The 144,179-nt window shown below is 43.7% G+C and overlaps 1 protein-coding gene and 1 long non-coding RNA gene across 2 annotated transcripts; one reads left to right on the top strand and one right to left on the bottom strand.

Annotated features, from left to right (window-relative positions):
- The first annotated feature begins 31,529 nt into the window (after positions 1-31,529).
- On the top strand, positions 31,530-81,981 carry LOC306709974. Its single transcript, XR_013767493.1, has 4 exons — positions 31,530-32,119; positions 66,604-66,665; positions 79,092-79,156; positions 81,143-81,981. It is a non-coding gene; the product is annotated as an uncharacterized lncRNA (long non-coding RNA).
- A 40,820-nt stretch (positions 81,982-122,801) lies between these two features.
- On the bottom strand, positions 122,802-126,772 carry sox9a (SRY-box transcription factor 9a). Its single transcript, XM_079176839.1, has 3 exons — positions 126,041-126,772; positions 125,377-125,624; positions 122,802-125,061 (listed from the first exon to the last, which is right to left on the bottom strand). The coding sequence occupies exons 1-3, from the start codon at positions 126,466-126,468 to the stop codon at positions 124,286-124,288; spliced, it is 1,452 nt and encodes a 483-aa protein (XP_079032965.1). The 5' UTR covers positions 126,469-126,772; the 3' UTR covers positions 122,802-124,285.
- Positions 126,773-144,179: the final 17,407 nt, after the last annotated feature.

The following is a 144,179-nucleotide window of genomic DNA, read 5'->3' as shown; positions in this document are numbered from 1 at the left end:
CAGGGGATCTCGGTCTGAACAGTTTCTCATTGCAACCAAGAGGAGATTTCAGGTTGAATGATTTAGACAACTTTTCCACATTTGTTCCGAAGTCACATTCTGTCCAGCCAAATATGGTGAGAAACATACAGAGCAATTTGGTGGTTTGTTGGCATGCAAGTCTGAAGCAGAAAGTCACAGATGGCTGTGAAGCCAACATTGGCGGGTTTTTGTTGCGATATTTTATTTGATACGAGTCAATGTATTTGCTAAATGACAACAAATGACAGTAATAGTGACATCAACCTGAATGTTTTACAGTAGCATGAATGGCAAATGTGACAACAACTGCGAAATGGTAAAGCAAGAAGTGCATTTTTGCTGAAAGATTACAGCAGGGGGCGCTATAGTCAATACAGGATGTACACCGTATTGAGATCAACTTTAGCAATGCACAAAAATAATTCTGCCCACTTATGTTTGTTCATTCAGATGTGATTTAGGATCCTTCCTGCCAGCAGAGCCTCCTATAGCAGACATAAGCAGCGGTGCTTCTCATAAACCGTTTCTGCGTCTTCTTTTAGGAAAGCCGAGGCTGTGTTGTGATGAGGCAAGGCAAGTTCATTTGTAGAGCACATTTCAACAACAAGGTACTTCAAAGTGCTTCACATAAAACCATTAAAAGCATCAAAACAGGCAAAATGAAAATGAGGAAAGGTCTGAAAGCAGTAATTGCTCGTGAATGAAGCAGGAACGCTGGCAGGGGGCTTCAGAGTGCACACGGCCAGGAGGGCTATTTATCAGAGTACAATGGCACAGTGACTCTGATGACACACAAGTGAAGAGATCATCAGAGCACCATCCAAAAAAGAGATGGCAGAGGCGAAGATGAGGACACCTGATATGATTCACTGCAGACAAAGTCATGGACGATAGGGCTATTAGATATTTTCCCCCCTCGCCAATCCGGCATCTGAAATGTTTGATGGCAGACATTATAACCCTGCACAGTGACAACAACTACTGGTGATGTACGGCTTGGATTACTCTCTGCACTTCACAACCAATAATAGTTGTTTATTCTGAATTTATTCCAGGGTAAAGACGGAGGGGAATTCTTCAGATGTAAGAGCAGAGCTCCAATCGGTCCTTTTGAAAAAGTATTTCCTCTGCTGTGTGGTGATGCCACCTGCTGGTCAAACCGTGGTTCTACACCATTTTCTGATCAGAATATGAAACCCCATGGCGCACGTGTCTCTTATCAACAAGGCTCCTACAGCTCACGCACAGCTTGGTTGCTTAGCCCCAGAGAGCCACAGTGTGTTTGCTCAAGATGGGATGTCTCTGACGCACTGGACAAAGCGTTCCATTGTTGGAGTGACTTACAGCACTTTCCCTTCTGTGGCTGCCTCTGTGGACTCATGATAAAGACACAATAATCTGCAGAAAACATGCCCTGTAGAATGTGACTCAGTCATGTATCTCTGCCTTTGGTGTTTGGATTATTGTATTTACAATACTAGAATTCACTGGCACACCAGCTGGATTTCTTTGACCACATCAACAGGTGCTGTATTGGCCTCTAAACTGTACACCTGTCTTTGACTTAAACTCCTAATGAATCCCCCGCCCTGTGTAGTTCACCAGCGCCCGTGTCCGTTCTTGGCTATCCCGTGTTTTTAAGAAGGAAAACCAAACCTAGGGGGAACAAAGAGCCCACTGTGTCTGCCGGAGATATTCGTCACCTGTGGTAACACTATGATGTAGTGGAGCTGGGATTACACGGGTTTAAGAATGTGAAGGGTGACAGTTTGGACAAGATGGCTATTGTTGAGGGTAACACCTGAACTGGTAGCAGACGGGGGAAACTGATCAGAGGGAGATTGGAAACGGCTCATCTCCGGCCAAGTTACTATTCTGGCAAAAAGGCTATTCACATGGGATCTAACCCTGCAGAAGACAAATGTCCAGAGCTGATAATAACCAATTACATCAAGTCATAGTCCGATTTAGGCACATTGAGCCCAAAAAATCCACTAAACTCAATTGTGCTTTTTTCTTTATGTATTTGCTGTATTTCAATAATACTGTTTGTTGTCTTTATGGTCTAAATGAAGACAGGAATACACTTCTTATGTTTGTCACTAAGTCTGGTCAATAACAACATCATCCTTGTTTAAGCCTTCCTCACAATACTATCTGAACATTTTCTTCTTATTTTCCTGCTATTTTAATGCAATCTGTCTGAGTTTGAGTCTCTGCCTGAGGCACATGTATGAAGACTCAAAGACTACTGCTTTCAGATGTATTGTGGCAATGAAACAGACTGCCAGAACAACTGCAGAGCTTCAACAAGTTCAGATCTGAGAGCTTCTTTGAACAGGGCACTGTCGCTGCAGAGTCACATTTTTCAAATAAGAAACTCTTTAAAACGTCTCAGAGCCCCGAGGCTTTTAACAGCTGTTCACCTAGAATCAGCTGTAACAGATCAGGTAGGAACTTTATGAAGAGTGAATGGCATTACTTTATTTCCAGTCCAGATGGGACGCATTAGGGAGTAGGGCTGGTCAAGTTTACCCGACTGATTTAGCCTCCCCATAGCAGGTCTGTGCATTAGGTGGCCAGCTGCTTAGAGTTTCAAATATTTCTTTTTTTAAAAACAGGTCAAAACATGGAATAACATTTGGAGGGATTTGAATTTTTTTTTTACACATATGTAAGGTGCATGTCACGCAGGGCGGTGAGGGGATGTGAATGGAGCAATTGAGAGGCACGAGACCCCGCGGAATGCACCGGAAACCACTGTCCAGATGTGGAGTGGTAAGACAGGGTGGGGGATATGGGATAGTGCTGTGGGGTGGGTGTAGTAGTGGTAGGGGTGGGGGACTTTAGTGTGCAATGTAGAAATTCGATGTATAAAGGGCTGGTCCCACATTTCTGTCCATCCACATTGAAAGGGACCGGCTTCTCTTTTTAAAATGAACCTGGGAGAAAAGTGTTTCACATCGCATACAGTACGATCAGAGACGTTCTGAAGAGAGAAGGCCTCTGACGGAACTATGTCGTGTCTCCACCTTGCATCCTAAAGGTATTGTCGGCTTTCCACATAGAAAAAGCTGAACGTTTATTTCCATCGAACAGTGCGCGTTCCTTTGTGTTTGTGTGCAGGGGTGTATTGGCATTTCGGTGTGTATCCGTATTTTCTATAACAAGTGGTTGCTTGTGTCTGGCTCCGCAGCGTATTGTAGTTATTAAAATCAGTAAGAAAGGAGTCTTTGTCACGGCCATCATCTAAACCCAGTCACACGGGCCATCTTGTGCCAGAGAGCCCAACTCATTTTTACCACTGCATTCCTGGGCTGTTTGGTAAGCCCATAGGGGTCCTTCTTTCCTCCTGCCTCCTTCCACCTCCTCTCGTCTGGATTCCTCATTCCATCTTCATTTGGGTCCTAGTGGGAACATTAATCTCCCCCCCACACACACACACACACACACCTACACTTTTAAACAGATGCGGGTACTTGTTTAAATGCTGTGTTGTATTTGCTATATTCATCATAAAGTCTACCTTTATGATGCCTGTAAGTTAGTTTTTTTTGACACCGTCATGGAGGTTTTAATCAGAGTAAATGTTTTAGCCTTGAGGTCAAAGTTAAAGAGGGTTTTTGTACTGGACTACATTATATTGAGAGGATTCTAGCATGTAAGGGGAGCACAGAACATTTGAACAACTCTCAATATAATGTATTCCAGTCCACAGTATCTTGTTTGACCTCAATTGTAATACCTAAATTAAAATGTAAAAGAAAATATGTAAAAAAAAGATGATGTCATCGCATGGCTGTTGGATTTCTCAGGTGTACCCACTGAAAGTACATCAATTAGTTAAGCTGCCAACACATTAATCCAAATAATATTGATAACATAATATTTCAACCAATGTACCTGAAATGATCAAAACATGATTTGTAAAGAGTAAGCCGAAGTCACATGTTAGAATTGCATTGTCTCATATTTTCATTCCAAACTGGAGGTTGTGTAATATGTGGGTCATAGGCTCAATCAACACAGTGTTACCTCATTCAATGATACGATAGTGACTCAACAGGCATTTATTAGAATCACATTTATTGAGATTATGACTTGAGGTGACAATATGAAAAGAAACAAGAAAACGATTGACAGAACAACTGGGTCATAATCGCTCATAACCCATGATTGTGATGAGAGGGTTCCAGATTAGAGATTAGTTTGAATCCTTGTGAAACAATAGATAATAACAAAAAAAACGGAAAAAGCCCCCTCGGCCCCCTCGGCCCATTTGCTCGCACTTCTGAGATGGTCCCTGGTTTCAGCTTGTCAGTTCCTGTTCACTCTCAAGTGCCATGTGGAAGTACGTTAACACCTGCTGAACATCAGTCAAGCTTTATCTTGCACTGCACTGATTACTGCAAAAATGTGGATATTTCTTCCTTTACGAAAATGAGGGTCAGCTAGAGTTTCACACCATGAAAGACTGAAGTATGAGCACACACACACACACACACACACACACACACACACACACACACACACACGCACACGCACACGCACACACTGTCTCTATAGGCAGCTACTTTCCTGAGCAGTCTTGATTACCTCACTGAGGTCTGGGCTCTGGTCAGTGGCTTTTGGAAACAGGATGTGACAAGAGAGCTTCATTTCATGTTCTGCAGGCAGATTGTCTTTTCTTCCTTTGTCTTCGAAGTCATCTCCCTTTTGTTTCATTAGATTAGAAGAGATACTATACATTAAGTGACACATTCAATATCAATAGGACCACTTAGGTTGGCAGAAGTTGTGTTGCAAAGTGTGCCTACAGGGAGCAGTTAAACTGATGGCTGTTGCGGTGATCAGTCGCTCTTTTCTCATCCGCATTAATCACTGGACTTTTACTGTCCCTGTAAATGTCTCGCGCGTTGCTCCCCACATCGTTTCAGTGGCTCACAAACAAACAATCCATTCATTGGATAGCCAGACTTCCCAAGAAACTCAATCGTATGTTTATACATTCTTTCAGTGAAAGAGCCTATTTGCGGTTGAGCTATTCTAGTTTCCCATGTTCCACTCTCTCCTGTTGTCTCTTTTATTAAACATTTTCCAGACTTTCTTCCTCCTTCCTCCTTTCGTTCTTTTCCTTAACTTGTGTTTGCTTTGTTTGTTTTCTTTCGACAACACCTTCTTTTTCAGTGATATTCAATAGTATGGCTAGAGAACATTATGTTAAATGAAAAACTTTAAATGTGTCTTGGACTGGAATGTATGCAGCCTATGTAACACAATTTATGTTCGGATGAATTCCCCTGAAGTTTATTGGTGGAGTGAAATGAGGGCACTGACTCCTCACGGCCCCAAGGTGATGGAGGCCCCCTGAATTATCTTCAATATACTTAAATGACATACTTTAAATTAGATAAATAAAAGATGGAGGTAAAAAAGTAAAACAAATCTCCAACAATTGCACAAAAGCAGGAATATAACTGATCTAATATGGTTACACTATTGCATGCACTGCTTGAGTACTGCTTGAATAATTTGGTCATTGTAGGTATGAAATGACACAAGGACAGATTTCTAGCCCTTTGAGGCAAATTTGGGATATTTGGTAATACAAATAAAGTAAAATTGAATTGAATCAAATATAATTGTATTTGTTACATCTACCAAAACATGTTAAGTAGTCAAACCTGACAACACCTGAATCAGCTCAAACATTAAATATGTATGCGTCGACATTAAAGAACTATGAAATAAGCAATACTATTTGTAACACTACTCTACTTTTATTTAAGTGCACAGTTGAATACCTTTACTTGAATAATGATCTGAACAAATCTTCCACCCCTGTCTATCTGTCTACAGTCTAAGTATGAGTCAGCCAGCAGGCTGAGTCATAGTACTTGTTTGAGTATTATTCACACACATCCTGCAGTATTTTCTTACTTTGACCTTTCATCTTACCTGATATTCAGTTCTGTACCTCATTGTTCAGTGTGTGGTGTAAGTCACGTGGGCAGTATCAGTATATCGGTAATGACATTTTTGACATTATGTAGGTGAGCATGATTACGTTTGAATTTTATTATTTGAATTGAATGCACGACTTTGTGCGAGGCATTCTGCATTTTTGAATTGAGAATCACTTCAGTGCATTTCTCAAAGGGTGATCGTCTTCAGGACATTTCGGCCTCTGAGATCAGTGCTCTGGACTGGCAATGCCATGCTGCTCACAAGCAAGATGAGACGTTTTTGGAAGAGTTACGTGGTTATTTATCCCCCGTAGAATATAGTGGTCGTAATGGTTTTTAAAAAATGAACCATTTGAGTTTACCGTCCATATCTGTCTGATAGTCTTAATTAGTTTTGTCTCCTTTACAGCCGGGCCTAATCAGTGAGTTTAACTTAATCCATGGGGTTTAACTCCCGCCCCAGCATGCCAAAGTTTTAGTCAGGCCTGGGCATATATGGAAGGCAGCCTCGTGACTTCCTGACTCTCCCCTGTGTTTGCCTCTGTATGATCTATTTTGCCACGCTGCCCTTCCCTATTACACCATGTCAGCCATGCCCAAAGGTCATATCCCACATGGGTCATTAAGGCTAAACAAAAAGATGTTATGTGACATGTCTTAAGAGACGGAAAACAGAGCATGGGCAGAATGGCTAATGTTTCCATAGAGGACCATGAACTATGGCTATGACAGAGCAGCCCCGCCTGTTATTGTTCTCTGTGTAACAGGCTTTTGCTTCTCTACGTCATATATGATAATAATATTGTTTTGGAACATAACGAATATGTTTGACCTGAACTATGGCCTCCTTTAGTTGGTTCCCTTTTCTCCGTTTACAGCTTTTCTTAACATGAGCAGTAACGGTGGGTTGGACTGTAGGTCAGAAGGGGGTCAAACTCTGATACTGGCTTTTGATTAAGAACTCAGTATAGTGATTATGGGTGAAAGGTATTGATATAAAAACAACCATATTAATGAATATAGACTATAATAAGCTGCAAAAGAGAATTAAGAGTAACAATATCACCCTTTTTAACATTCAATATATTTACACACATTACTTTGCATGATCTCTTGTCTTTCAAAGTGTGTTACAAGACTTTTTTTTCTCATAGGTGTAATATTTTTAGAGTCAAATCTGTGTTCTTTAAAGGAGTTCCAATGATATGACAGGTCTGGCTCTTTTAGCTGAGAGAGAAGAGAAGTTCCTTCCTTCCTTTCCCTTCCAGCTGACCAAGCTTGTGAACAGAGACCACAGTGAAAACCTTTCCTCCCTGGATACCCTGAGTATATTACTTCCTTAATTCCTCTGTGGAAACATCTCGACAAACCTGGCTGCAAAACTGCCAAGGCACATTCTGTACTGCAACAAGTCATGCGTTGTGCCCCGTTTGACTTCGGAGCCGTGGAAACACAGAGTGGCTCAGTTCCCTCGACTCTGCAGGTGCTGGTAGCAGATTTCATAAACACCTGCTGGCAGTTCAGCGTGTGGAACTCTGAATCCTGGCTGATCAACACTGCGATTGTCTGGGTTACAGTTAAGAGAGAGACAGCCACGGCTGTCATCTGTGAGTCACTTGAGTCGCCACAAGCTAAAGACATTGATATTGTATTTGAGAGAAAATTTCGCATGACCGGTGCAATTTTTCACAACATATTTGACATTTCCACTGGCTGTATTAGTCAAGTGGTGCTTGGGAGTATCTCAGGGTGCTCACTTTATCTCGAAGACTGAAGCCACAGCTCTGGCCTTAACTCCGGCCACACTCTTCCCTCAGCCAACAGCCCTAACCTCAGCATCAACCCTGCAGCAGTTTAGAGAGCAGGAGGACTGGGCGAGCTGACCCAAACTTCCCAGGATGAGAAAACTTTAAATCTAAATGTTATTCTTCTGGGTCCTCAAAGGATACATTGTGTGGGGATCCAGAAGGACATACCAGGCTGTGAAAGAGGCTCTTTCTTGTTTTCTGCCCGTTGGCCCCCTCCCAGTCTCTCCGGGGCGGCCTGTCTCTCTCTGACAACAGCTGCTTGCTGCCTGTGGAGGCCGGGGGTGAGCGGCGTAGCTCCAGACATCTGTAGGCCCTGAGCCTGGGCCGCCTAGCTCTCTTTCTTTTTCGCACACACACACACACACACACATGCATTGGAGCCCACAGTCTGCCCAGCACAAAGGACTACATTCATCCCCCTCATACAGTCTCTACTGGTGAAGAGGTCGTCTGAAGCTCCCAAGCTCTCACTCCTTTCTGCCTTCTCTCTTTCCTTCTCCATCTCCTCTCATTCTCTCAGATATTCCCTCCCTTCTCAAACTCCGGCCGTCTCCGTCTCTCTCTTTTGGTTGGAGCGAATGTTCTTCCATTCAGGTCCATGAGACTCACGTAATTATTAAACATGATGAGCCGCGGTTAACCAGAATGACAACGAGGGCCACATGTCTCAATTACGGAAGACATATTGTCCATTTTGGGAAGCGCGGTGACGACTCTTTGGCTTTCGGTGATGTCAAAATGTGGGTGTCTTTAAAAAAAAAAAAAAAAGATGTGGGAAAGTGTATGTGTTTGTGTGTCCCTCTGTGTGCGTTGTACCTCCTAACCCTGAAAACAGGCATTCCAGTGCAGAGGACTTGCCGACTAAGTTCACAAAGGGATACTGAGAGAGGCCAGAGCGAACAGAGATCCTTTGTACAGAATGAATGTGGCCATGAGAAGTTTGGGAACGGCATGGTTTGAGAAACATCACAAAGTTGCTTATAAAAAGCCCCATTGGTAGGTTGACCATCTACTTTGAAAATAGGAGCTTGACGTTGGCCATGTGTTCGTCACCTTGCCTTTGACAGACCGAGTCAGTCGGTCAAAGCACAGCTTCATAGTGTGCGAGACCTCAACCGAATAACGCACTTTGAAAGATGAATGAACCTTTCAGTCGGCTTTGCGCTCACTTTTCTCGTCCAAAGTATCTGTGTGTGTGTGTGCGACAGATGCACTGTCCTTCAGCTGCAGTGTCCATCTTCAAATGCGTCTCCAATCATCTGGCCTACTGAAGTGCCCTCGAGCAACACCGTTTATTTCAACCAGCTCATTGCACACTGTTGTGTAGCTGATTGACTCTTAGCTTGAACACTGGAGCTCCAAACGGGTGGCTTGCAATGTGCACTTTTGTAAATGCATCCCACTGGACCTATTATTTCTTCGAACACATTTCTTGGACCTATTTTATTACACCTCTTTTGTTGGATCCTTTTCCATCAGCATTGGACCTGCTGGAATATAAACCCCCTGTGTTTTGAGTTTGTGCACGCTGTTACAACTTTGTTTGTTTCATGTAATTGTGGTGTACACGCCTCGTCAATATATGCCCTATAGGGCATATATTGATATATATATACTGCATATATATACTGCATTGGCTTTAATAAAAGCTTTTTAATGTAAGGCTATCTCTTGTTTGAGTCGTTTCTATGCTCGCAATTTTCAGGGGTTTTATTTTGAAATGTAACATTTTAAATCATTAGCTTCTAGCAGTGTCATACTGTAAATATACATTTTACGGTAATGAGCTGTTCATGGACATTGCAGTAGGAACACTAAAATAACAGTATAATGCATTTTCTATACAGCACTGTACTGTCATACTTTTTACAGTATGAAACTGTTGTTGCAAATTACAGTAGGTATGCTGTAGAATTACAGTTAGAAGCTGGAGCCTGTAGCTGCCAGCTCTTTACTGTAATTTAACGGGGAAATTTGTTACAGTGTAGATTTCATTCTATTTCCTTATGTGCTCAGTTTCTTTTTTCATTGCTGATAACAACAAGACATAAGGTGTTGCACTATTATACAGTCAACCATGCAGCTAATTCATAGTGCTGCGTCTACTCTTAAACTATCTCTATTCTTGTCCCATGATAAATGTTCATTCCCAGTCTGATGGGTGGCACATGGCTGTATCTCTTCTACTGTCTACTGCAGCTCAACTGTACACCAGAGTACAGCACATGCTGTACACTTACCGTCCCTTACTTCTTATTCAGACTCACTCACCAATTCACAATTCACACATAAATAAATACCTTTACATCTCTTAAAAGTTGCAATTTTGACTGTTTTCATTGTGAAAAGAAATAATAAAGACAAGCAGAAATAACTTCTGCCTGGATTTGTGAATAATTAGCTGACAGTGGTCCTAACATGTGATACAGACCAGATTGCATGTTTTACATCAGCGTGTTCTGATCTTGACATAAACCATGTTTTTAACCCCAGTCATGTTCCATAGCTCAGCAGTAAAACCCATCTAAGCTCTGCACACACTGTCAGTCACACACACACACACACACACACACACACACACACACACACACACACACACACGCAGTCACTCACACATGCAGGCAGTCACTCACACACACTCGCAGTCAGCGCAGAGCGCAACTTGTCTGCTCATCTGCTTCTGATTAGTGACAACATGAGCAATGCCAAATGGGAGATATGGATCTCATTCCACTGCAGACAAAGCCTCATTCATTGGCAGAAAGCTCAGATGTGGGAAGACGATTCCTGTGACTTGGACCTGAGCCGGTCAGCTCCTTCTGGGTCTCATGTTGTCCTGTGAACAAGGCGGGGGGGGGGGGGGTTTATACCACATGTGTTTTGATGGATAGAGGGATGTTGGATGGGACAGTGGGAAGGTGCACATTTACACAGTATACGGTATTCCTGTCTGAAGAGTGTAGACGGTGGGTTGTTTCCATAAGATATATGAAGCCAAAATTCATCTGACTTTTGATGGGAGAGAATATCAAATGTATACCATTTAAGCAATTTCACTTAAGAAAGAAACACATTTTCCAGGTGGGAGAAGAGAAAATAGATCCTCCAGAATGAACAATGTATGTTACAGAGAGCAATTAGTTGCCTCCATTATCTGCCCTTGTACTTACAATGAATCTTTTCTATTAACATGTCAAACAGATGTGTGCGTGTGTGTGTGTGTGTGTGTTTTGGATCACTTGCATGCCAGTAACCTTTTTATTCGTCTTTTTGTTTGTCAATGTTATGTTTGGCCAGCCTGTGGGGAAGCCTTAAGCCAGAAGTGAGTGGCTTGTGCACGTATACCTGACAGCTGTAAAGGTGATGGCACACCTTGAGAGGACGGGCAACCTTTTGGCGGCAGTTTACCAACTAGCCCTCTTAACTGCTCTGTGTGACTCACCGTTGAGGAAGAAAGGTGCCAACGCGTGGGTGAACTTTTACCTTTCAGCTCCAGCAACTATGACTAATATTGCAAACAATTGAAACACTGCCCTTCAACTACACACGTAGATATACAAACGTACAGTTTTTGCAAACATGCAAACCAACACGTCCCAGTATAGTTAAAGCCAATTAAGGTCATATTCGGCAGTTTAAACAATGTTTATCACCTCATCAGAACTATGGCTGTAAAACTCTTTACTGCAGTGGCCTGTGCTTTATAGTGTCCTGTTTAACTATTGATTCAGTTGCTAAATATTACATATGTTTTTTCTGATAAACCTGACAGTATTTTTTTAAAACATTTCCTTTTTATTCCACATATTTGTTCTCATATGATGATATTGAATGTTTGCTGAGACTGGCAGTACATTCATCAGTCTCAGAGGGTATTGACCTATCGTTCAACTATGTGCTGGCAAGATACGTCATGGATAATAATGTGTGTGATTATTCTGTCTTTGTTCTTCACAGGTGTGCAGTGTAATCACTCTTACACAATCTGATCTCAATGCTTACATTGCGTCTGGACTCTGTCTCTGCATCTTTTTCCCTCTTGTCTCTCTTCTTTTCTCCTTTTCTCCCCCCTTGCTCTGAACCGGAGAGCGATCCACTCTCCAAAACGTTTGAGGCTCAAACTCATCATAAAGTCATTTCCCCCATCATAATAAGTGCACATTTTTGAGGGGATAAAAGGTCATTGGCAGATTTATTTCAGACCCGGGAGGCAGCTTGGGTGATTTTGGATCGTGCTGCAAACTTCAACCACATCACACACATGCCCAGAAACTCCCTCATGAGACTCGAGTGTGTGGGTTTTTGTGCGTGTGTCTGTTTAAGACATGGTTATGTGTTTTTACTGTCTTGACAGGTCCTGATCAACAAAACCAACAAAGGCGGTCACAAGCGGCTGTTTTTGTAAAAGGAAGGGTTTGCATACAATACCATGTTGTACAGTATGTCACGTCATCCTAAAGTGTTAATCTTATTATTGTAATGTTGACATTATTTTTGTTTAAAGTTGGGTGAAATGACTATATACCCCACAAGTCAACATAAGTTTGTCAGCAGTTTTTCTGCAGCATTTATACTCCAGAATTTAAGTATTCAAGGTGTTATTATTGTCGTTATACAATACAGGATTGCACAATGAAATGTAGTATAGCCCCCTCAATGCTTAACACACAGAAAATGTATAAACGGATAAAGAAAATATTTAAAATAAATCAGAATAAAGTAATTTAGATTAGATTAGATCATGTTACATAATATAATAACTGTAATAATATAGTAATAACTTCAATATAATTGTATCAAGACATCTATATTTTTAATATATTTTTTTGTATAATTTAGCAGGACTTCTTTATATTTATACTTTGCATCAATGATGTCATAGTATATTACAAAGCTACAAAGTCTATGCCGTGGTTGGTTCTTATTGCAAGTAGGTTAAAGTCAGTGTAAGACTGAAAATCATAGCATAGAGCTTGAGTCCTAAAACCTGGAAATAAGTTAGCATTTTGCACCCATGGTTCCCTTGTGTCGAAGTCGATGGTTTTTTTTAATGGGTTTTTGGTTAGATGCCTGAAATAAGTCTGTGGTCAACACAAGCTTAAGCGATGTTAACGTTTTGTTCTACGATACAAAATACGCCAGTAGATACCCCTCTCTTGAATTTTTAAGCTTTTACATATCTTAAAAAAGGCAGTTGCTTACAAGTGGCTAAATGAAACTACAAAATGTTATCACGCCGCCTAGTTCGCCTTCACAGCCTCGTTCTGTATTCTCTTTTTAATTCTGCTGATTGCATTCAGAACATGTTAGTATCTTTTTTTTTTTTTTTTTTTTTGGAATAATCCAAAATCCAATGGAGCAATCCCATTGACTTTTTGTTGAGGGAACCAGCGCAATGCTAACATCCAGTGTTGGCCTACAGAAATACGTCATCCCTGCAGCCCTCTATACAGTTTACTACTATACACTTAACAGGTGTCAACAGGATGCCCCTTTAATAGAGATACCTGTAGTTTGTGTGTGTGTGTGTGTGTGTGTGTGTGTGTGTGTGTGTGTGTGTGTTTGTTTTAATATATATTTGTGCATGTGGACTTTTCCTTCCTCCCTTGCTTAAATGGCCATCAATGGCATCCATCTGAGTCTGAGTAGGAACTTAGCGATGTAACGAGTCAACTCGACAAGATCCGAATACGGCACCACCAGGTTTTCTGTAATCTGCGAAAACAAGCAAATGTTTTGGGCTTTTCTCTCCTGGGCGCTCCCCTCCCTCTGCACAGCATGGAGCAGGGTTCATTTGAAAGGCGCTGTTTGTTAAGGCTTTAGCGGTTAGTAAGTGCTTCCTTTGTTTGGTGGGAGCGTGGAGACAGGGGGTTAATATCTCCCAGGGAGTGCATACAAAGAGGGCCTTCAGCTCCCCTGGCCGGAGAGGGGTGGCGAGATGAATGAGGCCGGGCCGTGGGGCAAAGGTGCCAGGGAGGGCACGGGAGGGTGGGGAAGTGCAGGGGGCAGGAGGCAGGGGCAAGTCCAGGAGGACATGGGGTATTGGAGCAGGGAAGGGGGTCGACAAGGCTGCAGGGGGCATAGGGCTGAGCACTTACATTTTGGGTAATGGCCGCAGAAGCGACTTGAAGGCTAGAGGTTGCAGTCAGTGTAAATGTTAAAAAGGTTAAAACAACCACTCCAAATTTAAGTGGAAAGCATACATAAGTATAATAATTCAGGAATTGGGTGATTACGCCTTTTTGACATTCCTCCTATCTGTTTCCAGTGCAGGATAGTTAGATACCCAGAGGTGGGGGTTTGGGGATGTTAAGTGATTGGAATAGCTCCCTCTGGACCCAGCCACGTTTCTAACAAGCAGTCCAGTTCAGTTTAGTAGAACCCAATAGAACTATTTTTAATTTTTTTATTTCCAGTAACAAAAGTTGTGGATGGTACCAATAGAACAACTCCATTCTTGTTACCACTACCGTTGAGGTTCCAAGCAAGCTGAGCCCAAACTAGAGACTGCAGACCACTGATTCATCTGTTTTTTTTAAAGCCAAGCGAGGGAAATCTTTTATTATCTCGACCCAGATATAAAAAGATGCTTTTGTTTAATGGCGAATAACGCAAAATGGCTGCCACGCCACGGCTACGCCATTCCATCAAACGTAAAGCTTTTAGCAATTTTTAATTGCAAAGGTCTTTAGATTGTACTGACCAAATTTGAAGTGGATCTGACAAAGTCCCTAGGAGGAGTTCGTTAAAATATAGCTACTAGAAATCAAGGGAAAATTAACACAAAAATAAAAATGGCCGACTTCCTGTTAATTTTAGCGCAAGGTCCCAGACACTTTTTATGATACATGTTCCTACTAAATGTCATACATGTAGGTCAAACGTAGCGCTGGGGCTGCATTGTTGAATATTTGTAGGGGCGCTATCAAGGCAATTTGAAGCGGTCAAGCCAAATATTTATTTCCTTTACCTATGACACCTGTGCAAAGTTCCAAGCCTTGTTTAGCATCCTCAGCCACAGAAAAATAAGCTTCCTTTTTCATGGTGAATGACGCGTTGCCATGGCGATTATAGGTTAAATGTTTTTTAAGTAATCAGTATTGAAAAACAAAGCCACGCCCTATGAGGTTCATTGGTCCATATGTTCTAAACGAAATGAGATATCAAAAAGCTTTTGATAAAATGTTATGATATAGATCCAATACTGATCCACAGCAAATGTAGTAGCAATCAGACCCAGCGTGTAGAAGGAAGTTGACAAAAACGTGTTTTTCACAAAATTCAAAATGGGGGACAATTTTGGAAGGCGGAGCTTACGGGTCCAGAAGGCTTTTTTGTAGACCTCATTCTGTTGAATGTGTGTGTGTAAAATGTCAAGTTAATGAGGCATATGGAATGAGGGGGCTAAATTCTAGGGGGCGCTAGCAAGCAATTTTCTCATATTCGAGCATGGGACCCATAAAATACCAAAATGTTCACCAGTCCTTATAGGCATGCCACATTTGGTGAGTTTTCGGATATGAAAAAGCCCCCAAAAAGGCGATTCATTGGAGAGAAAAAGAATAATAATTCCTACAGTTTCAATAGGGTCCTCATGGCCCGACATTGGGATATGGGAGATAGGTTTCCTTTTTTAAATTGGCATTTGGCTGAAATAATCTTTTCCTGGTATTGATGGAGGATCAATAACACAAGTCTTATTATTTCCCTGGGTGCTTTATTCTTTTCTGTTGTGTGTCCAACATTACAGATAATGAACACAACTCAATTAATAGTGCATGTTACAGATAATGTTTTCCAGAAGTATTTCTCATTTTCTTTTTAATAAAAGATGTGTGTTCATTGTTTTTGGTTAGTTGTAGTCCCCTGCTAGCAGTATCTTAATGGTGCGTATCTTATGTTAGATTGAAATAATGCCTGCACTGAATTATTGAGGACTGCTTGGGAGGGTTTTGTTGATGTCTCAATCTCATCTTCTCTGTCACAAACTCATTGAGAAGAGGGAGCGTGAGGGAGAGAGATCTGTCTCATTGAGCCCAACTCTTCCCACGGAACTCCAACTGAATTCCCGCTGCGTCTCGGGCCAAACCAATGGTCCCTTTGTGCCCGTCGATCACAGTTCTTCTCTGCCCTAGACACTGCCCTCTCTGTGCACTGCAACCCAGGACCACCTATCGTCTCTCTTCCTTGCTATGGAACTCTGGGGACTGCATCGCCCCCATGACCACTCCAGTCTAAAATATCAACAGGGTTCGCTGCCCGCCTCTACAGTATGGCTAATCTCATAGGAAGACTTGGGGATGTAGTGGTGTACAGTCACTGTAAGAGCCACTTGTGCTGGTGCCGTGTGAAGTCATACCAGTCTCCAAAACTAATTTGCATGACATGACTAAATGACATGATCTGTTGTCACAATGTTGTCATGAGGGCCTTCACAAAACCAGTGTTGCCCCCTGTAAGGGACATCCCCTGCTGGACTCACTTTAGATTGCCCACTGGGCAAATAGACGAGGCGAAGATGTCTTCAGCATCTGACCGCACAACATCCTGCATCACCTTGACTGTCCATGAACTCTTGGGTGATATCCAAAGCTATGGTAACTGGCATCCCTACATGTTCTTTTGTTGGTCACATATTCTTGAACTATGCCGCTAAACTAAAAGTGAGGCATAACTAAAAGCCCCAGTACAGATTCCCCTCTAGAAATTCCTTTAGCCAGTAATTGTTTCAATATTCTGTTGCCCTTTTAGTTGCTTACCATGAATCTACTTTTATTGAAGTCCATTTACCCTAAAACATAAATTAAAAGCCAAGGCCCATTTAGACAGCAAGTCCTTTTGATTCGCTTTTGTGGCTTCATATTCTTTTATTTTTAAATGTATGGTGCCATTAGATTGCTGTTGGACCACTCCGTTAATACAAACTGAGCCTCCCTTTGTGTGCAGCAAGCTTGAGAGCAAACCGTTATTTGAACGCAGTGAAAATGTTGTTTTTGAAAGTCATACAAGTATGGACTAAAGCAGAGTATTTTGTTGAAAACATGTTGTAAATTACAGAAATAATTATATCTAGCTTTTCTTCTGATACATTTCGTCCTACATTTTGACTGAGCACCGCGACGCCTGCTGTGTGAGAGATTAAGAGCGAGAAGGTGAACTATTGCATGCAATGTTTCTGTAAGTTATCAATAATAATATTTCGAATGTCAGCGGATAAGCTGCGACGCTTCAAACTAGTCTTTACAGCCCTAATGGTAAACAAGAGTGACCAAAAGAAAGAAGTGGTGACTCCCTTCTTTTGAAGTGGTCATAAAGTCTGAATATGTGTCCATTCTTCGTGAATTTATATTCCTTTAGTCAACAACGGTCCATCAATCAAATCAGAAAAATGAATCCAATTTGTGAATGTTGTCATGTGAAGTCCATCGCTAACAATGTTTGTCAAACGAAGATCACACATGCCCCCCAAAGATACGCCAGTTGAGTTCAGTGATGAAAGGTCTGGGCTATTAATTGCAGTTTTACGGTATACTCTAATGCCTAAACATCACCTTCCCTCCGTTCCTGTTGCCTTTTCTATCTTTTCTTGTTACCACAGAATTTTCTTTCTCCTTTTTTTTCTGGGTCTCCACAGAAGAATTTTCCCCTGAATGATCTCATCAGATCCAAACAGTTTAAATATGCTGTTCAACGCTGATTCAAAGCAGTTCTGTAAAAGAATAATATTTATTCTCTTTAATCCCCCTCTCCACCTCACACACATTCCCCCGCCTACATAATTGCAGGAGCGTGCCAACAATAGCACCCCTCCCTTCTTTCCTCTCTCCCTGCTGCCACTTTGCTTGCTCTCTCCCGAGTCATGTCGGCAGAATCCATGTCGGGGGGGGGGGCAGGTGGGGGCAGGTGTTTGGGTCAAGTGCCATGGAAAGCTTATTGGAAGAATGTAGGATTTGGCTCAAAAAGCAAGGAAAGACAGTTTTAAGTTCTAATATAGTAGTAAAAAACATATTTATAGACCAATGCACTGTCATCTTCTGAAGACAACCAATAGTTATGTATATATATCCAAGCACTGATAACAATGTATCACAGCTGCGCTGAGTATGTATTAGTGTGCCAGATACAACAGTGCTGAAAGGCACCATTGGGTTTCACTGTTTTGGTTAGCTAAATTAATTTCCTCCAGGTGCACCAACGGAAATACGAGAGGGATTCAGTGAGTGATGTACCAAAGATGTATTTCTCCCTCAGTTTTGTTAACCTGCACTCCTAATGTTGTGATGGCAGTAATGGATTACGTTCTCTCCGCAGAGTGAATATTGGACTTACATTCATAGGTGACCAAAAGCACAACCAAACAAGTCAATGCTACGCTTCCATGAGGAGTGAGCTACAGAAGTGGCTGCTCTCACTTCTTTATAAAACTCCTGTTTTTTTTTTTCATTTTCAAACTTTAGCCCCAAATGACGCGGCCTTAAATGACCCTTTAGGCAGTTTTACAAACTTTGCCCAGCTTCCTCTTGGTATTAAAGTTAGAATAAAAAGACCTGTCATGATTACATATTTAAGTAAGCCAGCAATGATTTCTGGTCTGAGATGTAAATTCAGTCTCAAAGTCGACCACATTAGATCTGCCGCCACCTCATTGTCAGTTGACTACTTCCTTGCATTGCCCTAAACGTTGGCAGTGGAGGTAAATTGTGTTCTGCAGAATCGTCCAACATGACCGGTACTCCCATAAAGTGTTGCTCTTAGTTTGATATTTCAGCAAACCTTCTTGAGGGGAAGTAGATGTTTTCCATTTATTCTTGTGGTCAAAAATACCTGGCACCGTGAAATGGAGCATTTTACCATGCATTATGATGGAGGAATCCATTATGTCTCCAGAATGAAGTAAACAGCTTGGAAAAGCACACACACACACACACACACACACACACACACACACACACACACACACACACACACACACACACACACACACACACACACACACACACACATGCTCTCGTCCTTTCCTTCAATTTGAGGAATCTTTGCTCCCATCAGGCAAACTTTCCTCGGGATCATTTTTCATCTGCGATACAAAGACTGAAGTTTGTTAGGAACTCCAAAAGGAGTGAAGTCATCAGCTGTGTGGTCAGGGAATGAAAGAGGAGATGGGGAGAGTGAGTTCACCATGGCCTAGGTCTGCCCTGAAGCCCAGGACTTTGGTTTGGGGTTTGGGCAGGGAGACGGGGAGAGAGGTCAGCGCCTGTGGCATCGCACTCTCTTCCACTCTTGGCATCATTCATCGTACACTACAGTATTTGCCAGGTTACTTACGTTCAGGAACAACTCTTGCTCAAGCTTTTCTTTGTTCTCTTTGCTTTATCTCTCAATCCCCATTTTTTTCCCAGCTGAAGAAACATTGCTCCACAAGATAAAACACGTGCAACGACCTCCGTTGCGGCACAAATGATCGAGGCTAAAACAAAGTTTGACAGGGCAAGAAATTGCTGTAGGTCTGCATCACACTTGGTGAGGGAAAACAATGTGCTCGATGAGGATTCACAGCAGTGTCTGCTCAGGTGTCATTACAAGACGGGGGGAGACAGGGGGTCGGTGTAATGTCTAGACCATAACTAAACAAAACCTGTGTAATTAGCCAGCTCTCACCCATCCCAGGATTTGGCAAAGGTGTTGAGCAGAGAACGATCACAGGTGGAGGAGAAGGGTGAGGTTTTGTGAGTCAAGTGGCTGTCAGAGCTGTCATGTGGACATTAGCCGGATTAGTGTGATGAAATTCAAGGAATAATGCATCCATTTATTGTATTCATTATGTTTTTATTATAAATGTTTACCACAATTGACCTCTTTTTCGACACTCACAGAGTCACACAGCTTTTACTCGTACCTGCTCCTGTCACTCCCACTTCAGAACAACAGTTCCTCACCTTTTTGTTTTCTCCCCTCTCTCCATCTTTCCCTCTCGCCCCTCTATTCCTCTCTTTTTCTCTCTGCTGCTGTAAAGCCTTTCCGTGACTAGCTGTCATTAATCTTCCCTCTCTAGGGGCAGGATCTTGACTGCGTGCCAGCAAGCGCTCATACAAAGCCAAGACAGCCATCCAAAAAAACAGAGCCGCTTTTCTTGTTTCCAGAGCACCACGTAACTCGCACTCACACTGCTGCAGCCCTCAGGGCAAAGCTGCTCCACACAACAATGGAATGACTCTGGATGCAGCTTCACACCTAGGCTGATATTCACACGTTTAGATCCACGTAGGCGTGCAGGTTGGCACTTATGAAATCAGTTTTTTTTTCTCTCCTTCTCACTCTGACTCTGTCTTCCCTCTTAAAAAACACTCACACATGCTGCGTTAAGTCAAGGGGATTTTGGTGCTTTCGTTTATTTTTCCAAATCCTCTAAAACGAATGTTCTGTCACCGATACAATCATCAGTGTCTTATTTATTTTCTCTCATCAGTACCTGCAGCAGCTTCCGGGGTGGGGGGGGGGTTATCAAACCATAGAAATCTATAATATTACCGTTTTACGAGAAGAAACTAAAAGCAAAACGTACATGGAATCCTTTCTCAGGACACAAAGTTCTAGATAATAGACCAAGTCTTTGTTTTTCAGCTCACATAAAAGGCTGACTCTTTGAACCAGAGAAACTGTGGGTCACCTGACTGTCTCGCTGTCCCGGCAATCAGCTCTGACTGGTGTTCACTAGGTGAACCAGTCCTCCGCGTCATCCTCAGTGTGTTGGCAGCAGACTCTGGACTTTGTGTCCAAGGCAGAAATCACACATCATAGTGCTGGGGGAGAAGAATGGGCAGTCATTTCCACAGTTAACCCCTAATAAAAACGCAGATCCTTTCGCCGTCATAAAGAGCTTCTGTGAGGTTAACAGTCTATTGTTGGTGCTATAAATGTCAGTCAAAGAGAAAGAGAGCAAGAGCAAATTCAGCTGCAACACCTTTTGTGTGTGCTCATGAGTATGCTGCCTTTTAAGAGTGTTTGTGTGTGTGGTGGTGGTGGTATGGGTGGGAGAAGTCACTATTTCTTATGAATGGGCTGGATCTTTCTTTGCTGTCTTATCACAAACTTTTTTACTAAACCTGAATGGGCCACTAGCAGCGGCTGTATTGCAAAATCTCCTTTTAACAACAAGTGCCCCATTCAGCCCCCATCAACCACACCAACACACACACACACACACACACACACACACACACACACACACACACACACACACACACACACACACACACACACACACACACACACACACACACACACACACACACACACACACACACACACGCGCACGCACGCTTTAGAACACATCACCCAACCTCTACAAACCACCACATACTACTTAACTTACCCACATCCCTTTGCCCTCAGATCCTTTATAGCTCCTTCGCTTCCATCTAGCCGGACCACCATGCATTCCCTCAAGAGTTCCCCACCTATTCAGTGATCCCACCACGGGAACTATGCACCGTTTACACCTCTGACTAAATAAACAAAGGGATTATAATGTTGATATAGTTCTGAAAAAACGTTCCACTCTGTATGGGTTTGCTTTTGCTCCAACCCCCATTGTCTTGCGATACGGGTGCACAGTGATGTGCTGTGGGTGTGTGATATAAAAGTTGTAGTGAAGTCGCTGTCACTTGCGTTAGCTGTTCATTTATCTCAAAATATCGAGATCAAATACTTGCTGTAAGAGCAACACTTTTTGGCACTGCTGTGGGTTTGGGAAAGTGTGCAACTTTCCATAGCTTTCAGTCATCTGAGAGACTTGACTTGATCGGTTTAGAGCTGTGTGTGTGTAAATGTGTGTCTTAAGAGCCAGGCATGTCACTGACTGTTTTATTGTTTTTACAATCCATTATCAATAGCATCACTTGTTTCCTTCAGCTTGATCTTTAAAAAATGTGTCTGCTTTTTGAATATGCTCAAAGCTTGTGGTCTTACGAATAACTCTGCAGCACAAAACCAACATGTTAAAAGTGGCCATTTCCTGATTTGAAAGAACTTTCACTGTGCCAGTTGAGGAACTGAAATCTCATATCGTGTAGAAGTAGTGGTGACATAAATGTTAGACACCCAGGGGCAGGATGGATTTACATGCACTTGTGGCTTCAAACGAGATTGTAATGATCTTTTCCTCATGTGTGCATTCATGTGCATACACTAAGTGTGTATCACAGTAATTGCTCTGACTTCTTAGATACAAAGATGAGATAAGCCCTGTGTAATTACTACTCTTTATAGCAAAGCACTCGCTGATAATACCCCCAGAAACGTTACAGAGACGCGTCTTGTCTTTCCGCGCTTCATGTCCTCAGCATTTAAAGCACCAGTCAAGTCAGTCGTATTTCATTGTGCTTGTCTGGCGGGGAGAACACATTAACCTGCCTCGGCTGTCACGCTAACTCCCAGTTGAGTGAGTCAGCGTAAGCGAGAGGAGTTGGACCCCAGCATACCATTCTTGCACATCAAAGAGAGGCTAAAAGTGACTCCATACGCTGAGCCTCCGTGGCGTAGTGTTCACATATTCAACACTGTTCCCCGACCAGTTCTTTTGAGCTGCTCCCTGCTGCAAACAACATGTTGTGAAGTGTGACCTCACTCTGTTGCCACCAGGTACCTGAAAGGGAAATAATGACAATCTAAGAGTTATTTCTAATCAGTCTGAATTTGCCAGTCAGGTCATCTCTTTATTGTTCCTTTTGACACGCAGCGCAGTAATAGCTGGCGTCAGCGTTCTGATGCGTGCAACAAGTGACGAATGACGGTGAGGTATATGTTGCATGCAGACAAACTAATTACCAACACTCTTGGTTTGGTGGGTGGGTGGAACAGCTTTTTAATTTCTGATACTTGTAAATCAGCTCAGATGTGACGCTAAACAACGGCTTCTGTGGCTGAACTCTGTGTCTTAGTGACATTTTTATTCCTGTTGACGATCATTAAACACTTAATGAAATGTCACTGAGTTTTCTTTATTTATTTTTCGGCTCAGCTTTGAGAGCTACTGGAAAAAAAAGACATATTAAATGAGCCATACATGTGGTTTATTGTCATCACTAATATTGAATACCCTTCTCAAGAAGAACATTCTTTTTTTGTTTGTTCAAATGAAGTAAATCAATACCACACTGATCTACAAATCACTCACAGGCAGCAGTCTTGACTTCTCCAAAGAGCTGCATGGCACGTGTGCGCGTCACGATATTTCCTCCGAATAGACAGAATTATCAAACATCAAAACGACAGCTACATTTTGTACTCTTTTTGTTGCTGATGAGCCTCTTGTATTCATTTCAAAGCTGCTTTGTCAGTGCTGTTCTTTTCTGTGTTCGAGCGTGCCAGGAAGCCACCATTATATACCAGCTCACCCCTGTCATTAGCTGGCGGGGGCGTGAGGTAAATTGTTTACAAACAGATACCTGGCATTTCCAGAGAGAAAGTGACACACGCTATCGACTATAACACGCCCCAAACATGTCTGTCTCTGCCTGCGTGACTGGATGACATTATATGATATAGCAATTATACCTTACAGTTAAAGTGTCAAAACAAAGCTATTGCGTCAGGGTATTGGAGCAAACCTGTAAATTCTGTCTTTATAAAAAAACAAAAACTGTTACCAATATGGTAAAAATGTGACACATAACATACGTAATAGTTGTAATAATTTGCATGGCATTATGTTGCATTATGTCAGCCTACCAACTGCCAAAAGGCATCATATGCATTACTGTGTTTTATGGATACATGCTGAATTGTTTAACCACTTAATACGGGTAAGGTAAAGGAACAATGGTTCCTTTTAGCAACTATGTGAAAAACAATTGACAGAGACAACGCATTTCATCATTTATTTTGCCGCGTTGTTGCTTTGTCTCTAAGCACACCTTGCCTTGCTTTTGGGACAATACAGCTCTTTCACAGCTCTGACCCAACTGTCACACCTTGTATCCAGGACGTCCGTTGGCTTCAAATGGACAAAGGCAATTGTTCCCAATGAGAGCAGAGAGCGACGGAGATTAACTGGGCACGAAAAAAATAGACACAGACAGGACACCGCAAGATTGAGTTGAAAGCTTAGGATGAATTGAAATAGAGAAAAAGAACATTTGGGAGATTATAAGAACTCGGTGCTATTGAGAGCTTCTCTTGTCTTCATTTGGATCGGAGTGTTTGCGCCTGTATTCGAGGAGTCCAGTGGCAAACAGTGGACTCTGTAAGAAGTATCCCTTTATACTCCCACACCAATTGCTTCATACTCCCAATCAAACAGCCCCTTTGTCTCAGCGTTTCGTCCGCGCACAGGCAAACCGTGCACTGCAATGACGAGACGCAGACAGATTATCTTGTTTGAATGGCTTTTCCAGAGCAGCGGAAGGCCAGCACAACAATAGGTAACTTGTTGTAGGCACAACAAATCTAATATTCATTTAACATAGCCTTACCCATGGGGGCGGCCCATACTTGTACAGTAACTGTTTGTATTTGCATAATACGCTCCACCTCAGCAGGGCTGCTAATTGGGCTGGTTGCAGGGAGCCAAAAGCCCCTGATGAAAGAGAGCAGCGGCCACAATTATCAGAGGAGACACAACAATGTAGGGATTGAAATAATTTCTTTTATGCCTGCATGAGACTCTCTTCTCCTCTCTGACGGTCTTTTTCACATTAAGAGAACGGGAAAGACTCAACTGAACTCCAAGCTTAGAAATTAACGTCCTTTAAATCTTTGCTTATATTTGACTGAATCTTAATGCATTATATACAGGAACAATGCAACTTGTTTGGTAACCATGCAATCTTAATTTGTCTGAAATCCCCACGCACTAACTTAACCCTCGTGTCTGGGTTTGTCAATAGGCAGCACGTGAGTATTTGTGCAGACATGCATCCATGTGTGGGTGTGTGTGTGTGTTTGATATTGCTAACAAGCTAAAAGAGATCCTTCTCTGCCCATACACTCAGTAGAGGCTGATTGAAGTCATATGTTCTGCTGGTAACATTGGCAGAGAGGTTTGTGTTTTTCTCTGCTTGGACATGATGATCGCCTATGATGTGTCAGAACCAGTCAGACCTTCCCTCCTCCTTAGTGCCAGAGTGCAGCTTGAGGGATGTGCGTGACTGAGATTGGCATTGGTAACAGAGCTGGCGTTCACAGACCATATTTGGGCTTGTTTTACTACCTTCCCTCAGTGTTCAACATCTGTTAGATCCCAATCATTCACACGCACCAATAAATACTTTGGATATTATTCACACATATTGTCTTTGTGAAAGAGGTTCCATGTTGCAACAACACATGCAAACGCAAGATTAGAAGTGACTGAAAGGTGCTCTTGTTCTTGACATGAAACCATAAAAAAGCTGAGTGAATGCCACTTATCCTCTTGGCCATAAATAAGGATTCATATTAAGATGGTGTATTTTTGTAGCATATCTTGCAAAAAGTTGTAATTGTACCATACATTTACATTATGATCAAATATTTTGTTAAGGTTTCTTGGAGCTGATGAGGTTTCAAGAACAAAAATGAACTACAACGCTAAAGTGATTTGGGCGTTTGTGACAGATGTTGGAAACATATTGACTCTATAATATTCAATGAAGGCTCCATTCTCACTGTGAGGTAGATGAAGCGTGGGCCAAATGGAAAAAAGACGTTGCATGTTTTACTTGCATGTATGTATACTTTAAAGTATTTTTGCCTATTGTATTTCTGATTTGTCAGTCGTTTCAGCTCCTCGGGGCTCTGATGCTGACCGAACAGTTCTGTTAACTTTATTTAATTAAATAAAACACACGTATATCGTGACACAATGAAGGCATTTATTGATTATTTCCTGCTCTTGCAGGACAAAGTACATTACACATGTCCCCAACTAAATGAGTAAAAAGCAAAGAGCAGAGGATGTTAGTAGAGCCTGATAGTGGAGAAGTGTTTCCAAAAAAATTCACTCAGTCACTTAGCAACAGAGAAAGAAACTGCATAACCTCTAAAGGAAACAGGTGCTGAGTCAGTGAGGAGAGGAATGTCAGAAGAATGGGGAGGGAAGGATAGCGTGTCTGTGTGTGCATATGCACGAGAGAGAGGTGTGTGTGTGTGTGTGTGTGTGTGTGTGTGTGAGAGTGTGTGTGAGAGTGTGAGTAACGCCGAGTGGAAGCCAGGGAGCCGAGGAGAGAACAAGGGGAGGAGACTCTCTGGGGATTGCGTGCGGACATCAAATGTTTACCTGTAACAAAAAGAAAGGGGAAGGTGTAGAAGGGAAAAAAAGGAGAGGAAAAAAAAGCCGTGGTTTACAGGGGTGGGCGGGGACCCAAAGCCTAAAGCATGAGCTTCGCACGCAACTTAACAATACTACCTTTATGAAGACTGTATTGCGTTAGTCAGTGAGCACACACACACACACACACACACACACACACACTTATTCACGTATGATACCGCTGGTCTTAAACACACACACACACGCAGACACGCACGGATTGAAGGCACCTACACTGCAGCTACCCATGTGAAACCCTGTAAAAGAGGTGTAGAAAGCTTTCGTGACTTCCAGATAATGGGATCAAAGAGGCACGGACTCCTTTTGTGGCTACACATTATACACCAAATGGGACCAAATGGCCGACCCCATCTGTAGAACAGCTGGTGTTTGTTTGACCGAAAAGGGTACTTGCGTCTATTCAAGCTCAACCCCCGAACCCAAACTTCTGAAAGCAGATGTTCAGCATTCCCTCTCATCAGCGACCCTCTCTGCGGTCGCCCTGTTCATTTTTTGTCATAATTGGCCAACAAATCAAGACAAAATGAGTGGCAGCCTTTGTTGTGGAAACCACAGAGAGCCCCAGTGATTTACAGACGGGCGGCCTCTCTCTTGCGTTCTCTCGGGCTCTCTGTCTGACTGTCTGTCTCCCGCTGTCTCTACATCTACAGTATCTTGGCTCTCCATCTCAAGGCTGCTTTATCTTCCCCGAAAACAAAAAGCCTGGAAAAAGCTGGGCTGGTGTAAGACTGATAATACATTAGTTGACAATAGTCACAACATGGGATTGTATTGAAAGCTCTCTAGACCTTTACAGTAACACCTCTTGGTTATCTCTGTGTATATGTGTATACAGTAGCTGTGGTAATATTATTCATTATTATAAACATTTAAAATCCAGACCAGACTTCCATAGAAAGATATTCCGCTTTTTGGCATTTGTTTTAACAGCCATTTAACGAGGAAATATCAAGTCGCATTTAACCAAATAATGATGTGCCTGCTAAATGTTTTCAAGACAATTACGGCATATAACCAAACACAACCTTTGACCGTTTGCCAGTACTTTGTCTCTTCTCTTTGATTGGACGAAAGAATCTGTCAGTCACAGCTCTGAGTGGCAGCTTGCGTGTAAAAGGCAGAGTTTTTGGGATTCAGCCTAGGGCGTCTGCGGTCAGCACAATATGTGTACTATAAATAATTTGACTCTGTATGTCTTGTGATTGTGTGAGCAGGGAGAGAGAGAGCGAGAGAGAGAGAGAGAGCTATACACACACACACACACACACTGGGCTCAGGGCTTCCTCTCCTGTGAGCGTCTGCAGTCAGAGCGCAGGTACAATAGGGAGCATTGTTCGGCTGGCAGGCCCCTGCGTGCCGGCTCCCCCTCCGTACCTGAGCACAGAGACAGGTGTATTTCTCCTAGTCACGCATAGCCCTGCCACACTCCCAGCTGCCTACACACAGCCTGCCACTGAGATAACGCACACACACACCTAGAAGAAAACCTACCTGCTGACTACAGACACTCATTTTATTCCTCACTATTTGAACTCTTAACATTCAACCTTTTCCTCTTCAAACTTTAACCTTAAAAACAACTTCATCACGGTCCCTTTGGGGAGTTATAAATCCCAGATTAATGTCCCTCAAACACATATCGCTTAACAAAAAAATGTGAAATTCAAGCTGTACACTCACTACAAGGTATTTCCTGCAGAAAGTTAAGGTGTATTCTGTTGTCAATTCGACTTTTACATTTGATGTTTACAATGTGTGCTCTTTGACACAGGAGCCCAATAAACCGAGGCTGCTGCAGGTTAAAAAAATTCCCATGGTCACACTATAGTCAGGCTCCAGGAAGAGTGTGTTTGTCCAAAGAAAGTCCCTCTATGCCCAGCAAGAGTGTGTATTAGGAAGGAAGGAGGAATGAGTCATGTACATGTCAGTGGCACTGCACAGCCGGTCCAGGCCAAAAGTTCATTTAATTTCTGCTTAAGTGGGAAAACATGTTTAAAATAAACATTGGAACCCCTGTTACAGTTTGACATCTTAATGCAAGGCGAGAGGGGGAAGACCTGAAGGGAGCAGGGGATAAAGGTATGATGAGCGCTCAGAATACAGGAAGTGATTTTACCAAAATCTTAACATTACAGTCCGATAATGATGGGGGGGGGTCTCTTTTATTAAAGAGCCTCCCTTCCACAGATCTGACTCCCTGAGGTGCTGGAAGTAATCCAACCCTATCAGACTCATAGCACAAGAGGGTTATCTCTTTATCCTGGGTGATTCTATAGAAAAGAGGTACACGGTGCATTATGTCTTAGAGCAGGCACAAGCTTTTCACACGAGTAATCATCACCCAAGTCACACTGAAACCTTGCCGTGACCTCTGTTGAGCTTCACTTTGCTCGTTCCCACGGAGAGCCCAAGAACCTGACGGAAGTCGGAAAATTGGCCTTACATGGAGTTACGTGAGCTGCCAACATGGAATCCAACCTCAGGTTTCCTGGCTGATATTTACTGAATTTATTCCCAGGCGGATGTAAAAATAATAACACCCATGAAAAAGTGGGCGAGTGTGGGGGGGGGGGGGGGGGGGGGGGGGAGAAAGTAAGGGAAACCAAGTGTGTCAGGCTAGTGAGCCTGCGGTGGGGGCCACGCCAGTGACAGGGCATGCTGTTATTGGGAAATACTTGTCATTTTTCATCTTGGGTTCTATGACGTCGACCCCCCCCCCCCCCCCCCCCCCCCCCCCCCCCCCCCCCCCCCCCCCACCTAATAACGTAGCTCACATCATTCTACAAGATAGGCTGAGTTACAGTAAATAGCAACGGCGTGGCCGGCATTAGTAGCCTCCTCCAGTCTTTCGGTCTCATAGGCTCTTGCTCTCTATCCTGTCGCTGGAGCTTGGGCACTCATGAGCCACATAAGGAAACATTTGTTCCCAGTCTGGTTGAATAGAGCCTTGTGTTGGAGGTAGTCAAAGAGATACAAGGGGATAGGACATCCAAACAGTCCAACACAAGAGCTCTGCTCTGAAGCCCCTCTCTGTCTGAGCCGGGCCAGTAATGAATGTCCTCTAGTCTTAATCACTCTCAGAGCACACACTGGAGATATGACTGACTCCATTGTCCTCCTCTCTATGTTTTGTATGTCGAAAGCAGAAGGCGTAGAGGTCATTGCTACCAGTAAATATTAGGTTTGTTTCACCACCGCCCGGTGATCACTGTGCCGCTTGTACGGGCTCTTCGGACGCAGTAGATTTCCATATCTGCATTTTTATTTCATTTTTTATCCGGCTGCAACACATATGTTCCAGTTGTGCATCATGCTAATGTGCACTATGAGCTCTACTATTTATTTGTGCTGCGTGGGAATGTCTGAATCTTCTCTTCGCTCAGTCAGCCTTGTTCCTCCTGGATTGTCTGATGCATTCCTCCTTTTCCTCCCATCTGTGCGAGCAGCGTTCAAAATGGTTTTGTGCTCTCTGGATATGATTATCCCTGTCACACCAATCTGGAAGACGTTTGTGTGCACATTAGCACATACCTACGACACACACGCTGGCGTGAGTAGGGATACGGAGGAGGAGGAGGATGCACAAAGTCGGAACATGCAAACACACGCATGCATTATGCAGCAAAACACACACATTCAGAAATAATGCAGTTTCATCGCATTTGGCTCTGTTGCAAGGTGGAGTGATTGCTGAGCATGAAAGCAGGAGGAACCGCCGGCTCTGTTGTTAGCGTTCACCACATTGTTTTGGAAAAGGGATCATTATCTCTTAATTACCGCCACAAGATAATTGCCACTGATACTTTAATTCAGCCTTGATTAATGAGCATTAATCAAGGGGGCACAATTTATTTTGTGCAAGAAGTGAGGTTAACACAGTGAACCAGATACAAATGTGTAACCTTCCTTTTCTTTCCTTTTTCTTAAAAGGAAAAAAAATAAAACCTTCACACAGCAGCGGTGGCTTCGGAATGCGAGACAGGAATGCTGTTGAGTTACTATAAAGGGGGTTTGATCACTGCTAACAATGTCTTTGTGTTTTCATTCCCAGCTCTAGTCACGCAATGCTGTGTGCGCAAACCTCCAGCAACTTTTCAACCCCGGCACACAAGAAAGCCATCAAGTACCTGCAATTGACAGAATCGCGTGCAATTCAGGTACTCCAGGATTGCACTGGAGCACGGCCAAATCGGGGGTAAAGCAAAAGGTGGAGTGGAGCTTCACCTGCTTAAAGTGTAATACACACTGTCTTGCGATTGGAGATCGGTAACGGTGATGTAGTGGAGGGTAAAGCCAGTTTAAATGTATTGATTTATTCATGCATGTGAATTATAGGAGGTTAACAATAATCATATTAAGGGGAACAATTGGTTCGTGAAAATATGCTACATTTCTTGATCACTTAAGTCAAAGTTTACCTTCTTATTCAACATATATCAGATCTTGTTTTTGATCACTTTCAGCCACACTGTATCGAAGTGTCATAACATAGTCATAAGCAGTACTGTATGTTCACAATGGTTTTATTATAGTGGGCTTTATAATGACATACAATCAAATTATCTCTTGACAGTCTGACACACGACGAACACATAAGCAAATGTCACATTACGTTTTTTGCTCCGATGCACATTCAACGAGTACAGCTCTAATTCAGCTTGAGTTTCATTCAACCATCTTACGCTAAGTTCAGTTCAGTTCTAATTTTAGCCTTTGGGGCTATACTCCATTCCCAGGAATCCAGTCCTCGTTTTGAGGTTTAAGAGAAGCTATGATCCCAGAAATACAAGCAAGCCTGGAGGTGGTTAGAACATGAAAGTGAGGTAAGAAAGACAAGAGATTCATTCATGGGAGGGTGATTCAAGGTACCGACATCCCTGTATCTCTGCACAGCGACAGAAGATCATTATTACTCACTCGCACTGCTCACACGCAAACCTGAGATCAAACTGACAGATGAGTGACTGTAACAAGAATATAACAGCCTATATTCATGACATAATAACTTACCTCTCTGTTAATAATACTAATAACTATTATAATATAATCATGTTTTAAATATGATCAACATATCATCAAAACTCAGATGATAATGCCCGTAACAGGGTTAATTAACAAGGTTTATTTAATGTAATTAAACATTTTCCAGTTATGTAAACAACAAATAATTATGCAGTATTTTCAATAATGCTTTACTGGCACTATATGTTATGCGATAATCTCATTCCATATTCTGTTCACTGTTTTCAAATTATTATTTTCTTTAAAGGTTTTATTATTCTGGTAACATACTCCTGTTCGCAAATATTTGGCAGCAACAACGATAAACTCCACATACCATCATGCCTTGCGCGCTTACGTTGGCTGAGTGCAGCATGTGCTGCGCTGCTGTGCTCCAACTATGGCTCAGTGCGGCTCAGGCTCTTCACGGGAGCGCAGCGTATCAGCTCCACGGGCGCTCGTGAGAGCTCCAAGCAGAGACCAGCATTGCGCTGGACCACAAGGAGGAACCGGCTACTTTCACTGCCTATCGGAAATAATCACACTGATCGATCTGCTTGATTTTTAAACAAAGCAACCATCAGAGGATTCTATGGAAGCATGAAAGGGATTAAATGCTACCGTTACAGCGTTGACACACGTGGAGGAGTTATTAGTATTTATTAACATTAGTACAACTTTGTGATGGATTCAACGCTCCAGCTGTGCATCGTCCTGCGGGATATGAGGATATACTGTCTCTTACACGGGATGAATGGTGTCCGTTGCTCCTGCTGTCCAAGTCTTTCTGCAGGACGAGCAGTTTGTCGGACAGGCGAGTCTCTTGGGATACTTAACGCGTGCGGCCAGTGTCACAGATGGTCAACACCATGATATGCTTTTGGAAATCGATATTTGTTGCGCTGGATTTTTTTTTTTTTGGCACAAGGAATATCCTGGAATATAATTTGAAAGTGCTCAGCCTGATGTCCAACGGTTTGGATAATGACAGAACGCATACCCTCATCCAGCAGGTATGTGAGAATTACCTACAACTTTGACCTTTTTTTTTTTTTTTTTTCATCAGTGAGATGTCATGGTATGACTGAATGCCTGTCAGAACCTAATGTTGACATTTCATTTGTTGAGTTGTAAAAAAAAAAACGTGCACCACAGTCAGTGGTTGTTCCAAAGGGTTCCCAAATAGGATTAACTCAGCTGTTATTTCACAAATGATACAAAAAACCTTCCCAAGGCTGTTTGGACCAAAGGTTCAGTCTTTATCTCCCCACAAGACCCATTCAGCCCACATCTTCGCTACCCGATTACCCCAAACATTCAAACTCCTCTCAAATGGGATACCTTAGGACATCTCTTATCAAGTTAGGGTCTACTCTGTGTGTGTGGAAGGGAAGGGGGGGGGGGGCAGCATGTTTGGCATTCAAGCCTTATCAAACCCCTGATCTGCTCCACATATGCAGGTTCACCTGTGAGAGCACTGCTCCGTTATTCTCTAGGGTTCATTGCGCTCGCATCTCTCACCCTCAAAACTGACTCCCACTGATGTAATCGTGTGTCAGACGCATGACTTGAATCTCCTCATTTTCAAACTGACCCCTTTTTTTTTAATATAACCCATCCTTACCCGGACGTCTGCCGTACACCTGCAGGTGCCAGGTGTCCGCAGACCATTCGCAGGGCCACAATTTGTCATACGCTGTGAAAAGACCAGGTGCAGTAAAGTAAATGAGCGGTGTGGATACAGTAACCGTAGAAAGCGGCGTCTAGTCCACCCACACCTCTCTCCCCACAGTGACTCCATTCAGGTGGGAGTAAATCTGTCTCCAGAAACCTTCGCCCACAGGGGACGCCTGCCATGTGAAGCAGCTGTCAGTGGCGCAAGCTGCTGCTACCTGACACATGGCTTGTATCAGAGATCAACGCTTTGCTGTGGTTAAAACACACACACACACACACACACACACACACACACATATTTGGATGGCGGGTAGGTGCTTCATTTGAGTGGAAACCTGCAGGTGCACATGATCTCACTCAATGGTAAACCACACATGGTGAGATTCATATGAGAGAGGTGTTTGTGCCCGCTCTGCGCGTTGGCATTTCCATCTTTAATGAGCGTGTGGTGACATAATGGCGTTGCATTCATAGCAGGTGAGGTTATCTGATGAAGCTTCCAGCTCCCTCTTCCTCCCTCCCTCACCCCTTCAGCTCTCACTCCCCAATACCGTCCCACTTCCTTAGCGATGAAGAATTCCATCTATTGTTGGGGCAGGGCACAGAGAGCCCCACTATATGTCTGTATACAGCGCAGAGCACAGGCCGAGCCCCCCCCCCCCCTCCCCTCCAACTCAGCAACCCCACACACCCCCACACCCCCTCCATTAAAAATCTTCTCCAAACAAGACCCCCTTTCTCCGCTGAAGAGGGACCCTCTGTCTAATGCCAAGTGACTCTCATGGCCAGCATTGACGGTGGGACACTTGCTTCACAAAAGGAGCTGAAGTGTCAAATAAACTCGGTCAGAGCCCCCGACACACAAGAATTCCTTTATCTGGCACCCTGGGAGGCAGACAAAGACAGACTTTGTGTCAGTGAGCAGGCCTTGACTAAACACTGGGGCTGTTTTTTTTCTTCTACTCCTCTTCTCACAACTTCTGCCTCTTCTTCCTCCTCCTCCTTTTCTCGTTTGAACGGCGGAGCGGGAGCATGTCTGTTGACGTGACCCCGCTCGCCCAGTATCTGTCCTGCACACCGCCAACATCACCCCATGTGCTGCGTTAAGCGCCACACAAACACAGACGCACCCATGCACGCCCACTCTCAGACACCCCGCTTCTCCCACTCCCGACTCTTAGACATCAAAGCAGCCAGGGTATTTCGGTAAATGTCCTTTTTTTTTTTCTTTCTCTCTTTTGGATACTTTTGTTTATGTCTTGGTCCATGGCGGAGAATGGCAAAGCAGGAATTTGCTTTCTCACAGGGCTGAGTGTGCTGGCTGAGCCGTCATATGATATGCTTGTGGTGAACCGCAGTAGAGAGCCATATACACACCAGGGTCAGAGTCACTTCACAACCCTGTATTTACTCCACTCAACATTTCCAAGGAACTTTCTCATCACTTGCAATTCTTTTGAGTTCAGATTCAGCTGTATTGTCTTCTGTTTTATACTTCAGTTGACACATAATGAGCTCCTCGCGCCTGCAGTTCTTCTCAAGCTGTTAGAGGATTAACACAAGTTTACATTACCTTTTTTAAAAATGTTACCTTGACAAATCCGGTAACGCACACGCGCTCTTTCCACACCGGTGGTGCAATGCAGTAATTCCAGTAAAGCTCTATATTCTGCTCCTTGAAGTTATAACCTAGTCTGTTTTGGAAGTGCTGGAAAATGACCTCATGCAGCGTTGAGACAACGTTGAAGCTGAGTTGTGGCCCGGAGCTAAATGCTGGCTGGCCGGCCGCAGTGATAGACATGTGCATCAGGCCCCAGGTATGCTAATACGGGCCTGCCAAGGAGCGATAGTCCCCAGCACGGTGGTTAAGGTAAACAGATCGAGTTGCTGTGGTCGAGCGCGTTAATGGTGTGTTTATGAGCTTAAGTTGAGTGGTGATTTATCATGTCTAAACTCAAGGCTCACCTCTGGTCCTTGGCCTTGATCAAGCTCAGTATCTGGTGTGTGTGTGTGTGTGTGTGTGTGTGTGTGTGACATTGCGCGCAGGTGACAACGCTGACTGAGCGGCATGACCTCCTGTGAACCGTGTCCTGCTATCGTGGGCTGCTTAAGGGAAATGGAAAGCAATAGAAACTTTTTATTACACATTAATTACACCCTGTTTTTTTAGCCAATGTGCCCTTAGCCTTACCTCATCAGGTCTGCGGGGCACACGGCTCGACTCGCAGGAAAATAGCCTTCAATCATTAGTGTCAGATCACCTTTTAATGAGCTCCATGAGAAATATCAGGCTGTAAGAAAAAGCTGTTGTGTATCCTTTCATATAGAGCACCATTTACACTCAGCGTGTGTGTGTGTGTGTGTATGTTTAGAAATGGGCTCTAAAGTTTGTCTGAACAGGAGAACTGTCATTTATTAGTAGTGCAGGAACAATGGGGAGCTTGTCTCCAGGGTGGTGGGGGCCAGAGGGGGGGCCAGTGGGGGCCGGTGGAGCCAGGGGAGGGTGGCCTGAGATTGGGCAGCAGCCTCTGACCAAGAACAAGCCTCTGTCTGATGGAGAGAACTGCTGACCCTTCCTGAGTAAAATGGCACCTTTGTTTCGAGGTGTATGTGTTTGTGCCTATGTGTGTGTGTGTGTGTGTGTGAGAGGGAGAAGGAGAGAGGTTTTGAAAAGCCGGGAGCAACTGTGTAAAGTGTTTTTTTCCCTCCATTTGTGATTTTCTGTGATAGATTCTCAAGGAACACGTGTAAGGGAGGGGGGGGGGGGGGGGGGCAAATGAACTAGTTATCTGGCACATAACTACATCATCACAAGACATTTTGTGAGCGGCCATCACCCGAGAACTTGCTCAGAATTTGATGTGTTGATGCAGTCAGTGCTTTGGGATGATGCACTTTAAGACCTTGTGCTTTCAAAATGCCAAACGGAGGTGTCCAATTCTCATGGAACGAGTGCCTTCAAGTAACGCAAAACGGGGCAGCGTAACAGCCATGCTGCCTAAAGCCTCCAGACCTCTGTGATGCTACAACACCAGACCACCCCTTCAAATTAATTAGCTATTTTGTGTTTTCCCCTGGCCTGCTGCCACAGTCTGTGTGCTGCTTTCCTCCTACTGTCTTCTCACTTTAATGATGCTCGCGGGGGAGATATGCTGTGTTTAAACAGGGGGGGGGGGGTAAAGAAATAGAAGGGAGGAGGTTTAAATGCTGGTGGGTAATGGGAGCAGATTGCTGATTTCCTACAGGGAAACCACAACTTAGTGTGTGTATGTGAGTGTGTAAAGGCGGGTGTTTATCCTGCTTTGGGAGTTATCAGGAAGTGGGAGGCTGAGAGAGACAGACAGCTTGTGCTTAAGTGAGAGTGTGGCAGGGTGCTTTGGAGGAAGTGGTGAACATGAGTGGGGATTCTTCACAATGACGCCTCTGGGTCTGGCACTTAAAGTTGTGTCGACTTTGATAAACCTCCCTCTGCACCTGGTGCTCAGACCTTTTTTTTTAACGTTTAACTCCCTGCCGCGTGGCCCGCCGTTCCCCCGCCGGGTGATAACATCTGACGCACTTCCCCCTGACCGCCGCTTAAATCCCGTCACCCCTTCTGTCCCTGACCTCCCGCGTAGCCACGCTGCAGCGAATACAGAAGAAGGAGAGCATTGGAGAGATGGAGAGCGCAGAAAGGTGAAGGGAAGATGGGTGGAGGACAGGCTCTTTTTTTTTTTTTTCACCGACACGCCCCCTCGACACACACACTGAGCAAACAGCGAAGACACGCAGCGCAGCAACAGGGGGCGTCTCTGTCGGCCCCCGACGCAGACAGACAGCACTCCATTCAGACTTCGCTCAGCCACAGGAAGGCCACCCGCCTCACTACAAGGACACTTTGAATCTGGAGGAGAGTGGTGAATAAGAGATGCTGAAACCCTGCAAGTTGCACTGGAATAAGGTTTGCAGTGTAGAAGTGTAGCACAGGTTATTTGCACAGTGGCAACTCTAATTTTACTCAGTTGCATGTCTTTTCCTATGAAGCCCCCAGGTGTGTTGTTGTGGATCTTCAGGTGTCTTCTTGACCTGCCCTGGTGCGAAAAAATAAATGAAAAATAAATGTAAATGATCTTGATCTTGCGTTGCTTAAAATACCAAACATTTCTTCTCTTCTTTTCTCTCAAACTGACCTCACTTGTTCTTTTCGTGCTCTCCTTTTGGAGGGAAAATTCCTTTCTTTGTGTTCCCCTCTCACAAATTTCACATTCCACCGAACCTGTGACCATTATGCGTCCTTTACTTTGCTGGGTGTGGGTCGCCCACAGCAACACCACCGCGTTTCAACGAGTCACACCTACACAAGTTAGCCATCCTCATTCAGGAGTTGGGTCCCTTTTTTCCTTTTTTTCATTCGATCCACTCTTTCACTCTTCCCTTTTCTTTCGTTCTCGGTGGGAAGGATAAAGGAGACATTTTCAGTGTGAAGAGGAGCGTGAAATTTCCTCTGTGACCTCCCCGGGACACAGCAGACCACCAGGCTCCTCAGACGACTGTGTGTGTGTGTGTGTGTGTGTGTGTTAAATCCTGCACTTGTGTGGAAGATCCGTGTAAAGCTTCCTGAGAGATTTTAATTTGTGTCTGGTTTTTATTCGCTTTTGTTTAAGGGAGATTGAATGAGGTGCTTCCCACATAAAAAGTGTAATTATGTCAGATTAAGTGTGCACAGAATTGATCGTGTCGGATAAAAGCAGTGGGGCCCGAGGACTCTTGAGGTCTGAGGCTCTCCCAGTAGGCCTGTGAGTGAGGCGGTCGAGCTCCCACAGTGATCCCTGAGCTTCTGACAGACACGCTGTGGAAGTGGCTGTCAGTGTCCCCTTGACCAGAGGAACAGATACAGCATGCAGAGCCAAAGTGCTGTAACGACAGCTAAAACGACTGGAGGTTGTCCAGACGTCAGGCTGTCATCACAAGGCGTCAGTCAGTCGACAGGCTGTGGAAAAGAGACAGACGTTCCCGCTCTTTAATGGGCTGAGGATGACAATGTCGGGACGAGCTGATGGGCTGCATTAAATGGTTTTATGACAACGAATTGACACGGATTCGTGTTTTCTCTCTGTAGAATGTGTCATTGAGAACGCTGGCTATGTTGTAGTGCAGTCCCTGGTTTGTTTTTAAGTTGCCTTTGAGGTATTTGTTAGACTCTGCTGCGCCCTTGTGGACGTTGTAGGCAGTAACAGGTACTAGTTTACTGGGCTGCAGTTTCTCTCTTGGCCACTAAAGATCTGTGGTGCCAATGGAAAAACCTTAGGAGAGAAAGGATTCTAGGGAAGCTCTTTGTGTTTACAAAAATAGCAGTGAAACTGTTGATAATCATCGTTTTATTCAAATTTCATTATGCATAGTCGTATAGAAAAAAAGTGATGTATTTATACTAAGCAAAAGCTTTGCCTAAATTACTCAGAATATAATCAAAATTCCTATTTTGTACTAAATGTACACACTGCTGTCCCAGTGATATTGATATAGAGTGAGCAATGACGATCAGTTTCAATTAAAAATGGAAGTCTAATCATTGGTTATTTGAAATGTGCAGATTTAATCACTCGCAGACCTCGTTCATATTTCAATGTGTCGATTGCATTTGAAAATATTAGAAAAGATGTATTTAGCCATCGCTGCCATCTCTATACAACCTTCTCTAACACTATTGTTAACACAAACCGTAAGATTAAGCAGAATACTGCTGTACAGTCTGTCTACAACGTGTACAACTCATCACACCATGAGGGATCTCTTGATACAGTGTATACTTCTGAGGTCACTTGATAGTAACTTGTGTATCAGATGTGTTTTCACATTTCATGAATCCAAACTCATAAACCTGATAACTCCACATTTCAGTCAAAAACAAAAACAATTGATACATTTAAGTCTTTTCAATGTATTTTGACTTTTTGCAAAGTAATAACTGTAATAGTTATATTTTGGGTAGGTTTGTGTGTTCCATTGTAAGCTGGGTTAGTTTATTAAATACCTGGCGTTTGTTTTCATGTTCATGTGGATGGATGGATGTTTTTATGTTAATATATTAACATTGTGATATATTTTCCACACACATGCCTTGAAGCAACAGAGGCATGTCCTGATCATCAATAACCACTAGAGGTCAGTGTTTGATGCTTGTTTGGAGACATACAGGAAGGACTCCACTGCTTGCTTACTTACTGTAACATACAGTATAATACAATATAGGGGTCTGATTATCAAATATGCTATTGTCAATTATGGCATGTGTCCTCAGTTGTTTTTTCCAGTTAGAGGTCTGTATTGTGTGGAACATATCACCAGGTCACCAGGTCAAAACATGTTCATGGTTTTACACGCCTGCTGGTTTTTCTGCTCTTAGCTTGACTGCAAAAAACGACAAAGCTTCATTCTTTTCTTGGTGTGAACTATAATTATAATAATAATAATAATAATAATAATAATAATAATAATAATAATAATAATATAATAATATAATAATAGTAATAACTTTATTCATACAGCACTTTTCTTAACAAGGTTACAAAGTAACCAAAGAAGCTTTTCAAAAATAACAGTAGTGAAAAACAAAAACAATAAAATAAAAATACGAACACAAAAAAACAACAACACAGCGGTAATAAAAATAAAGCTGAGAAAAATATATATAAAATGGCCAGAGAGAGAGATAATCAAACCCAGCAACATATTACATACAAACGCTTTCTGAAACATTTTTTTTTTAAAGAAAGGATTAAAGATATGCTAATGATGCAGCCTGTCTGATCTCAGGCAGTGTTCCACAGTCTGGGTCCTCTGACAACAAAGTACAAACAGCCTCCACCAACCTAAGGATTGCCCAGGCACATAAGGGGTCAATTGTGTAATTTGGAGCTCTTAAAATGATCAGTAAACATGTAAAATCAATATTAGCAATGTTGTGCATAACAGGCAGCTAGTTTAAGTTGGCGAGCACAGAAGTCATGTGTTCATATTTCTTGGGGTCTGTTACATTTGGTTTGGCTGCGTTCTGCACCAGTTGGAGCGGGTGAAGGGAGCTCTGGCTGCTACCAACATAAGGTGCATTGCAGTAGGACATATAGCTGTGTGTCATGCGCATAACAATGGTTCTGAATGATGTGGCTGAGAGGAAGCATGTATATAGAAAACAACAGACCCTGGAGGAACCACACGATTTAAAATGAGCGACAGAGGAAGGGGCATTTTCTCTAATAGCAGAGAAAGTTCTATTGGAAGAGTTAAGAACGTAACATGTTCCCTTTGGACCAACGCAGGTTTCCAGACGGTGCAGGAGGACAGAGTGATCGATTGTGTTGAAAGCACCGAGACTGAGCAGTTGTCGCAAAGAGGCCTTCACAAGGGCTGTCTTTGTGCTACGAGAGCTCTAGAACCTGAAAGGATTATAGATATATCTTGTTATTCATAAATTAGAATAATTGGGTTGAAATGACTTTCTCCAGCACCTCCGATACAAGTCATAATTAGGAAATCGGTCTGCGATAACAGAGGGATAGAGGATCCAGGTTAGTTTGTTGAGCAGTTGATTAAGTGCATGCTTGAAACCATTCATGGAATACCTGTTTTTTAAAAACCTACTTGTGATCCTCTCTACAACACAGCTGGAGGATTTCATGGTGGAAACTAATTTACAGAGTGTTGAGACGTTAACGGTTTGAAGCTGGGTGAGCTCGCACTCTGAGAACGCTACTGCAGTTGACCACACCGGCCACAAGGTGTCGCTCTTGCATAAAGCTGTGAATGAGTCGACAACGTCCTCTACGGTGCAGTGAGCAGTTCTCTGCTTTTGTTTCCTCAGATATCCACGGAGATGGTGTTTAAAAATGATTTGATAAAGCACATGTCCATGTCTTTAACTCGTTACTGTTTTAAAATTTGTATTTGACATTAAAGTAAAGTTAGGAACCCTCCGCAACATCTGCAAGTCTCTCCAGTGGACTAAAAGTTAAGTCTCAAGTTGTATCACTAGATGGCAATGTGGTCACATGGAAACATGGCTCCCCCTCCGAAAAGTAAAAGCTACTTTGCATGTCGGGGTAACCCTGTGATCTATGGAGTAATGGATGTAGATTGGCATTATTATCTTCTTATTGCTCCTCATTCTAGCTCATCTCCCTTTGAAGATCAAAGTGGCCGTGAGCCTCTGTGCGTACCGACGCTGATAAACTCGGTGTGAACTTCAATAAAGCCAACTGTTCACTCTGTACATCTGTCGCTCCTGACCCCTTCTTCTGGCCTTACAAGTTGAATTGCTGTCGAACCAGCAAGTCAACTGTCGAGGAGCGCTCCTCCATGTTGATTGCTCAAAGTAAGACATTTCAGAATAATTCCAGCAAAGTTGGGGCGATATGATTTTAAAACGCACAAAAGGTGGACAACCAGTCCGGCCGTTTTTGAATCATGATACAGAAACTTGTCAAGTCATTCAGCTCGTTGTTGGCTTCGATCCACTGTGTTTTTACAGAACACAGAAGGACTGAAGGAACGATACAGGTGACATGCTTAAGGAACAGGTGGGGCAGCTTATGATTGGGTCACATTAATAGCACGAGGATAATGCCACTTACGGTTCAGTTCCCACGGGTGTCCTTTCCTGTATGTGTGTCCTAATGTTTCAGGTACATGTCGGGCACATTATGTACACGTAGTTCATCATTTGTGCTCTTTTATGTTCCGTGCATGGGGTTGAACTAGCAAGAGTTCTCTATGTAGCTCAAATCCTTGTAACCATTGTGGAAATATGATCGTTTCACTTCATCTGCTCCTGATTCGTCTCTTTTAAATGAATCTCCTTTTGAATTCTAAATATCTTTTGAGACCTTTTGAGAGCTCTGTTGCTCGCTCCGGAAGGCCTGGTTTTTGGGTTTCCTGTCAGCGTGTGCACTTGCACTACATTGTTGAACGTTGACCAACTTGCTTTCAGCAAATCCGATTTTTAAGAGTATGTAGTTATTCAGGTTCCTGTCAGTTGGACATCATGGGAAACGGCGTCATGGGAAGAAGCAATTGTATGTGAGATGTTCATCTGTGTGTTGTGCAACTGTGTGCAAATGCAACCTGTTTGATATAAATAGTTTGACCTCACCACACGGTCATGCATGCACACACTATTTCACGTGTGTGCACATGTACAATAAGGCAGCCCGTGATATAGGTCCAGTGCATTGGTGTATCAGTTCAGTGTCTGTGTACTTTACACACTCATAGCCACACCTCTTGCACAGCTAATCAGATTTCTCCTTTTGGGTTTGTCACTAAGGGGACTTTAGCCACCTTGAAGAGTTGCGCTGCCAAGTTGTGCACACACACACACACACACACACACACACACACAGAAAGGCACACACAGTCTTTTGCATAACCTTTGTAATATTTCATACACCCCGTGCAGTTCCTCCGGATCCCTCTTATCTACCTTCCCTTCTTACCAAAATCAAATTCCAAACTGTGAGCTTATCAACTCTTGGCCACTATTTGCCTCTGCTCCTGTTCTTTTATTTATTTCTATTTATTCTCAGTGAAAGTGCAAACTTGCCTTTGTGGAGAGCTTGTTGACATTACCACCTGCGTCAAATCTCATTCGTTTTCAGTGTAACCCCCTTCCACAACAGGAGTCAATGGTTGCAACGCTGCTTCCTGCTGCTTATCTTCCCAAGCTCTCCAGAATTACTCATCTCTTCGTAATAATCGATTTATCTAAATCTGTCAACAGCTTTTGATAACCGCAAGCCGATGCTAACAACCTGACCAGACGTGTCCAAGGCGGGCAGGCAGGTACTGTAGGGGAGCTCACTTGACTTCGGGAAAGATTTTCCATGTTTTTCCCCAAGCTGCTGTTTATCGCAGACAATATGTCGAGGCATGGTCGAGCGGGAAAAAACGTGAGCAAGACAAGGTGGAGCTTGGTAGAGATACAGAGGAGGAAGTCTGAGTGTTTTATCAGTCAAGTCGATTACTCCGGTAAACCTCTGTCTACTGTTCCAAGTTAATCATCCACTCTGGACTCTGGGCTTTCTGTACTTTTCAGGCGAGCAAGGCTTTTGGAAAACCATTGGTTCATTAGCTGCTTTTGTTAACATTTCAACGAATTCCACGGCATACGTATGCTGGCTGTTGCGTTAACCACATTGTTTTTGCCGCAGTGCAATAAAGCATGACACGGTGAGCCTTTCTCTAGAGCTATTTTCGTATGGTTCTTTGTCTTTGCTCCCTGTGGTTGAAATTAATGGGGTGCTGTTAGTGGCAGCAGCTCCCTCACAGGCCCTCGTAACGTATACGTAGCACCCCCCCCACACCTCTCCACTCCAACACGGTTTCACACCCTTTCCACTGGGTAACCTCCACTGTAACGCGGGGCCTCCGCGGGTAACATTGGCAATACCTCACTTGGAAACCGGGGGGAAATCCCAGCGCAATGAAAATGAATAAACTACGTCTTCCCCTAATGCTGCTAACTGGGGCTGCGGCTCACGATCAGCACGTGCGTTGCAGAAAGGTAGTCTGGAGCTCGACTTGTAGCGTAGCTGGAGTAGACGCATGTGCATGCGCACACAAACACCAACTTCTAAACACGAGGATGACATTAGCGGCGGCGCGCGGCTGTTGTAAGCTTGGGTTTCAGCGCGGTGTAAAGAGGGGAGGTTTGTGTGAGGTGGGTACGTATGTTTGTGTGTGTTCCTTCATTCGTTTACAAAGCCTGCACTCCTCCACTGTAAACTTTGCCAGCCTAGCCTCTTCCAGACATCTGTCTCTTCCTCATACACACACACACACACACACACACACACACACACACACACACACATACACACACATGCCGACGCTACCTTCTCAATTAATCCCCAAGTCCGTACAAGCTGCAACTTGAAATCCAAACCCATGCGTCCCAAAATGCTGCGCATATTAAAAATGGGTAATCCATTAATTGTGCGTTTATGTACACTGTGTGGCCCGTAAAGGCAGGGAGGTATGTTTAAGTAGCTGGTTTACTGTTACTCAGAGGTTTGACGGGAGAGCCTTGGTCGCCTTGAGGACAAGGTCAAAGGTCGCTCAGGTGAGGCTGGACTTTTCCATCCCTTCAAGAAAGCGCGGCCTCCGTGCATCAGAGCGACTGGCCCGTGCTCTGGTGGGCCGAGTCCAGTCAGAACCGGGGGGAGAAGAGGTGGAGAGCAGATTGTGAAAAAGTTTTTGGAAAATGTGAGCGAAGTGGTCGGAGGACCTGGTGGTTACTGATGGCAGGTTTCCCTCTCGCCAGCTGCCAGCTTATCGACTTTAACGACGTGAGCGAGCGATGGCCGGTCCCTGTGCCCCCCTGGGCCTCTTGTGTCCTCCATGCCCGCCAAGCCAGCAAGAAGGGCAGCAGCACACCAATAAAGCCCCACATGGTACTGATTGAGAGGTATTAAAGTTCCCTTTTCCTTCGCTCGAGTTCACCCATTCGCTGAATCACGAAGATCAAGGAAAATTGGAACAGCCCGGCACGTTTGATAATCTTAATGCCTCAAATGTCTTGCTCTCTCAAATTGCCTCGGTGTAGATTTCTTTTAATCATCTAATGGACAGGTTTGCTAAAAATAATATAAACACCATCCTCCTACTAAACTGCTTTTTCCGATCACCAATTTTCTTTTTTTTTCAACAATTTTCTCCTTGTTTTCTTGTGAAACCTTTTGCTGCGTGGCCCCCGCAGGGCCAAATGATTTGCCAGTGCCCTTCCTACTGTAATTGTCATCCCGCCCTCGCCTCGCGTCTCCTCCCCAGCTCCGCTCTTCGACTGAGCTGTTGTGGAAGGAGCTCCGGGGTGCAGCATTCATTTAAAGAGTCAGATATAAACAGGCATTAAAAGGCAGCGTGGTCTTAATTAGCTGAAGCTGCTCATATGTTTGGTGTGATTGTGTAATGTTTATACTTCACTATGTGTGTGTGTGTGTGTGTGTGTGTGTGTGTGTGTGTGTGTGTGTGTGTGTGCGTAAAAGACTGTGTGCATGCTGTGTCAGGCCACCGTGCTAATCACCTAGCCTGCGTTTTAGTGCTGTATGCGATGTCGTGGCGATGCTGAAGTTAGACAGACCCTGCCACGGTGACGTTGATGACCGATGACCGTTAATGTCACAGAGTTTTTTTTTTGTGCAACATTGCGCTTACCTCAACCTCACACAAACATGTTAGAAGTGAGTAATAAGTGACGCAGATTTGCGTTTCGTCACAAGCAAACGTCTTGCAGATTTGCAGAGGCTCCCGTGAGGGATGGTTCAATGTGACTTTGTTTTCATATTAGATGGTTGTTTTGTGAAAGGCAACAGAAAACACATGAGCTTGCAGAGCTTATGAGGCAATGTAGCCTAGTTTCATCTGCAAACGTGCGTGCGTGCCGGGGCCAATGGTGTTCCACGTTGAGGCTTCCTCATCCTGACCACATGTGTCTCAGGTTTATGTCCGGGATCCAACAGTGATTATGAAAATGAAATAACTGTCTAGTTCCGTAGTTCAGTTGAACTACCTGCCCCTGTGCCGTACAGTGAAGCAATGACATTTGGCACAGTCATAATGGAGCTACAAGAGCCATAAAAACACCTTACGATGTCTGGGTTTCTGTAGCCAGGCTATTAAGCTGTAAAGCCCGATTGTAAAAAATCTAGATTGAACCGATATAGTTGAGGAGAGTGCAGCGGAGATGAAAAGGGCCTCGCTCAGCCGTACTTTCATAAACCTACAGTGGGCTTGGTTTTTACCGGTAAGCACACGGGAAAATTCTTTGAATTCCCCGGCCTCACACCCTCGCTCTACTTTTGCCGCCCTGCAGCCAATACCTCAGGCTACATGGACTTGTTTGTGGCGCGTTTGACGTCAATTAGTTCCTCAAATGAGCGAGTTGTTGCCTCCCCCCCTGCAGTTTAAAAATATATTTGACTTTGTGGTTTGTACATTGGACTGAATCTGTGGATAAGAAAGAGCATGTGGGCATAAGGGCATTTAACCTGTTTCTCACACACACACACACACACACACACACTCATTTTCAGCTACTGCTGTGTTGGTGGGCCAGATCACACAACTGTCTGACCACACTGGAAGCCGTCCACATGTGTAAGTTTGGACGCCTCCTGCCCTTTTCCTTTGTCCCTCGCCTCCTCTATCTATAATTGTGTCCCAGACCCAGACATGTCCATAAATAAACGGGGTCTCCTTCTCCTCAACCAGACCCAAGCCATGTTTATGTTCAGGCCTGTGTTGGGGGGGGGGGGGGGGGGGGCCATCTGGACCACTGGGCCGGCCTCATCGCCTCTCTCCGGGCTCAGGTGGAGTCAAGATGTGCCACCAAACACCAGCATCTGCTTAATGGACTAACATAGGCTTAAAACATAACCATTGGGTCACTGGAGATACGTTTCTTTTCTGTAAAAGTGTTATTGAAGATCAAACAATCCTTGGCTCCCCCATTTTTTTTCGTTTTTAACACTTTGCAGTCTTAGCATAGCACAGACTGTCCAGAAGAAAACAAAAAAAGGTACAGATCCAAGTAGCTTTAGCCTCATAGTTATTTATTCTGTAGTTTTGTTAATGCTCTATTATTACAGACATATTTTCATTACTCCAGAATACAAACTGTACCTTTTGGTCAGGGCGGTATAATCTTCCAGTTCCTGCTTTTACTCTTACGCAATCTGTAAAGAAAGGGAGAGAAAATGTGTCATGACAGACAGTGGGGTAGATTTTTGGTTTATTTACATTAGCTGGATGTGGTCTCCTGGTCTTCATTTCATTTGGTCCAGGAGCCAGGCTATTTAAACTAATGAACACTTATTACCCCGAGTTGGATCCTGAGCTCCTTGCTAAACATCCCTTCTGTAGCTGTTTGTTTTACTTCTACCTGATTATTCAAACAGAGCAGTAAAACATGTGGCTGAGCCGTTGCCTCTGGTCTTTACAGGTTGTCTCATAAACAGTCTGATCTATGATACGTGATTGGACATGAGAGGCACATTTTTTTTTTATATTCGCAAACACGGGAGGTCTTTGCTTTTCTTCGCTAATCATCTTGGACTGAATCCAGTATTTTATTGAATGTGCAATCTGATGTCCTATATGTGTCAAATCACCAGGACACTGTGTCGGTTTTACAACACAAAAACGATCGTAGTGTTGAACACGTTGCCGTTTTTTTTACGAAACCCAAACGTCTGCATGCATTTTCGCGTCCCTCGTCTTGTCTCCCTTGTTCTCGGTATGCTTGAATCAAGACATCTGCTTTGCAAATGTGAGAGCCCATGGAGACTATGAAACACAGATTTATGCATTGTGATGTTTCTCACTGCTGACAAATAAAACGGCATGGGTTTTTTTTTTTTTCTTTTTCTGAGAATTTCATCACAGATGCAAAACAAAACAAAATGAAATGTGCTACATTTACTCTGTCCAAGAGTCAAATGCTTCTAGTTTTAAAAAATGTAGTATCACCAATCCAGTTTCAACCCGTCACCTCTGTATCATGGTTTGATGGCTTTATAATTGTTTGCTGATCGCCAGGTGTCAGATTAAAGATTATTGCAACAACTGACAGGTGTACTAGCTGCTTTAAGTGTGTGTGTGTGTGTGTGTGTGTGTGTGTGTGTGTGTGTGTGTGTGTGTGTGTGTGTGTGTGTGTGTGTGTGTGTGTGTGTGTGTGTGTGTGTGTGTGTGTGTGTGTGTGTGTGTGTGTGTGTGTGTGCATATGCCCACGTGTGTTTCTGTGTACATGGCAGATCATCAGAGGCATTAGTGACTGTTGGTGAGTGTGTTTTTTTCTCCCCTCGCTGAGACGTTTCTGCAGCATAAATCAGCCCCAACAGCTCAGGTGTAGTTGAATAAAGGAAAGAGCCCTCTCTTCTGACTCCTCTCCCGACGCATTGGTCAAAAGCACGGTCAAGTGAAACAGCGTGTCAAGTTCCCCCCCCCCGTGTCTGTACCAATCCGTCAAAAAGAGATGGAGCTCGACTTTCATCCTCTCGCACTGCTTCACCCACACCAAAAAACCCCTCCCACTACCCCGCAGCCCCTGTCATCCCCATGCTGGAATTTCCCCGGAGTCAGACTTGGCCACTTATACTTGTTTAATGAAATCTTGCTGGAAGGCATGCCACTTAATGGCACCTTTTGTTTGTCAAATACAAGATAAAAGTGCACCTTTTTTTTTTTTGAGAGAGAGAGAGAAAAGGAGAAGAGAACGAGAGAACAGGGGGAAGAGAGAGTGAGCTTAGACAGAACGGAGTGATAAGCCTGAAAACGACAGACTGAAAGATAAAAAAAAAAAACCCAAAAAAACTTTCCTGTCTGCTTTTCCGCCGGTGACCTTACCGCTTCACCCCTGAGGAGGAAGCATATCAGCCCTTTTCGCTGAAACCCTATATGGTGAAATGAGGCCAGAGCAGTGGTTCTTGCGCTCTTGTATTGCGTTTCACTTAACATGCTATCATTGTAAAAATCTGTAATTAGATATAGAACACAAGGCACCACACCTATAAATCTAGCACGATTATAAAGGCCTGTGTTGGCCTGATACTCGGACTCCACCTACGTCAGTGGCACAGCTGGCAGTCCGTGACTCCGTGTGTGTGTGTGTGTGTGTGTACTCACAGGTTTTAGACTATATCGGTCCCCGTTGCACTTAGTCATTCTCCAGCTTTGCTCTAAAAAGAGTTTGGAGCTCTCGCAACAGCATGGAACCTTCTTTTACAACCCGACTTTCCTTGTTTATTAAAATCATAGAACATGCTGGCAACTCGGCAGACAATGGAAAGAACTTTGCGGCGTGACGCGGATATTTAGGACACGAGTGGGCCCTGGGCAGCTGTGTAAAGTAACATAAAGAAACATAGAGCAGGAGGAGAGATATGGGCCAAACACTGAGAGAAAATCGAAGGCATGACTTTTGGAAAGAGCTCCAGGTCCTCAGAGTGTCTTAACTGTAGCTCCTGTTGGAGGAAATACTGAACCCTCACTGCAGGGGCCTTCCTCTGTTCTCTCCTGGAGAGAGGGTGCCTCCGAAGTGCCTGATAGCACACGTTTTTCTTGGATGCCTCACAAAGTCTTTGCTCCGTCCCCCCCCACGCATCTGAAGATGTATTTTTATCACAGAACAGAAGACGGGGGTAATCCTTTGGTGTCCTGCCACCCTCCCCCTCCAACTGACCGTTTACTTCCTCTTTTTGTTTTGCTTTCTCTCTTTCTTTACCCCCTCTTATCTGCTAATCCCCGCCTATATAGAACGGTCAATTAAGAAGCTTAGTTGATCGAAAACGAGACCATTTTGGTTGCATTGAATGTGTGAAAATGCAGTGAAAAGGGGGGTTGAGACTGGCCCTCCAACCAAAGAAAAGAGGGAAATGGAGCCTTTTGGTGGGATTCATTCATTTAAAGGAGAGTCCGTGTCGCCTCGGAGAGGTTAGACACTGAGTGTTGAAAAGCGACACACAAATTTGAGTCGAGGAATCTCACATCCTCGGCTGGGTTTGTTACACAAGTGATTTAGATCAGGGATTTCAGATGTCACAATCAGACTATTTTGTTGCTGTAGCATTTGGCGACTTTGGCATTTCTGACATTTGTCTTGGATGCCGAAAAAAATGGCACAGCAGCATCGTGCACACCTAACGAACAAACACACACACACACACACACACACACACACAGTTTTTGATCTGCTTACTAAGATTAGACGCAAATGACCCGGCTTATGACGCAGCAAAAATGTGTGATTAAGATGGTTTTAAAGCTTTTAGCCATCTACTTTTGTCCCATTAAAAAAAAAGCACAAGACTAGTTTAACTTGAAGCTCTTTGTTCAGCAGTATTACTTCAAGTTAAAGGAACAAATATACCTGTACACATGTCCTATTATAAAAGGTGTTTGGCTCTCACGTCAAGAAATCAACGAGCAACAAACGTGGATCTCTTTACATCACGTCGTTTATTGCATCTTTAATGCATTTCTGTGACCCGTAAAGCCATTTCAAAGCCAGAGTCGGTAGTTGTGTGTGTATTATCCAACATTAAGTGATATATGAACTCGCAATGATTTCGGAGTTGAATGAGTGGCAGACCCTTTTTCTGCTGTGGAGCTTTTGATATACAGCTGCGGGTGAAAGAAATGCTTTCTGTGTACAAAACATTAACGAGATGTGCTTTGGAACAGGCTCTGTGCTGTTGCTGCTGGGGAGGAGAGAAGAGGTGAGGTAGAAGGGGGGGGGGGGTAATTGCCACATTAGGGTAAGGAATTCAAAATAAATTTAATCTCCCAATCCCTTTCACCCCCCAAGAGGCTTACAGTGAGCATGCTCCGTCTTGTTACGAGACACAAGGAGAGTACAGAGAGAGAGTGAAATGGAGACGGGCAGAAAGAGGGCGAGGTGCTGATCGAGGTAACCGACTGGCTCCTAACCAGGGTAGACTTGTGTGGGAAAGGTTCACACAGAAGGAGCGACGTTGTATGCAAAAGCTGTGCAGCCGTCTTTATGTCGGCTGTGCCCTGTTTTGTGTGTTTTTGTACGTGCGAAGTAGTGCTGATGACCTTTGCTGCCAAAGCCACATTTTTGCATTTAAGACTTCTTTTGCTGGCACCTTTCCCCACAGTGGCTCATTCTGTAGCTGAATAGTGTCATCAAGACCAACCACACCATACCAGCTAATTGCACTGACTGGCACGTCTTTCAGAAATAGGAAGGAGATGTGTGGACATCCTTAAAATCAGCTGATAATGTGTTTGGTTGGATTATAAACTTGAGGATGATTAAAAAGCAGACATTAAACTTGCCGAAGGCCTTCTTAAGCACAAATTCTCCCTTGTGAGATCTTCCGGTCCCATTTTTCCACCAACTTGGCGACTCGCTGAATAAGCATTCGCTGTCTTGGAAGTCACTCCTTCCTGTTCTTCACCTTCAGGTGAGTGGATCGCCCCGAAGCCGTGGTGGTGGCGGGGCTGTGTCAGCTCGTGAGGTGCAGAAGCAGGGTTAAAGGATTCCTACAGTATGTCATCGTGTGGTTTGGGCCCTCACCAGAACATATGGTGTGGTGTATTTTTGTAATGTAATCATTCCTCCTCTTGCAACAACACCCGTTAAAACTTTCTGCACGCTGGGGCAAGAATTCAGTCAAGGGCCCTGCTGACCCAGACACAGCAGAGCATAAACAATGGAGCGTAGGGCCTTGGAAAACACACAACGGCACACATGGACACACAACAGTACACACTCTGCCCCGCACGACTATTGTTGTTTCCCCAAATCTGCTTCTCTTCCTACGGAAATGTCCAGAGTAGCCCCGGTGTTGTCGCTCCATCGATCTGTTTTATAGCCATTAGTTCAAACGTGGATCATTGGCGCATACATGTGGGCCCTTTTTTGTGAGTGGTTTTATTGGAGCGTGGCATGTTTACCCGACCAAATGTAACCTGAGGTATTCTGAGTTGAGTCATCTTCCGCTTGTCAAGGAGGGACGGAGAGGTCAGCTGGAGTTCTCTTCCTGCAGGAGCAGTTAAGTGACACTGATTTGGCTTTTAGGTTGTAAAGGTAATCAAGACGGTTGCAACAGCCTATAATTATGGCCTCTCCCCATGCGTCACCCGTGTATACCGCCTCTTCTATTATCAGCTGTAAATATCTATCTGTTTGTTGCTGAAAACCAGTTTGGTGCCTTACTTATGGTACTCAAGCTATTGTTTGTTTCTAGTGTTGTTGCTGACAAAGTAGTACTTCTTCCCAAACTGTCCATTTAACTTGGACGGATTCAGTAATCAACCTCTATGTTTAAAAATATGGTTACCGCAGAGAGAAATGTCACCTAGCCTGCCGTGGAGGCGCACGAGGATTGACAACCTAATTGAATGGGATTGTCTTTGTCCCCCCCACCAGCTCGTTAGGGGAACACCAGCCTGGGTTTCAGGGTGCTGACAGGCTGATTCGATGTGATGGGGTGCCCTGTGGATGAACATGCCATCCCCTCGGCTGCCCGGGTGAACACTGTGCTCTGTGTCGATGCGGACAACGGGCACACCGGATCACGTTTCCAGCAGAAGCAGGAAGTGAGAATTGGAGGGTTCCTCTTACCAGGCCCCTTCTTTCCTCCCGGTCCTACACGGATCCAAACTCAAACCATGTGTGTTCCCACCCTGTGGACCTCTGCATACAGCCGGCCTGGCTGACTGGTCGGCAAGTGCTGTGGTCTTCTTTGCAACATGTGATCTCAGGAAACACACAGTCCCTCCCTCTTGCCATTGTTATTTGAATCCCCCCTCTGTGTAACTTCATTGGGGTCTCTTGGGGAAAGTGGTAAGCGATTCCTCTCTGTGTCCGGTCTCCAAAGACACACCCCTCCCTCCCGCTTGGAGCTTTCATTGCAGGTTAGGCACACGATGGATGTGATTGGGGAAGTACAGTAGTCTGTCCCCAGAGCCAAAGGTCATTTCCTGATACTCAAGCTGCCACAGGTTAACTAGGAGCAGATTAAGAAAAATAGCTTAAACTCACAATGACAATGGAGGAATTAAGCCACTGATAGTTGCGCAGTTACATGAACTGATCAGTGTTTGTGACTAGTTCTAAGACGATGGGAAACATCATTACGATTTTTTAAAAATAATTATTGTTTTTTACTTTATGAGAGGCTTTTTTAATGCTTCTAGATTTCTCTTTCGTGTTAAAAATAAGGGCCTTTAGCCCTTGCCTTCCCTTTAAAACACATCACTCCTCGCTCTTAATACGCACATAATGTGACACTTACTCATGTGATTGACAATTGTAAAGAAAACAATTTCAAAAACTTAGCATCAGTACTTTGTTTAAACACAAACATATTGTATATTTGTCCCTTTGTGACTATTTGTGCTCCCTCTGAGAGTTCCAGTATGTGCACAGTGTCGTCAAAGTTATTGTAGTCATTGCTGGCATGTCGTGGCATGGGAATACCCCTTAAGATGAGGTATTTATGTTGATGGAAAGCAACAGTGTATGAGGCTGATTAGGTGAAATACACGTCTCTGCTCTCAATCCTTCCACCTCAAAACGGCTGTTTACAGAAAACACCGGCTGATTAGGGGATAATCTGTCAAAAGTATATGTGCCACTTCTTTATTTCTCTCAGTCTTTCTCTCTCTCTTCTTGGTTCCTACTTTTTCCACAGCTCAAGTAACTGCAGCATGGGAGAGAGAGCGTACATGCATTGTACAAAAGGTTAAAAGAAAATGCTGCTGCGTTGGCAATTCCCGCATCTGCTGTCAAGTTGTTTTGAGGGACTGTTCAGGCCCGGCTCCTGCCTCGTTCCTCTCCGCTGTCTCATATAAAAGTCACCCCCAGCCCACCTCCCGCCCGCCAGCCATTCTTTTCTAATGAGACACGTTGTATGGACACCTGTGGGCTGCCATTTCCACTGGGGGAGTGGGGTTGAGGGATGGGTGGGGGTGGGGGGGGGGGGGGGGGGGGGGGGGGTGTGTCAGCATTGCCAGCTTTTAATCAAGACGCGTTGACTAATCGCCCAAGGATTAGCCTCTTAGACAAGGCCTCTTTCATTCTGACACTCCGTATACTGCGAGGACTCTGCATGGAGATGGAGAGGGCGGTGGGGGGGGGGGGATTTTTAGGGGGCCGGGGGGGTAAGTACAGATGGCATACTGTACCTGGATGTGCTTTGTTTGATCATGCCTGGGCCCTCTGCATGTACACCCACACACACACACATCCTAAGGCTGGATCTTTCCCCGAGCTCTCTCACAGGAGACAGCTCTGCATATTTCTCACAGCAATCACCGCACTTGCCAACCAGGAAGACTCCTGTTTTTGTTGCCCTCCCTCAGTTTCTTCCTGGGATCACAATTCTCCAATATTTCTCCCAATTTATGACCATTTTTACTTCCCCACGACTCTTAAAGTTATACTGTTTCCACCTGGATAAACAATAGAGCTACACCCGCTCGCCCCTCGTCCTCCTCAGCGAGTTAGAGATAGAGAGTACTAAGGGGGAACACATTTCTGACATTTTGGAAAGAAGAATTCTGGTTACTTAAGGACAGTTTTAAAGGAAAGGGGCGTGCCTTTAGTCAAATCTGCTGCGTCAGTGTTAATATTTGTATTCTCTTTAAGTCACCATGATACAGGAAACAAAGTCTCCGATACTCACATTTTTCAGGGTGAAGACCCCAGACCCCCTCCAATGTGGTTCTGAAATCATCCCCATTTTATAATGTCTCAAGGTTGGCAAGTATGGAAATCCTTGCGCCTCTAAGAACAAATTGGTGAAGGAGTACGTATACACAATACTTCGTCCTGTACATTCCAGTGACAGAAACAAAGTGAAATACAGACGTGCTTAACACAAAACCATTGTACCATCTCACCGTATGCCTCTGAAACACTCTCTCTCACCATACTGAATTCAGATGACATGTTTTTTGGGAACCTTGCCCTTTCTTCAGCCCGCTTACAAACAAACGCACACATGCACGCACTCGTGCGCAGACGCACTCTGAGTGAGATTGAGTTTAGCGTGCCGTGAATGGTTTGTGTATGTGTATGTGTGTTTGGGAGTGGGCTGTGGACCTGTATATTGTTGTATGTAAATGAAGCGGGGAGAGAACCATCGGCGCTCTCTGGCGTATCTCGAACCTGATGTTCCCCAGACCCCTCTGCTGTATATTCTTGGGTTGGATGAGGTCATTCGACACGAGCACATAGTCAACTCACGCACACACACACACACACACACACACACACACAATTGTAGGCACAGAAATAAGGCAGACAAAAAGAGGTAAGCCTCATATTGCACATCTTTTAACAGCCAGTGTGAATGCACGTTGCAATGTACCGACGGGAACCTGACTTGTTTTAAAAGAGTACTACACCGATTTAGCATTGCAGTCCTACACCATAGCATTAGACTAACAATGGACAAATAAAAAAGAATCAATGCTGATGCAGCAGAACCAGAAATAGTGTTATATTCCACACTATTATATTTTAAAACCCAGGGCCTACATCACCCATAATACAACTGAACTACTGAAAAAACTATCCTTTCAGAGAGAATGAGATCATACCCATGTTCCATTAGGAAAGCAGAATTACATTTCCAGTGAAGAGGGTGTCAGTTCTCTTTTCTTTCTTCACTTCTCTACATGCTCTGCAAACCTTACTGTATATCTTATATACACATGCCATTACACAGCATGCTGCACTTGCTAAATTTGCAGAAACATCGTTAATGTTCATGGTCCTTGAAAGAAAATGTTCTGATATTCTAGATACTCTGCATTTAGTTTTTGGAAATGTAAGCCTGCAGCATGTGACATGCTGTTTTTCAGGATTCTCCATTTGCAGAGTTTGCCTCTGAAGCCTGTGGGTTTCAGGTTCCACACACCTATCGGAGTAACCTGCTACACACTAAGCCCTCTCTGAATAGAACAGGGTGCAGAGCAAGCACAGGCCCGAGCCAACCTTGTAACATGACAAAGGAGGGCAAACACCACCGTGATTCTTGTCTTTTTCAAAGGTGTCTTGTTAGGGTTGCACGTTCCAGTGGCACTCCATTGTTCTTTCAATTGACTCTGACTCAAGTGTGTTTGTACTGAGCTGCCCTGAACTGGCAGCCTGGGATCATCCAAAGTTTGATTTGTTACGGTGACAGCTTTTATAAAGGTCACGCATGTGTGGCAGGCGGGCCGGGCTCAGGTGTGCAACTTCAGCCGCATGTTTGCTCAGTGGTCTTATGTGTTCTTTCAACCGTGTACACTCTGAAGTCGGTTGCCGTGGCTCAAGCAAACACAGATGAAGAAACAGGCAAGGTGGGGAGGACATTGCTGTTAAATATCGGGTTTGTAGAATCATAATCTGCTCAGCCGAAACCGGATTAGAGAGTTTCCTTTTTCTTCGGTTGAGTTGCACCGTTCAACTTCTCAGAATCCATTTCTCCGTACTGCTCTCGAACCCATACTGTGGCCTGTTGTTTGTCTAGTCACAGGAGCGGCCTGGATGCAGCGGCCAACCTGGCTCTGCAGTTTGTGTGCTGTTTCACTCAGCTGGTGTGGAAAATGATAACAGAGGAAATAAATTAAATGGCACTAAAGCATTTGTGGTCTGGGAGATAGAAAAGTGAGACATACTTTACAGCGAATGGGCGGGGCAAGGTAGAAGCTGAGGCTGCAGGATGTGTGTGTGTGTGTGTCTGTGTGTTAAAAGGCTGTGTTTACGAAGCACAGGGCTGGGAACTAAGTGTTTGGCCCTCCAGGTGTGTGTGCCGGTGGTTGTCGGGGCTTGTGAGGCCCGCTGCGGAGGTGGCTACATGACAGCGGTAATGATAGGTTGTGGCGGGTGAAGACATGAGTGTGTGTGTGTGTGTGTGTGTGTGTGTGTGCATGTGTTGCTGCAGGCGAGTGTTAGCTTGGCTCCTGATGACATACACAAGCCCGCGCACACAGTCAACAATGTACCTTATATCAGACTTCACATCCCACGCAACGTGAGCAATTAGACGCATGACATCAGGGCGAGTGAGCACTTGCCAAGAGAGGAGGGCCAAGTTCTACAAGTCTGGGGTCAGATGAGCCTCAACCAACCAGCTCCGCCTAAAATGCAGGCTGTTAAGTCGGGTGATAGAGGGGTCAAGTTCAGGTTGAGCTGTAATCTAGCAGAGCGGGTCAAGTGCTTCTGCCTGTCTGATTGTCTTTCACCTGTTGACTTAACAAGACGATCTGTGTTTTTAGCTCTTCGGGGGGGGGGGGGGGGGGCATTTGCGCCAAGTGTAGATGATTCAATCAGTCTCTGGAACATTTGTACAGATGAGATGCGGATCACATTTCTGTTTAATATCCCAAGGTGTTTTGTGATATATTTCAGATCAGATTTTGTTGACTTCATTTCCGCAGTGCTAAAACTGCTAAAACGATTTTCTGTAGAAGCAGCAAATGCTCTCAGACAACGAAAGGCGCACACGAGCTCAGCTCTGCAGATGTTTGGATTAGTTTCTCATTTTATGACAAGCGCGCATACCTGGAGCTCGTTAAACGGGGCTCTTCGACACACTACCCTCTCCTGTCATTTACAGTAATGTGCAAAGAAGATGATAGTGTTGCACGACAAAGATGCTCATTGTTGAGGCTTGCAGCGAGACCTTGCATCTCGGGGAAATGGAACTTGCTGCGGCTAGCCGCCCCACACAATAACGCTCTCAGGAAGGACCTCTTCAGTGCCGGGGCGTTCCACGATGGTCTCACCACTCTGGCCGCATCCGTTTGCCTGGTTCTGTGCTTCTCTGTGCTGTCATACCGCAACATTTGAAAACACACATACACACACACACACACACACACACACAGAGGAGGAGAGACAACAGGGAAGCTATTGTCTTGTCTTACATATGATGGACTCCGAACTACTCACGTCTGCGTGTCTGATCTTAAAGTATGAGCTGTGGTTTAGTGTAAGACAGTTGCTGCTGCTGCTTTATGTCAAGATGACTCTTTAACATGCCGGCTAGCATTCAACCAACCCAAAAGTAAGATGCATAAGAGTCCTGACACAGGAGACAAATGACTTTTAGAAAGTCCCCGGTCGTTCTGAACAAGGCAACTTGCCGCATACCATTCTCACGAGCAAAGTAATAAAAATGTACTCCATGGCAGATGAACAGCAGGTAACCGCTTCTTCTGTTTGGTAGCTTTTGTCCACAAAGATCAGACGCTATTGTGAGGGGCGTCTGTATAAATCCTTGTGAGATTATTTTTCTATTGCATTTTATGTTCTGAATTGATCTCTAATGGAGCGGAGTTCAAAGAAGTGAAGAGGATATTTCCTGCTGTCTCAGGACTTAGTGCTGGTTCAAAGCCTTCCAACTGTTGACAGCAGCTGGTCTTCTCAGGAGCTCTGACTTTGTCCGACTGTATTAAAAAAAGCTACTACTCGGCTTTAGTCAATCCCCAATAGGACAACACTATACCCCCCCCCCCCCCCCCCCCCCCCCCCCCCCACACACACACACACACACTGTAGTAGAACGTTTTATGATTTAGACAGTATTAGGCTGTCTGGAGAGGTTTCAAAGCTTCCCTCTTCCATCTCTGAATCTTGTTGTTTCTCTTCAGTTCATTTCTTTTCCAGTCCCAGAGACGGCATGTGCCCAGAGGCAGTGTCAGTGCTTATATTTGTGATTTTTCTTGGCAGAGGAACAATGGTTTAGTTTAGGCAGTGCATTCCTGATTATTGACACACTTTGGAATGGAGAAGGATTAGTGAGCGCCTTGGCTTTCTGATTCTTCTGCGTTGGCTCGTGAGCAACACCTGGGTGTATCCAGGACAACGGGCGTCACAACGGACAGTGATTTCTCCACCAACCGGTTCGACAGAGAGTCTGTGGCGATGCTTGTGCAAGGAGGGTCACTTAATAAGGGAGGACAAGTGGGAAATGTTTGCTTGACACAAAGTGCCCAGCTACCATCATAATTTAGTTTTTCCGACCAATAAAAATCATAAAATGTGTTCATGCACAAGTTTCTATCCTGAATGTTGAGTAGAAAAAAGCTTTATAGGGTGGAGATGGTGGTTTATGGGGTTACTGCAAGAAGAGCTGGTTGCATTCTGACAGCCCTGATTACCTTTGTCCGGCGAGCCCACATGTGGTCTGTGGGGAGATGGCCTGATAGCTGAGACTGAGGCAGCATTGTTAGCCGACAAGCAGTTGGCTGAGGGTCTCCTAATGACCTGCTCCTCAATCTTATCAGCAGGAGCCCACAGGAGCCATATCAAGCATCCTGGTAAAGACTTCCACTGACATCATGGCCTCTTGGTTCTACACCAGTTATAGTTTCACCTAGTTTCACATGAAAGCATCAACAATACCAGAAAAGTGCACTTTGTAGCAACCGAGCCTGAGTAGAGTGTGTTGCACTCAAGCTCTGTCCAGAGACCGGTTTATAATCCGACAGACTCTTCACTTCACTTTTGCCCAGCAGCTGGGAAGAAAGACATGGGAACTTCTTGGGTATATTGAGGAGTATTTTTGCAGTTTTTATTTATGGGCAAACTGTAACCTACACTGCACATTTGTTTTAGACAACTTCACTGCTAAACTTTCCCTCTGCTCCGACCGCCAACAGCTGTCTGCCAGTCTCTCTCTCTCTCTCTCTCTCTCTCTCTCTCTCTCTCTCTCTCTCTCTCTCGCTCAACCACACACGCGATCATGTGCATCATGGTTGATGGAAAAATAGATCAGGAATACAACTGGACCGATGTTTGCAACTCACCAAGGCGCGCAAATCTGGACTGGAAGAATTCCTAATCCCTGGCGGAAACAAGATGCCAAGCTGAAGCAATTGTTGATCACTTGCAGCCCCATACTGTCCAGTTAAGAGGAGTGAGGAGTCAGCGAATAATGATATAAAACAGTCTGTAAAATGTGTTTTTCAAAACGAATGACGGCAACCACGAGAGGTCCTTGAGCATACAGTCATGAATCAACCACAAAAACTATAAGAAACCATATTAGACTATAGAAGTGAATGTAGATATCGTGGCGTCACCCACTGGTTTGTGGACTGCTGTTCTGAAGCCTCGAGTTCAGCGATCTAGCCGCCGCCTTCTTGGATTATGGCCGTCGCCATCTTGACTTTTTGCAGCCGGAGAATGGAGGTGACCATAATTGGACTGCGGAGGAGTGACGTAGAGACACCGTATACGGCTCTGGTAGCGGCAGCGACCTGTCAATCACAGTAAGCCCGCCCTAAAGCATGCTCCGCTTTTTGGTCTATTTGACTCTAAATGGGACCATAATTTACTAAATGGACATCATGCTGTATTGAAGAAGACTTGAAAATAGCGATTGAGAGACCATAAACTCATGTTTACAGTGTTTACTGTAGTAAATCATGTGAGAAGTAGAGTCATTTTCTCATAGACTTCTATACAATCAAACTTCGTTTTGCAACCGGGGGAGTCGCCCACTGCTGGTCAGTAGAGAGATGCAAGTTTAACAACACTTCCGCAATGGCGTCACTCGGCAGAACTGGAGGTTGCCACCTGATTGAAACCCAGGATGACAGATTCATTTTGTTGAAGAAGTGTTGGATGTCATGAGTAATATTCGAATTAGAATAACAGAGGCTCATCTCTTTGTTAGAATTATGGACACAGGTGTCAATGTTTTTTATGACATGACGAATTGTGTTTTTTATTTTTTATTTTAAAGAACATGCATATCGTGTGTATGTTCTGTCCTGGTATTTCTTTCCAGAAATATTTTGGCAACGCTCTACGATGAGTTTGATTGACTACTGCAATCTGTCGAGTGTGGTTGCTTTCCTTTCCGGGAAGATTACAATATCATCATGTAATTCTCATAAACCTAGATTTTGAGAAGTAGTTAATTGTGTTTTGGATTTTATTATCTTTTACATATACAGTATTTGGGAAACATAATGCTGTTGAGGAGCAGTTGCTGTGGTATCAAGTTCAACATAAGTTAGTTCCTTGAACTTCCATGAAACTTTATCTCAAACTGTGTTACTAACGAACACTGATAAGTGAGGTATTCAGTGCAATCAGAGGTGATATTGCTTTGCAGGCCAGACAGCTGGCAAACTGAGTTTCTCCAACCAACTCACCGTCAGCTCACCTGATGTGTATAAATACCCGTTTCTAATGATGTTTAAACAAATAAAACCTTAAAAGAATTATTCTGACAGTATGCGTGATTGGCTGCTGAAAATAGCGCATAATTTGTTTAAAAAAAAAAACACCAACATGAAATGTTCTTTCTGATAGCTGAGATGTCAAGGAGGAAATGAGGGCTGAGCAGAGTGGAACCGGACCTAGCCTGTTCAGGAGCCCTCTCACTCACAACAAGTGGTTTTGTTTGGCACTGTCCCTTTTGTTGACACTGCGAGGTTCTCATGCCTATTAGGTTGCTGTCGGCGAGCGGGCACCGTGATGACATGCCCTGCACAAAGCCATTGGCTGTGGTGTCATTGTCACACTATCACCTGCTTGCTTCACCCGCTCGTAAGCGCCGTCTTTTCCCCATTATCGTGTAACTGCATCAATAGATGACATGTCGGTACTGTTTAGTCATTGTCTCACTGTGACATCACTACCTGACAAAATGTCTTGCCAAGTTTCATGTGAAAAAGTACATTTTGTTCACACATTCTTCGGTGTGTTAGCCTCGTAATGCTGAAGAGGAAGTCCTATATATTTATTTGTTTTCTGACGGCTCATCCCTGTGTGAGCACTTGGGCGCTGGCCCCTTTTTTGGAAACAAAATTCCCCCTGACAATAATGAAGAGTGTTCCAGGCTTTAACCGTGATCTTATGGTGTGAGGCAGCGTGGGAACTTTGGTGAACTTCCTGACCCCACGCACTACCGCAGCACATTGACCCTCATCACGTGACAAAGGAATGTTCCGCATCTTTTGTTTTAACATCCACGGCACTCATGGAGTTGAGAGCATTTTTGCATACTATAGAATGATTACTAGCTTGGCATTTTGCCTCCCCATTCTCCTCCCAGTGTTATTCCCAAACAGGATTTGCAGGCAGCTCTCTCCTGCACCTTTTAAATCACTTCAAGCGCTACTGAAGCCTTTTGCACCCAAAGCGGGCACCAATCTAATGGCATCATTTGGGCCAGCACACATCGAGAGAATCAACCCCTTTTTTTTTTTTTTCTGTGCTTAAGGTTTTGTGAACAGCGGAAAACAAAAGACCGGTCCAATGAAGCGCATCTTTGCTTGCGGGCTGAATAGAGGGGCCCCTTTCATGGCTGTTTATGAGCACCCCTCTTCAAAAACACACATACAAATCACATCCAGTTCTCCCCAATGGCTCCTCTGATACGAGGATGATGGCAAGGAGGGGAGGGGGGGGGGGGGTTGAATCTTGTGGTGCCTCTCTCCCCTTTCATATGTTCGAATTGATGGATTTCCACCCAGTGTCACCCCAGTTTTACTATCGGATCCATCAGTTTGTTTTCATGGGCTGAATCACATGTTGCATGAGGGGAAGTTGGGCACCGCTGCTGAAAACATCATTAAAATGTTTCATATAACAGATACTGGACAGAAGGCAGCCGGTATTAAACTGTCTCTTGCCTTTGGTGTTTCAAAATGTAAGACGCAATTTACGGGGAAACTCGTAAATTGCGTCCCACTCTCTTGTGGTAATCGTGATGGTGTGCAGAAAAATCAAGTATTTTCATGATTAAGTAATTGACTGCTTTTAAAAAATTTCTGCTTCTCTTTATCTTGCATTTCAGTAAATTAAATAGTGTTTGTGGTTTTGGACTGTTGGTCGGACATAACTAGATTTTAAACAGTCTTTTGGCTGACATTTTCACAGTTTTCTCATGTGTTACGGACCAAACAATTAATCAGTTAATCTATAAAAATACATTTAAAAAGTAGATTAAACAAGAATAAAAAAAATCACTAATTACTGCCCTAATCTGTTGATTATTTGTTTCCTATTTAGTGTAGAAAACATTTCAATTTCCCCAAGCTCAGGGTGACACCATCTGACTAACAATCTAAAGTTATTCATTTTACAACGATATCAAACAGAGCACCATATTTTAGAACCTGTAATAAATGAATAGTGTGTGCTAGATGTTGTTTGATTTAATATTGAATTCTTATTTTAGTGTTGATAATTGCAAGCAGCTCTAGCTTGGTTCACCAAATTGTGATTAAGTCCAACTGTAATTCTGAGGTTTAATACAATTTTAAAAGGATCATAATGCCACAGCTACTCTCAAAATGAACTTCATCAATTTCTCCCTGAATTCTGTCCAACAATTTTCAAGAAAATGTAATATATAAAGTACAATGTAAATATTGACTATCATTATTTACCATTAGGGTTCTTAGTGATTAATGGATGCTTAAAAACTACATATTATCTCTGTGTTTGTTTGCACATGTTCATACTCAGAGGTGGGAGGGAAAGAGAATATATGCTCATGCAAACTTGTGCATGTGTGCCTCTTTCCTTGGGTCAGATATGAAGACCAGAGCGCTGACAACTTTTGAACAAATTGCCCCCATGAAGTAGATCTTCTTGTAACGACCTTTTCCGCTCTCTGTCATATCTTGTTCAACAGGTAGGGTTTGATGGACGGGAGGAATGCAGGCTGGGGGATTTGTTTTGTATTGGCAGTCCATTCTTTGGGTGTTCTTAAGCAAACAGAGCGGCGCTATGTCCTGTTTTTACGGGTTTCACACGTCACTGTTCAAACTCTCTAACAGGCTGGTCCCCAAGAGTACATGGAAGAGAGCAAACAGTGCTCTAATACTTCACCACTATGACCTTCTGCTAACTTGATACACACACAAACACACACACACACACACACACACACACACACTGTCTCCCAATGCAGTCAGACCGTGCTTGTGAAATGCTCGTTTTCATCTCAGGTTTTGGTGGTTTGTTAGTTGTACAACTGAACGAGATAAAGCAACAAAGACCAGCATCATGTTGACGAAGACCAAATCCGTGCTTTAGCCTCGGAGGGTTGATGATGCACAAGTGTGGATCCGTCTTTTGAAACCGAGAGAGTTTAGCTCAATTTTGGCCTCAGTTCACAACTTTAACACCTTTTTTTCTATTTTTTAATTGTATTTAATGAAGGACTTTCCACTGTCTACATTTCAGGAAACGTTTTAAAAACATGGGTCTCATTATTACGGGTGGTGGGTGCTATATGTCATGTTTGAGTAGCATACGAGTGTTCCGTCCTAATTGAGTGCTACTTTAATGCGTTTGGGTCAAATGCACGGAAAATAAAGGGGTGGGGATTCTGTGGGAAAGTTTGAAAGCTCATAAAATGATGGATTTGCAAGTGCTCCCTAAATTCCAACAAAATGTATCGAAACAGTACAATGTCTATTTTTTTTATTAACGGCATGGAAAAATATAGAGGAAGCGTGTAGTGCTCCCTGGTCGGTGCACACAACTGCGTCTCGGGCTGATTTAGTTTATGTAAGCATGTGTGAAGTAGTTAGGTGCGTATGTGTCTGGACTTGTGTGTCACTGCAGTGTGCCTTTATAGTACTGCCAAGCTCCCTGCCATGTTGTCCTTTTATACAAACAGAAAGGAACCAAACAAAACCCACTGCTTCTATAGATCCCCCTGCGATCCTCTCTTTACTGTTCTTTTTCTTTCCGCTTGTTTTAAATCTGTCTCCGATATACGAGGCATTCCTTTGTGGTTGTGTAACATGATTTGAGGCGAACGGAGAGAGAGAGAGAGAGAGAGAGAGAGAGAGAAAGGGCGAATGAGGCAGAGAGAGAAAGAGAGGGAGAGGTTTGTCTTGCTGGGTTTCATGTCCTACTGTGCGCTCATATTTCTCAGCCCGCTTCACAGTTGTGGGTAGCCGGCTTATCGTTGGCCTCCTCGGCTCTTTCCGCCATGCGTGGCCCATGTTAATCTCTCTTGTGTACAGTAAACCGCCCCTAATAACCCTGCACACGATTAAAGCAAACATCTTAATAACGGCCTGCCTCATTATCAACTCACACCGGGGAAAATGAGTGGTTCGACCTCACCTCTGTAATCCTTCATTTGTGGCTCAGAAATAGGACAACCTGCTTATAAATAACCGTAAATCCCGCAAGCTTCTCGGATTTTCTCTTTTTAACAATCAACAGGGTTTTTTTTCTGTTGGCATTTTTACACGAAGTAATTGTTATTAACGAGTCTTGCCATATGATTTTCTGCTGTTTATGAAAAGACAGGCCGCAACGATAAGAGCGAGGTGCAGGATTGAATGTAGGGTGTTGCTCTAGAGGGAGCTGTTCACTGATGGAACTGTACAGTCTCTCCCTTCATCCCCGCTGCTCTCGCTGAATCATATTCTTTTCATTCACTAGAAAACACTTAAAAACATCCTACTTTTGTGCTGCTCTTTACATGATTGCTACTACAGTAGCACATGTTTTTTTTTCAAAATGGATCAGATCAGATTCAACTCTCGAGGGAAAGTAAGTGAGACAAATAATATGAAATATAATCAATAAAACTGTTTCTCGAAGGAAAGTCTTGCGGAGTGTGTGGTATTGTGCTGCAAGGCTTCTTTGACATGACATTAGGCCATTGTAATCCTTCTGTGTGTGTGTGTGTGTGTGTGTGTCCTCCTCACCTGTGGCTCCCACTCCACACGGACACACAAACGCCCGCAGATGTTTACACAAGTCTCACACAGCCAACAAGGGCCAATGATGAGCTGTCAGTCAGACCTCCACCGGCAGAGCGGAGATGGGGAAGAATGTGTCCGTGGTGATGGCTACACCTGTGCTGTCTGTGGTTTCCTGCGGCGCTATTGCAGGGTGTAATCCCTAACATCGCCTATGTTTATGCTTGTGTTTTAGTTACAGGCCTGATACTCGCATGCTTTGGAGCTTAGATGGGACTTCTGCTTCACTTACTCCTCAGCCTGGCCCAGGGGCATCCTCCCCAGCCTGCCACACACAGGCTCATCGGCATGTATGAGTACAGTTAAAAAAATTCTCATACATCCTTTATTCCCTTCATGTGCATACAGTCAAGTGTGCACTCATAGAAAGTTACTTTAGTTCTCAATTTCTGCAAATCGAACAAGAGGCTGTTGTGTTAAAAGTTGTTATGTAAAAGGTGATTCATGCCCAAACTCTGTTCTAAATTTAGAATGTGCAAAACCACATTATTCTGTTGATCTGGACTTGGATTGCCAAAGTCAGATCATTTACGGGGAACATTAAATTGCGGTTGTTTCCTCGTGTACTCAGAGTATTTGAGGAGGTCTTTTTTTTGTTGTTTTATATGGTTTGCATTTCGTCATGAGTGACGCCGGCTGCACCACTGAGGTCATAAACGGGGAGGAGGCAACTGAACTCACTTTTTATTTTAGTAAATATGCTAAATTTAGAGGCTCAGCCGCGGCCAAAAGTTCGTCCCAAACTCCCTGAATGACACACCTTTCGAGAAGTGACTCTCAACATCTGCTATTTTTATCACGGCCTTCCTTTTTTTCCTCCTGTTTTTGTTCCTTTCTCTCCTCTCTTTTTTTTCTTCTTCTTACAGACACTATAAATGATGCAGTCCTGCTTTTCCTTTTATAAGATTTTATCGGGTGGATTATTATAGAGAGGACACTAATTCCCACTAAAGGAATGACATGCTTCAGGAGTGTTTATGTACTCTGACGTGAGTAGCAGTGGAGAACCAGTAACGGGTCCTCTCTGCTAACACACCCTCCTCACACCGCTGCCCAGTGAATGGTCTGTTGTGACGCTGGCATTTCAACCCTTCAAAGTGAGATGGCCAATTGGATATTGAGATTTGGTTCTTGCCACTTTCGGGAGCAAACCAAGCCGTGACGGTGCATGAAGTGACAGCTTATGCTGACTGAGAGAAAGACCGTACACTACATAAAGTCTAGTCTATTATAAGAACAGTATTCAAGCTGTCTGGTTCTTCTTCCCTATGATGTGACATTGATTAGATCCGCCCGTCGCCCGTCTGCTATTTCTGCCCCTGACCCATTATTGTTAAGCGCCGCTCTGCACCACTGTAAAGTGGTCAGTGTTTTGGAACCTGGTCCTGTGGGTTGAGACTCTTGAACAATTTTCCATTTGTACCTCATATTACATGCTCTAACACTGTTTTACCTAAATGAACCCAGCTGAACAAATGGAGTAAAGAGTTGAGCAGATATAGCAATGGAATACTATATGCTGTAGTTTTATGAAGTGACGTTTGTCCTCTTTTGATTTTTTTTTTTCTTCTCACAGTGAAGGAATCCACATTCTTGGAATGAGATGTCAACCTTTAATTGCTTCCCAGGGAATTTCTGGTGAGTAGCCTATATGTTTCTAAAGACTGCAAATAGTCTCGGCAGAAGTTTACAGGAGAGAACTGAAACACCACAAGCACACTGTCCGTCGGCTCAACCATGTGTCCCGGCTTAGCTGCCATAAGGTTATGTTGTATTCTTATTGTTTTTGTCCAGTGGCGTTTTACCTTACAGCTCTTACAGCTCACCAAAGCGCGTTGAATGTTTTTTGAACGGACGTATGCCAGAGACTTTTAGTGTTTCTATTGTGTTGATAACGGAACTATTGGCACAACTGGGAGACAAATATCAATTATTTAGCTTAACACAAGGAATATAGATGTAATTTACCGGGTGATATTTGTTGTGATGTCCCAAAGATATGGGTTTTTTGACTCAACCCATTTAATTACACAGCTTTTTAAAGGCACAGCCATACTGTGTTGTGACTGTGCTGTATTCTGCTGTTCTCAATGCACTTGGCCCCTCTCCCACATCCCATCAGCCCCCCCCTTCCTCCCCACTGGTGCCCCCCTATCCCTTACTCCCTCGTTCAGCTGGTCCACCCTCCACCAACCAGTGTGTGCCTGTCAGCATGTCACCCCAGGGTGATGCCCCTCTCTCAGCCCCTTGGGGCCCTTTTGACTCCGTGTTTGCCCAATCATTTGGGAGCCGGATACGGGGATGAATTGTTAACTACAGCAGGGTCAGCCTGTGCCCCACAACCCCCGGCCTTCTCTGCCCCCCCCCCGACCTGCTGTTGACTCATTTCCATGGCAATGGGGCAGGAATTTGTGTCCGCTGCCAACCAGCTCCCCGCCACCACCGCCCCCCTCTTCTCTTCATCCTCGTCGCCTCTGAGCGTCCAATCAAAAGGCAGCTGAAAGGAAGTCACATGGTCAGGAAGTGTAGCGGGCGCATCCCACTGAGCGAAGCTCTGCTGTCACTGGAGCTTTGCTCTGCTCTGCTGGGAAAGAAGGCCTCAGGGGGAAATGTGTGTGACTTGTTTAGTAGAAAAGTTAGTACAGCCATTGATGGTTTCCCAACACACGATCAGAAATGGACACACTGCGCTGTATAGAGGCTTCGTACAGACATGTGGTTTATAATGGGCTGCTTAGTATAAAAATATATTTTGTCTAAGCCATTAAAATTCTCCCCCTGCAGCCAATACCTCAGTTTCTGTTTAGTTTTGCAGTGAAATGATTAAGAGGAACCCTAAACTGAGCAGGCCTATCATATACATTATAGATGTGTACCAGTCTATTTCCAGACTTCACATAGCTCGGTACCGAAGTACAAAGAGTCACATATCTCCTGCATTTCTCATCGCTATGATTTCGGTACAAAAAAACATGCTCTCTTAGATGAAATATGGTCCTTTCTCGATACTAACGCAGTTTTGAGCCGTTTAATCCCCATCATTGTCTCAACATATCGAAGCGCAAGTGTGCACATACGTGTGTGTGTATTTGTGTGTGTTTTTTGGTGTTTGCCCTCACACATATTATTAGCTTAGGGCAGGTGAGTGTTTGCCTACCCGTCTCCCTTTATGAAGTGAGTGTTTGCCCAAGGAATGCACCACGTCCGATTTGTCATTGACTCTTATTGTTCAGCTCATCCAACTGGTGCCTTGAGGTTGAGCTGTGCTGCGCCCCGGCAAGTGAGAAATATGTGCTTTTCTTTCTTTCTTTTTTTTTCTCTCCTGTCTTTCTCTGTGTATTTGCACGTGTCCCTGGATTAAAGTTTGACTTGGTGGAAAAGTATTAAGGATGGTAAATGCATTCGGAATGAAAGTGAGACGTGTCCAGACCTTTTTATCGAGCAAAAGTGGAAAGTTAATTGATCATCATCATCATCATCATCAAGTTGAATGTCACCAACTTCAGATAACTTTACAAATGTTTTGATGAAAGCCAGGGTTTGAGCCTGGCCCCCCCTGCTCTCCATCTGTAGCTACATGCAACGTTCTTGTTTTAGACCTGGGTCAGTTGAGATAGAAAATTACACAAGTCGTCACTCTTCAATTATGCATTTGTGAGAAAGTGAGAAAAAAAGAGAAAAGGGTATGACGTGATTGAGAGGAATTACTTCTAACCAGGCACATCCTGTAGATACGTACATATGAACCCTGATGAGCAAATTTGGCTCCCTCGCTTTGTGGTAATGAGGAAGCCTCAGCAAACTAATCCCTCCCACTGCACTTGAGCGGTTAACAGAGTCATTACAAATGGCATGTGCAGCTTTTCAGGCTCGTTTATTTCCTTGTTTATAGGGTTTTAATCTTCAACATCTTATACAGCAACGCATTTTGTTTGCGTTCAAGTCACTATTTGTTGAAGTGTGTGGATGTCTGCGGGCATCTGTGTAAAAATGTCCATGTTGGTGCTCGTGTGAATACATTTAGTATATCTGAATGTGTGTGTGCCTGTGTCTGTTTGTGCGGCTGTCGTCCTCTGCCACCATCTGGGTGGTCCTCACGGCTGGTTTGATGGTAATCCCCCTGTCCCATAAATCAGTGTCCGGGCTCGGGCCGGGAGCTGATGCTGTGTGACCACTGGAGCGAGGGGCTCGAGGCACTAAGCCGAGACCCCAGCCGCTGCCCTGGCCCGGCCTGGCCACACGTCAGCTCTCCACACCACCTTTAGAATAACTCGTCGTGCATGGCTGACTTCGGGAAACTGCCTCAGCTCTAAGTCCATACCAGCCACCAACAATATAAGCCATAGTAGAAATGGAGGGCACACTCACAAACTGTAGCACCAGAAGATAAAGTTTCATGACTTATAACCGGAACGGTTTGTGACTCCAGAGCCTTTCCCTCAATATCCAGGTTTTTTAAAACTTAGTCATTATGGATCATTTTCTTTTTGCAACTTTCAAATATTATTTCATGTATTTACTAAAATACGATTTTGTTTGTTGTGACCGGTGGCTTCTGATAGCCTCCCAGAGAGCTGCTCTCGGTTCAAATGTTTCCGGCTGAAAGTGCTAAGATTAAAGCCATATCTTAGTCTTTGTAGGGCCTATACCTCTCTCTGAGAATGAGGAGGGGAGGATGAAGGCCTATTGGAGCCGTCTAGCTTGCATACAGCTCTCCGCTGAGCTTTTATCTAGGGAGATTGGTTGCAGCTCGGTCCAGACCCGGCTCCCGGGGAGTGCACAGTCCTGAGACCTGTGGCATTAATAAAGATAATGCTGTTTGGAATAATAACAGTCAATTCCGCCAAATAGAGGAGAGAGACAACAGAGTGTAGCGGAATACAAAAGAAGCCAAGATGAAAGGCTCAAACGTAGGCCTGTGCACCTCTCTGGCTCTCTTGTGGGAACTGATGGAACCGTTATCAGCATGCTCGCACACAAACAGCACTGAGAGGGACCCTATGCCGATTTTGACCCTCGAGTGCCATGACGCAGAAATGCAATTTGTTCTTTTGTCTGCCAAGATCACAGAGGGAGAGCAGTGACTTGTCTTTCTTTTTATTCGTACTTATTTTTTTTCCTCTTGCGCCCCCCCCTCCTTTTCATTCTCTCTGTTCCCCATTGCCTTGAGTGAGTGCAATTTAGTTTGATGAGCAGGTGGTCTTTTTTGAATCTCACAGTGCTTTTGGCTCCCACCTCTGGCGTGTGGGGCTTTCAGTTGGAGTCAGTCATGTAGGCCAGGATTAGAGGGGTGGAGGGAGAAGGAGGAGGAAGTCCAGTAAGAGTCTTCTTGGTATTGGCGACCTGAGTGCCCTGCAGTCAGAACCATGCGGAGTGCAGATTGAAAGAGTTATTTTGTTGCTAAAGCCCTCAGCCGCACCCCAGATGGCTTTTGTGTAGGCCGGGGACATGTTTGGGGACAGGTTTAACGCAACAGAGTCCTTAAGGCTTGGTGAGTCTCGGGGCTCAGCAGGTAAAGCGCTGTGGGCCAGACAGACGGAGAAAACAAAACGTTGCGGTCTGGGCACTTTTCCACCTTGAATCTGAACAGTGGAGCAGAACAAAATAGGTGGATTAGAGCAAAGGGAAGACATAGCTCTCAGCACACACACACACACACACACACATATACAGAGTGAGATTAAGGCCTCCGAACATTCACCCAAGTTGAGATTTATTGGAGCATCTCATCTGATGTCACATAAGACAAAAGAGCTGGTAGAACAGATGGAGGGAAACATGCTGTGTCTGCATTTCCAGTGGAAGCCCTTTTTACCTCTTGCGCACTTTTTCCTAGTCGCAGAAAACTGCACTGACCAAGTTACAAACTGCTTTCCCTGCTTTACCTTTGATCTCAGTTTCATCACACTCTGCTAAGTTACTACTTAAAGGAATTTATGGCCCATTACTTTATCCGTCCAACAGTCCTCCGCAATAATCTCCATGGTGACACCTAGACAAGTAATCAATATTTTTGTCAATGATGCTAAACAGGTGTGCTGCTCAGCTTTCTTTCTTGTGTTGAGTTGTGTCATAAAATCACTTCTTCCCTCGAGCTTGAGGACTTTCCAGACACTCAAATATTAAATGTCACGGAGTGATACAAAAAAGTATGGTCTGCTAAGGCCAAACTATTAATCTAGGGCTACCAATTTGATTGTTTTAATTGTTTTTACGATTAATTGTTCAGTCTGTAAGATGTAAGGGGAAAAGGTGAACATTTTCTTTACAATTTGTTATAGTTCCGACATCAACTTTTTTGTTTGATCGAGGTTCCTGAACCCAAAGATGTTTAATTCAAAATGACATGAAAACAGAAAGAAGCAGCATATGATCATATCTAAGTAGAAGTTTTACGTTAGAAGTAGTTGGCTGTGTCAGTCACTGAAAATTTGTTATAGCAAAATCTGATGGTCGCCCCACAGAATACTGCTAACAAGAAGACAATGTCACAGTGAATAATGTAGTGGTAACAAAATAGCCCTTTTGGTCTGAATATTAAGCTGAGGACTCAGGTCTGAGATGTAAATCAAAGTGGGAGGGGTGATTGGTTGGTCATTATGGGTTTGTCAAGGAGTTTACACAAGTGGCCGCTACTACTCGCACTGATAAACGGCAGGGATTGGATCCAGATCCTGCTGGGTTCGAGCTCGAGCCCCGGGGCTTGCAACCACACAATGCTAGTCATTTGTTTATTATTGGTGATATTTGCCTGCTCCTAATCCCTGGCTGGATTAGACTTGATGTGGTCCTCGTCCCACCTTTTTCCACCGTTGCAGTCCCAGACATTTACATAAGGAGTTGTGTGTGTTTTGTTAATGTGTACATGGGCAATATGCACACAAACACACACACAGACGTGCATGCAATATCGTGCTTCGAGTACATCGACGCATGAATGTGTGTTTAAGTGTGTGTGTGCCATTTCACATGTGTCGCTGAAGGATGTTTGTAATTAAGGGAGTTTGACAGATATCCCCTCTAACTCCATCCCATGTAACGCTGTGATCACTGTCAACTGGAAAACTCTGTTCCTGTGGCAGATATCTTCTCCCATGCCAGAGCATCTTGTGACTTCAGAAAGTGTATTTAGATTTTTTTGTAAAGGACAATAAAGAGCCCTATAGGTATCAAAGACGCTGAATGTCAGCTTGGCGTCATTGGATTTCGGAAATGACTGATTTCATGAAGTGGTCATGAGTGCTTACGCGTCTGTCCCGTGTGTTGTGAAACTGTTGGCCCAGAGTCACCTGGATCAGAAAGGGAACAGGGTTTAGTGAGCAGACCTAACTTGTTTAGTGTGACCTTTTAAAGAGCTGATCCCTAACACTACATAAATCTGTTTCCAGTTTCAAAAACGCGCTCACGCACATGCCGTACTTTTTCACCCACTATGTTTTTGCGGATGACAAAACTTAATGTGGGCCCTGCACAAAATCCCTGTTCCCCAATTCCTCCCACAAACATACACAGAAGAAGATCCACCAACGCAGCACTGACAGACATTTTTATGATATAGACATGTAATTATCTTTTGTTTATGTGTGTGGGTGTTGAGGCCAGGAGGTTAAGGATGACACTTCATAACTCTCTGGAATACTTGACTTAAACTGGTCTGGGTGAGAATTGCATCTCCCTGGATGGAGCACAGTGTACTAGACATGATTTAAGGCAAAGTAGACCCAAGTTTCAAGTCATTTAGGACACATCCAGTCGCAAGTCTCCATACGCAAATTGCAAGTCAAAAATGGAGAAAGCGAGGAGTAACCTCTGGCAACTAAAAATAGGATTTAGTACCAACAATATTCAATATGCCTTTGATGCCCCTGGCGACGGCCGTGGTTGGAGGCATTATGTTTTCGTGTTGATTATAAATTGGTGGTAAAAGGTCACTGTGACTTCACAAAACACATGTTTGACCATAACTCAACCCATATGTTAATCATGACAATTTTACACAAAAGGATACAATGAAGTGATGACATTTTGGACAGACGTGGATTTAAAGATAATGTTCTATGCTATTCTATTCCAAGATGCAGCATTTTCATTTCCAATCCATGGTGTTAGTTTACATAGCTAACAAGGCATTTTCATGCAAGGCCTTCAAAACTTGAGACTTAATACTTGGCTTTCAAGTCTCAAGGCAAGTCTTTAGGCAGTCCGGTTTTTGGAGCAGCCGAGTCCAAGTCAAGTTTGAACTTTTAAGACTTGGGTCCAAATTTTGAATTGAATCAAGCTCAGTAAACCCTCAAAGAGTGTCCGACCCTCGCTCTACAACCTTTGTTACCCTGCTCAGAAAGCGTTTTTTCCTCGCTGCACATGGAAGCTGTCCAGCTGAAACGGTCACAACTGAGCTTCATGGGGTGCTGGTTAATTGGCAGTTTTTGGTAAGTGCAGTTATGCTCCACTATGCATATCTTCCTCAATGTCCCTTGCACCATTTGCCTTTTTAAAGTGTCCTTTAATTGGCTGCACAGTCACAGTCTCCTGCATTAACTGTCCCCTGTGGCACCTGAATGTGGCCTATTTGACCCTGAGGCCCCGGGGTGAAAACCCCATATTTTGCAGCCAAAACCAATGAGCATTAAGACGATTTTTTACTGCTTTAGTTTTCAGTCTAAATGTCATTCTTCTCTAGCTCTGTTTCTGTCTTTAATAAGGGGTTTGAAGGTGATCTCTTTGTCATAGGGAGAGAATCGGGCCTCTGAAAAGCAAAATCCGCTCGGTTTCAACACCTCCTCATAATCCTTACCTTGCCTGTGTTTGTGTGAGTGTCTGCCAGCCTCAGTCAGGCGGTTCTGTCAACATGGTAACATGTCTGCCCCCTCAGCCCCAAAGAAAGGCCTCATATTTGGGCTCTAGAGGACCCCGACTAGTCCATCTGATAGATCTGGCCACTGCTTCTCCCTACACACCAGCCACTTCCAACTGGGCTACATCAGCAGTACTGAAAGACCTGAGAGTACTGTGATCCCACCATGGGGTGTATGGCTGTGGCTCCGGCTGCACTACACTTTAATCCCCTTCCCTTTTAACCACAATGGGAAACATGTGCTTACTCTGTGTAGGGTACAGGCCCACCATGGGAGAGGCTGTTTACTTTCACTCCAAAACTAACATTTCACAGCTCCTGTGACCACTTCTGGTTACGACCTCTGCTAGGTTAAAAAGATATAGAGGATGATAGAGGATCATTTCGTGACATTTTTGTTTGTTTCATCACCACTGTTGCTCCTGAATTGAAGTGTCTCCTCACTTCTCACCTTGTAAAATTTGACACACAAATTCCACAGCTGTTCACCAAGGGAGGTGGGTTGTGCTGTCAAATTTGTCTTATTAAAGAGCTGCGTGATGTTACTTTATTATCCTCTTAAATTTCCATTCCCCAAGTGAGTGTTGGGTCAGTGTGCAACACTGATGATTGCAACTCTGACTCTTGGTGAGAGAATTAAGCAAAACTGGAAACGGTGCTTGTCAAAACTATACCCTAAACCAACATAATCCACCGTGTAGGATTTTTCCAGATGTGGGAAGTGCATATCATCGCTTTACTTGTTCCACACCCAGAGAAGTCTAAGGTCGTGGTCCCTGTTCCTAAAGTTCTGTTTCAAATGGTTGGACAGTAGTTTCTGTGCATGCGGGGCGCTACAACAGAGAACTATGTTGTAAAGGAGCAACTAGCAGACATATGCCAAGCCAGAGGACAGGAAATGCACTCCAGATGAAGATACTACAGCATGGTTTATTTTACCGGTGTGTGTGTGTGTGTGTGTGTGTTGTCAGGAATGTGTGCTGCAGGACTAACCATATGTCTCTCGAGTTGCATCACAGCATTTCCATATATACGGTTGCTTACTCTGCCAGTAGTTTTTAATTTCTTTTAAATTTTCATCAATGAATTGACCGCTTGTTCAGCTCATATAAATGTCAAAAATAATGGGCAAATAATCAACTTTAACAGAGCCCACATTTTGTCTGACTAACGGTTTACAAGACAATCAATTTACAATTATTTATGCTTCAAGTCACTCTGCAAGTTATGTTTCTGCACTGAAATTAATAGAAAACTAATGGCCAACTGGATTGTTCCAAATCTAAAAGCTTTGCCAGACATTTTTAAATAGAAACATATTTGTATTTTTTGGCCAAAACATGTTAAATCACCAGTACAGTAACTGATTGTACACAGTTACTGTAGAGGGGACCCTACTACTTACATTGAATCCAACTCCTGGCTGGTGGCACTGCGTGACTGAATCACATCCTGACCTCCACAGGTGATCTGAGGGATGAGTGAGCTCTTCCTGGGGTAACAGTAGCCCCAGCCAGCTCCCCCCTGCTGCCCTGCCCCAATCTGCCCTTTCCTGTCGTCTTATCTGAGCATTCAGTGCAATCTAACCCAGGGAGCGGTCCCTCTGCTCTTCCACTCGCCTCGCTGCCGGTCTCCATCGCTAAACTTCTCCGATGTCACTGTGAAGATAGAATCAACCCGCTTGAGTTGGGCTGACTGACAGAGTCCTGACACCCCATTGTAGGCATGACTCTCTCAACTTCCTGCCACCCACAGCTTCCCCACCCTCTGACCTCCGTGGTACCAAGGGCAAAAGAAGAACAGACAATGAGCTACACGGCTGATCCGTTTAGGATGATTGTGGTGAACACGGAGACGGCCGTGATTTATTTTCCAGACTCGATAGTAAAATAATTCAAGCTTCCTTAAAAGGTTACGAAGACAAATAAGATTTGGTTGTTTGTTGGGCCAGAGGGACATGCTGATGTAGTTGAAGGGCTTTCTGATTAGCAGAGTGGAGACTTAATGTAGATCCTGTAGGGACAGAGACTTGTACTTCCTCCAACTGTCTGGGTTTAATTAAGCCGACCGGTCCAACAGCAGCCAACCAGCCAAGCGGCTTCTTTTACATTGTGTTGCAAATCGGATCAGTGAAGCTAAAATGTGAAGAGACGTAGAAAAGTAGAAGCAGACAGTATGGAAATCTTTGCATGCTCAATATGTTTATCGCTCTTGCTGTGCTTATTCAACAATTTACGTACTTATTTATCTGCCAGCTCAATGGAATAATTACAATAAATACAATAAATCCTGACCTACTGAAGAGGACCTGAATCATTTGCGAATCATCTATCATTTGCATTCCTGCCAAACACACTTAAAACATGTTTCCACATGTGCTCATTCCACAGCAGAGCTGCCAGACAGCAGTCGAGCGCTGCTGAAAGGAGGCTTATCACAGCGCTCTATGATTTTCCTTGACAAAGAAATTGTTTTGTTCTTCAAGGGAATCTGTGGCCTGAGCTACACTCATTTCAGAATATAGTTCATATCTGCTGTATATTTACAGTATCCTATACGTTTGTGCACACTTTGAGCCTGGCCCTGGCTGATACTTGCAGTCCGCGAACATTCACAAAGACGAGAGAATCTGATTAAGCTGTGTGTGTGTGTGTATGTGTGTGTGTGTGTTGCATGGACCTGAGCCCCAAGCTTTAAATGTGTGTGTGGACTTGCACAGCTTGGAGATGTAATCTGATTTGCAGAAATAAACGGGTCGTTTCACATGACCGGTTTAAAGGACCACTGGCGCAAGGTTGTGCCATGTCCCTAACTTGTGTGTGCATGCATGTATACTTGCATGTTTGCGAGTATACACCAACAAATATTGACTTGCTTTCACAAAGTGCACTGCAGAAATATGAGCGTTTGTTAGTGCAGCCTCCTAAACAGTAGAAACAGAAAGGTGTTGAACGTTGCTCTGCGGTTGAACAAACCACAGTGCTGCATTTATTCCGTTCTAAATTAGCTTTATTTGGGAAAATGATTCATGAACGTAAGGCCACTGCTTATTAACAGTCGATTACACATCTGGAAAAAGTACAGCGCCGCTTCAGACTCTGATGCAGGTTTTGTTTGTAACTTTCTGTATACACATCCATTATAATCAGAGCTTTATTTTGAACTAATGGACCATCAGAAATTATATCAAATAATTGAAATCATCCTATAGCCTCAGCCCTCTTTAGTGGACTGCTGGGATCAAATCCCCTGAAAGCTTTGCCTCTGAATCCTCAGTTTTTTTCACATTGTTTGTTGATGTTTTGTTGGGTGGAGGGGGGGGGATGGGGGGGATTCTCTGCTGGACGTGGTCCATCATGTGATTTTCATTGGAGAGAGGCCGGAGGAGACGACCACAGTAAAAGCAAGTGAGCGTGTGTTTGTGTGTCATCTGGCCTCGTTAATAGAGTCAGGTTGTTTTCCATCTGGGGGTCATCAGTCGTGGTCATTATATAGGCTACACAAGTGGAAGCGAAGGGGGCCCGAGGTGGTGACGTTTGCAGCCATGTGTGTGCTTGGCGGTGTGTCCGTGTACATGCACCGAACATGTGAGTTGTGTGTCTGATCTCCCCGGTGTTCATGCCCCGTCTCTCCTGAGAGGTTCAAGTGTGTGAGCTTGGTGTTTGGTTGTGTGTGTGTTTTTTTTTTTTTCCTCCCGTCTGTGGAGAGCTCATAAGCAGGACGATGCAGCGGGGCAGGAAGCTCTGATCCCATCAGGCGTGTCAGCAGGGGCAGTTTTTCATAAGGTGGTAATCTCACCACACAAAGGGGTGTCCAATATGAGAGAGAGCCCCATACCCCTGAGCTAATCAAGACCCGACCAACCCTTCCCCTGGCCCGCCAAACCCTCTAAACATTACCTCATCTGGAGGCTTAGCCTAGCCACATGCTGCGCAGGCCTGCTGGTCTACATGATAACTCACTTAGCTCGGTGCGATAGCTAGAAAAAATGGAAATATAAGAAGGGATAGAAAAGAAATGGGACCAGCACAGCACACCTATGGTGCCAGGGAAAGGTATTTTAAAAAGGGAGAGGAAAGAAAGAATCATTTTACTCTGTCCTCCAGAAACTTTGGGAAGCAAATTCGCCGGTATTCAGTTTTTCTCCCCGCCGTCCTGTTATTGCTGTTTTCCCCCTCAACTCTTGGAGCCTTCAACCTGAAAGGAGGTTCTGAAGTTCAGGCTTTGTGTCACTTGTAAACAGTGCATTTGTTGCCAAGGTAACAGGTCTGGGACAGTGAAACTCAGAAGTAAGAGGGCACCTTTGTCCGTGAATGGATGAACAGGGACCGGAGTTGTAGTCGGTCCAGAGAGCGCGGCTTCAGTCTTTAAACATGTGTGTATGAAGAAACCTGTGATCAAGAGAAGTTTCCTGATCCAATATCTACCTGAACCTTGTTAACCTTATAAAATAAAACCAGCACAAGTCATTTAAAAGTGTACGATGGAAAAGCAACTTTGACTGCCTCGCTTCTGCCAGCTTCTGTAGAGCTCTACTGAAACCTATTTCACCCAAATCTGTTTTATGTATATTTTTGTCACTACTCCAGGTTTCACTTCTTTTTTTAATTTTTTTTATGAACTGTAAAGTTCTCTAGAAGGTCTTGAGTCATGTGGTCATTATAAAACCAGGTTTGTTTGACCAAGACCCTAAAAAAGAATGCGATAAGAAGGTAGTCAGGGCAGTTGGGTGATAAGTCTGAGGAACACGCTCAGCTCTTTTCCTAGATTTTGATGGTTGTGCGACTAACGTGTTCAGGTCAGACTGTGTGTCTATATGCCAACAGCTGGTCCTCGAGACCAGTGGTCCCCAGCCTCTTGACTTGTGTCCCATTAAACTAAAGCGCTGTGTATATGTGGCCCATCATCACTGCATACACATGCATTTTCTTCCCATTGTTGTTCATTATCTCATGATTCCTCAAATTTATTTTTTGGACGTAAAAGTTGGAAAACAACTGCACTGTAACCTCGTCATACCTGTGAAAACAGAGGAAGGAACTGATTGCGCTCTCATTGTACTGTAGAAAAATAAATATTTGTCGGAGTATTGATGCAAGTTTGGGCAGAGCAATTCCATCTGGTTCCTCTGTTTTTTGTCAAACGTGTGTTTACTCTTGAATGAGCTCCTCTCTGAATCATTTTATTTCCCCATCTTTAATCTGTTTCAGATGACCTCAGGTGAGCACAGAGAAGAGGCTGAGTAATGGAAACATGATCTCAAGAGATTCAACAGGTAAGGATGACTGTTTTTTTTTTTGTTTGATCTTCATTCAAGTGGAATATGTGATCACACACACACACACTATAACAACCAGAGTATGGTACATCCACTGATCAAACCAAGATAGCAGTAGTTCAAATATATGTGAGACATGATCAGTGTGGTGGCACTGGCTTTACGCCCATGTTCTTGCTTTTTTGATTGTGTAACTCAAGTCATGACAGCACGGTAAAGAATGCAGTGGCACAGAGATATCACTTCAAACACGGCGTCTCTCAGGAGCCTCAGATCCTTTCAGTGGACATGAATGAAGATATGCTTTGATGGCCCACCACTGAGTCGGTGCCCTTCAAAGAGACTTGTTGATGGGCTTGCGCGGGGCAGCCAGCAGGCTGAATGCGTGGTACTGTATACGTGTGCCTCTCAGGGTAGCCGTGGGTGTTCTCGATGGAGGTCAAATTTGCTTGACCCCAACATGAGTAGTCTTTTTCTATAGGTTTTAGGCTTGCATTATCGGTTTTTTTTCCCCCCTCCAGGTTGGGTAAATGAAGGGGAACTGTGTGTGTGTGTGTGTGTGTGTGAATGGCAGGGTGCCAGCAGACAGGTACAGTAGATGTGCCGATGAGAGAGGGCGATAGGGGCCAGGCCTCAGTCGCAGGCCCCAGGCACAGACCGGTGTACACGGGCAGGCTGAGACTCAAAGGCAGGTTGGGACCCGGTTCTGTGTGCTGATGCTGCTCTACTGGCTCTGCTCCAAGGTGAGGCACAGGAGAGCAACGTGGGAAGAGAAAGGGAAAAAAATAGAATATAGGGCAAAGGGAGCGATAGAGAAAATCAGGTGAAGGGATGATTGTTGAGTGGTGGAGCTGAAAAAGCACACAATCAAAGCTGAGGGTGTATAATGACAGAGAGTATGAACAAAAAGCAATAGAGCGGTTGTGGCTTAGGTTGGGCGAAGCAAGCTAGAGAGAGAGAGAGAGATGATGCGTGAGGCCCAGAGAGAAGTGAAGGAGGAGGGAGATGAAGAAAGAGCTACGCGAGTGAGGCCACATCCTGTGCGCCGGCGGAACGTGACTCCTCGCAGGTAAACCAGCTCGGAGGTGCAGACAGGCAGAAAGAAGAGGAGAAACACTGATGGATGTCTACTTATCGTCTGACACGATAAGTAGACAAAGCGGGACAGGCCGGTCCCGCCACTTTGGCTGAGTGGATGGTGTGTGTGCGCGGGGGCAGATGATGTAATGTCATTTTGTGGGTGGTTGTATGCACAAGCACGGGTGAAGCGGGCTACAGGGTTGTCAAGAGGCCACCTACCTGCATTACCTCACCTCTGGCTGTTCTGACGTTGTTGTGAAAAAAAGCAGATGTTTCACACTTGATCAACAGCGCTCTCATTAGACAGCAACATATTCCTCCCACTTGTTTTCCAGAGAATTATCTCATCTTGTTCCTCAGATGTTCTCACACATGTATTCTAGATAAAAGTGCCATTTTATTTCTTTCTTTCTTTCAAATCAGTACTTTCTTTGGGCCTGAAGCAATATTTTGACATCTTAATTCTGGCATTCGAGCTCCGACTTGAGAACGCTCGGTGATTTGTATCTTCTCGGCTGGAAGCAAAACACTTTTGCCACCACTCATAATGTGATCATTTCAGCCGTGGATGTGCGCTCTTCATCTGCGTCTTCTGTATGCCAGTTTGAATCCTCAAGCCCTTTTTTTTTTTTGTGTGGAAAGTTTGAGAAAGCAGCCAGACCTGCTGAAGGCATCAGCGGAGAAGAACTTTGTGTTGATGAACTCTGTGTGTTTTATGAATCTCTGGTTGTTTGAAGTAACTTCACTGAACAGTTACTTTTAACATTTAAAAAAGGAATGTTGCCAGAAAAGATCAAAACCTCAAATTTTCTTAAGTATGGGCGTGAGAAACGTGTGTCAATGTGAAAGCCTCAACTGTTTTTTGGCCTCATTCAATCATTAGTTTCTGTATTTTGTTTCTAGGATCATACTAAATCCTGGTTTGGACTGTGGACCAGCATCCCCTGCAGCAGATGTTTGCTCCTGGCATGGCTGCGAACAGCGTGAGCTCCATCACTGACAATCCGGCTCTCAGGATCCAGCGCCAGCAGCTTGGACTTGGAGAAGCTGTGACATAAACTCAGCAGGACAGTGGAGTGCATTTTGCTGCTCAGATATTGTGGAACAGATCAGTCAACCCTGTCTGGAGAGGCGCTCGATAGGAAAGTCAACTCATTGAATGTACGATTACCGGGGTTACCACAATGGATCTACACATTGTTTGACTTTTTCTAAATTGAACCTGGATTAATATTTCCCTGTATATACATCTGCTTTTGATATTCAGTGTTTATTCACGCTCTTGCTCCTTCGCTGCAGTTGTGACATATACTGTGTTATTCTGGATACAGTATCAACAGATGCTGGAACAGTAAATGGAAAATAATCAGACGTTATTTTCACTTTTAAGGTCTATTATTTTTACAGACTGAAGGCAGTACTTACACCAATGCAGTCACGTACAAAGTGTATCTTGTGAGGAGCACAATAAATGTTTCCTAGCGTGTAAAATGAATGAATACACATAATAAGATCGAGATTTCTCGGAAGGATTACTCAGTCAATGGACATTCGACATCTTCCAATTCACAAAGAAGCCATTGTAATCGAGGAATGCAAGTATTGACACCACATCTCATTAGCAGCCTTGTTGTTTTTTATTAATAATCTTATCAAGCTGTTTGTTTTGATGATGATTTATAGCTCCATAGTCATTTTTTGTTGTGTCTGTGAAACCCTGTAACAGAAATAAAAACAGAAGGTGTATCCAAGCTGCTGTCAGTTTGTTTGGTCATCGCAGCTGCAGATCTACGAGATTAATAGCCGAAAGATTCTTTCACGGTGTTCGTTATGTGTGTGTATTATTATTATTTTTATTATCATTATTATTATCGCGCTGGATTCATTACCAGTTGGGCCAGTGTTTGCCAATCTGCTACTAGGAGCTGTATCAGGGGTTGTACCACTCTTTCCTCTCCTGCTCAGGCAATGAGAAGCAGAGTGAAAGTGAAGTATGAAGTGAAAATGGAATAATGTGACATTTAAAGGTTTTACTTCACTAATGCCAGTGTGAATAATAGATACGTTTAGAAGTGGTAATGACAATTTTCTGAGTAAAAAAGATAATTTTCTTTTATCGCAAGAGATGACATCATGGAAAATGGTGTTTGCTGCTGAGTTTAGTTTACTGTAAACCTTGTATGTATGATGTTGACAGAGAAGTGCTTAATGTCACAGTCCAGCTCGGCACGAGTGAAACTGCAGGGAGTTTTCACTGTTTTGTGGATGAAAATCCCCGCAGCTCCCCGTCTTCTGCAGAAAGACATTCCAGCGCATACTACAAATGCATTTATTGTTTTCACTTATTTTAAGGGAGTTCAACAATTCAGCAGTGACTTCCCATTCAACTGTCTTTCACTGTCAATTTCAGCTTGTGATTCAATAAGGTTTGGCTCGGAAGGGGGCGGGGGGGGGCTGTGGGGAATGGGACGTGGGTGCGGGAGCAGGAACGCAGCAATGCAGAGTTGCTAAAGGGGGGGTAATTATTCCTCAAGGGGTTGCTTATTGTCTGCGATAAAACAAAGCACACCGGGTTAGACTCCATTGCAGTTTGCTCAGGCTTTCATTCTGGCGCTTGACAATGTTCTGACAAGTTGTTCAAAGCGTCATCGGGATCATATTAAGAATCAAATTTGTGGGGGACGAGGTCATCTCCGTCTGTAAAAGAAATGGGGTGTGAAGGCCCTGGCGCTGATGTTTTGGAAGTTGAGCTTCATGACATCTTTATGGCCCTGCTTATGGTCAACAACATTAGCATGTCCACAATGGACTTCCCTACTTGCCTGCCTCCCCCTCTTTTATTTTTCTCCCCCGCTTTTTCTCACACACATACGCAGCTCAGGGGGAAAAATGACCTCTCTGCAGCTCTCAATTCACTGCACTTCTATAGCCCTGAATGGACCAGCTCAACAAAAGGTGACATAATTTTCTCAGGGCTTGATTGGCCCCCTCCATGCCACAGGATGACATCATGCCCCCCCCCCCCCCCAATAGATCACAACCAGCACCCGCACACAACCAACCCTCCCCTCCATGTTCTTGGATGCTGGGTTCCCAAGACAACAGAGGCTTTGGGGCAGGACTTGGCAGTATATTGCGGCTTGGCTGTCCATAATGAGCTCAGGCGGTGTTGCTCTTGTGTTTGTGGTAAACAGCCTTGGGAAATGATAGGAGACGGGAAGAAGGGGAGGGATGAGGAACACTGTCTTGGATATAATGGTGGCCTCTTCATTCCACCTCTCCTCTATAGGGAGCGTTGCTGTAACGCAAAAAAGAAATGTATTCCAGCAAGAAGTGTCAAGCCACAAACCTTTAATGTCAAGCACGAGCTTTGTGTCAGCCGCCGAGCTCTCACTTGAAGCTGCGCCAAGTTTTGGTGCAAGTTTCATTGTGTCTCACTTTCTCTCTCATGAGGTTCAAGGAGGGAGTGTGCGCGTTTGTGGGATGGAAGAGGTGGGCATTTGGAGAGGGATGTGGGCTCATGCACAGCACACAAGTCACGATTAATTTTCTTTAATTAATGAAGACAGAGGATTCACGCCTGCTCAGTCTTCCCTAACTTGAGGTTTATTTTCTTCCTTCATCTATTTTTAGTGTATATGTATCTCTACTCTGATTTTTTTATTTCAACTTTCAAAGTTTGAAAATTTGAAAGATTTGTTTTCGCAGATAAAGATCTTTTTTTCCTTTTTCTATGTACGCACAATTTAAAAAAGGACGGTAATTGGGTAGTTCCTCCATTCATTGTTCTACGACGTCAACTAACAAATCCTGGGTTCGCCCACAGTATCCGAGCTGCTATTGGCTGCCTCAGCCCGGTACAACCTGTGACCCTGACTAATAAATGCCACTTTTCATGCTGGTGTGCATCCAGTACTGTCACACAAATAGAAATGGCCGTTTCCCCCTTGGAAATGTCGTTAATGAGGATAATTTGAAGTCAGGTTGACATGCAGCCCGGTGCCAAACCTTGTTGGTTCCAAACACTCCTGCAGCATAGTCTCCTTTAAGCACACTCCAAACCATTTCCTCAAATTGGAGCTGCATCCGAAGAAAGAGTGACACAATTACTACTTGGTCTTGGAAAATGTCCACATTTCATGTTGAATGTTACATATTGCATTAAAGAGTCACTCATGACGCATGGCAGTGCTGGTACATACTGGTTTTAATGGAAAAAATAAGATCATTTTCTATTTTTTGCTCTTCCCGTATGGCTTTCTGTCTTTATCTTTGCCCATCATGCCAAGTCTCTTACCCACTTTAAAGTGCACCGCTTTACAGTTTTCATGCTTTCCCTTTCTTGCCGTTCCTTGTGGTGGGATGTGATTAACTGTGGTGTGCCGGGTTGGCCCCTCCTTGGACTTTGTTGGAAGAAAGCATAACTTTAGTGGGTTTCCGAGCTTGGATGAGCGCTGACTGGGTATCGGTTACCTCTGGCATGCTGAGGGTGCGTGGGCTCCCAGTGACTATGACGTAGATCCACTCTGCTCTGCTTGCACAGGAGAGATGGTGGGAATCCACTACTTTCCCTTTTCTCTGGATTTTCCACAATTGTTCTTTATAGAGGTAACCTATTTTCCAACAGGTTTTCACTTTTTAATGTGTCATTTGATTTACCTTGAGTTTGACCAATACGTCAACAGCGAAATGATAGTGACATTAAGGTGGTGTACTTCCCCAAAATAATAAAACACGCAGCAGCGTTTCTGGTTTATTCATGGGGACTGCCTTGATTGGCAAGGTGACATAGATGAGGCAGTTGCATGGGAAACCATCCCTCAGTCTGGGCAAGCACCCTCTCTCACCCTCTCCATCCCGCGCCTCTCTCCCTCTCTCTTAATCCCCATTGAGAAGGGGAAGGGGAGACTCGGGAAGCAGGAGAGGATGAAGAGGAGGAGGGGAGCAACGGAACAGGCCAAAGGCTCCGCTGACATCCATGGGAATCTGCAGATCCATTCACTCGTAATTATTAGCATCAATGCAAAGAGGCAGTGGCAAGGCGAGGGGCGGGGGCAAGGGGGTGTGGGAGAGTTTTGGGGGTGGGGTTGTGCGGGATACAGGGGGGGGGGTCAGTCCAAGATGGAAATCAATCACCAGAGGAGCCAAGAGGTTGTAATGAGAGCGAGGCAGAGAGAGGTGGTGAGGTGGAGAGCGATGCAGGGTTACTTTCAATTATGGAAATGATGATGTGAGCAGCATTTGTCAGTGCTGCATTTCCGTTTCCTTCGAGTCTGGTCTCTAGAGAAGTGATCACAAGAAAGGAAATATTTATAGACAGAGGAACTATACAATACATCATCAAATGTGAAGCCAGTCATGACCATTTTTACTCTGATTAAGTCGTTTTTTTTCCCCATTTGGGTTTCATGTTTTCGGTCACACGTTACTGACTGAGTGCGTTTTAATGAATTACAGTTAGTGCTGATAAGTCCTCATACTTTGGGATTTCATTTAGAACATTATTGTTGAATTGTTTGCCTACTACAACACATTCGTCATGCAAGTATATAATAATTTTTCATGCAGATGTGTGAGACAGTAAAATAATTCATGTGCATGTGTGCTTCCTGTCTATCTGCGTAAAACTAAGCGGCATGGGAGACATTCTCAAGTACAGGATGCCAGCCCTCTCTCCCCTCTACCTCATACATCACTCTGACAGGCCATTTCACTCCTGTATTCAGAATTCCAGCTGAGAGACCACCTCAAACACTTTGGGTTGTCCCTGCTTGGTGAGAACGTCACTCCCAGCCCACTGAACACCACGTTTGAACTTTTGCCGACTGGCCACTGAGCCGGGTCTGTCCGACAGGGGAAATTATGAAAAATGATTTATTATTTTCCCCCTTTTTTTCACTTGAAAATCTGAAAAACTTCCAGTGGAGGGTGATTCAGCACAGCAGTTTTAGTAGCCTGACCTTTAACTGATTGGCAAAGAGGAAGGTTCAGATTTAAATGGAAGACGCAAACATTTTTAGAGCATTTTCGGTCTTGCTCATTTCTTCTCTTTGTGAAAGACAGGTCATGTCAAAGGTCAGGTCAGCACTTGTCTTCCTCTTTAGACGGTCTGGTTGTACTCTGGAGTTTACCTTTGGAAACAGTCAGATAGAGATGTCTCATTATGCCTCTGGTGAATTTAGACAGAGGGTGTCAACCTGTCAGCTGCAGGAATAAATGATGTCTTCATGTGAAGCTGTCAGAAAGAAATGTTACAATCAGTTGGCCACATTATTTGTGCTGCTGCCTCCAGTACCAATGTACCTCATCGCTAGGAAGTTTTTATAATGATATTTTAAGCAGTACTTCTGAACTGAAGATGGTGAAATGATGATTTTCCAATAAGTCCTAATATTATTTGCCTTTTGTGTGAGAGTTGTGATTTCACCGTATATCAGGATTTTTTTTGTCCATACCGATCTGGCAGTGCTCTCTGCCTCCCACACTGCAGGAATCCTCTGGTCAGAGAAAGCAGTGACCCCTTGACCCACAATCTCAAAGTTCCTTTTTGCATGCAGCACTTGAATTTCGTTTCTCAATGTGTAGAGCTGGCAGAGGGGTGAGGAACAACCAGAACTCACACGGCCATCTATCACAATGCTAGCACACACAAAGATGGTGGTGTGTCAATCATGCAGTATTGTGCATATTGTGTGCAATGTGGATATTTCTTCCATTTCTCCCTGAACAAAGTCTGAACAGAGTACGTAAAACACGATATTGCATGCGCACACACACACACACACACACACACACACACACACACACACACACACACACACACACACACACACACACACACACACACACACACACACACACAGACATGTATCTCACATAGCCAGTCCCAGTTCCAGATAAGACCTGTCATTCCTGGGTCTGAGATGGTCGATAGCCATCAGCTCTCAGGGAAGTCAGGCCCTGTTTACACAGCCAGTGAGGCCCTCAGCACCAACACACAGTTCTGATTCAGTTGCTTCACCCCCTTCGCACATGTACATACACCAGGAAAACTGTCGGACACCCGTATTTGCACACAGTCAAGGACATAACAAAGATACGGACAAAATCGACACCATCCAAGCCTTTCCCTCCTTCTGTCGGGAACCATGGCACACTTTCAATCCACCAGTGTTCAATATGCTGAAAAGGGAATAAGTAAGAGGCCAAATTCAATATTCTAACTGCCATACAAACTGCTGCTATGACTCTAGATTTTAATGAATTTATATTTAGGCGGCTAATGGCTGACAATGATACCAATGAGGGTAAAGGTCAAACCCAGCATGCATCCTGTAGGCAGAAATCGGACCGATCCACGACAGAATCAGGGCTCGCTTTCATCTTGAAACAGAGGATGATCAAAATACTGCAGACTCAGGGTTTTTATTCACTTGTGTTTGTATTTCAAAGGCGGATTTGTCTTCCTGTCCATCCTGCTTGAAATGTAGCCCAGAAAGTTGCCGTTGTGTGATCTTATCAGCGAGTCCCAGGATGGTCTTGTCCTCGCCAGAAATTCAAAACACTTCATCGAAAATGGGCTCAACACCTTTCATAATTCTTTAGAGTACACTCATGTTTAATCAATTTCGAATGCATTGATTTGAGTAACACGTCACTTAATTATCACGTCATTGTTATGTTGTAATTGACGCATTCTGAGATCCTCAAACAGTTTACATAAATTCAAACATCAGTTTAAATTAAGGTTTTTAACGTTAGACTTCTTCGTTTAATATATAAGGTGCCATAACAACACAGCAATGAACAGTGATATCTCATTTTAGCTGGTTAAAAGCTTCGAAAAATTGTTAAGGATTAAGTTCAGGGAGTTCATCATACTGGCATAATGTAAATGAACACGATAAGCAGCACAGTTTACGTCTCAGATGTCTATCTTTTTTATCGTCAAAGGTGCTCGGTGAAGTTTTCAGGTAAACAACGTTTTTGTTTACATTCAGTGTTACTCATCGGAGCACATTCCAGCAGGTCGCTATGAATGCAGTTCCTTCCTTTTTCTTTTTGTAAGGCCATTTTTTTATTTACATCCATGGTCACTTGATAGCTGTCTTTTCCTTCCCTCCCTTTGTTGGCACATTGCTGCGTTTCTTGGTGCATTCTCTCCACCTGTAGCTCAGTGTGTTACGACAGTGTGAAGGCATTGGCAACCCCCCCCCCCCCCCCCCCCCCCCCTCCCCACTTACATTTGTGCATACATGTGCGCCGCTGTAGTCACGCGCAGGAACCAACAAAACAGGGACCCGCTCGTTAAAACATCGCCCCACAGCAATAGTGGCGTCAGTACAATAGTGTAAAGTGTATGCATTGAAAAAACGTATTTGTTGCATAAGGTAAAGAATGGTCACCTAGAGGAGAGTTTTATATTGGTCATGACTTCAATGGTGACACTTTAATGACCTCCAAACGGTGATACTAATTTCAAAGCCAATCAAATCATGAATAATTTTATGGACACTTTTAAAACCAGCTGTCGAAAAATGTGTAGAAATAAATCTCAGTGCATTTCAGCAGTTCCAAAGTGTCTGGACGCCAACTCAACAGGTCCATTTGCTAAAACAACACAGTAATTGAGCTGAGCTGCTCCCGGGAGTTTACTTTCATGTGCTCAGAAACAAACATGAATTCATTCATTTCAGGAGACTTTATTTGGATGGAGAAACGCATTGTGTTGGCCTTTGTCCAGTCAGTGAGAGCTCTGGAGTGAGGTGCAGCAGTAGCGTCCGTCAGTGGCAATATATGCCACATAATACAACCAGATCAGTGTCTTCGCTCTACGTGTTCGCGTGGGAGAGCAGGACCAAGGGCTTTGCTGCCTCCCAGCCTCGTCTGAAAATCTGGTTGCAAGACTCTTGTGCCAAAATGCTTCCTGCTGTTTATTCTGTATATTTACCAGCTTGAGAAAATGCAGGAACCTATAATGGTGTATTTGTTGCTTTGTTTGTGTGCTTCTGTCCGGTGTGTTTTAATAGAAAGTCTTGACAAATGCCTGCATGGTATGATTCAGCTCTTTCCGTGAGTGCAAACGTGAAAAGTTTCATTGTTCTCACTGGTGGATGAAAAGCATTCCCACGTTGAATCCTCCTGAGAACGGCCATCAGCATATCGTCCCATCTACTCCTCAAGCACTTTTAATGACGTTGTCATCTTTGCAGGTGCATGTAATTTGGCACCTTTTGGGATCAGGCCCAGTCTCTCGTGGGATATAATGCAAATACCTTCTGGTCTAATTAGAAATCACAATTAGTGTGTAAAGGTACTCTAACTGACATCCTTTCATTTTCTGCTTTTCTCTACTGTGAGAAGCATAATTAACTTATTCTCACCCAGTTACGTTACACAACCTTTGTTCACCTCTTAAAGACACCCATGAGACCTAACTAAAATGTAGCATATACTGAGAGTCAGACCATTAAATGTCCCTTAATCATATCAAGCTGTCCTTCCTGTTTCTCACCCCCGTCACCTGGGAACTCCCCTCAGAGAAGGAAAGCAAGAGAGGGACTTATTCAGTGTAACAGAGAGAGGGAAATGACATGTTATGTTGTGGTGCAGAATGGGGAAATATTCAGCTCAGCTATGTAAAGAATCCCTCCAGCATAGCAATGTGCTAGCCTCATGTTTATGTGTTTACAACCACGTTGGAGTCACTCAGCGAGCCGATGGACATGGGTTACGATGCTGTGGCCTTAAAGCTGGAGCCAAGCTTCGCATATCACATGATTGGAGCTCTTGTGACGGCCATAATGACAGCGGTGGTGGTGGGGTTAGCAAAAGGTTACGAGCGGCCGAGGAAGAGCCACGGTTTATTGCGACTGGGGGTGGGGACTAATTAACTGTGACACCACAATGTTTTTTGAGGTTTCACGTCCAGAACTTACTCCGAAATTGGTGTCATTTAAAGGCATTATTTATAACTGTTTTAATAGACCACATAGAAATGAGGAAAATAGTTTTAAATGAACATAGAAAATGCTTAGCATGATTGATAACAAACCCAGAGTGTGGGATGGATGGATGGGAGTGAAAGACTGTCTTGGGACTGGAGCACATCCTGTCAGCTGAGCTCCCTCTCCACCTCTCCACCTCTCCCTCCCTCCTTCCCTCCGTTGCTCCTCTTAACAGCTGGTGCTCCCAACTGCATGCAGGGTGATGTGTGGGTTGAAGGGGTCTCTCCTCAGGGTGTCCAGCTGAATCTGGGCTTGGCCTGGAGTGGTGCTCTGGGGTTACCTGACCTTCTGACCCCTTGGTTAACCTCTCAACTTCATCTCTCCCCAGGGCCAAATGCATAGCCATACTGAACGCATTAACCTGCTAACCCCCCTCTGTCCTGCTTATTGATACACAGGGCACTTCATCTTCCCTCAGTAGTAACAATAGCTATTATTTCATTCCACAAGACACTCATTTGCAAATAGTATGAAACTTATGATAAACCGTTTGAGGTGAACCGGGAAAAGCTCAGATCATGCTAATACTGAGTGGACAGGGGCAGTTTAGGACACAGTTACGCCAACAGCAGGCTCAAAGTCTGTTCAGCCAGATAGCCGCAACTGATCGAAGTTGAAGGCTGAGCCTCTGGGGTCTGCAGGCTGCAGGGCAGCCAGGCTGGTCAGGTGGAAGGCTCGGGGCTGGGTGACTGCCACGGGGTAGCACCACTCCTCCCTCAGTCCCTGATCTGCCCAGCGTGCACAGGACTTAGGGCAAAAGCTGGGGATTATCTCCACTGCACTTCCACCCCTACCACCCACGCAACGCAACACCGTGCAGTACTTCACCTCCTCCCTCCCTACTTTCTGCTCTACACCTGCAAGACGTCGGACAGGACACACGCACACAAGAGTATGTGTGTGTGTTTGATCATTTGATCATTTTTCTCTCTAACTCCTTCCCTGTTACACACACACACACACACTGATAACCTGATCACCGGGCAGCCTCCATAGCCAAACACTTTCTGTGAAATGAGTGGATGTTTGCCAAAGGTGCATCAACGGAAATGCTTTATTGTTGTTTTTTTTACGTCAAACTCACCAGTGACAGACAGGTAACAATTCTTGTTTTTCATGTTCTTCCTCCTTGGTTACTCACCCACGCAGTCAGTCAGTCATCACTCACTGACAAACTCAGACTGCATTTGCATTGAGGTGACACGTAATGACATGTGCGATAGACATCTCAAGATACTTTGTTAAGTTTTTGTTTTTTATTTCCATAAATTAAACATAACCCAACACTGAACCTGTGGTGTGTTCCATATTTAAACAAGTAATGTACCTGCGTGTGCAAATGTGTGGCCTTAAAATAACTTTAGTTTTGTTGTTTTGAGATTGGCGGTGCAGCCTTTTAATGTGGTTTGCATGATTAGACAGATCTCTGTATTTGCTAAACGATAAGGACGTATGCTTGGTGTGAAAGAGATGACAGAGGGCACCAAAGGCCTCTACCGTTCTCTCTGTAGGGCTCTTCTCCACAGGATGTGTCTTTTAAAAGGGGTCTTTCATTTCCCCATGACTCATGGCCTACTGTATGCTCTATCTCGCTCCTCTTTATTCCCCTCTGTATCTCTGCTTCTCTTTCAGTCGTGCACACAAACAACACACCCAACTTGCACCCTAATGAGCTGCCGCTCACTCATGATGTCATGTGTGCGTGTTGACAAGAATCTTGTCTCCATGAGGGCTGAAAAGCAAACAGTAGCTGAATAAGCTGACTACTGATAGAGAAACTACAAAAAAAGAAGAAGGAAAAAAATATAAAACGCCTCCATAATCGGATGAAATCAGCTAGCCTGTGGCTGACCCTGCAACAAAAGGCATGGAGAGATTAGAACCCAGCAGATTCATCAAACATATGGGATGAAGTTAGGTTAAGAGGGTAAGGCATGTAAAGATGAAGGAATTACTTCATGATGTTTGAGTAGAGCAGTGTCTCTTGCAATGATTCAATTATATTCTTTTTTTTTGCACCGTCGATGTGCGTTGCAGCTGTGGGGTGGGATCTGCTCGGCACAGTGACATCATTTTTGTGTTAAAGCTGAAGTCGGGGAGATGTATACCATTCCCTGTGCATTTCAATTCGCGGTGTTGCTGATGTAAAGTGACATCAAAATGTCGTAGAGGAAGACGAATGTATTACAGCTTCTGAGTGGCTCCTCCACTCAGGCTTAGACAAACTAAGCAAGCTAAAATGGCCTCTAATGTGGATGTGTGGGGACATGTTCTTATGGCGCTGCCTGCTGCAGGCTTTGGCTCAGACTCCAGGGTAGAGGTGCCAATGTGTGTGTGTGTGTGTGTGTGTGCATGTGTGTCTGTGCACGTACATGCTTGTGTATTGTAGTAGGGCAATGCGGGGGGAGTGGCAGGGAGCGCAGGCAACAAGAAATGGGCCCGATGCCGGGTGAGATAATGACACTGGCGAACAGGATTTTGGGAGATGGGAGCGATAGTTGCTGTGGAAAAGAAATGATGTCATCAAGCCCATTGAGCCGTATCTAGAACCACTGGTTTCATGAAAGGTGGCAGCTTTAACTTGAGGAGAAGAGGAAAGGGGGGAAGGAAGGAGAGATAAGAGTTGGAAGGGGCTCAAGGAGGATGTAGGTGAGGTGGAGTGGAGTTTATACGAGTGTGCGCACAGGGAGGTCCTTGATGGATGCGATATGGAAGGGATTACGTGTTTTTTAGCTTGTTCTAAGTATGCACTTGTGCATAATGCGTACGGTATCTCTATACGCAAAGCATGGTGGCAGAGTCTTGTGTACTGTATAGGAGATTTATCATTGTACATCCTCTCCTCCTGTTCCTCCCTCCCTTCCTTGTAAAAAAACATTCTGCAGGCACGTAGCTACTGCACCCCTCCCTTCACCTGCTTGTGTTTGCAACCACGTTACCCTCACACACTGCTGGCAAAAGGCCATGGAGGCAACGTGCAGACCGTATTTGCCTTCATGGCCGAATACCCACACCTGACAGACTGTTTACGCAGAATGGAGGTAGAGAATTACGAGCATCAAAGTAGCAGCCGCATTGCTTTGCTGTACTTTTCAACAGCATACAGCATGTTCATCTGTTGATCCATGTTACATTTCTGAGGTTTGAAAGAGTCAAAATATGTAGACAGCACTCAGACTAGCGACTCAAAAGGTCAGGTTAGTTCTGTCTCTTCATTTTTATCAGCCGAACACATACAGTACACCTCAAAAAGAAACAGGAAGTATAGTGGCAATACAGGAACTTTAAACGACGACCGTAACTCTGTGCTGGTTCAGCAAGATCAGGATTAACAAAAGATAAGAAATATACCTAGGTTTGAAAGAGCCTGTTTGGTATACAGGGAGCATTGAGCAATCCCTTTTGTTCAAAGCTTACAGAGAGCTTAACAAGAGTAAACAACCGTATTCCGTAGAAATGTGATTGAGATTCACCATGCATGATGGAAATGTAAAGAGATTTATAATGCATCATGGGACTTGCTTGCAAAAGAGCGAACCCGGTTTAGCTGCAGCTCTTTTATGGTATAGTTTGGATCTTTGGGTGAGGGCTGCCTGCGGTTTGAGGTGAAACGCAAGGCCTCGCAGTCTAGGTGGGCCTACTGTGTTAGCCTAACTCCCACAGCACCTGGGACTGGTTAGCATCCTGGCTGGAGCCAGATAGAGCTGCTGGACAAAGTTCAGCTCTGTGGGAGAGGAATAGAAGTTACAAGGAGAGAGAGGGCTTTATAATATAAGCATGAGGTGAATGCTGCCACACATCCCGTCGACAAATCAATTCACACGTGCACAGCTTAATCTCTCTGTTTCTATACATTATGTGCAGTAGGCGCAGATACATCACACTCGGGTCTCACTGCAGGTCCATTGCATATGGCTGTGCAGGGCGCGCAAATAATGTAAAACAAATGGGCTAATTTTATATGGCAAACTAAATCTAATCTATTTAATCTCATTTCATTTTTCACCTACTGCTTAGTTCAAATATGCAATAATAGTTCCCTGGTATCTGGCCTATACCTCAAAGCAGTGTGAATAACACAATATGTAGTTATTCTAAAACTAGAGGCTCTTAAATACAAAGTTGTTGTGGTCAAATTTTCACCACCACCTTTTTAAGAAAGTTTCTTTTATATGATGGTTATATATATATATATATATATATATATATATATGGTAAGTGGGCACAGTTCAGGCCATCACATACAAAACTTTTATACAAAAACAAAAAATGTGTAAAGTAAATTTTGTTCATGTTAATACAGAACAAAGTATGCAGAAATAAACAGTTTCTCTCTTTTGGAGTTAATTATTATAATAATAATAATTATTATAATAATAATAATTAACTCCATTAAACCTTATTAAGCTAAAGATTTCAAAATGTATTTCCTCTTACAATGACACTCCATGCTCCACATAGATACTGTTACACGTTTAAAGATGTTATCCAAATTTGTGAAATTATTTTTTGTTTTTTAATTATTCTCATTTCCATACTCTCCATCATTTTCTCATAAGACATGAAGTATAAAAAAAAACATACTATGAATAAAAATTGACTATTCAGGTGCACAAAGGTCTACATATTATTTATTACTTTACTTTATTTTGATGTCTTATACGACATCGCCATGGGTGCTTGAGTGGGCACTGTTGGTCCTGATGTGTGCAATTTCTGTTTTTTTGTTTTGTTTTATTTGATATAAAGTTTGGACTGTAAGAAGTGGTGGGTGTTTGATACTGCCTTCTGAAAAAAGTAATTTACAGTAAATTACGCTATGAGCAGGATGTATTCTGTCACCGCTTCAATTCATCCACTAAGGGTACTGTGCCCTAATCCCAAAATGGTCCTTCCCCTTGCTCTCACATGCAGCCTTACTTTTCCCATTAGTGCATGGCTAGAGCAGTGGTTCCACCTCCATTGCCAGTTGGCTGTGATCCTTGTTCCGGCTCCAGCATCTGCACCAGTACAGCGGCATGGCAGCCAGTCCAAAAGGGGTTGCTCACACTAAGGGCCTGGGTCAGAGAGAGGGGCTTCTCTCTTGTGACGCAGTCATTGCAGAGGCCAGGGTAAGCTTTCTTTGCTGGATGGATGGGGCGATGTTCTGCCCTGGCCGGGGTTGACCCGACTAGACGACCACAAGCACTTGGCTGGCTCCGGCTCATTTTTGGGCTGCCGGCCCACCTCCATGTTCTGTGCTCCATTTGGGCTTTCTTGATCCGTCCCAAACAAAACCACAGAAGTGGAGGGGCTAATGCAGTGAGGTTGCTGAGCAGCTCTACCCAGCCGCAGAGCAATGTGGTCATAGACCGTATGCCCCAGCCTAATGCTTGGCATGATGCATGGGAACTGTCTTTGGATCTCTCTCAGCACCCGTACCTCCTATCCCCTCTTCGTTTTCTCCCCCATCTCTCTCCTGCCCTCTATAACCCAGCTTTCTGAGTGTCAAGGATCTGACGTCCTAGCACCTCATCATCCTTTAATGTATACATATGGTATCTATATCATGGTCATATATTACTCATCCTTGAATCTCTCAAGATCCCATCCACGGATGTTGCGCTAGCTTTCCCACACAGCACAAATCATTAGTGTCTCTCCATCTTGGCATCACAAAATGGTTCTATGACGTGATATGTTAGCATAACAGCAGCGTTGCCAAAACAGGGCTATATGGTTAGGCAGGCAGGATTTCATATTCAGATGCTGTTACATGTCACGTAAGGGTATCAACTCTTGAGCCAAACCCTTTGCTTTCTCAGAAGGCAACATATATCTTACATTTTGTAATTGCTGTCTTGTTAAACTGGACATAACGTTTCTTTTTTTTATGAGACAGGCATAAAGACACATAGATTTACTGTGCACGGTGAGGGTGTTGGTTTACACGTTCAGAGACACGGGGACTTCTCTCTGGGGACGAGAGGATACTGATAAGTGGCAAAGGGGTACAATAAAACAGCTGAATCCTGCAAATTAGATATCATGCATGCTGGATCCTGCTGTCTCGTATTTGGTCCGACAAATGTTGCCCTGTGCAACAGCATATGCCAAGCAATTGTAAATAGGAAAGAGGAGAACTTTAGATTTCCTCCCGTGTCTGCTCTGCAGTGACTTGCACACAGAGGACTGCAACACTTCCACAGCTCGATTACTGCCTGGGCAAGCTCCAAGGGCAATTTTGTTGTACCACACAGTGTTGAATGGTAATATCCCTCTGTTGTACAAACTGTGCTGCACTTTTATACAGCGCATGATGAGACATGCACAGCTTGGGAACGTATTGCTTGTCAGTCATACATTACCTTGGTCTAACACCTTCACAGACACAAAGGTGCCAGTATTGTTTTTATAATTCTCCCTCTTCCCAGGGTTTAATTCTTTATTTTACAGTGGTAGAAAAAACAACTCACTTCCTGCATCAGAACGTGTCATGTTTCTGTCTCACACAAACAGCCCCTTGTCTTGCAGTGCAATTTACCTGTCCCATAGCCGTGAGGGCTGTTGTTCCCCTTCGCTTCGACAGGGCACAGAGCACAGTTCACTGGGAGGACAGGTCTTTATAGATGTTGTCTCGGTGATACACAACCAGTTGAGAATGAGTCAGGATTCAAATTATGGCATGTCATGTATGGCTGTGTGAGGAAATGGCGCAGTTCTTTGTGATAAAACGTCTCCAGTGAAGCAAGTCTTTGCTCTCTTGTGTTTTGCAAAGCTTTTCGAGGGATTTGGGATTCAGGTATGCATGAAGCAATTGAACCTTCACCTCCATGCTCAAAATATTACAGAGCTGTTAAAATAATCACGGTTAAGACTGACTTGGACAATGCATTCATATTGTGTGCTAACTCTAAAAGACTCCACCACCCAGCAGTGTGAGTGTTGTGCTGCCTTGCAGGTCTGGTGCCACAGGAAAAGGTATGTGAGCCCCACCCTGCTGCGACTACCTACTGTGTCGAATGACAAGTATATGAATATACACTGCTCAGACTTGTTTGGCCTGTCACTGTAGCTGGAGAGTATCAGTCCAAAGTATGTCAGCAGCTCAATCTGATGCCTCTGTGCATGATGTGTGTGTGTGTGTGTGTGTGTGTGTGTGTGTGTGTGTGTGTGTGTGTGTGTGTGTGTGTGTGTGTGTTTTTGCGCACTTGCATGTATTGGCATGCATGTGTGTGAGCTAGGTGAGAGTGCAAGGGTGAGAATTTGAGAGAAATAATGTGTGTGTGTGTGTGTGTGTGTGCATGAGTGAGATGCCCTGCATTTATATGTTGGCACAGCACAGCACCAACTGCTCCCCGTCCAGCATTTTGACAGTTGCGGCTCATTAGCAGATTGGATACAGCAATGTTTCCAAACTCCATTCATGTCTTGAAATGTCACAATTTCATTGTGCGTCACTTGAAAAGCCTCTTTCCTAAATTCACCATGAAACTGTCAATAGATTGCAGTCGTTCCAATTCTGACTTGCTACTTCACTACTACGCGCCTTAAAAATGAGAAGAAAAAAAATGAAGGGGGGAGAAGATAATGAGATGAAAGAACTTGGGTGGGGGTGCAAATCTTTTATGATATTACCCTGCTTGTAAAAACATATAATTCATAAATCACGTAGCTGAACGATGACAAATCTCCCTTTTGCAGGACCATGACTTGCAAATAGACCAGGATGTCAAAGCATATTAAAACAGAACAATGTCAAGTCTGACAGGTTATACACACGGGTGGATGTTTTATGCCGAGTGCTAGTCTGCAACCCTATTTTATAAAAAATTCAAAATGGATGGATCACAAAAAAGTCTCACTATCAACAAGCACAAGCACAAACTTTAACTTCCTCGGGTGTTGTGATCAGTCACAACATATCCGACAAAGATAAGCAGCTTATGGGGTTGCATTGTTTGTACAGGTTTTTGTTTCCAATGAGGTACAGCTCTGCTCTTAATCCCCATAAATGCATCATTCTCACAGAAATATAATGCTGTCTGATTGAAAGGAAAGATGTTGGAAGCATCACATGTTCTAGGGAGGATTTAACGCATACTGAGCGCCCTGAGCTTTTCTCCCACCTTCACCTAGACTGAGCACTTCGACAAACTTGCCCATTGAGAGGGGGGGGTGGAGATTTGTCACCTTTCAGTGAAGCGACATGTCAACACATCTACAGGTGCAATACGTCAACAGTGTTTTCCCTTTCACCTTGTCGTAACTACAACAAACTTTAGCTAGTTTTCTGAACCTGATGCTTTCCCACTTTTATGTTTTCAGCTCTCTGAATGCATGTTTGTGTGCATGTTAGAGAGCACCAGGAAAACAATTTGATGGTAGATTACACATACATGCATACTTCATTTTACTAGCATGCTTGGTTTGCCAATATATTACAGGGCTCGTATGTAGACTGACATGCAGATTAGCCCAATCCTGCTGTGAGGTGATACATCTAAAGTGCTATTTTTATTCAGTGGGTATTCATTAGAATTGCAAAATGAGCAGAGAAGCTGTTCAGTGACATCATGTAATCAGGCATGTCTGTTTTGTTTTGTTTCTGTGTCCCTCTCACATACATGCAGACCGACAATCATGTGACGCACACATACATGACAATCAGTTCTGATGTCAGAAGTTAAAGGTACTTGTTACTGACCGTACTTTGAACCTTCAGTCTCATTAAATCGTTCCTTGCGTTGGTGCATGTCATTAGGTATTCTTCAGCCCCATTTGCTTCTTGTTGTGCTGTATCTATGCAAACAGGCCACTAATCAGAAAACGTGAGTCATGCAGAACACATAAGCTGACAGTTTGTGCCCGGTAGACTGTGCTGGGTGGGTGAGACACATAAACCGGTATGTGCTACTTGTTCGCCACACTCACACAAGTAAATTTAGCAACCTATTTGCCTTCTTAGAAAAAAACATTACATCAACTGGTTATACCTGCCCAGCTTAACTTTGTACTGAGAGAATGCAATGTATGGACTCTTTGACTGTCTCATTGTTTGTTGAACTCTTTGAATCTCATTTATTCAGTCCTGCAATTTCTCAGATCATCACACATTTGGTGCTTGAACACTACAATGTCAGGTGTCCAGTGGTACATCTGTGTTACTTTCAGGCACAGACTTGTTTCCCTTGATCTATGGAGGCTGATGGAGATGACACCTTTGTTTAGTGTGAAATAATTCGACTCTATGGTACATATGAAGACATGGTAGTTGCCCGGGGTAGAGTGTGAAAACTGAGGCACCTCTACCTGCTGCTGCCTGTCTCACAAGAACTAATTGTGGTGTGTGTGTGTTTATTCAGGCGTGTATGTGTGTTAGAGACTGGGGTGCTGCCAAGGAGGGCCTATATGGACAGAGGGGAGTGCACCGAATACACTGCATGTAGGGTTAGGAAGCAGATATCGTATTAGAGAAGGCTTCAGTGGTTTGACAAAAGAAATGTCAAGAGGAGTGGAGAGATGGAGTGATCCTTAATGGCTGGGTGGAAATTCTGCTCTGACACAGGCCTGTCAGCACTCCCGGCAGCCATCTCAGAGCCCTGCCATCGCTATGGTGACTGCCGAATGTTGTCTTTAATAATAGGCAACTGTGAGCCCGTGAGCGTCCCCGTGCACAGATACACTTACTCATACTTTAACGACACCTGTCATAGAAGCCGTCTCCTCCAAAGCCGATGAGCTCAACGGCTACTGCAGGAAATGTGCATGCTTGTGTATGGTCATGCTCACACACACACACACACACACACACACACACACACACAGACACACACTCATCTCTTACAGATGAGCTGAGTCGTCAGTGCAGTCAACGGTTTGGAAGTCAAACTCCTCATGAAATATGCCTGAAGGAAAAGAGTTTTGACAAGGAATCTGTCTCGCTGTCTCCGCTTGATAAAACAAAAGCTTACGTACGCTCACTGGAACTCTGGGGAAGTGAGAGACGAACAAATTAGCGATATTGTTTGCGGATGGATGTTTGGGGGCCTGCATCTGATGCTATCACTACTGTCTGATGGTATCTCACCTTGAAGTGATCCTGGGAGATGTGCCCCAGGAAGGGAGGCTTGGTCACGTCTCATTGCCGTCTAAGCTTGATAACGTGCAGCCGTTTAGTGCCCTGAATCCAGACTGGGTCCTCTGTTGCGTCTGCCTATTTTGTCTGCCTATTTTTTATTTATTGCGATGAAGTTCCCTCACATCCGAAACATTTCACTTCACTATCATGTTTTGTACTGTGTTGACATAAAATATGATAGCTGAAAGATGTGATTTACTCGCTTCCATATAAACTGCTGTCATTATCGAAGAATAAATCTGCCAACGGCTGACTTCACGTTGGCCTTAAAACAACAACCGCAATCATAAAATGCATTTTTCAGGTTCCTCTGAGGAAGACACTCAGAAGAGAGCTGGTGACTCTACTTATTAACCTTGAGTACAGAAGGTGCTCATTAAAACTGAAAATTGATATGTCTCTCTATCTCCTGTTGCTTGACGCTTTTGTTCAGTATGGGAATGGCACTATAACCCAGAGTGCTTGGCAGTGGAGCAGTGGCTCGTTTTTGGCTCTGTGGCCCGTTGTGTCTTTGTCAATCACCTGGGCCTGGGAGGAAATGGCTGTCTCTTGCATGAGCCAGCAACATCCTGGCAGGCACCTAGGACAGCTGAAACCATGGGAATGTCTATTGAATAGAAACCCTAGGCACGTCTATTATTGCATTGTACAGCAGTATTGTGTGTTCGCCGTTGAAGAGGTTTTCTTATGGGAAAGGGGAACCTGTTGGAGCGTTCCTTGTTTAATGAATTGATCAAGATTGCTCTCAGGATTTGTGGATTGTTGTGATCTCTGCTTTCATCATTTCGTCTTCCAATTCAACTCTTCCTCCCTGCACTGGCTCAATCATTTGATAGCAGCATGCCGGCAGATTTGTTGTAGGACAGTGCAGCTGATGATCCAAAGTGGACACCTCACTCCTCAAATGACATGCATTGATAAAGCCGGAAACGTCATGCTGCATTTACTGCCGCGCCTCAATAATCACTTGTTTTGTGCCAAAACTTTAGGGCATAAAAGAAAGAAAGAAAGAAAGATGAATCCTATTAAGCACATCATATTTGGATGATAGAAGATATCATTCTTTTAAAATAAAGTAATATGATATAAAAAAAGAGCTTCTTTATTGAAATGTTGGCACTTCTCACGTTCTCTGATGAAATTAAATGTTAGCAAGCTTTTCTGAGGTGACGTTCTGGCCGTGAAAAGTGGATGTCATGGTTGTCAGCCAGAGTCTCTTCGCAGACATATATATATGTGTGTGTGTGTGTGTGTGTGTGTGTGTGTGTGTGTGTGTGTGTGTGTGTGTGTGTGTGTGTGTGTGTGTGTGTGTGTGTGTGTGTGTGTGTGTGTGTGTGTGTGTGTGTGTGTGTGTGTGTGTGTTTGTGTGTTTGTTTTCCTGTATCAGCACCTGGATGTGTGTAACTGCTAAACTCAGATAGAGGGTCATATGCATTTGGCAAATAATCCCTGTAGTGTAAAGCCATTTTTCAGTAACGTTGTCAGTAACAAGCAGCAAGTGGCCAATTAATTACTTAGCAGCTTGGCTTAAAAAATATTTTCCAAATAATTTTATAATGAAAAGCACTTGTTCTCAATTCAAGTGCAGCTTCTTGGAGTCAGTAACACCTCAATGGACATTGAAAGGTCATTCTTTGTGGCTTGATGCTTTTAATTGTTGAGTTTTCGTACAGCAATGCAAACTTCTTTGTCTTTCCTCTGTGACCTGAGCCAGTCATCATGGCTTTACATGCAGCAGCACGCCAACAACATAGTAACATAAGGCTGGCCAAGGGAGAACACATTAGGAGAATCCCTGTAGTTTGTCATCTTTTGAGGCAAAGCTCAGTTATGATCCTGTAATCACTCTGAACCCATATAACAAAGTACAGACCGTGCCAGTAAATCTGATTCAAAGCAATTTGTTCAATTATAGGGAGCTGGAAAATGGAAAGTGATACCCCGTAAGAGACTTATGTTCCACTGCATTCAGGAGAGGATGCTGGAAAAATCCTTGTTCTATAGCTACGCCTGCCGCATTTCTCTCACAGCAATGTGCACTGTTGTTGGTGGACTTTGTGACACATGTGCTGCGCACTTTGTCGTGATCAGTAGGTGACACTGGTAGAGGTGTGTGGAGTGAGTCTGGGACAGAAGCAGCTTTAGGTAATGCCAGGGTTACTGTTACTGTCAGCATCCAAGACAAGCTTAGGGAGAATAATGTTCACACATACAGTAACTGAATACTGCATCCAAGAATACCAATTATGCTTCATTTCAAAGGTCGAGCTGAGGAAAGCACTTTTCCATCTGCTCTGTGTCTGTTTCTTGTGTGACCTTTCTGTGAAATCAAGTGAAAAAGAAAAAGAAATAATAAGTATGTGTGTCACAGAAATGTTGTATTTTAAGTTGTAATGTCAGATTTCAAAGTCAACATTTTGAAAATACATTTTATTCATTTTAATGTTTTTTTTCATAACAATTAGAATCTAAGAAATATATAAAATAAGAGTAATTATATATAAAAATAATAATAACTAGATTTTTACATTAGATGATTCTGATTACTAAAGTAACAGTTTATATAGTTTAGTTGTCAGATTACTCTTTAAATAGGAATATGATGATTTCACAATTTAAAAAAAATAAGGAGTCACTCCTCATTATAAAATCAAGGAAAACTTGATCTCATTCGTTAGTTATTATGTCAGAAGTTGGTAATAGTAAGGTAATTGAATTACTTAATCATATCCAAGCCTCTAAATTTCACATGGTACAGACATTCTCAGCATGATCAGATGTCTGATCTTGACATCATCACTGTGGGCTGAACACAAACATTATGCACTTTCACTTCTCTATGTTTTGTCACATTTGCCTGACACAAGTAATATCATTCAGACACATTTTCGTTTTTCACCAGCCTTTAAAGGGGAAGTTCTGCTGCATGTGTCTATATACGGCATCCTCTCAGTCATCACTGTGTAGTGACGCTCTGATTGTGACGATTTCTTTCTGAGTACTTGTCTGTTTTAACCTCTGTGGTTCGTGCTTCTCTTTTCTACAGAGATGGCTTGAGTGTTCTGGGGGTTCCAGGGGTGCATTCCCTTTGCCATGGGGAGCACAAATCATCACACAGCTTCTTTCTCAGCATGCTTACTCCCTTGTTTCCAAGTCCAACCCGCCGCTGTGGTTCTGTTTTCCACACCAGAGCATGGGTTAAAAATTCCCAATTGCCTCTCAAATTTGCAGTGAATGTGTTTCTCAAAGCTGCAGTACAAGTTTGTGTGTCTTCATGTAAAAGGTCAGGGATTTGACAAGAACAGAACTGAAAGACGGTTCCAAAAGCTTTCCCATAAACTACAAAAACAATTAAACATTAAAAGGTCAGAAGTTATTGTGGAAATTCCAGATTCACTTCTTAGATTGCAAGGTTTTTATAGGTAACGTACTGTATATCAATAAGTTCTAAAAGCAAATTAACTCATCTAACCTCATGCATGGGTATCCAACATATGTGCACAGGAACACATGCGCACTTTCACATGCACCCAGTCACAAAACAAGAAGTATTTAAACCATTGTAAGTTGCTGTTCTGGGGGCCAAATTTATGGTGAGAACACAGCAGAGAGCAAACAAGCAGGGAAGTGTAGGATGCTTCATGAATACTAATTTTAGTGCTATTAGTCAAAAGACTACCACATGAGACAGCTGGAAAATGCCTGATAGCGGAATCTGTTAAACAGGGTGAGAATTGTTGTTTGTGCAACATTGCAAACCTTTAGTCAACTTTTGCCTGAAATGACTTGTTTTTACCACCAATATTAGCATATTCCGGACAATACACCATTGTGAGACTGCTGTGTGAGATGGTGACCCGTCTGGGAAAGCACTGCTGTAGTGAGTGGAAAGTGGGAAGGATGGAAGGAATAGGAGGAAGGGGCAATAACAGCCTGAGTCAGTGGAGCCAGGAGCTTGACAGGTATACCTACACTAGCTTGCTGTGCCAAGCACTGACTTCACTCCTGCTCCTGACTGTGTATGTGTGTGTATGTGTGTGTGTGTGTGTGTGTGTGTGTGTGTGTGTGTGTGTGCGCGTGCGCGTGTGCATGTCACAGAAATGGCAAGAGGTCATCTGTGACAAAAACATTCACTGGTCTCCCCATTAATAATCCGCTCTTTATTTTGCAAGATATTTTGGTAATCCCGTGCCCCTGGGGCTGCAACGAGTTGGGATTAAACCATCCTTAATGGATGTGGTGGATGTGCCCACAGCTTCCATATTGCAAAGCTAGCCCATAAGAACTGGGTCAACTGCCAAGAGGAGGTGATTAAGGTTTGTCTGTTTGACAGGCACCCAAAGCCTGACAAAGAGAGGTTAATTTATCTCAGGCGCCTTCTTTCTTATGGAGGTGAAAGATGAAGGCACCCTCCCAAAGCCCATAGAACTACAAGGGCGGGGCACCCCGCCCTCTGATTGCTTACATGCACATGACCTCCAGCTCAGCGGTGATCCAAAGCTATTACTTTCATCTTGGACCAATCCGTCTTACTTTATTATTACCACTTCTTGACCACACAGCGTTTTATTGCAAAAATTGCGGACAAACATGACTTGTATGTACAGTCGAGTCCAGCTCTGGAGCCGAGGGGGGGGGGGTTGGATCACTGGCAGTTTAGATGATTGCTGGGTCTCTCAGTGTCAATGTCCAAAAGCATGACCTTATCTGTCCAGTAAAAGCCAGCCGGCCCGCTGCTGTCGTAGGCCCGGCTTGGCTTGGCTGGGACTGCGGTGCACTGGGTTTGCTGCAGATGGCTGCAGCTGCCAGACAGCTACGTCACAAGAAGGCAACAGACTGATGAAAAAAAACAAATTCAGCCCGATGTGTTTGGAAACAGAATCTAAGATATGTTAATTTCTATCAGAATTTTATATCTATGCGTAGATAAAAGTAAACAGTATATTGTTATTGTGATGTATGATTTCAGTGAATAATGTGCTCATAGCTATCCATTGTGAATAAATCATAATGTAGAGTAGGTTTGAGTATTCTCCCTCGTGGTCTATATGCAGCTCAGATTTTTTACGTTCCTGTTCAGCAATATGTGTGTCAAGTACGTGACTTCAGAGCAGATGTACCGCAATTATATTGCAATGCTTAATGGTAAAACGTCATGGTTCACGGTTTACTGTTGCTTTTGCTCTGCCTTTCTGCTCCGTAATGCAAAACAGGTGAGGGAGGCAGTGCCACTGAGGCACGGCCTGAGTGGCTCCCCAGTTTGGATTGGGCAGTTCGTGCCCATATATCCTTCTCTAATGTATCAACCCTCCCCCCTGCCTGCGATGTCCCCACCCTCACCCCTTTTCCTCCAGACCTGGTCCATTAATGACATCCATTTTGGGAGGCGGTAAGAGAGGTCCTTTTATGTGGCAGCGATTAAATAGCTTTTTGCCTATGCTTAGCAATGGTGCTGCTCTGGGCAGTAGACCATTACGTGAAAATAAACCTAATTATTTTCAGTGCCGCTGCAACTGTGGCCCCCAGACTCCAGCTGCAAACTCAGACTATTGCTCTGGCCTCAGCTCCTGGGCCTCACAAACCTCAGCACTCCCTCTCACTGTAAAGCTAACCCAAAGAGTAAGATTGATTCACTTAACCAATAACTAGAACAATAGTCTTAACTCTAAAATCATAACCATCACCAGATTCTGTCTACTATTGTAATCGGTGAAGTGTACACTTTCAGTGCATTAACTCCAACCTGATGTAAACAGGTTTTAAAAAAAACGTGCCCAGGGAATATATCTGCTAAATCTTAATCTAATAATTCCCATTTGAGCTTGAATACATATGTAAATGAGGCTGGAGGGGTTGCATAAAAGGGGAAAATGGTGTAAGTCTGACATGCTACAAACATGAACCATATGTGTTTCTCTCTTTGTCTATAAATGCAGTCAGATGGCTTTGTTCTTGCAGTACCCCCTAGGAGACGTCTCTGTTCAACCCAAATCTCCACTGTTTCCTCCTGTCCCCTTCCCAGTTCATTTTAGGTCCCTCCAGGCAGCCACAGACCTCTGCAGCCCACTGGAGCTTTGTTTCCTGGAAGATCCTCCTCCATGTGTCCCTCTGCCAGATAAGGATAGTGTGTGTGGGTAGTGGCGGTGTGGCTAGGATAACTTTAAATATCTGTGACCAAGCCCCAGAATTACTGCATTATTAAGGGGAGGTGGACCGGACGCGCCAGAAGGCAGAAGAAACCACAGTCACTCAAGAAAAAGGACAGGAAATAGATAGAAATCCAATGCAAGATATTTTGCGTCTAGTCTCAGTCGCTAGAGCCCGGCCAGGTGGAGCGCTGCGCAGGCCCGACCAACGAGGAAGTGCCTTTCACAGTGGGAAATGGGGTTCATCGCTTGGCAGTTCATGTGTACCGCTGGGAATGTGACAATGAGAAAAAGAGCATTGCTTATAAGTCTTAATAATACCAATAATAATCGCTTTGCACTCTGTCTAGACGACGAACGGTTAAATTGGGTGTGTGAGGGTGTTTGGGCGCGGGGGGCGGCCACTGCTGGAATGGGTGAGTAAAGTGAGCATTCTATTGAGGTCTTAGTTTGGCTAATCTCCCCCATGTGACAGCACAGCCAGATTTGCTGCCATGGAATGCCACAGGCTGTTGTGCTGGGGACAAAAAGAGACAGAGGCTTAAACTGCAGGGGGGCAACACTCCGTGGTCCTGGAGAGCGGCGCAGCTACGCCAAGAGAGAGAAAAAAAAGTTCTCAGGGTTTCCACACACACCCCTTCCTCTCCCGCCTTCCACTCCCCCCCTCCCAACATCCCTCCACCTCCAACAGTCATCACCATCAGTGCGCCCTCACCGCCAACCATGACACACGTGTGCACACACACAAATGCACAAACACATAGTTCTCACCCACTACTGGAGTGTGATCAGAAGTGTTTTGGGAGGTGTCTTGCACACATTCAACCAATCTTTTTCTCTTCTTCTTGTCCTCTCCTTTTCTCTCCCTTGGTCTCCAGTGCCAACAGTGGTCCCTGTCCTGCTCCACAGCCAGCTTACGACCACATCTGGTCCACAGCCTTACAGGGTACACAGCTTTCCAATGAATACCAAAACCGTGGCGAGGACAAACAATACAGCTCCTGAGGGTGGATAGTGTCATCTACCCCAACATTCAATGTTGCTGTGCCTTCCTCCTTTGTGGTGCACATCATCTCAAAGGAACAGGAGAGAAATGAGCAACAACTGCCTTCATTTTCACCCTGCAGTAACAGACGATCACCGCCACTATCGATCGTTAGCTAGCTTGTTGTGAACCGTTCCAGTTCAGCTCACAGTTATCCCCCTGAATCCATCTTCTCTGAGGTTTAGCTTTTTTTTCAGGAATTAACATTGCAATGATAAACATGACAAGATCTGAACAGTGGTGAGGAACATTTTGTCCTTGTGAGGTAATGTGACATCAACCTTAAAGGTATGATCGAAAGAGCACAAATGAAAACCTCAGGGCATTTCTCATTACAACCGTGTAAGCCCATTTAATATATTTGTGCACTTCAATGGAGATGTTGTAACCCAGCTTTCTTTGCAGTAACTGCAAGAAAGATCTTGTAACTTGTTTGGGGCTTAGATACAATTTTAGCCTCTCATGCAATATGGGCGACCTGTGTCACAGATTCAAAGGCTCAGCCTCAATCCCCTAACCCAACCAGCCTTTCAAAAACTAGCCAAATCCCCCAGAGCCCCAGATCTCCAGTCTGGGACGGACGTGAGAATCCTTGTCTAGAAGGGGTAAGGACACGCAGTTCTGTCAGTGTCAACTCCACCCCTTCTCCCCTCTGGCCCCCCTCTGATGCTTTAATTAAAGAAATAATCAGGATTTGCATCACAATGGCACCCAGGGCTCTTACCATTAGTGGCCCGTTTGCCATCAGAAGTCTAATGAAAATGTAACATCACCTAAGCCCTCCTTCACAGATTCTCAGATTAGCAATAGCGGGCTAGAAGAGAAAGCTCGGACCTTGAGTTGGTTTAATTCTTTTGTATGATAAGCATCGGCCCCCTAAATCCGGCCCTGCCAAATCCTCTTGAGAGGGGCTAAGTGGCAGAGCTGAGTGAAGAGAGAAGAGGAAAGAAGAGGAGAGGACAGGGGAGCAGAGAGGAGAGAGGAGAGGAGGAATCCTAGGCAGCCATACCAGGCTCAGTCTAGGCCAGACCCCTCCTCCCTTGCTTGCCTCCGCCCCATTGCCCTCCCCCCTCAGCTGTCCTGGGCCACAATAGGCTGAGCATCTTTTGTGGCATTAACGGTTTGTAGGAGCAGGAGAACAATGTATGAGAAGTGAGGAGCGCGGGGTTCCCACACACAGGGCCGACGTGTCCTCAAACCCCCACCCAGCCACCCCTCAAAGACGGCAACCTGCACACAGCTGATCGCGGCGCCCCTCTGTGCCCCTCCTTTTCACACAAAACACACTTTCCTCCACATGCGTGTACAAACACACACACACTTACAAAGCAAACACGCACATAAATATGCATTGCTGGTTCTGACACAGATATTTGCTCATGTTTAATGCATGAATAGGAATTCATGAACTTGGGATGCAATTGTTGATATCGCTGCATATGAGCATGCGCACATGCTCTTGCACATGTAGTTTAATTGCCTGGTGAGCCCGTAGATAGCCTGTGGAAATCCTTTTGTTGCATGAAGGGTGAGGGTTTGTCTGGGAGCTTGATTAATTTGTACTGTCATATGTGGGAGGGGTCTCCAGGGGGTGCAGGGTGGGAATGTCACTTACTCGAGGTTCCTCCCTGTCAAATAGACTGACAGTGAACTGGGGTCTCCATGAGTGGATTCCAACTAACTGATTAAGAAACTTTTGGCTTATGCCTCAGTTAATCAGTATTGATTCACATGTGCACGACTGATTTATCCACAGCCAGAAAGTACAGTCTATAGATTTGTGTAAAATGGTATATTTAGTCATGGTGAACAAAATGTTAGCACAGGCCAAAAAACATTCATGACAATTCTTTCCACATAAAAGTTGGATTAAACCCGCTTTCCTTGTGTCCCTTTTCTTGTATTCTCTGTAAGAAACAGTTTGTTCCCTTCACTAAGTCATGATAACCCTTCACTAAGTCATGATAATCCTGACATTGTGATATGTGACATATGACAGAAACACCTGTCACCTGGACTGTATTAGGACATGTGTGATGATGAATTATGACCGAGTAAACAAAGGAAAATGCAGACACGCCTTTTGTGGTGTTGTTGGAGAAAGTTTCTTCCCGTTCTTGATGTTTTCATTTATTTGTTCACTGACTTATTTGTTTTATTTCCTTTTGTCATTTTGTTGCACCTCTCTTGACCTGCAAGAATGGCTTGTCACATGTTTAGGCCAAGCAGCGGCCATGGTGCTACGCTTTAGCATGCACTCAGCCTTGGGTGAAATTAGTGAGACTGTAAGCTCAGCAAGTGTGTGTTTGTGTACAATGAACCAGAGCATTTAGTCTCCTAATAGCTCAACATGCCACTGTCCGTCGCTGCATTGTTAACCCTGAACAGTGTAATTGCCGTGGGACTTTAGCATCATTAAACAAGCTGCACAAACATGCAAAATATGAATTATGCTTAAGCGCTCGGATGCCATCTGTTAAAGTGTCTTTCTAATTTATCCTGTGTTATGTGTGCATGCGTTCGAAGCGTGTCCTTGTCAGTCTGTCAAAATGTCATTGTGATAATGTGGAATAACGTGTCTTTGCCCCTCCCTCTCCCCCCTGCACTTCAAGTGCTCTCTTACCCTCCATCATCCAATTTAGCTGTGTGTGGCACTCAGTGGATTCCCACACTCCACTGCTCTTGTGCTGTCAGGCCCAATCATTGGCCGGATCTGTATTGATTTTCAGCCACCTGTGCCAGGAGCCTTGCTGCTGCAAGGACTCCCCGCTCCCTTCCTCCTCTGCTCTCCTTCCCTGCCCTAAGTCCGCCACCGTCTCCCGGGGCAACTGACGCACAGTGTGCAGTGCAGTCCATTTGTCACCAATTGTCAGCGTTTAGCAGGGCAATGATGTGTGGCAAGATGGGGGAGGGAGGGGGGATTTGGGGGCAGGTGGAGTGGGTGGAAGAGAGCCGTCCAATGGGATGAGAACCACATCCCACCACAAAACCCCTTGCAATGAGGACACATTACGCTAGCGGGAAATGTGTGTGTGTGCGTGTGTGTGTGTGTGTGTGTGTGTGCATTTTGTCCTTTGCTCCTCCCAGTGTAGTAGCTGGAAAACGTGAGCCTCCTTTCCTGCACACACTCTGTGTGTTATCAAATCCACAGATGTCTCATTCACTTTACAGGATAAATGCTGGGGCTACACTCGCTGTGCATTCCAAATCACCATAACCTGATTTGATTTTCAACAAGGGAATATTGAGTTGCACCAGCAATCTAGCGGATTGCCTGGGGACGGTATTTGTTAGCACGGAGAGTGAGTGAGTCTGATGTCCTTGTTTGTTTTCCTTAATAACCAGAGACTTTTTTTAAGAATGTCAAGGGCTGGATGTCATTAGAGGGGTGCGGCTGGTCCGTAGTGAGACAAGGCCTGAGTTCAGCTTACTCACTTCCAGCTCTGAGTCAACAGAGAAGGGGCAGCTTTCCACCATCACAGCGCCCATCGCTAAGCCCAGACCCTGAACTCAGTCAGGACTGAGAGAGGTGCCCCAGTAGGAGAGGAGATACCAGTGTCCTATAATGGATCTGTTTTCATTCCATGGGAAGTAGTTATTTAAGTAGACTATGGGGAGAGCCCCCTTCTCCAAACATCCACAGAGAGGTTTATACTCTGAGAGTGAATTGGTGTTTTAATAGAGGAGAGGCTATCACGGTGACTTCCAAACCTATGGCAGGTACACCAGAGAAATGATCACTGAGAAATGATCACTGTCTCATTTATGTTCAGTGTTGCAGACTTCTCCGTCACTGTGAGATCGTCTCATGTCACTAGGATGAATCTCCCGGAAAGCTTAATGCACATTTCTTAGTATACTTGCAGCAAATGACCAAACAGTCCAAACTTTTCCACATTTCACATTTTCTTTTAGAGCAGTAGGTTGTACGTGCCGCTGCAATGACCGGTACCAGTCCGGTACAAGTCCAGCTGCCAGGATTTGGTTTGGCAGTGAAACTTAAGATACTTTCGACTTCCACCTTGTTAAAATTATTTGACACTTTCTTCATCCCAAGGTTGACAAAGAGGCTCAGATTCTTAAAGGATGTGATCTGAATGTGACAACCTGATATTTTTCTTCAATTTGCTGAAGCAAACACAGATGAAATGCTTTTGAAATGCATTCCACATAAATGGCCCTTTTCACAGGCTGCCAGGCAAAATGTGTTGACTTGGCCTTGACTTCAGGTGCCTCCAACAATTATGGAAATATGATGGGTGTAATCTTTGTGTATAAGTGCATGTGGAACTGGGGGGGTGGCGGGGGGGGGTTGTTCTGCTTGGTGCCACTGTGCAGTGTGCGTTAATGGACCTTCAGTAGGGGGTGTCCTGATTACCCAAGCGCCTTTCGTCTGCTCTCCTCCCGGGCTGCAGTGCCAGAGAACGAGTCTCGGCACACGTTTTGGGTATCAGCTCATGTAAACACAGACTGACCATGCCTGGGTCCATATGGAAGAGATCATTACGTAGAGGGTGGCGTGACGCCTGTCATAGTGGGGCCATGGGATCACATATATCCCCACCCATTCCCCTAAATATCTCCCCGCTCTTCTTCTCCCAAATAGCCCTCCCTAGAAAATACTTTCGAATCTGTCAACACGGCTAAGCTCCTGGCCTCCCTGGCTTGGCTGGTGGATGCTGTGAGGACTGTTGCTTAATTTCTAAGACCACCACTAACAAATACTCAAGCCGTTGTTAAAGCAAATCAAAGATTGGTTTGATCAAGATCTAAATCAAAATCTAACACGTCCCGCTCTGCTGTGTCCTGAAGCTTAGAGGTTAATGAGCAGCAGTGTAATTACTGTGCTGAGGACCTGCTTCTTCTCATCGTGGATGACTGGCTTGGGATTAACTCATTACCCCCTGTCCTGACGATGCAATTAGGCCTTGCACCGCAATTAAGTCTCCATGTTACGCCTCACTAGGCACTAGACACAGCGCTCGCTGCCAGCACACCATCATTGCAACCTCTTATCTCCACTGTGTGGACGATCACTGAGCTATGACTAGTGATTGTAATGACAGCTTTTGTTTGTGCAAGTTCTATCTGGTGTATGCTATTGATTAGCTTGGGTGTGTGCTACAACTCCCAAAGCGTGTAGATAGACGGTCACAGATGCAGAAGATGTGGGTTGACTGTGGCTGCTGTCAGTAACATTTTGGGTCTTGCAGTCTTCCAGACATCTGCCAGGGTGGCCCAGGAACAATGCTGCCCATCTGGAAGCAGCTCCTTCTGGGTCTGGACAATCTGATGGATGGGGAGATCTTTCTAGGATGTCCAGCTGAGCCTGCTGACAGGGACCCAATCAATCACTCCCGCCTCCTGCCCCCACTGACGGGCACCCACCCAAACTAAGACCCACAGGTCAAGGGTTCTGTCAAGGCATCTTCAGCTCCTTATACTCGTCCCTTGACCAAAGGAAAACTTATTTGATCAATGTGAGTGTGTCTTTATGCTAGGAGTGTTCATTGTCCATCTACTTGTTGCAGTCACATTCGGATTATCATTTTACCTTTGCCACGATTGTACTGCTTGGGTTTACTAACTGTTTTTCTCGTGGACTGCTGCGCTGGCCATGATTTTCTGTATTAGTTGAGTTTGGTAGCACCTGAGAAATGAAAAGCAACTGATTCAGAGTGGTGTAAGATGGAGATGTCACAAAAGACCAGGTTGTCTGATAAGATATAATACCCTGTGCTTCAACCTGCACAATCATCCACTTCCACCGCTCTAACGGAAGACATAAAAAGTGTTTTTCTTCTAATAGCAACAGTAGCGATACCAATATATCACTTACAATAGCTGCACTATCTGGGAATTCTTTGATCTACAATCAATACATCTCCTCAATCAGCTTCACAATCTATTATCTTGTCAAGATCTCAGACCAGACTGTTAGTGAAAAGCAGGTCTTTCAACTAACCTCCTGTACTGTGATTGATGGAGTTTCAGACTGATTTTCCTTTCGCTCTGGAGACTCTTGTCAACAGACATCTCAGGTTTCTGGCAATAGTTCTGCGTTGCAGTTTGAGACATATGTAGACCCACTTACAACATGGAAATGTAAAGAGTTATTGATGATAACAATTTGTAATGTATTTATATTTGATAACATTCATAGTGACAGCGCGACATAGGGGACTTTTATAATTATGCACTAAGGCATTGTTAAAAAGATTAGGGGAGAGAAAGGTGGAACGATAGATACAACTAGTTACAGGGCGAATGGGAGGCCTTTCTTCCTGTCACTCAGTTGGCCCACCTCTGCACTTGTCAGTCATAATGACAAATGGCAGCGCTTGATGAAACAGAGGGGTTACATTATCACTTCCCTAATGAGGCAGCTCGCAGCAGGAGGGGGAAAGAGGGAGCAAGACAGGCAGTATGGAGGGAGAGATGGATAAAAAGAAAGAAAGGGAAGACCATTTTACTGTTGCCAAATACCCATGGCTGCCCAGAAATTGTCTGTGTTTGTCAATGAACAGATTTTAGGATTGCTGTGGAGAAACTGTAATCAGTTATATAACAGAAACGTATCGCAAATGATTACTTTTGTTCTCGATTCCAACCAAATATCACATTAAAGTGTCCCTTTGTACTGAACAAATAAGCCTACCTAGGACATATATTTGAGCTGAGCCATCTGCTATTTGGAACTCACTTATGGAACGACATGTGGTAAAAAAGCAACAGTGACTCAAAGTACATTTAAACAGTAGCACTTCACAACTTTTAGTCATGAAGCCAGCAGGGACGAAGATAAAGTGCTTTGCTGAAATATTTCTTTTTCATTCACAACACGTGATTTGTCGGGGCATTTGTTGTGAATGTAGCGTGGTAGCATCAGCGGCAGCCAGGCCAGAGGACGATCCCTGTGGGCCTTGTCTCTCCGCGTCTTTACGGCTGGCTCTGGACTTGGCGCTGGAGTCCGAGGGGGAGATTATCTGGCCTGTCTGCCTTCAGGAGCTCTCAGGGTTTGTGTCTTTGTGCAGCATTAGAGCTGGCTGGGAGTGTGCCCACCGAGAGAGGGGAAATGTGTTTGACATACGCTCAGTGCACACGGTCGGGGAGGCTGGAACAGCAGGATACGATTAATGACCACAGAATAAGATTGTTACAATATGGCTTCCCTCACCCCCACCTTCTTCACCGTGGGGCTGTCATATTTCACGGACTTGCCTGCCTCTGTGTATTTGTGTGTGTGTGTGTGTGTGTGTTAATGTGTGTGACTGTGTTAGGAAGGGGCCCTTTCATCCTCTCTTTGTGTTGTCTCTCTCTCTCTCTTTGTCTCTCTCTGTCTTTCTCTGTTGATGTGGGTCATTGATATGCAACAGTGCATTCCTGGATCTTACAGGAATCATGGATATTGTGGAGTACTTTGGCAGATTAGAGACAGGGACACAGGTCCATGGACTTTTCTCCTGGTCTAGGTGGGACATAAAACCTGTAATGTAGAGGTTAACAGACCCTTGAATTATCAGATGTAAAACTGAATGGAAATTGAAAAAAGAATTGCAACTATAGAGAAATCAGTTTTGTGATGATAATGTTTGATATCTATCGTTATTAGAGCCAATAATAGCAGTAAAGCATATCAATATGAAAGAAACATATTGATTCGCAATGCAGAGAAGCTTTAAAAGGAATCAGGGAAAAAAAAAATCTGGAAGCCAAATGTTGCCAGATTGTTGTGGTGGTTAGGAGGCTTCTTTGAGTAAGCATCAGAGTTTTGGGGTCAGTGCCCAAAGTCCAAAAGGCCACAGAGGCATGGATGTGCAAGGCTAGATAGAGCAGGAGGAAGGAGAGGAAAACCTTAACAAGGTGTCAAACAGGCTTGTTGGATCTTTGCACATGAGCACACGCATAGCTGAACCTGCGCTGTGATGTTTGTTGACACGTCTGGGAGAGAATTTTGAAGTTTTCACAGCTATCGTAAATCAGGAGAGGGCATGATTTTTCCCAGGGTTAGGAGCTTCATCTCACTTGCCGTTGGCCGATGCCAATGGGCCACCGAGGCCCACGAATGGCAACAGGCTTTATTTCCAAGGCAACCAGTGTGTGCTCTTCTGCAGTTTGATATACCAAGGGCCTCTCCCTCCCATCTGCTTGGGTTTAAACTTAACACGGATTTGCCAGGTAGGGAGAAAACTGAAGCTTTAAAAGGCAACAAGCACAACAATACGTATTACCTATTGTTGTGCTTGTTGCCTTTAAACATCTTTAAAACATGCAGTCTTGCATTCAAGAAGTTGGCTTTAGGGCACATGAAAACCAAATGTCTGCCTCCTCCTGACGTCTCCTTGGAATTTCACAGCAAGTTACAGAAAGTGACTTGAGCGAGAAAGAGCCGTCTGGCAGCTTTGGCTCTGCACTCACTCATTTATTGAAATCCCACTGTGTGATCATCCTTCCCCAAAGTGAGAGATTTAAATGTCTCCCTTATTACGCCCACATCAAAAAGACACTTATTACATGTTTTTAACGTTTTTTCTCTTCTTCCAGATGCGTTGGCTAGTTTCCTCTCTTATAATCTATCAGAGACACACAAACATCGGTCTAATAGAAGTACGGATCTCTTTCTGTCTCTCTCTCTCTCTCTGCACTAGTTGTGTTTTATGCATTAAACATGTGGCAGACTTCATCACCATCACCATGTGCTCCCCACACACACCTGTTCACCACAGCTGTTGCTGCAAGGCTCTCTGGGACATGATGCTAATTCCATGTTGTCTAAGTCCCTGGTAGAAAAAAATGGTGCTGAAAAAGAAAGAAAAATAATTGTTAGAAATACAGCTACCGAAATAAGGAAGAGTTTTATCGTAACTTATGTGAGCTGGGGCTGTACTAAACGATGGCCTGCCAGAAAAGAGACATTACCATCAAACAGATGAAACTGTCCGAGAGGAATGGGCATCTGTAAAAACAACTGCTCTCTAAAATTAGAGTTGCATAAAAGCTTCCTGCAGAGAGTCCCCCTGCACCAAAGTATTCCCTTCTGCACATGATGAGGCCAAAACTGCTGATGCTTCAGAGGTAGTTGGAAAGCACTAAACTGCCTGTGGAGAAAAAAATAGGGGCACACAGAAGAACAAACCAAAGCCCTGCCCAACCCCCATCCCAGAACTGCTACCAATTAATGCACTAAAGGGGCTGCACATGTAACTTTGTGAAGGTTGGATGGTAGCATGAGCACGTGATGCTGTTCACTTTTTGACAAATCCATTAAATTAGGTCTCTAATTATTCGTCAGATTTTTTGTTAAGCTAACGCGGATTTAACTGGCACTTTATTGCCACCCAGTTATGTGAGTGGTCAGCTGTCTTGTAATCTTCCCAGCAAACCTTAAGCAGGGAATCACAAGACACTTGTGTCTTATTAGCCTCTTTACTCAGATTGAGTAACTGCTTCTGTTTATTACAGTAAAGTGATATTTACTTTAATTCTGAGGAAACTCAATACTGTCTGCTTCCTCCTGTGCTGTCAGCATCAGTCCTGGGGGGTCTGCTTAGCGCTCTCTGACAGAGCCCTGCATGGAGGAAATGAGGCCGGTGAAGACCCCATTGACCGTACGGCATTCTGCCCATATTTCACTAAGCTCCTCTCCCAAAGGGGAAGGCAGCAGACACGAACCATATCAGAACACATGCCGGGGTGGGGGGGGGGGGGTCAGCAAAGGAAAGAGGGTGAAAAGCAGAGAGAAGAAACGAACACACACACACACACACACACTTACAAAACACACAAGCTCTACCACATGATGGCAGAATTAAAGAAATGTTAAACAGGGACATTTTACTTTGAAGGCCAAACAAAAATAGATAATTTCCCCCGTTAGTGTGTGCGACTCAGTGAGATAGAGAGAGAGAGAGAGAGAGAGAGCCTGCAGATTTGTGTGTGGGTGTCACTTTATCGCTCTGTGTGTAATTAATTGGTTTACTGCCAGGTTATGCACAGTGTGTCTCTCAGGAATCTGCATCTGGCCCTGAACTTTACTTTTACATGTTAGTTTAGGTATTAACTTATTTGGACAAGGGATTAAGGCTCACTGGTTGTCCCATAGATGGAATGGACAAACATAGGGGAGGTATGTTTGAGATGCTGGGCCCTGTAAGTAAAGAAATGGCTGCCGACAATCACTGTAGTCACCGCCAGAACTAGCAGCTAATACTTCTGCTCCCACGAAAAAAACACACACTTTACAGAACATATACTCCCACCCCTTGTGCAACTCCTCTCACTCGGATCTGAGACAATTGTTAAATTGACATTGTTTTTCATGCGAGAAACCAAGCAAACAGAAAGCTCGGAACAGCCCTCCTGTTTGCAATTCAGTAGCTGAACAAATCTGTAAAAGTTTAAGGCTGCGTGGCATAAAAATACATAATTGCGACAAATTTTGGGTTATTTTACACATAGCTGTGGTACCAATTTAAAACGATGAAAAAACACAGGAACTAGGCTGCATTCTTGTGTTGCACGTCACATAATCTCTCTCTATATGTGTTACCACCTCGGTTATGCCTCAAGATCAACTGCTCGATCACGGCTTACAGTCAGCTCTCATGCTTTTGCTGACATGTCGATTTTGCATCCCCTCAAACAACCTGTGCCAAATTGGGCATGTGCACTATAAAAGGATATGTTCTGTGGAGATTTACTGGGTACAGACGAGGGAATTAGCGAAGACAAGCTACTGTATCCGTGGTTGGCTGGACAGCCAAGCTTTTCTTTCTGTGTCTTAATCGGAAACAAATGTAGAAATGGTTGGAAAATCTCATTATTATTCGAGAGAATCCTTATTCGAAGCACAAGGGATAATAAAGATAAGGATGCGAAAGCTTGATTAAATGAAGCTTAAAGACACACCCACTTGATCCATCGTCTTGTTTTGGCTCCTGGCTTTACTTATTAAAGTTGTCTTCTTTTTTTTTGCACAGTTAAAGTCTCACAGAAAATAGGCTGCACATACTGGGATAAAACACAGGCTTCAACCGAGGCCTACATTAATACATGACATTATGACACATCTTGCATTTGCATAGTATTTGCCAAATATATCACATAGTCTAAGATATAAAGCACAGGTAATTAAGCTACAGCATACGCAGCCTGCGCATGAGATATAATTAATGGCCTCACACAGTACCATCTCCATTTCTTCAGCCACCGAACCACCCACTGCCATCCCTCACCTACCTCCTCCAGACTGAGCTGGAGCTCATGAGGCCTCAGACACACTTAATGGGATTATGGTAATATAATTTTGGGACGCTGACCTCGGGCCGGTGCCAGGTTTCTTCTACATCCTCAGACAAAGGCAGGGAGCTCACCAAGGGTTCCAGCAGGCTGGCCCAGCTTGGCCTCTTGGCACAGGCCGATGTCCTCATGGGCCCAGCGCAAGATGGATGGCTGTGGAACAAAGTCTCACTTCCTAAGTCTACTCAAACAGAGGGCGAAATCAAACAGTGGCAAGACGGTATAGTAAACTTAGATAAATATCATTCGTCAGGAGTTCGTTGGCTCCTGTGACTGTTATTCAGGGAACTCTTCTGATTCAATGTATAAAATAATCAATACGCTTCAGGATGTGGGAAATGTTTGCTCCCGACTTGAATCAGCACATGGTAGTTTTTCAGCCGAGGGTGTAGCGTCCATGGTAACGGCCTTGTGGTCAGCTTGTCTCTCTCGGTGATTTAGCAGGGGTTTCCTCCACTGGATGTTTCTTATTAGTTTAAGAAAGGATTTTATGGACTGAACAATTTAAAAGCAACTCAGTGTGGGGGTCAATTCAAGCTGTCCCTGAGGGTAATCAAAACAGAGGAACGGTTACCGGCTACAAAATACACACAATAAACTGGTCATAATAAAATATTATGTTTGAAATATATCTGTATACAGGAACGGTTTTCTTTGAAATACTGTCACAGAACGTTTATACACACAATAGTCCATCAGTGTAGACGGAGTAAGCTTGCAATATGCCGGAGTGCTGTTTGTCTCGTCATCTCTTTTTACTTTGTTGTGTATTTTATTGTTGTCCAGTCTCCGCGGGTGTATCAGCGGATTTTTTTTTTCTTCCCTTTTCCTTTTCTTTTCCTCTTTTCCCCTTTGCCGTCAGAAAGACCACCCATAGGGTTCGGAGGGGGCAGACGTCTCTGTGGAATAATAATGGGGTCGTCCTGGGAAAATTGCCCGTGGAACGGCCTGTCTGAAAAAGAAAGAAAGAAAAATTTGGTCTTGTTTCCGATCCTTCTTGGAAACATTCATCAGGGCACTCCTGCTGTTCAGAGGGGAGCAGTCCCATCATAGCCTCCGATCCACTAACTGGCCGGGGTCACTCTGCCACTGCCAAGACTCTCTGAGCCGACGACAGGAGGCTGAGGTTCACGGTTTAGAAAAGATGCTTTTTATTTGCCTTGCCTTTAAGACAGGATGTATGGAACATATTAAATGTATCACTGTGTTTGGTCTGCTACTGGGCAAGGCTGCCAGTGGCAGAAAAGCCCAACAAATGAGTCAGCATGGTCTCGCCCAGGGAAAGCCTCAATCCTGATGTCATTTCCTGATTTGGTGACACACGTGACACACTATTCTGATGAAACACAATGAAAGTGGCTGTCACCGTCCAGCTACTCTAACTTTAACTCTAACTTTATGTCACACACAACAAAATGGTCTCCTCTGACTTTTATTAAAAACGTTAATCCCACCCACACGCTTTCTGACATTCCTGTAATAGAAAGTGGAAGGTACAACGTAGAAATAGTGTTTGTTATTCATGAATTTTAAAAGACTAATTATTTCTAAAATGTGATAATAGGATCACCTGAACTCATGATGAGCTGGACTTGAAAATGTAAACGTTTCACATTTTCCCATGCACACACGCCAACAAACAGAGAATGAAACAATTGAGCAAACGTGTTCTGGTCCTTCTCTGAAGCTGGAAGAACATGGACCTGTGTTTACCAAAGTCGACTTTTCCCCTTGTTTGCTGAACAGAAATGTTGGCTCCAGTTTAAATCTCAGGCAACGTCTTCCATCAGGGGCCAATCATGTCCTGAGTACTGTGTTACTATACGCCTGTTGGAGCCAGCTCAGACAGCATCAGGACACTGGGATGACTTTTGCCAATTGTTTGAGTGAGGCAGGATTTCTTTTACGTTTAGAACTCCTCCTAACAACTATAATGTCAATGTTTGTGTTGATTGCGCTCCATTATTCCCTTCAGATCTTCTTTCTGACAGTCTGCTGTTCTTGTTTTCCATTTTTGGAGTCCTATTTTGAATTCTTGTAGTTTGAAAATGTAGTGATCCGGCATCTTAATGTCTCAGCCATGTCAGTCATTAACACAATTCCTTGGGTTGGAAGACAAAAAAAAGTACCTTTCCTTGTGATCCCCTGCTAAATCACTAACTGGCCTCCCTTTGCCCTGTTAGGCCCCGAGGCCCCGCTGCCCCGCTGCCCTGCTGCCTCGCTCCGGGTCTGAGCCACTGGAGATCCAGTGATGGATGTGCCTCAGGGGAGCTCTCTGTGGGAGGTGGGCTCAGGGCTTCACACACTCAGCCCTCATATTTAACCAGAGACAGCAGAGTCAAGCCTGCAGTAGTCTTACATATTGATATATTCTATTTTTCTATTTTTTTTTTTACGTTTATATAACACAATACTGTTTTAATCAGCAGCTAGCAGAAGCAGTTTGAAGCAAAGTTACTGAAGAAGAAGCCGAGATATCAGAGATAACAAAAAAAGAAGAGCATAATAAACAACTGCAGGCATTTTATTGTTTTAACTGCAAACCAGTGACAGTGCTGGAATTTAAAACAATAAATATACATTGTGGAAACCAACTTTGACAATTAGAAGTGTCGGCTACACTTACTGATACAGTGTCATCATCAGTCAGTGAATTCCGTGCGGTATTGTGTGTTAAAATCGTGTAATTTCCCTTTCAGCCAAAACATTCCCACTGTTTAGTTACTGCTTTCCACTTTCAACAAACCCCACATGTGAGCAACATGTTGGCATCTTAGGATAGTATGACATATTGATATATACCAATAGATAGAGATATACACAGCATTACCTAGAAATACACTGACATGTTTGTTTTTAACTATACCCACTAAAACACTGTTAAATAGTTTATTATATTTATTTATTACTCACTGACATTCTGTGTAATTTAAACAATTAAAATCAGCTAATAAATACATTCATGTTATTAACAATGTCTCAAGGAGTCCTTACTTTATTCCTCTTTACACGTTGGTGCTACATAGTGAAAAAATAAAAAGCTGCTTCCCTTTTTGATAAAGATATTTTGAGAGGAAGTTACACAGACTAGTGCCAATACTAAAATGTTACAATGAAATGAGTTGTGATTGGTTCATCGAAATATTTTTCATTTGAATTAAATTCAGTTTAGTTGGTAATACTGTAATTATCTGTCAATTTTATTGATTTGAAAGAATGGTCTTTGTGTAATCGTTTGTATGATAAGTTGAGGTAACTTAAAAAATTTTTAAAAAAAATGTCCAGTCATCACAGTGAGATGAGGTGCAGTGGTGGGTGGCAGAGAAAAGGTTCAGTCGAGTTGATGTGAGGAAAGAGACGTCATCTGTGAATGTGCCTCAAATTTCAACACAAAGCTATAGTACCTGATTGTGTTTACACTGCCACTGATTTATTAAGGTCAGCTCTATTCCTATATTACTTGGCAAGTAATGAATAAACAATATTCAATGTCTAGTTTGTTTCTTTAAGCTATGGTGTATACAGGCGGGGGGAGGGGTGTGGACATACGTCTTCTCAATAGTCTGTGGTAATAATGGACCTGTGACCTCATGGTCTGAGAAGCCAGAAGCAAAAACCACTGTTCCCAGTACCACAACATGCATGTACCGATTTTCATTTCCACTTCACAAGAAAATGTAACCAAGCTGCTGCAGTGGGTATCAGACACACCGCCTCTGATTAATGCAGAAGTTAAATTATCTGTGTCACATTACAACAATCTTCTGTGTGGTTGGTGGATGCTCCGAAGTGATTCAAACTCAGTAAACAACACCTCAATTTAAACAACACCACCTTGTCATAACTGACCTTACTGATCGTTGTCTGGCAAATACCTCAACACATGATAATACAGTATGAAACGTGCTTATAATTAATGAATGGCACCAGACGATTGCATATTTCTCAGTGTTTTGTTTTTATTGCAAATAATATAATACAAAAGATAAGCTTTTAAGACAATGCCATGTTTACCTACGGAAACTGCATTAAGGAGATGACGAGATGAGAACTAATGATACAGAATATAAAATGAGGAACACAACTTTTTTCAAAAACAAAAAGTATTCTGTTGATTCCAGCAAATTCTTTACAAAAAACAGCCGCAGCTTCCATATCCATTAATTAATTTGTTAGAGAAAAAAAAGACAACTTCCAGTTTTTCTGTTTTTAGAGAAAGACTCATTGTGTAATTATAAGTAATCTGTACATAACTAGATCATGAATAAAAGAAACTTTAATATGGAAACATTTACAAATGATAAATAAACAAATTTGTACCACATATGACAGCAAACAACTTCGCTGAAAACTTTTCATCTCAGTTAGCTGCTGCTGAATTAAAAAGACAATTGCAAATAGTTATTCTCAAATAAAATTAATGCTAAAGAATAAATTAAGAAAAAAGGTTAGAAAAAAAGGATGTGGCTGTAGGAATGACAGAAGCACGCCAGACTCAGACCTGCTGGCTGCTGAGGAGAATCAGGTCAAAGGTGACTTCCTGCATCTCCTCCAGCAGGAAGTAAGAACTATGCCGTGGTTTCAACACTGCAATGCCAGTGGAAGGAGCCTCTCCACTTTGGCTCCGGAGGCACCAATGGTATCAAGGCAGTACCCAGATAAAAGCAAGCGTTGCTCAGTTACATCTAGCAACACAGTAAGGCCCCTAGTAGAATTTAAATGGCACCTGCTATACGTTTCCAACACAATCATTTGAGCTAAAGCAAAGAACAAGAAGTAGAATATTTGACTAATTCTCTGATGACACGGTCATATCATGGCCAAAAATTCAAATCTATTTTGAACCTGCATTGCTCAATTCTTGCATCTCATGGGAATTACAATACAATATGTACAGTACAAAAATTCAAAGCAGAATGTAGGCTGTAGGCATTATAAGACGGCAGTGTCAGTAAACTGATGTTTCTTACTTGTGTACAAAAAATAGAGACGTAAGGCCACTGAGGGTACTTTTTACCCGGCATTCCCGCTACTTTAGATTAATTAAACCTTCAAATGGTGATGATGACGATGCTGATGACACTGAGTATGATGATGATGGTGATGACAAGAGCAAAACACATACACAGTACATACTAAAATATTTATAACCAGTATATCCTCACAGAGGATTTAACTTTTTTTTTTTTTAAACATTAGATCTAAAAAAATATAATCACAATTCCAACCAATACAAAAGGCACTGTTGTGAGCCAATCCAAAGATATATTTTCAGTACAATAAAAAAAGTCCTTTTCATGTTTGTTTTTTATGTTGGGGATGAAGGGTGTGTGTCATGGTGGCACAAAGGCCACCGTGCAGAAAAAACGTCTATGATCTATGGTCTAAGATGTGATGGGTGTTGTACAGTCAGTGCTGAGGGCCGCCTCCTCAAGGCCTGGAGAGCTGTGTGTAAATGGGCTGCTGCTCCCAGTTTTGCGGACTGTGGGTCTGCGGCACAGAGGGCACCCCTGTGGTGTCGGCGATCGGGGTGTACATCGGCCTCTGGCTGGGGCTCATGTAGCTGAAGGTGGAGTACAGGCCGGAGCCCTGGCCAGACGCATGGCTGTAGTAGGAGTTGGCCCCACCTTGGTGGTCTGAATAGTCATACTGTGCTCTTGTGATTGAGGGGTAAGAGGAGGTGCTGTAGTGCTGCAGGTTGAAGGACCCATAGGTGACGTGCTGCGGGGAGCCCTGCTGCTCACTGTAGTGGCTGGGGCTCAGCTGCTCTGTCTTGATCTGGGTGGTTCTCTGTTGACCCTGCTGGCCTTGCTCTCCTCCTCCACCCAGGGTGGTCAGAGAGTGCTGCTGCTGCTGCTGCTGCTGCTGCTGCTTGGACATCCAGGCGTGGGCCCCGACATTAGCCGCATGGCCAACTGAGGAGCTGCTAATGCCATAGCTGCCGGTGTAGCCAGCCTGGGCTGCTCCCGTCACTCCGGCGTGGCTGTGAGGTGGCAGGTACTGATCAAACTCATCAACATCAAAGCTGCCCATGTTGGAGATGACCTCGCTGCTCAGCTCGCCAATGTCCACAGCTCCAAAGTCGATGTTGAGCTGGCGACTGGTGCCCTCCTGCATGGGGCGACCCTCGCGCTTCAGATCAGCCTTGCTGGAGGGGAGGTCTGTCTTGGGGGTGGTTGGGGGTGTTGGTGGGCCCTGGGACTGACCTGGTTAGAGGAAAGGCAGAGTTAGCCTTGAAATAAAATGTACCTGCACGAGGGACTGGTCAATTGAAATAGCAGTAGATTTGCAAACGGTTTAAGGAGGAAGAGTTTGTTGACACTATACTGACAGATATCTGCATGATGGCTCATAAAACACTAATCATTAATCACTAATCATTAACAGGTGTCTGTTCAAGGCTCTAACAGCTTCTAAATATGAATAATGATTTCTACAAGCAGGCCACAAAGAGTCATATTTGGTAAAACAATACCAGCAAATTGTTTTCTTCTTAATTTCTTTTTTGTTGTTGTTCTTACCTGAATGCTCTACTGGAGAGTGCACCTCGCCCAAACTTGAAGCTGGAGAATCGGCCCGCTGCAGCGCCTTAAAGATCGCAGTTGGAGAGATGTGGGTTTGCTCGCCGTCCTCGGGGTCGTTTTGCCCGTTCTTGACAGACTTTCTCCGCCTTGGCTGATATTTGTAGTCGGGGTGATCCTTCTTATGCTGCACTCTCAAACGCTCAGCTTCTTCCACAAACGGGCGCTTCTCTGCTTCGTTGAGCAATCTGAAAATATCACAGAGAATTGTACATTCACATTAAAACGTATTCAATTAACAACAAGCACAAAACACAGTTGATTAATTACTGTAGGAGATGTGCAATTAACTGAATTATTGCAGCCACTGTTTTAATATTAACTATCAAGAGAAGGCAGCTAAAATAAAAGTGTGCGCATCCTAAGTCTAAACCACTTCTATAACCTACTCGAACATACAATTAAGAAAGATATCCAAAATCACAATAAGAAAACAGTAATTGAGAGAAATATAGTTTGAAATGCGTTAGTCAAATTCCCAGACAGATTGAAGCAGCTCTACGTAAAACAGCAGGCAGGTGGTGCATTTCATCGAAGAAATAGTGCGCTGCGCACAGCGGCGCGTAAAAACGCACAAGTGATTGGGAATGCAAAGCGAACCTACCTCCAAAGTTTGCCCAGGGTTTTGCTGAGTTCCGCGTTGTGCAAATGGGGGTATTGATCGGCCAGCTTCCTCCGTGCGGCTTGAGCCCAGACCATGAATGCATTCATGGGTCTTTTGACGTGAGGTTTACTTTTACTTGAGCCGTTGACGCGCACCGGCATGGGCACCAGCGTCCAGTCGTAGCCCTTCAACACCTGGGACACCGCATCTCTGATACACACGGGGAACTTTTCTTCTTCGCCCTCTTTCTTGAAGTCTGGACCCAAGAGGAGGTGGTTGTCGGACGGCCGGGTGTTCTCAGTGTCCGAACTGGACCCGGACGGGCACGGTGAGCCTGTGGAGTCCTCAGACATGCTGGGGCTGGGAGCGTCAGAGTGACACTTCTCCTGTTCTTCTGTCATCTTCAGGTAAGGGTCGAGGAGATTCATGCGAAAAATTTAAACAACAGCTTCTCGCAGTAAAAAAAAAAGAAAAAAGGGAGAAAATCCTTCTTTCTAAATCCAAGCGCTGTGCCCAAAGACTGCAGTGACAGCCTGTATGGGCGCACAGCTTGACTGGCAAACTTGAATCCTTTAAAGTCAACAAAAATGTCAAAAATAAAAGTTTTTGACGATCCTTCGACTTTTCAAAATTTTGCAGAGAAGAACGGAAATTGCAAGTGGTCGCGTTTCTAATGCTCAGCTTTGCAACTGTGACTTAAGAAGAAATGTGAGTGAGAGGTCTACTCTTGGACGATTGCTGAAGAGTCTAGAGACTCAGGAGGCGAAGCCTGGATTTATGTTTGACGGCAAGGAAATGATTGGGGGAAACTTTTGGTAGGCGGAGACGTAATATGACTCGGCTGTGAAGAACTCGTGCAGTCAACAACAGCGAAACCCCAGTTAGAGTAGGAAAGAGATGTTTTTTTCCCTTATAATCCTTGGTTTCGCTTACATTTTAAGTATTACAAAAAAGTTAAAAGTTAAATGCAGTACACCGTCTGACAAAAAAGTAGGGCTATAATTACAAATCATAACTACTAAATGTTACAATAATGTAAAGGATTAATATTAATATTACAGTGGTATCAAGCAATATCAAAATATTAAAAAGACAGAAAAACGTCCTTTGTATTTTCTTTGATTACAGACACAACATCATCATTGGTCCAATCCTCACTTGTACTGTTCGAAGTATAAATACATTGGAATTGCAGTTCTTATAGTTTTTTTATTATACTTGGTTATATCATTTTTTTTACTCTTTCTTTTTTACAGAACGTACAGGAACATTTGCATATTTTTTACAACGTGTCCCCAGTTTGACGAGTCATTTGCTTTGCCAACTAAATGTCTAACAATCATTGAGTTAAGGTTTCTTTGCTGGCACAATAGTCAGCTGTTTATGTGAGATATTGGATACCTGTTTGGTTGATATATACATTAGAGCAGTTCTCATTTGAAAACTAGTGACGTTTTTAATCGCTTATTTTATAACTCTTTTTTTCGGAAGAATGCGGGCAGTTGCGTTGTGTCTGTTGCACAGAGACAGTTGAGTCTGTAAGAAGCTGTTGCTGAGCCGCATCTCCGACATCTCTCAGCTCTGCGCAGTGACCACATGGACCAATAGGGGGAGACAGCAGTCCAGAAACTTGAGAGGAAAGATTCCTCTGATTCCTACAAAGATTCAGACGTAGTAAGAGAGTAATATAAAACATATTTCAAAATTAAAGTTGCCGCTCTACATTTTTATTTTAGGCCTTCCTCTTTCCTGCAGACGGTTCATTAGTGATAGTACGGTTTACAGTACAACACATGTGGCTTTAAACTTGTTTCTTATTACAAAGAATCAACAAGTGACATGGCTGTATCTCCCATTTCATCCATAACGTCTCTACATAAATACTTTATTTTATCTTTTTTAGAAAGGTTGACGATTACTATTTTGATTCATGTTTCAAATTACTGGTGGTACAATGTTTGGTGATTTCTAATTTGCAACTGCATGCAATTCTAATCTCGTTTTCTATGAACATATAGATCTATGCGAATAACAGTAACAATAACAATACTAACAGTGATACTTAAATTAGTAATAATCATAATAATAATGTTAATCATGATGGTATTATTTTACCAATAATGTACAAGTGCAAAAAGATATTTAAAATGCTATTATATTTAATATATCTGAAGTTTTCCTCAGTCAACGCAAACCATTTAAATATAAAGTCTGTGAAAAAGCGGATCAAAACAAACGTGTCTCAACACTGAAATCTACTTTGCTGGATTTGTTCCAACACTTGTTTTCGGTGGACAAAGGACACTTTGTTGAGAGAGTTCAGTCACTATAATCCATGTATACCATTTTAGAAACCAAATCCGACTGGTGTTAGTTATGAGTCGACATGTAGTCTTGAAAACTTTGAAAGTTTTCTATTTTTATCACAACCTTGGTTTAGCAGTGAATTGGACAAAAGTAAAGCAACTTTAATAGGTGTGTGAATATGGAATCATTAAGAATATCATTACGCTCACACATTGAATGTGGCTGATAGAAATATAAAATACATGTCGCACTTTTTCATGAAACAGTCTGGTCAAATCCGTTCCCTTGTTGATTCTGTATTAATCCCAGAAGAGGTGAAAAAAAAGCTGGTGAGCTACAGTCCACGACTTTAAATCTGTTAGACAACTTAGATGAAGATTGTGTGAAGTCATCTTCAAAATATAAAGAATATATATTTTTTTACATCTTATTAACATGTGTCACATGTCATAGATTTCATTAGAATATGTTTGTTTCAGTAATAGTCTTTGTAGCAGTAGTCAGTGCCTTTCATTGATAGGAATAAAAACAATTCCATGAATATCATCTTTCTCTAAAAAGAGGGCAGTGGTTCAAGGTTTCCTGTGAAAGCCTTTCAGTCTGTCTTGACCCTGACATGTTCATTAAAAACAGCCTAATGTGCATGTCATATGTACCTGCTTTTTCTGCCCCGTGTCTTATTGGTTGACTAGAGGTTGTGCAGACAGCTCTGTCAGCTCCCCTACATACAGCTAGATAAAATACAATTAAAAAATGTTCTTTTTCCAAAAGTGTACGTTGGTGTGAAACAAAGTGGAGTGGAAAAACTAAAGGATTGTAAGTTGTTTTTGTTTCATGGGCAGTTAATGGTTATAATTATGTTGATTTTGTAACACTTCAAAGTAACCTGATTCTCTGTTCTTGGACTAAAATCCTTGATCTATTTCCCTCAATGAAGTTAAACTTCTCAGACCTCTCTTAGGGTTTCAGCTCACGTCATGCAGCTGTAGGCTACTGGCAGTCTCATACTGTTGTTTGTACAAACCGACACACTACGTCTCATTAGAGGGAAAGTATTTGATGTCATTTTCAGTGTTTGAGCTGAGCTGCTGCCATTTGAGATTGCTGGTCTCAACATGCAGAGGAGGAAACCCAGTGATGGCTAACACAGAGGCATCAGAGGTGTGGTCGGGCATGTTCGCGCCCCCACAGTGCTGACTGCAGAAGGTTTGAGGTGCCCTGCAGACAAGGGAGGGGGACGCAGATCCTCGGGGGGCAGGCTCGCAGCTTACATGGAATACCCGCCTGCAGGCCGAGCAGGCCTTGGGAAACTTCTCAGCTTGACTTCGAGCCATGGCGTCAAAATTTTGAGTCAAACACTGGGGGTAAACTGCCAAGTCATGTCTTCCACCTCTCCTAGCTCTCTCAGATTCCACTGCAAATGTTTGAGCAGACCGCCTCTCTTTTTAAAGCGTGTTGGTGTGTCGCCTTTGAAGAGTGTTTGACAAAACAATTGAATCAAAAGAAGGAATACAGCATGTGTTGCATTTTGTATTCATTTTACTAAAGGACAGGTTTGATTTAGTGCCCTGTGCAGGAATGTATAGAATTTCAACCAAATACAGTAGTTAGTTAAAAAGGGAACCGTGATTCAGCATTCATCAGGCTGTGTGGAGAACTTCTAAAATGTTGAGATCCATTAGACATGTTGCAAGAGCAAGAAGAGCATTCAATCCTTTGATTCATTTATCTGCCATGAGGGATTGGAAGACTTCACAGAGTGACAAATACTGTGGCAGAGGTACGCAGTAGAGGCAGAGGTGGCTTCAGCCGCTCACAACAGACGTAACACCTGTCTGAGACTTTCCACAACTAGTGCCAACTGCCCCAGACATGGCAGAAGACTGCGACAGGGAGAACTGAGATAATCCTGTCGGCGAACTAACTGAGCTTTTGCTTTCCGGCCGCTTCCTCTGTTGGTTCTCATCGAAATGGCACTTTGTTTGTTCATTCTTGAAAAGTCCAGGCCAGTTTGGTTGCAGAACTGTACCCTCGCCCACTGTCAGCCAAGGTTCTTGTGGGGATGGACGCGCTGCGCCAGGTGTCTGCCGAACCAGACCAGAGCATTTTGACTGTTGACTCATGGCATTTTGCAAAGGATAACTGTGCTGTTATTAATTGACCTGGCAGTTGCCACCTCCATCATCAGGTCAGATAACACAGGAGATAGCTCAGCTATGCCACCAAGGAAGTCCAACTGGGAAACAAATTCTGGCCTTCACCCCTGTGACCAGCAGTATGTGATAATTGCTGCTGCACGCTTTCTTGTATATCTTCTCCTTTCTCTGGCCTCCTCTGCAGATAGTGCTACTGTAATCGGCTCCTGGCTTTCAGTAAACTCAAACACCTTGGGCACTCATTGATAGGGTATCTGCAGGGAAGGAAATACACGCTGATCTGGGAAAGCAGTGAAATCTAAAGTTCTTGATAAACATCATCAGGGTTGGATAGGTGCCACCATTGAGCCTTAGTTTTATGCTATCATCAAGCAAAAACCACAATAAAACAACGTAATTCCCGAGTGTAAATGTTTCTCCTGCTGTTTGTTTTGTCTTGTTAAAACCTTGAGGAGCTGCTTGCATGAAATCCTAATGTTCACCCTCCAACCTTTCCAACAGCACACTTAAAAAGCACATCCAATATTGAGCTCTGCTGAGTGACAACATGGTGGCCTCCATGCCTTCAGGTAAAGTGACCTCTGTGTCAGTTCAAATGACAATGAAATGCTATAAAAGCAGAGCGTGATCTCTGCAGGTCACTCTCCAGCATTTTCAATAATAGGGCCTGACCTGTAATTATGTCCGAACAACAATGGCTCATTCTCAGAGTGCTGACAAAATGTTATGACATTACCTGGGTTTTTTCAGAGGAAAATAACAATCTTTCTGTTGCAATTGAAAAGTGAACTTCATAAGCACTAAAACACACCTTTGCTCAAGTCAATACACGGTCTGGTATGACCAGTCATATCTAGGGGGGGGCTACTGTTAGCAAACAGCTATTGCCGTGTTACTGAGTGATTTTTCTGACTTTCTCTACTTTTTCTAGCTTCTCACACAGATTTCAACCACATTTCTTTCCGGAGCAGAAAGAAAGACCTGGTTTGAGCGAAGTCCATCCATCTGCTGAAGAAGACTGCGTCATGTGGTTGAAAACTCCAGAAAAAGGTAGTAAGTTGACCTTAAGTTAAGATGTTCTTTTAGTCACCGTTACCAAGATCCATAGTGTCATTTTATGCCTAGAATGTAGTTATCAAAGAAACTCTTCTCATAAAATGTGGGGAATTAAATGAAATACATATCATTGTGCTGTAATTGCCACTTGTGGCCACAGAGGCCGCTGTTCTGCACAAGTTGAATAGTCCCGCTTTAAGATGTTATCCAATTGTTGATACGAACAACCTCCTTACCACTATAATAACAAGAGATTGAATGAAATATGTCTCAGACAAAATTAAGTGATTTCTCCATTCATGACCCATAAACATTATCATCGTACGGATATCTGGTGAAACTCCACCAACTTCTAAAGTGCACGCGCTAACATAATCAACCATTCTCAACACTCCAAACCCCAATCTTTCTTACTTCAGTTCCATGGCTTCTATCACCAGGCTTGTTCTGAGTAACCTAATCATGTATTTTTTAATACTATGAGTCGTCTGACTACAAACAATTCCAATGTTATTGAAATAACCCTTTAGTTCCCAGACTTCATGTTTAGGCAGTTTTGAGCAGAAATGCGGTGCAAGTTGTGAAATTCTCTTCCGTCATGGATTCTTGCACAGTTGTGTCTGGAGCGTTTAGTGCTGAGTCAGACTGGCTGACAGTACTATAGCAGCTCCCTGGCACCGCTACACATGAAAAGTCCCATCCGCGGCTCTGGATGATGTCAGTGTGGCACCTCTGCCTGCACACAGAGACACTTTTCACAAAGAACCTGTATGTGCTCGGGTCTGGTCTACGTAATGGAACATTCAGCCCTCCTCCCCGCCTACCTGTTTCTATGATCAGGTGAAAATGAGACTGTTGTTGTCGCCTGCAGTATCATAACCTAAAAATAAACTCTAATGCGTTTCACTACTTCCCCTTCTCATTCCTGTCACATGCTCTTGTTTAAATCCTTATCTCCCATTTCTCACATGAACATTTTTAGCTCAGTAGGCTCATATTTGATTATCCTAATGGAATTGAAACATCTACAATACATTGAAATACTTCCATTTAGAAAACACCCACATTGCACTATTTCACAAATCCCTGGTGTCATGTTTTTTGTCACATTTCTACTCCCCTTTCTCTTGTTTCATTATCCTCCCACCTTAACCAGGTCCTTTCAGCAGGGCTCATTAGTTGGGACGACCGATGAAAAGGGCCATTCTTCCTACACAGTCACTGTGATACTAGAAATACGGAGTTAATGAAAGAGTGATGATATCTAATCACCTTCCAGAGGATAGCACCTGCATCAGAGCCAGTACCCAAACCTCTGCTGAGCGCTCACAAATGGATGGCCTACAGATGTACTTCCTCTAGCTATTCAGCAGTGGCCACGGTTATACCTTTGAAATCACTTGTTTCAGGGGAAATGGGAATATCTTGTGTGGTCGAGCAGATCCAGTCCTCTTAGGTGTTTCCACTGGGGATTTCAGTATTAGACCGCGGCAATGAGATTAATACGTTTAGAAAGGGCAAGGGTGAAATGAACAATGGCATACTTCAAGGGCTTTAAACAGTGTCTTATTACAATGGGGAAAGCCGGGTCTATTCTTGATAAATCCTATTTCAGGGCAAATGAAAAAGAGAAGGTCAACAAACTGCATTTAGTGATTGTCGACTGTATGTACACAATTTTAAATGTTCGTCCTCATGTGAATTTAAATGTTGACGATGGGTCAAAGTTTTATCCTATGTAAGGACTGGTTGAGCAAACAAGGCAGGCACATTTTTGTTCAGAAACAAGACTTCCAATGTCTTCCAATGATATTTGTATAGGTTCTCTTTATGATATTCGGATATAGCAGCAGACAGCTATTGTCTATGTAAAGATATAGTGGAGTAATGTCGACATGAGCAGAGAATGATGTCACTCTCCTTCTGTGTGTGTTGTTACGTATCCGAGCTATACCGAGCTTCTCCATTCTTTGTTTACATAGTCGGTTCCTGCCGCGTGTGCTTTTAGTGCATGGGCATGCATGTGAGCGTGCCCCACCAGCTAGCTCATGGCAGTTGCTCTGCACTGCGCTCACACAGCGGTTACAGCTGATGACGGCGGCCGCAACTTCAAGCATAGCACCAGGTTCCCACTCAGTAAAACACTTGCCATTGTTTGAACTGTTGGCGGCAAGCTGGCGACTTGGCCTCCATGTGGTTTCTGCATTGCTGGTGGAGCCCTTAAGTTTCTCCACCCAGGATAATTTTTTAAGATTGGAGTCAAGCATGAGTCAACACAATTTAAAATCAAACTTTTCAGCAATTTTCCAGTTGAGTTGATTCACCAATGTTATTCTGTCACTTTTGTATTAGGAATCCCTAAAAATAGGGACTTTGTCTTCACTCTCGCTGCCCTTACATATTTTCATATCTTTAATTCCTCTTTTTTTGCCGTCTTATGATCACTTTGCAGCATATTCAGGGGCCAGACGTGTAGACAGGGAGAGACGTTAGGCATAAAATGTGCCAAGTATAACACAGTGCTCAGGGCTGTGTGTGTGTGTGTGTGTGTGTCTCCCCTCGCTCCTTCCTCCAGCTCCTTTCGGATGCTCCTGTGTTCAGGCTGGCTCGACCACAGCAGGGAAGCTCCATCTAATTGGAGTGGCCCAGCGGTGGTGGCCCCAAACCTCCGGGAGCCAAGCTCGTGCATTCTAATGTTACACTCGAAGGAAATTGTCCTCCACTATTTCCTGAGATCCAATATTTGAGCAGCTTGGTTACCATTCTTGGTGGGAGAAAGAAAACTGTAGCTAGATTTGCTGCTGAGCTCAGTGGTGTCCTGTCTGTGATAAGCTGTGTCTCAGTACTGTGTGGTGAGTTTACCACAGATTAGGGATGTTTGGAGGAGAGTCAATGTGCATAAATATTATAGATCATTTGGATAATCACAAAATTAGCCGGTTTAATGAAACTACAGCATGTTTTAAGCTGTTCTGACATAAAAAAATGTCCACAAACAAAGCTATGATGTTCAGACCAACTATTTATATCTTCTCATTCACTTCAATGAACAAATCCCAACATGGAGATCTCTGGCACAGAAAACGCAAAGTCAAACCAGACTCACTGTTTGCCGCAACACAATCAATGTTGATTAGCAACGCACTGCGCACGCCAAACGTGCAATCTCGCATTCATGGTCGATAATTTCATAACATGAATGGGGAATTCTGCCTTTGCCTCACAATCATTGACGCAGAGGATACAATGACTTTCCAGAGCCGTAAAATCTTCATGGTTTTATAAACTGCTGAGTAGTGTTTTGATGTCTGATAAACCTAAAAAACTCATGGATGTGTTATTTAAACTGGACTTCCTGGATTGAATTTCATCTTCTTGATGATACGTGTAACAACACACCCGCACAAATACACGGCTATTTTTGGCCTGACTGCCCTCAAACAATGTGTCTAAATAATCTCACTATACTGACAACAGAGGAAATTATTTTAACCGCTTAGACTTTGACACTGTCCATCTCCTGGAATACCAACCATGTTCTCATTGTTTCCTTTGGATTGATCACTGTATTCACAAGGTATAGACTTTGAATAGTGACTCAGGTGTGTGGCTTCAATTGTCATTGGTGAAAGCAGATGGCGGCTCTTACTTTGAGTCTAGGAAGTTCAGAGAGATGTATTTACACAAAGATGAGGTTGTGTCCCGTTCTCACAGCTTACGCTCAGTCTGGGCGACAAACAGCCTCTGACTCATCAAACAGGTTATCAGGAAGCCGTGACTCTCTTATCGCACCGCCGTGCACACGCTGCAATTAAAAATCTAGAGTTACCCGGCACCTACACCTCAGCGCACTCCTGTGGCCTGAAACTGTGGCTCCAGCGCACCTTAGTTTGGTTGAAGTTGCTCACTGAGGCCTAACTCTTTAATAATGGGTGTCTATACAGAAGGACGTGCAGATGGCAAACCCAGGGAAGGAGCAGATGAAGTCTGTTGGGGAAGTGTAAAGTTTGGTCAGTAAACTCAATCCAAGTCTCTTGGGTCGCCACTTAAAGTTGTGCATGGAACAGGAAGGAAAAGGAACACCTCTGCATGTTTCTCACCAGCCTAAAGATCACAAGCCAAGGGAGGGAGAGGCTGCGACACAAGACGCCTGCAGCTCCACTGGGGGCTTTAATTTACAGTTAAAGGTGAAGGCTAATGGTGAGGAAAAACAACAACATGGAAACATGACAGAGAATATGAGATGGAAGAGGTAGCAGAGCAGCATTTCACTTGAGCTGAGGGAAGACAATTTAAGTATCAGAATCAAGATAATAAGCACTGCCATTTGGCCTTGAGTTGGCATTTGGTTTTAAGAGTTTTTTAGTTAGTTTATTTGTGGTAACCAGACTGACATGTTCTGATTGTTAACACAGCTATATTTCAATACACTCAGGAGCCAAAATGTAGGTGAGCATTAAGGTGAAAATGTTTTAGGTGTGACAAGGGAGAATCTTTGTCTTTGGCGGTGACGGGACATACACAGGCACCTCCTCAACAGGCGCCAGCTGATTTTTATCGTTGAAAACTGACTCCACTTCTCAAACCTCTTTACTCTCTGGGGTTCTGCATAAATTTCCCATTGACACAAATGATAACAGTTCATTCTGTATGAGCTTATTCCAAATCTACCATCAACAGTCTCAGTTAGGAAGCTTATATATCTGCTTTAATACAACCATCTTGTTTTTATGAAAATATATATTTGTAAGCTTTTTAAAAACGACAATCTATTGGACTTTATGAACTGGCACTTCGTTAGTACTTCCACCAGAACTTTTTGGATTAGAATCGCCAATCAAATGGGACTAATAATTAAATAAATAAATTATAGTTTGTGTGTAGACCATAGTGAATATAATGTGGAATTTGCCCAGCGATTTGCCCACTGATCTAATAACAAATATATTTAGTTTGTATTGTTTCTTATTAATTTTCATTCTTTAATAGAGTCCAGTGTTACTGACCTCGGCTCCAGGGTTCTTAAAGGCAATATAAACAACATTAATCCATATCCACGATACAGTATTCAGATAAAAGTTGTTTATTTGTTATGGCAACCTTTTTATTTTCTTAAAACGGGCCTCTTATGAATATTTATCAGCTAACGGTTAATATAATCCTTTTACTGTACTTGCCTGGCGTTCTGTCGTGTGCTGAGTGAAATCTGGATTCCATCAAGTCCTGCGTAGTGCATTACTCAAAATCCACTCAAAAGTGAATTACTTTTCTTTTTTACATCAGAGCTTCATGACATTCAACATTAACAGGCTCATATCCTTTTTGGAGGACTCCACAGTGTTAATGATAGGCCATTTGATTGTAGGCTGGTAGTTGCAGGCCAGATATTGCCCTGCAGGCTGTAACAGATATGATGGATCTCAGGGCCTTACTCCAAACATTGAGGTTTGGCTGATCTACAGGGTGCCAATGTGGGTTAAACCTGCTTTCACACATTGGGAGAGACTGCAAAAGCAGCGCCAATTACATAATAAGGATCTCAGCCATGTGCAGCCACCCCACATGACAGCTAGTCTTTTTCTCTTATTATATTATTATCACCTTGGGAGTTATGTGATGGTTTGCCATTATTGTACTGTAAATTGGTTAAATGTGGACACAAGTGTCTCATATGAGGCTGCACAAGAACTCTTTTAGGATGCCAGTTAACACTTCTAGTTGTATTCTGAACAATTTAAGTATTACTTATTTTTTAGTGACATACGTACTAGACCTTCTACATTACTGTGGGGTTTGCCATCTGCACAATTCAGTTCATTGTAGAGAAGTGCGGTAAACTTCTTGTGTTGATCCCGGTTCTTGTTTCGATTAGGTTTTATGATATAACTCATGTCGATGTTTGAGGAGTACTATATTTGAAATAGATTAAATATGGCTTTTAACTCATGGCATATAAAAAAATAAGAATAACCCAAAAGAGCTATGTCAATGTATTATTAAGGAAAGTCATGTTTACATAAGAATTGTTTCAAAAATGTCATATGAAGGCAAGAAGGTTTTTGTTCATGCACAATATGGTTTGACTTTTACACAAAATGACATGCTATCTATGGCCTATAAATGGTCTATGAAATCATGAAACTAGATATTTTCTGTTCTGTTGACTTTCACAGAAGGGACTTGATCTGCAAAAGTCTGTAATCAAAGGAAAAACAGACACAGACTAACGTCTCAGTCCCTGTCTGTGCCAGCTTTCTGAGCCAAGAACAGGGGAAACAAAGCAGGGCACAGAATAACGATGAGGTCCTCGAGGCTGAAGCACACAGCCGCCAGATGAAGTTTACTTAACTGATCCGACCATAAAATCCAGAGTTTGATTAGCAAGGCTGCCTGAAGCAGTCACATTAGCCAAAGGAAGCCTAATCATCATCATCATTGCTGGACTCTTCATTTCACCTCCCTGTTGCGCTGGACTCAGTGCACTGGCCCCATTCCATTCCTGTTTTTTTTTTCTTTCTGCCAGCATCACTATACAACTGATGTAGTGTCCTTTCCAAATCAAAGTCATAAAAAATGGCTTTGCCTTCAATGCTCTGCACCACCTCTTTCCTGTTCTCCTCCTCCCCCGCCGCCCTAAAGCTGTCAGCCTCGGCTGCTGTTCCCCTGAGGGCCAATCCAGCCTATGAAATCTCACAGCCAGTCACTCAGCCAGACAACTGCAGGCTGGACAGCTCTCGCGGTCTATCATGCTGCCATACGGTTTCTATAACACTCAACAACTGATCGCCATTTTACAGTTGTCTCGCCAATTATTGCTTGTCCTTTGCAAAATGTGAGGGATTGCATATGAACGAGTACAATACTCTAAAACCAGCAGCAGATGTGTGTGCACAGGCTGCCTTGGTGAGACGGGTCAGTGAAGTTGCCACTTGAGACTTTGATATCAACAGTCTTGCTGCCAAGAAAACATGTATGTTAGGTCTGAAATAAATGTATCAGTAAGCTGATAAATCATTGTGTGCCAGTTTCAACTAACATGGGGTTTTGTTTTCAACCTTCATAGTCCACGGCCCCTCGTGCTTGTTGGCCCCGTGGACCTACTTTAATAAGAAATGTTGCCGGCACCAACATCTCGAGAAACAAAGGCCGGGCAACTAGGATAAAACCCAAATTGTAAGAAATCATACTTTTCCCAATCTCCGTTTCATCTCTTTGATGGCACTTATGGCAATAAGCAGTAATTGCAGGTGTGTTTTTAGATCTCCCTTTCCAAAGATAGCTGCTTGTGATTTTTCCCAGTAATGTCGCCACAGTCACTCAGTTAGTAAGGCTGCAAAGGCAAAGCCTTTCATCATTGAGCTACGGGCTCAATCACCATTCTGTTACGTCATTTGGCGACAAGATAGTGACTTTTACAGGTCTGTGTCGGGATGCTTAATCCTGGCTTTTGCATGAAAGATGGCCCCTACGCCCATCCGCCTCGTTGCTTAAGGGCTCACTCAACCACTACTTCGGTCATTGGCACTGAACGTTGGCATTGGATGCACATTGTGAGGAGCTGAATCATCCAATATCAACGTTATTGCCATAGGGATAGCCTGACAGCCCCATTATCATCACTACAGCACTAAGACAGGTTGTAGATGATTTATTTTACAGATCTTTAGGAAAGGAAATGATAAGCATCGTTGTTTAACATAATTTGGCTTTCACTCCACTACAGCCAATCAGATTCACTTAAACCAACAGAGAACAGGCCCCAGTAGCTAATTTCTTCGTCTAACCCCCTCCACCAACCTCCCCATCCCTTGCCTCAGTGGGCACTTATATTCAATTTGTCAGTCGCTCTCATTAAACATGCAAAATCGAGAGGCCCTCCACTCATTTCAGTGGCACGGCTAACCAGGTCAGAGTTCATCTGAGGACGGCTTTCGGTATTCCATCTTGTTTGGAGAAGGTACGGTGCAGACTAGAAAACATTAGGAATGTGCAATATGTAAAAGTTGAAAACTAACGTGGTTAAAGTGTGAATTCTAACCTCAAAGAGAATAGATGCTACACACATTTTCCAAGCTTTGAATTCCGATCCAAAGAAGAATTGAATGATGCTTTATTTCTCCGCTTGCTGAGGAGCTTAGTCTCTCATTGGGTTTAACTTCATCAGCATTGGATTTAAGTATGTGCCTAGACCCTCTATTAGGCACTGTTGTTAAGTTTGACATTTAAACACAATTACGCCTGAAATAATTTCACTCGGAGCAGATTTCTCTGACGTTTCAGTTATTAGAATGCTCACTTTTATGTGTTTCATCTCTGTTGTTGCAGTGATGTCTTCCTCTTTTATTCTAACCTTTCCACAATTGCTAATTACATTTTACTATCACCACAAATTCCAAGTATTGACCTCAACTTACATGCTTAAATCCTTAAAAGTACAAAGAAGGTCCACTTCATGTTGTGTATGGACGTGGTCATAGCAGCCACTTGTGAAGTTAATATGTCCTGTAAAAACACTGTAAGGGATATTTATTACATCTTTATGCATTAGAAGACTTTATTTTATGAGGATTTTATGCTTCCTTGGGGTGACTATAACCTTTAGCTCTAGTTTAGGGTACTATTTATTTGTATTTGCGCAACTTTTACCACCAACTAATCCTTCTCTTACCCTCAAACATCATGCACCATTATGTGTGTTGGTGCTTTCTTAATTTGTATTATTGAGCTCTACTTTGTGAAATCAGCGTAGAGTGGCAGACAAAGAGACGCTCCTGCTTTGCAGCTTTTACACTATACTTTCTCAGCTAATTTTCAGCCTCGCAGGCATCCTCATGCAGAGAGGTTTGGGCTGTAATGCATGTGCTTGGCAGTCATTTCTCCATTTGCTTCCAGATGTTGCTTGGCTGAAGCACAGCACACTTGTCAAATGAAACCTGGTGACGTTTCAGTGGCAATTACTCTCTTTGTGCTCAAGTGGAACTACACACACGTGAATGTGCACAGGCACACTCACCCACACTCAGGAAGAGATCTGCCAACAAATCTTCATTTGCCAGGAAGTAATTGTTTCCATGTAGCTTTATAAGATGCAAAACTCAACAGATTTTCTTTGCTAAATACAGAATGAATGCATAAGTTACACTGTACAAAACATGGAGGGTTACTCTGCCGTATGAATACTTGAATATTCTATATTGGTCGTCACGCCTGAGTTGATGCTGCACCTCTGTGAAATTATTTGAGGATAATGTCATGTTCGAGTCACGGTCAATTACTGAAGTTTGATCGTGACAGTAGTTTTCTGTTTATTCTAAATATGATGGAAACATTGGCAGCTGCTTGGATTTTCATCTGACTTTTCCTGGTCCACCCCGTGAGGAGTTAGTGGCGGAGGAAAAGGGTGGAGTGAGTGAGAACACAGAATAGAAGGGGTGGTGTGGTGATCGGGAGGGGCGGGTTGGTCTGACATCCAACTCCTCAGCACACTTACTCAGGGTGGTGATGTTTTCCTCGTGTCGGCCTGGAAGCTCGTCATGAAACTTTCCAGTCACTCTCTGTTTGCTTCATTATTGGGACATTCTGCACACGCAGCTCTGTGACTATGTGACTGGCACAGTGTTAGACACTTTGTCTCTGGTATACTGATAACACTGGATTGCAAACAATCACTTCTTCTCCAGCTCGCATTGTAAATCACATGTAGACCAAACATCTAGTAGTTTGCAGCATCTATGTGCTCTTATCTCTGATCTTCATCAAATACATTTCCTGATAGGACTTCCCATTCAAAGTGATCGCGTTCAAAATATTATCACGACATCTTTACGTCCATTTGGCTCGACACAGAGGGGGACACACAGAGAGTAAGAATGAGCCCAGTGGTGGTTTTATGGCTTCCTGGTTTTATAAGACAAGGGTGGGATGGTGGAGGTGAGGGGCAGTCAGGTCCTTTAACAGGCACTTGGGGTTTGATGGCTGCTGAGGAGCTACTTGAGGAGTTGTGTCATTTTACAGCTGGGGTTTTAGAAGCGAAGGGCTAAGTTACATCCAGGACCTCAGCTGTGTTTCAGGCTGACCGGGCTGCCAGATGGAAATGTGAGTCACACGGATGATGCCGTCCTCCTGTTGTGTCGAACAGAGCGGGTGTTGGACTGTGGATGTAGTCTGCGTGTGAAAACCTAAATAAACCTACCGTGGGTTTCAGGAAGGGAAATACAAACACCTGTCGCCTGGGTGTCAAACACCAGCAACCAATTAGACACTCGTGGAAATAAGGAAATGGAAAGTTTACTACTTTACTGAAATTTGCATTTTTTTCTGAGCCTGAATTTTGTGTCTTCATAATGTAAAATCTTTATTTATTGCATCTTTTATAATGTTTTGTAATTTCTTTCCCACACTTTTATTATTTAAGTGACTTTAAATGTTACATGCATAAATAGATAAATAAAATAGCACTGTGATTGCTCATTACATCAAAGGTTAAGGCTAAACAAACACTTTGTACTTCAGATCACAGAAGCTCAAAGACCTATAGTCGCCCTGAAAACCTAAAGAGATGCAACAGTCTCACTTAGCACTTGCGTTTCTAAGTAGTAAATCTGTTTGTTTGCTGTGGGCAAACACTCTGAGCCTAAAAACAGAAGTGCTCACACACTTTTCTCTCTATGTGATGGTAGAGGAAGTGCTGAAACGCACTCATTGACCTTCTGAAAGTAGGCAATGGATAGAAAAACTTGAAAAATAAAAGATCTCTCTGTCTTTGCAATAAAGAGCCACTGATTGCTACAAAGGTTCAACTTCAATGCTTTCATCTGTGTTTAGAGTATCTCTTTCTTGAGTCGTGTTGAGGTGCATTGGACTGTCCAATGGATAAATGATCACCAGTCTCAGTGTGGAGTAGTTGTCCCAGCTGTAAACCACCAGGAGCTTAGTGCTTAGTTAGAGGTCAGAGGTTAATGTGGTGCTAGAGGCAATACAAGAAACTGTCCTAAATATAGGCCTTTATATGTAGTCAGGACTGTCATTTGACCCCAGGGACTCTGGGATAGATATTTAAGAGCTGATACGTCTCAGTTTGTTGACAGAGGACACTGGTGGTAATTTTGTAATTTTAGTGGGAGCTGTTATTTTCTTCAGATAGAATGAGGTGTCACACTTATCGACAGCTCACTAATAAATACTGTATATCTAAACATATGTGGAGTGTTTATTAAGTAAAACGAAATTATTAAGGCTAACAATGGACTAATGTTTCCAATTAGAATATATAAATAAAGACAGAATAAACATCTGTTGGTAATTGACCTCGTAGCGCAGAGCCCGGCAGCGGCTTTGAGAGAAGCAACACTTTTCTCACTGGCTCTCAGAAAAAGCTGGCCTACAGCAGAGACAATTATCAGAGGCCATGTCCCACGAGTTCAGCAGCTCTACATGCAGACCACCTTAACTGCTGTGAAATGCTGGCCTGATCAGGCCTTCCTGTTTCCTCCTGTGTGAGCATGCATGGCTCAGTGCAAAGCAAGCACAGAGATGCTACGTGTCGGGGATTGCTTCGAGTACCGCAGTCGGCCAACTGTGTTGAGACAGATTGCACTTTTGCTCGGCCCTGACATCTCGGGGCGTCTGCGTCTTGCCAAGGAGCCTTCAGAGACGAGGAGGGAAAGGAACTGCCCCGTGAGCCTGTCTCGTCTCAGCGTCCACCCGCTCATGCTTGCTTTCCGGCCAGGGCTCTTAATTGTGTCTCTGGGTGAAGTGGTAGCGGCCCAGCGGTGGGTGTGTGTGTGTGTGATGTGAATAAGACCACACACAATCACATGCATTTACACATATGCACGTTCACACACATGCTGTAATACCAAGGCCTGAATGAATGACCATCACGGTTGTAATTGGACATAACTATTTTTGGATATTTGTGGTCCACAGAACTGTAAGTCCCTGATACACAGCAGGGACTAGCAGCAGGAAGACCATAGGATTAGTCCTGGTTTGGCTAATGCCTGGATGGTTTAACTAAATACCAGGGGCAGATACCTTTACAACATATCTCAACTCAATTCAAAAGTGATGTCCAGTGTTATGCCAAAGCCAATCTTCAATGGGTTTGGATTCTTACTTTAATTTAACCCATATGCAGTATTAGACCAAATTGTCCTATGTTCACACAACCCATTAAGGGTTTACTTAGAGTACTTATAGGGCTCTGTATATATCAAAGATGATTTCATCCTTACAATACTAGATTTTGAGAACAGCTCCTGTTAAGTATGGTGTGTATATAAGCAGAGCCAGAAATAGATTCACAGCAAGTCTCCTCCGTCTCGCCTTCATCAGAAGACTATCCCGTAACAGTGATGTCACCGAGTCTTCCTCACACCTAGCTGAAAGCATGGCTCAGGCTGACCGCAGTCTGGCCAGCTTCCTGTCTGACCATCTTGGGCAATGCAAAGAGACGGGCAGCAAACACGGATGCGTCCACCTGTTAACACAGCCAGGTCACAGGGGCCAAAGACAGCAGGGCTCAGCTCCAGACGGAGAGATACTTGTGTTATATGGCCACAGTTGCATTCTATTTCACAGCGCGGTAGAAAAGTCGAAAGAAAATGCTAACAGTAATA

This window comes from Pholis gunnellus (assembly GCF_910591455.1).
Source record: "Pholis gunnellus genome assembly, chromosome: 17".
NCBI classification, from domain to species: Eukaryota; Metazoa; Chordata; class Actinopteri; order Perciformes; family Pholidae; genus Pholis; species Pholis gunnellus.
Note: the sequence above shows the minus strand (reverse complement) of the source record. Positions and strands in the feature narration are given on the sequence as shown.

Excerpts from the sequence above, each read along its gene's own strand:
- sox9a (XM_079176839.1), bottom strand. The coding sequence starts at position 126,468 with ATGAATCTCCTCGACCCTTACCTGAAGATGACAGAAGAACAGGAGAAG. Across the intron at positions 125,625-126,040 it reads ACCCTGGGCAAACTTTGGAG|ATTGCTCAACGAAGCAGAGA; the intron begins GTAGGTTCGCTT and ends TGATATTTTCAG. Across the intron at positions 125,062-125,376 it reads CTCTCCAGTAGAGCATTCAG|GTCAGTCCCAGGGCCCACCA; the intron begins GTAAGAACAACA and ends TCCTCTAACCAG.